Source organism: Notamacropus eugenii, chromosome 2 (genome assembly GCF_028372415.1).
Source record: "Notamacropus eugenii isolate mMacEug1 chromosome 2, mMacEug1.pri_v2, whole genome shotgun sequence".
NCBI classification, from domain to species: Eukaryota; Metazoa; Chordata; class Mammalia; order Diprotodontia; family Macropodidae; genus Notamacropus; species Notamacropus eugenii.
Window position 1 is genome coordinate 325830082 of NC_092873.1, and position 144179 is coordinate 325974260.

General features: G+C 40.8%; 4 protein-coding genes across 12 annotated transcripts; all 4 read right to left on the reverse strand.

The window, feature by feature from the left end:
• Nucleotides 1-23130: 23130 nt before the first annotated feature.
• On the reverse strand, nucleotides 23131-37914 carry MCRIP1 (MAPK regulated corepressor interacting protein 1). Of its 5 annotated transcripts, none has more exons than XM_072645346.1 (6): nucleotides 37718-37820; nucleotides 25872-26002; nucleotides 25676-25776; nucleotides 25438-25556; nucleotides 24436-24537; nucleotides 23131-24138 (listed from the first exon to the last, which is right to left on the reverse strand). In XM_072645346.1, exons 3-6 carry the CDS (start codon nucleotides 25681-25683, stop codon nucleotides 24074-24076), a joined length of 294 nt encoding a protein of 97 aa, XP_072501447.1. In that variant the 5' UTR covers nucleotides 25684-25776; nucleotides 25872-26002; nucleotides 37718-37820; the 3' UTR covers nucleotides 23131-24073. The 5 variants fall into 5 exon arrangements, with proteins under 5 accessions (XP_072501447.1, XP_072501449.1, XP_072501448.1 ...); XM_072645348.1 differs by lacking the exon at nucleotides 37718-37820 and adding an exon at nucleotides 28684-29195 and having other exon boundaries at nucleotides 25676-25773; XM_072645347.1 differs by lacking the exon at nucleotides 37718-37820 and adding an exon at nucleotides 26303-26566.
• A 156-nt stretch (nucleotides 37915-38070) lies between these two features.
• Nucleotides 38071-40240, reverse strand: PPP1R27 (protein phosphatase 1 regulatory subunit 27). The gene is made up of 3 exons (XM_072645343.1): nucleotides 40051-40240; nucleotides 39328-39478; nucleotides 38071-38762 (listed from the first exon to the last, which is right to left on the reverse strand). The coding sequence occupies exons 1-3, from the start codon at nucleotides 40238-40240 to the stop codon at nucleotides 38639-38641; spliced, it is 465 nt and encodes a 154-aa protein (XP_072501444.1). The 3' UTR covers nucleotides 38071-38638.
• Nucleotides 40241-58932: 18692 nt separating this feature from the next.
• P4HB (prolyl 4-hydroxylase subunit beta) lies at nucleotides 58933-87885 on the reverse strand. The gene is made up of 11 exons (XM_072645349.1): nucleotides 87332-87885; nucleotides 85071-85277; nucleotides 84421-84554; nucleotides 84051-84188; nucleotides 72709-72813; nucleotides 69643-69768; nucleotides 68218-68418; nucleotides 67411-67531; nucleotides 67109-67290; nucleotides 66412-66498; nucleotides 58933-60081 (listed from the first exon to the last, which is right to left on the reverse strand). Exons 1-11 carry the CDS (start codon nucleotides 87480-87482, stop codon nucleotides 60001-60003), a joined length of 1533 nt encoding a protein of 510 aa, XP_072501450.1. The 5' UTR covers nucleotides 87483-87885; the 3' UTR covers nucleotides 58933-60000.
• Nucleotides 87886-114598: 26713 nt separating this feature from the next.
• On the reverse strand, nucleotides 114599-125430 carry ARHGDIA (Rho GDP dissociation inhibitor alpha). Of its 5 annotated transcripts, none has more exons than XM_072645356.1 (7): nucleotides 125289-125392; nucleotides 120966-121040; nucleotides 117457-117674; nucleotides 117185-117268; nucleotides 116791-116867; nucleotides 116631-116694; nucleotides 114599-116202 (listed from the first exon to the last, which is right to left on the reverse strand). In XM_072645356.1, the coding sequence occupies exons 2-7, from the start codon at nucleotides 120977-120979 to the stop codon at nucleotides 116003-116005; spliced, it is 657 nt and encodes a 218-aa protein (XP_072501457.1). In that variant the 5' UTR covers nucleotides 120980-121040; nucleotides 125289-125392; the 3' UTR covers nucleotides 114599-116002. The 5 variants fall into 5 exon arrangements, with proteins under 5 accessions (XP_072501457.1, XP_072501458.1, XP_072501461.1 ...); XM_072645357.1 differs by having other exon boundaries at nucleotides 120966-121037; nucleotides 125289-125379; XM_072645360.1 differs by lacking the exon at nucleotides 120966-121040 and adding an exon at nucleotides 124725-124809 and having other exon boundaries at nucleotides 125289-125349.
• Nucleotides 125431-144179: the final 18749 nt, after the last annotated feature.

Genomic DNA, 144179 nt, shown 5'->3' on the forward strand with positions numbered 1-144179 from the left:
ACCCTGAAGACACAGCCTGGGTCCTCCTCAATTAGCAGGTCACCTTTCTATCAGGATGGTAGAAAAGGGCTTGGGGTACCAAGGGATGATATGTGGGGAGGTGCTTTGCTTTCTAACAACATAGAAGAGATAAGTCTCAGCATAACTGTGGGGAGTGTGAATTTATCTAAATGAAAAAGGGATCCTCTAGCTGATTTGGTGGCTCTCCTGAGTTCCTGGATGAAGGTGAGAGACAGAGAGATAGAAAGACAGAGACAGAGTGAGAGAGTATCCTTATCTACCCTCATGAAAATATGGGATAGCCCCTCAGCAGATGCCACTAAAGGAATAAAGGTTTTTGCTCCCCTGTTACCCCTGGCACTCCTGGCAGAAGGGCCATCCTGGCTGGCAGAGGAGATTGAGGAACACTGAGAGAGTAGTTGTACAGGGAAAGTCTCAGTATTGATCCAGGTAATGGGGATATATTGCATACAAGCGGATAAAGACTCCTTAGCTGCTTTGCTACAGATGACCCTGTCCCATGAGAAAGAATCAGTGACTGCTAGAAGTGGCAAGGTCTGTGCTGTGGCTTTAATGTTCCCATGGTCACCACTGCTTGTTGGCACTGCCTTACACTAGGAAACCCACTCTCAACTGCACAGATTTGGTGTTACCCACCACATAAAACAGATTGTTGAGATCTAAGACTCATTCTTTCCAAAAGGGTCTGGGTTTTCTGGGGTTTGTGCTCTTTTGTATTTGATCACTCTTTCATTTTTTGTTTTATTTTGTTTTGGTTTGGCTGTGCTCCTTTTCCTCCTCCACTGCTGCCTAGGTCAGGCTTTTCACATTTGGGATATTAAAAGTTTCCTAGTAAGAGTGCTAAAGCCATGACGGTGGAAGGTCTTTTGTAGAAGTGTCACACTCAGATAGGAAGGATTCTTGTGGGTCATATATTGACTCAGAAAACTACAAATTAACATTATCTGTGCTGTTTTTTGTTGTTGTTGTTAAGTCATTTCAGTCACGTCCAACTCTTCATAGCCCCATTTTGGGTTTTCTTAGCGAAGATACTGGAATGGTTTTCCATTTCCTTCTCTAGCTCATTTTATAGATGAAGGAACTGAGGCAAACAGGGTTAAGGGACTTGTTCAGGGTCACATAGCTAGGAAGTGTCTGAGGTTGGATTTGAAATCAGGAAGATGAATCTTCCTGATCCCAAGCCCACTGCACTAACCACTGTGCCATCTAGCTTCACTTATCTACGAGCACTGGATTTTTATTTATTTTGTTAAACATGTGTCAATTACATCTTAATCTTTTTTTTGTTTTGAGTTTCTGGAAGAGCCTCTGTTCTAGAAGACCTTTAAGGACTTTGCCTCCAAAGCGTGAAATGTGCTAGAGTCCTTTATATACCAGGGTCTCCCACCATGTAGACTAGGCTAGTTTTCTCCTAATACCCAGGGACTTTCTGGCCTAAAAGAAGCCAGCTTATGTGGAATAAGTCCAAGGAAGAGACTCAACAGATGTTTCACAGCCATGCAGGCATCACACTCTGCATCGACACATTTCTATACGAACACAAGGAAGATGTGTCTGCCTGAGCCCGTGCTGTCTCCTTGTCATCTCCTTGCCATGCTATAGCTAATTAAACCTTTTACTAACTGTAAAATGAGCTGCAGTCTTCTCATTCCACTCTGATATCAACCCTGTACTACCAGACCACCCTGAGGTAGGCTCAATTTACAACATTCAGAATCTGTACCATCACCACTACTAGAACATTCTAAATGATTTTACATAATAGACAATCTTAATGATCCTTTTAAACGCCAGATGACCAAAAGGAGAAAAGGGAAAGGAGTGCTGGATATCTGGTAACCTCAGGTAGGGAGACCTGAACATGATTCTACCTCCATTGGTCAGGTCAGACCTGAGAAGGAGATAAAAAGGATGAATGACATTTAAAGGGGTGGTGTCCTCCCTGAATTCAGAATTCTCTTCTACATCCTATTCTTGCAGAGGGATCATAGATGTAGAGTTTCAAAGGAACTTAGAAGTCATCTGGTCCAATTCCCTCATTTTACAGAGTAGGAAACTGAGACCCAGAGAGATTCATGATGAATAGCAAAATTTTCATTTGAAAACAGTTCCTCTGACTCTAAAATCATTGCTTTTTCCACAGCACCATGAGGAAGGGCAGAGGAAGGAAGACAATTAGCAAAAGAAGCAGACTGAAGAAAGCAAAAAGACCTTAATGGACTAATAAGAAGGCAGGGAAAAAATTGGCATCCCAGCAAATACTAAAGAAGGCAGATGTAGCAGCAAGGAGAGGGGAATAAGTAAAAGATGAAAGGGGAAAGGGGAGGATGGAAGAGAAAAGACAAAGGAGGGGAAAAGCTGAAAAGCCCCCAAAGGCAAAGGCTTCCTTCTCACTCTTTTCTCAAGGCAATTACAGATCTAAGAGGTGCCAGATGCCAACCTGGGGTCCAGAATAGGAGGGGCTCACTGAGTCAAGGGGTTTTGTGTGAGCATGGGGAGGGGAGTCTCTTACCCACAGCTGCACAGAAGTACATGGGCAGGAGTCACTCAAGCAGATCCCAGGGCTAATTGGAGCAAATGGAAGGACAGGAGGCCTCTCAGGGAAAGTAAATAGAATTATTCACCCATGAATGAGGCCCCACCATGGGAAATGGATGGAATGGCTCATCCACCCCAAGTGGTATTGCCTCTCCCTGATGTAACCTGCCCTCCCTCAGGACACAAACCACCCCTAGACTAATGCAAAGAATAAGTCCTTCTTTTTGTTCATTCCCATTCTAAATCCCTGCCCTCCCACCCAAAGGGTACCCCCAATTCTTTTTGTTATTCTAAAATTTTATGTCCTCCTCCTGATATCTTCACATGCTGAGACTCAGTACCCATTCTCTACCTTCTTATTAACCCCCCACACTCTACCCTGTCCTTGTCCAAAGGCCCCTAAATCCTTCTTGTTTTCCCCAACTTTACTGGCCAACCCCAATTCCAAGTCCTTTTTCCCTCCGGATTCCACTCCCCCTTTACTGTATCCCCAACAAAGACTTCCTTTCTCATCTCCTTCATGTGTACCTGTCTCTATTGTCTTTTATCTCCCCAGAGTTCCTTTACGAAACCAATAGGGCCCTTCCTGATACCCAGACCCAGAGCTATCACTAGGCTAGGACAACCTGGAGTCTTGTCGTAGGCCACCAAATTTAGAGAGGACTAAAATCATTTTCAGTCTTTCAGCAGAAAAAGCAATAGAACTTGCCACCTAGTTAGCAGAAATAAATTGGATAAATAGTAAAATTACCAGATGGCTGCTTCTCTAGCACGATTGAGTTCCTACCTGAGACTACTAGGTGGGTAATTTCCCAACAGGTCTCGCCATGGGTTTCCATCTGTCCTTGGTGGGGGTGACTTGAAAAATGTATTTTACTCCCCATTTGCTGGGCAGTTTCTACTTCCCCAGGAGCTAAAAAATTGCTAGTTGAAGCTCTGCTTAGATTCCCTTTCTCACTTTTCAGAAGCCCTTCAGGATGACTGAGAGAGCTAGGCAGAAACTAACCCCTCCTCCATCAAACCCAGGGGAGAAAGAAGATCCTCTAAAAGCCAACTTTTAGGAGGGATTTGGAAGAGGAAAAAGGTCTACCTGAATAGAGCTGGGAGTGCACTTACAAAGAGCAGGGAAACCCCAGGGAACTGGAAATCAGGTTGAAAGATAAGAGAGAGGAGTTAAAATATGATGGAGAGAAAAGGAAAAAAATGGGAGTTCAGTATTTGTAATCAGTGGAGTTGGGCTCAAATCCTGATTCTGTTACTAACATGGTCCTGTCATTGTGGCCTTGATAAATTACTTGATCTTTATGGACCTCAGTTTCCTCATTTTTTAAATGAGGGAGATGCATGAGAACACTTAACCTCTAAACCCTATGATCCTAAAGGGATGAATAAAGCAAAGGGGAAACTTTGAAAAGCCAGCCCTGTCTTCTTTGTCCTGGGAAGGAATGCTCTACACAACAAAGTGATTAGGCCAGAGAACTCCCAGGAGCTCTGGACTCCCTCATCATATTCCTCCTGGGATAGTGAGACAGCTTTAAGTTGAGGAGGGTACCTAAAGGTCCCAGAGGAACCCCTACCATGTTCCCCCACCAGGAAACACTCATTCGCTCACCAGTTCTGATGTATCAGGGCTTTTTGGTTTTTGTGTTCTTGAAGATGGGGAGTGAAGGAGGTTTACTATTTGATTTAGAGAGAGTCCCCAGGATTAACAATCAGTCAGTCAACAAGTATTTGTTAAATGCTTATCATGTGTATTAAGTGCCGGGCATAAAAATACTAACAAAAAGAAACACATGGCCAACAAGATGGAGAACTGGACACTTTTCTCTGATCTTCCTGATCTCTGAGTCCTCTCCAAAACAGGAATTATGTGCAGGAGAGAAAGCAATTGCATCTGCTCCATAGTCTGATACCAGGAACAACCTGATGAATTAACATTGGAGAAAACTAATCCCTAACCTGCTCACTCAACACTTTCACCTCTACCTCCACCAGACTGAGAAGGCTGCATAAACCAACTCATCAGCTTGCAGCAGAATTCACTTCTCTATTCTGCCCTGACCCTTCCTTGCACCGAAGGAAACCCAACTCCAGGAGCTTGCTCTGGTTGGGATTATAGTGCATCAACAGAGGGAAAAAGGGACCTGGGGCATGATGCCAACATGTGTGGGAGTCTCCTCCAGGCCTGGAAAAAAAGGGGAATTGACAATTAGCTGTGGCCAGTTTTGTCATTTGGAGCAGAGTCTGAGGTCAGTGAAATGAGAATTGCTCTGCATTGAAGGAGGCTGAGACAGTTTTGAGGTCAACCCCTAGGAAAACTACCATCTGAGGGGAAGAAGTAAGAAGGTAAGAGGTAGGAGAAAATAAAGAAAAAAAACTGAAATGACCAAAAATCTCAGAAGGTAGAAAACCAAGCACAAGCACATAAACAAACGGGAAAGATAGTAAGAACAGAAGGGAATAGCACCTCCATATTATCTAAAGAAGTACAGATATCTGTGGATGATATTTCAGGACAAAGGAAAATGAATCACCTGACAAAGCAGAGGACCTTTTAGCTTCCCAAGAAAACATGGAACCACAGCAGTGTTTAAGAATGGCTTAAGAGAGAAATTGGAATTATGATGGCAGAATTTATGGCCTACACAGCAGAATAGAAAAATTTGAATTCACAGTGCCAAACCCCACCAAAGACACAAAAGAGAGTTCAATTGATGGGGAGCATAAATACAGAGAAGTGTACACAGTACACAGAAGGCAAATACACAGAAAAAAAAGAAGCAAAAAGCAATAAAATTAAAGGAAAACATAATCCCTACAAAACATACTGATGGGGAAAGGGACACCTTAGGGATCATAGATCTCCTACAAGAGCACAAGAAGTCAAAAAAGCTGAATGCTACTTTGCAAGAAATGATACGAGAAAACTGCCCAGAACTTCTGAATACAGAAAACGATGTGCCAATTGAAAGAATTCACAGATTTTCTCCAGAATTAAAAATATATATGTTGCAAATTCTAAGACATTAAGTCTTAAATGACTGTCTAAAACATTAAGTGGTTGAATCAATCAGTTCCAATGACCAAGCAAATTCTGTAAGCAACAAGAAAACCTTCAAATACTAAGGAAAGTAAATTCAAATAATATGAGACTATTCTATATTCATCTGAAGCTGCAGCAGAGAAATGTGTTCCAAAGAGCAAAGGAGCTCAAGATGCAACTCAAAGTGGCATATCCTGTAAACTGGAGCCTAATTATCAATGAAAAAATATGGACATTCAATTTTTTTAAAAAAGACATATTTGAAGCATTCCTTCAAAGAAAACCAGGTCTGAGTAGATTGTTTCCTTTGCAAACACCTCAGACAACAGAAATACAAGAAAGGTAGACAAGTACAGCAAGCAACCCATAATGAAATAGATGAAAGGGGAAAAAACTAAAAAGGGAAAGATACCTATGAGGTTAACAATGAAACCATTTAGAGATTTCTTTCTAAAAGTATGCATAAGTAGACCAGGGCAAAAGAGGAAATCAAAAGGCAGAAGGGTGGAGAACTGAGCCTGAACCTTTGTCTACAAATGAGTCACATTTTTGTTTTGTTTTGTTTTTGTTTTGGGAAGTGGGACAGAATGTGATGGTGTGTAAAAGGGGAAAGGAGAAAAAGAAGATGTAGGGGAATGTGTGATATATCCTAATCAAAACAAAAGTAACAATGAATGGAAAATGACTCCTATAGTCTCTCAAAAAAAGAGAGTCTACAGGAGAATGGATGAGGAGGCAAAGGGAAGGATTGAAATATCAGGAAAGAAGAGGGGAAATCTTATTTCAGTGGTAGGAGGGGATCCCACTGAAGACTGATCCCATGTGGGGAGAAAGATATTCTGTAATGGGAGATGGGTACCTTGCAATGGGTATAAACAGCAGGGATTTGGTGCTTAGAGAGTCCACTCATACTGCATCAGGAGAAGAGGAATCAGAACTCCTGGGGAACACCCAGAAGAAGAAAAGGACATGGACTCAGAGGAGAGATTTCATGGCAAATAGGGAAAAAATGATCATGGGGAGGGCAAGGGGTAGTAATGAACTGTACAATTGAAGACATAAGGGCAAAACTTCTATTCTGTCTGTCACCTGCAGGAATTGGTATTTCTAAGACTGAGGCAACACTTACTATAAGGCAATAATAACACAGAAATTGCTTAGAAGAGGGAACTCAAAAATAAGTACATTATAAGCTTTAATTCCTTGAGGAAATACAGAGACTAAAGGAGGAATAAATGAGTACAATTAAAAAATATAATTCTAGAATAAACAGAAAGGGAACAGAAATAATGAAAATAAGGAGAAAGAAATTCTTTTTTTTTAGAAAAATACAGAAAAATGAAATTTAAAACTAACAAACAAATTTGAAGAGGAAAAGGAATTTTTACTTTACTGCTTACCTGAGGAGAAAAAGAAATTCTGAAAGAAAAAGAAATTAGTAAGTTAAGCAAAACTTCAAAACTAGGGATTCTTTAAGTCATGTCCAACTCTTCATGACCCCATTTAGGGTTTTCTTGGCGGACATACTGGAGTGGTTTGACATTTCCTGCTCCAACTCATTTTACAGATAAGGAAACTGAGGCAAACAGGGTTAAGGGACTTGCCCAGAATCACACAGCTAGTAAATGTTTGAGGCCAAATTTGAACTCAGGAAGTTCAAATTCCTGACTCCAGGCCCAACTCTTTATCCATTTCACCACCTTAATGGATAACAAATGGGGGCAGGGTGAGAAGAGGGTGAGAAGAGGGGAACCTGTAGGAATAGGGTTGTCTAAAAGCAGATTAAACTAAAATAACTGATGAGACAAAGAGCCATCGTTACAGAAGAAAAGGCGGGGAAATCCCAATTCAGGGGGAAAAAAACCACTGGAAATAAATGGAGGAAAATATAAACTTGACTATTGTAACTTTAAATGTGAATCTAGTAAACAACCAAAAAAAGTGAAAAAGAATGACAGGTGGGAAAAGAAATCAAACCTCCACCATCTCTTGCTTATAAGAAACACATTTAAAAAACAAAAACATACATAGAATTAAAATGAGGAGCCCAAACAGAATTTATTATGCATCCAGTGAATCCAAAAAAGCAAGAGTTGCAATCATGTTATCAAACAAAAACAAAAGCTCACCACATAAAAAGAGATAAACATGGAAACTACATTATGCTGAAAGCAGCCATAAACAACAAACCAATATCGATATAAAATGCATGTGCTCCCAATGCCTTAGCATCTAAATTCATAAAAGTAAAATTAACTGAATTACAAGAAGATAGAGACAGCTGTAGGCAGGAGATTTAATGTCCCTTTCTCAGTTTTAGACAAATCTAACGGAAAGATTAACAAAGGGGATAATGCATAACTGAACAAATTACTAGAGAAACTAGAGCTAAAACACATAGCATCTTCTAAATGAGACTGCTAATAAACATATATCTATGTATGTAGATATATAGATATATATTCCTCAGCACCATATGTACATATTTTTACATACTTTTACAAATTAGAGCACAGAGATATTGCCAAAAAATGTAAAAAGACAGAAATAGTAAGACATCTTTTACAAATCATAACACAACAAAAAGAGTACTCAGTTAAGGGAGAACAAACAAAAGACATTCATTCAAATGGAAATGACAATGAAATCCTAAATAATGAATGGATCAAAGAACAAATCATTTGTTGTTATTCATTCCTGTCTGACTCTTCATGATCCCATTTGGAGTTTTCTTGGCAAAGATACTGAAGTGGTTTGCCATTTTCCAGATGAGGAAACCAAGGCAAACAGGGTTAAGTGACTTGCCCAGGGTCACACAACTAGTAAGTGTCCAAGACCACATTTGAACTCAGGACTTCCTGTTTCCAGGAACTCTATTTGTCAGAGAAATAGTTAATAATAATGTGAAAGAAAATACAATTGTGGAACATCATAGGACATTTTCTGGGATGCAGCGACAACAGTCTTCAGGGAACAAATTATATTCCTAAAAACACAGAGAAGAAGAAAAGTAATAAACAAGGGAAAAGATAACCCCTGACTTCAAGGAGTTTACATTCTAAAAAGGGAAGACAGAATAGAAAAGGGAGCTAGCTGAAAAGCAGGCTAAGGTGGAGAGAGAGGAAGGTTCCCACACAAAGATATGGTAGCAAAGTCCAGAGAGTCAGAGACAGGGTTGGGAGAGAAATGAAGGGTGGCTGGCCTGGGCCCCTCGTCTAATTGTCATGAGACAAATTAGTTTTGCCATATTGCTGATGGGTTGTCACCATAGTAATCCTGCTCTGTATGAAAAGAGCCACAGGAACCAATATTTGATGTATGTACTTGGTGAAGGTTCAAAGCGTATGGAGAGCAACGAGTCAAACCTGTGGTTCCTTAGATCTATGAATCCTTAGTTCTCAAGCCAATAGTATCCAGGCCCTCCATTCCCCACTCCTACTGGTTCATGGAGAAATCTACTTACTGCCCTGGTCCTAATTAGCTCCAGCCCCAGTGGGCAGAGCTATACAGTTCCTAATAATTCGGGTGCCTGGCATAAGTACAAAAGTCACCCTCAAGTCCAATTGCTAAGACAAGTTCATTTGGGAAGGTGAGGTGGACCTCAAGGCACAAGATCCAGTGAGGGGAGAGACTGAGACTTGTAATGCAAGTCCTCATAGACCACTATTGAAGAGGCAGTCTATGAAGAGGTACAAGGATGCTCCCTTGGGGTGGTATTTTCCTCAGGGGAAAAAAAAAACCTCATCTGGTAGTTTCCTATTTTTTAAATTAAATTTTATTTTTATTGATGTCTTTTGTTTTGTCATCATGTTCTTTTCCAAATATCTCCTTCTCTACTCCCTTATCCAGCCAGCTGTCCTTCATTACAAAGATTAAAAAAAGAGAAAAAAAAGCAATTCAGCAAAACTAACCATTGCTTCCTATTTTAACCAATTATTCTTACTAACTGGGTGCTAAGCTCATTGTTTCTACCTGTCAGCATCCTCTAAACTGTGGCACCCTGTGACAAAAGTCCAGCTACTAGGCAGCAATTAGCCCCCAAGACAGGCATATCATTTGGGTTCTCATCACTACCCCATAATTCTTTTATTGACACTGAGTCTCTAAAACATTCCTTATAGCAAGTGTTACTTTAAGCCCCCAATATTCCCCATTACTCCATATGAGTCCTTTGTATCAGCGCAGGAATATAGCTAGTGAGGGAAATTATTTTTCTATCATATTAATAACCAATTATTAAATTAGGATTGTCTTTTTTCTCATTATTCCCTTATTCAGGGACCAGCCCCTATAGGTCAGTGAGCCAGTCTTTGAGGGACAAGGCTGACGGTAAGGTTGCTCAAATCCTCCCCAGAACGTGGGGGAGGGACATGGATCTTGGGAGGGACCCCACTCAACGAGGAGACCTAAATTCTGTCTAGAGTGTAAACAGAATCTATTCCAGGTGAATTCCAGCCCTAAAGCATTGTCTATGCCCTTGCACCCCTCCATTTGAGTTTAAAGTGACCCACCTCATAAAGAAGAAAACCAACCAGAGTGGTCTGGATAAAGATGACTTCACCTCCCCAGATGGCTGGAGGACGCCCAGTCTTGGGATGACACCCCATTCTCAGCTGGGCAAACTGAAGACTTTGAGCTCACCTCATTTAAATGCCTACCTCCTCATGCTCACCAATGAGGGTTGATTCCTCTTGTCAGGGGCAGTCCCTTTCAAAAAAAAAATTATTTAAGGCATTCAGTGTCTCCATTAGCTGTCTTTGGTTATCGAGAGAAACCACTGGCCATCAATGTATTGATTATCAGCTAGCCTTATTTATTATTAGTTATTAATATTAATATAATTGATTATTAATTACCCAGAAACTCTGTCTCTAGGGCTTTTCATTCATCTCACTAGAGAGCTGAAGGGGACCTTAAAGGCCATTGAGTCCATAGTGTGATTTTATCTAAGGAGGACATTGAAGGCCAGAGAAGTAAAATGACTTGTCCAAGGTCATACCTCACCTTGTGAGGTGAGATTTGGAACTGCCTTTTGCTGACAGCTACACATTGCTGCATAGGACTTTGTGTGAGCTAAATCTAAAGTGTATTGAATTTGGAATCAGAAGACCTGGATTCCTATCCCATCTCTGCTTATCTTACTGAGTAACTTTGGAAAAATTCTTTAATCTCCATGGGTCTTAGTTTCCCTCTTTACAAAATGAAGGGGTTGAGTGAGATGATCTCCTAGGGTCTTTTCCAGCTCGAAATACGACCATATGGATTCTCCCTCTAATCCAAATCCAGCAATGACCATAACAATGTCCCAAGCCCAGCCGATGGGCCTCCTGCTGAGGGTACCACCAAACTGAAGCCGGCGACATCACGATTATTTATGGAAAGAAGGTCAGACGTTTGTTCTCTCCATATCTCTGATTCATCTATCCCAGGCGTGAACTCACAGCTCTAAATCTCTGGCACTGAAGCTGTCCCGTTCCCCCTCGCCTTCCAGTGCCTTCCACAGAGCTCACATGCACCTACCTCCCTGTCTACAACCTGAGCAGAGCCTTTCCTGAGGGACTGAGTCTTGTTGACTTTTCTTGCACAGGGTTTGGGAGGGAGACGAATGAAATGGGGGTGGGGATGACCCTATGATCCACCCCGCCCCACCCCCTCAACATACCCAGGACCAACCATTCATCAGTACAAGAACACTGCTGCCTCAGAGGCTTGGCAAAGGTGTCGCATAAATTCTCCTTCACGCAGGCTGAGTTCTCTGGGATTTATGTTTCCTGCCCAAAGCACAGAGCTGAGAACACATCCACCTCCTGACCCACCACCATTCCCTGTCTTGCTCATAAGGCCCCAGGGTTTCCTTTCCCTCCTCATATGCAGCTTTGTTGCATTCTAGTACTCTGCCTTCTCCTCCTCCATCTGTGTCTCTCAGCTGGGGTTCCAGAAAAACAGAGCAGGAGTTTGCAGGGCCTTGAGACTGGCCTGGGCTAGGGCTGGGCTCCCCCACCCAACCATGATCACTTTATGACAAGGCTCCTTGGCCAGGCTACATTCATTTCATGTGTCTGTTACCTCTTGGAAACCCTGCTGGTCACATCCCTAGCACTAGGCAGTCAAGTAATCTTCTTCCAGGGGCCAAACTCTTTCCCTCCCCTCTCCTAGGTCCAGAGCAAGAAAAGACCTTATAGGTCATGAATCCAGATACCATTTTTTTTTCAGATAAGAAAAGTGAGAATTCATTGTTGGTGGAGCTGCGAGCGCATCCAACCATTCTGGAGAGCAATTTGGAACTATGCCCAAAGGGCTACAAAAATGTGCATACCCTTTGACCCAGCAATATCGCTACTAGGACTATATCCCCAAGAGATCATAAAAATGGGAAAGGGTCCCACGTGTACAAAAATATTTATAGCAGCACTCTATGTAGTTGCCAAAAACTGGAAGTCAAGGGGATGTCCATCAATTGGGGAATGGCTGAATAAATTATGGTATATGAATGTAATGGAGTACTATTGTGCCATAAGAAATGATGAACAAGAAGACTTCAGAGAGGCCTGGAAGGACTTATATGACCTGATGCTGAGTGAAAGGAGCAGAACCAGGAGAACTTTATGCACAGCAACAACCACAGTGTGTGAGAGTTTTTTCTGGTAGACTTAGATTTTTGTAATAACACAAGAACTTCTTACCAAAAAAAAAAAAAAAATCCCAATGGAGGATCTCAAGGCAAAATGCCTTCCACACTCAGAGAGAGAAATATGGAAGTCACTCACATAATGTAGCAGATCATGTTTGTGTATGTGTATGTGTTTGTGTATCATGTTCTGATTTGTTATACGATTTCTTTCATTTATCTTAGTCTGACTACATAGCATGACTATAGTGAAAATATACTCAATAGGAAAGTATATGTAGAATCTATACAGAATTGTATGCAGTCATGGGGAGGGAGGGGGGTAGTGGGGGATAGGTGGGGGGGATAAAATCGCAATTGTATGGCAGTGATTGTTAAACATTAAAAAATAAAAATAAAAAATAAAAAATAAAAAAAAAAAGATCTAAAAAAAAAAGATAAGAAAAGTGAGGCTTTAGAATAATGACAGGCCCAGGTCCTATTTCCTTTTCTGCCCTCACAGAATCACAAAGCTGGAAGGAACCTGAGATATCATCTTGTCCCATCCCAGAGGCCCAGGGAGAAAATTAGTTCCCCAAGGTCACACAAGGTAAGTGCTAAGAACTTAAAGCCAGATTTTCTGATTCAGAGACCTTTGCCACTATTCTGAGATTATAGTCTAGTCTGATGTCTGTGCCTTGTGCCTCTGTTTCCTTTCTGTGTCCCTTGGAACCTATAAACATATATAGAAAGTATGGAATATAAAAAGAAAAAGAGAGCTGTTTGCATGCAGCACAAGTGTCCTAGATCAGCTAGGACAGTGAATGTGACCTTGTGTGCCTATGGGCAGAATAATAGGGAAGTAGTAGTACTTGAGGATGTATCTGGATGTATATGGGAACTGTGTGGTAGAACAGGTAATATTGCACCATTGCTTTGGGCATTTGGTTGCTATGTGACCGGAAAAGTCACCCAACATCTCTATGCCTCAGTTTCCTCATTTGTAAACAGGGGATAATAATAGCACCTACCTCACAGAATTATTGTGAGAATCAAATAAGCTAACATGTAAAGCATCTTGCAAATCTAAAAGTGCTATGTCAAAGCTAGCTATTGTTATCATATGTCATTTTGGTTATGGTGTGTTGTATAGTGTGTATATCTGTGGAGACTGTCATTTTGTGTGATCGGTTTTATGTGGAGTGTGGTGTGTTGTGTGTGCCTCCCTGATCCAGTATGAGCTCCTTCCAAATGTTTTTCTTACTATAATCTCTTAGTGATTCCTCCTTTCCCCAGTTCTGCCCACAAAGGAAGCCACTGGGAGAGGGCAGAGCTGGACAAGAGGAAATAAATCTGGGAGAATGTCAGATAAGGGAAGGCGAGAAGAGCGAATGAGGGAGAAAGAGTTTCATTAATGCCACTTAAGGTGGTTGGTTACATTTAATGAGCTGGACAGAAAAGGGCAGGGAAAGAATTCAGAGGAGTCCAGCACTCTCCACAGCTGCACCCTTCCCCCCATCCCCACCCTTACTGCAACATATACCCAAATACAGAGTTCAAATACATGAGAGTACAGATGCAACTCAAACATAGCCCAATACTGTAGATAACAGATAGATCGGAACAATTATGGAAAGAGAGTGAGAGACAAAGATAAAAAAACAGACAGGGACAGAGGGAGGGTGGAAAGGATAGGGAAAGAAGGAAGGAAAGATGAAAGTAAGGAAGGAAGGAAAGATGGAAGGAAGGAAGGAAGGAAGAGAGGTAGGGAGGGAAAGATAGATGCAGAGAAACAGAAACAGAGAGGGAAAGAGACAAAGTCAGGGTGAGAGATCGAGAGGAAAGGTGACAGAGACAAAGACATAGCAAGAAGGAAAGAAACAGAGGGAGGGAGGATAAGATAGAGGCAGGAGAACAGAGGGAGAGAGGAAGGAAAAGACACTCTCTTACAGGCTCCCCACCTAGAGGACAGATTGTAAAGTCTTCTCCCCGGAGTAGCAGTGCTGCCTATAGGGGACATCAGGAAAAGCAGGAGAGTAAATGTGCAAACAAGAAAAACAATTATATATGAAACTCAAAGCTGGGTGGTAGAGTAGATAAAGTGTCTGGAGTCAAAAAGACTTCTCTTCCTGAGTTCAAGTCTGGCCTCAGACATTTCCTAGCTGAGTGACTCTGGGCAAATCACTTAACCCTGTTTGCCTCAGTTTCCTCATCTGTAAAATGAGCTGGAGAAGGAAATGGCAAACCACTCCAGCATCTTTGCAAAGAAAACCCCAAATGAGGTCATTAGGAGTCAGACACAAATGAACACCAATAAGTTTCTTTGACTTACAATTCTTTTAATGTGTGTATCAACTTTACTAAGGTAGTAAAAAAAAATCTTGTTTCTTGGTGCTCTTGTAAGCCTCTTTATTACCTGGGTCTTGTCGCTGCTGCCTTCATTATTATTTACTGAGATGCTATCAGCATATATATTATGCTTTCTTCAGTAGCCTTCATTTTATACATCTTCCCAAATGTATTTTCTGCCTTCATCTCTGATATTTCTTAAAGAGACAATAGTATTCTGTTGTCTTCACAAGGAAGCTGAAGTCCAGAGAAGAGGCCAAGTTACTGCTCTAAGACTCAGTTTCCTCACTTGTAAAATGAAGAGGTTGGATTGACCCCTTCCAACTCCATGAGCTGCATTGGTATCAATATAATATAAAGAGAGATAAAGGAAGATCCCTAGATCCCGTTGGAAGGATTTATGGGCAGACTTGACAAGAGTTACATAGAATGAAGCTGCATGGGTAGGAATACTTGAATGTGGAGAGGTTTTTTTCTCCTCCTGCTAATAATAATTATATATTCCTAGTAATGTGATCAGTGGAACAAGTGGCTACTCTCAACCTCACTGCCTAGAGGCCAGGTATGGTTCATTTCAACTCTCCCCCTTTACCAGCTTCAGAAAGATCATGGAATCATAACTTTCTAACTGGAAGGGAACCTTACAGAGAGCCATCCAGTCCAAGCCCTTTATTTTATAGGTGATGAAACTGAACTCAGGGAGGTTAATGATTTGCCCAAGGTCACACAGCTAATAAGCCATAGTGCTAAGATTCAAAGCACAGGGCTTCTGACTACATGGTCCAATGTTCTTTTCAATGGATCAAATGTATAACGAGGACATCTCAGAAAACTATGATTGTCATATATGTACTGTGACTATCTGAATTGAGATAGTCAAAATTTTACTCCTTCCAGGGTTATGGTAGGGAGTAAATGGGGTAGGAAGGTGATGGGGGAGAAAGAGGGAGAAATGGCCTGACCAGGGACCTAAACAGCAGTCAGTCTCCTTGCCTCTCCTGCCACATTTGTCATCTCTTCTGGGAAAAGTTCCAGTCAGTGCAGGCTCCTGAAGCTTTCCCCACCAGGGCACGCTGTGGGATAATTTGAGGCACTGGTTTTCTGCAATGAGCTGGATGCCCCTGGCCTGTGAAGGTTTGGACAAGTCCCTACCCCTCTGAGCTTTAGTACTTGTCTTTTTCTACCTGGAAGAAGAAATAACACCTCTCATAGGGATTTGGCTTCCACCCCATATGCCTAGTCCCCCAAAGAAAGAGAAGAGGACTGAAGACAAACTGGGGAAGGAGGAAATAGATCCCCAAGAATTCCTTTCAATTTCTTTAATTATGTATGGTTTCCCATTCACCCCAATCCACCCCCCCATTCCCAGATGAGCTCCCTAATCAACTAGATGGGATTACAGAGTGTGCATGGATAATCTGGAGCAGCTAGATGGCACAGTAGATAAAGCACTGGAACTGGAGTTAGAAAGATTTTAGTTCAAATTCAGCCTCAGATACTTTTTAGCTGTGTGACCCTGGGCAAGTCACTTAACCTTGTTTGCCTCAGTTTCCTCATTTGTAAAATGAGGTAGAGAAGGAAATGGAAAACCACTCTAGTATCTTTGCCAAGAAAACCCCAAATGGGGTCAGGAAGAGTTAGACATGGCTGAAACAAATGACCACCACCACCAACAAAATCAGTAATTTGGCTGGAGGCATTTCCCATTGAAGAAGTGGTCATGGCCCCTGTGGCCTTGCTGAGAGTACACAGGAAACTCAATTCATTTTTCATTGCCTTGAAGAGCCCCACAACAAGAGGTTGACTGGGATTCAGGAAGGCAGCTTCTCATGGCCATAGGAGCTGCCATTTTGGGCAAGGCCTCCTTATATAGGACAACAGCCATCTCCTGACCTTTTCCTTTTTCCCTCTTTGAACTTTGCCCAGTTCAGAAGACAGGCAGTAGCAGATGATTGGATTTGCTCCTGCTTCTGGAAACCTAAGATTTCCCTGGAATAAATTCTGAAGTGGTAGTATAACAATCCAAATAGAGAAACTGATCTTCTTGGGTCAAGCTCCTAGGATCAGACAAGGTCTGTGAAAGCCCAGAATATTTTGAGGGCCTTGGGCCACAGGTTATATCTAAACAACAGAATGCTAAATGACCTTTAGAAATCCTCCAGTCCAACCCCTTCATTTTACAGGTGAGGAAACTGAGGCACAGGGAAGCGAAAGTGATTTGTCCAAGGTTACATGGCTAGTAATGGGTGGCAAGGCTGCTCCAAGCTCCCTTTCTCTTTACTTCTGAGGTGAATCAAGTCCATTCAAGCCTGAAGAAGTCTGATTCGTTTCCAGTGCTGAGAGAAACCATTTATTAAATCCTCTATACTTCAAACAGGCTGTTTGTGAACTTCAGTACACTGTAATTTTTCCTCCAGGCCAATCTCTCTGTACCTGTTTTTATTTTATTTTTTTACCATACTCTGGCACTAGCAATGCAGCTGACCACTAGCTTGCTACTATTTACATAGCTCATGATAGCTGGCAAAATACTTTATAAGCATTATTTATTTTTATTTTCACAGCACCCCTGGGAAGTAGGTGCTACTATTATCCTATTTTGTAGATGAGGAAATTGAGGCAGACAGTTGGACAAGTCCTTCCCCCTCGGAGCCTTAGTACTTATCTCTTTCTACCTGGAAGCAGAACTCTGAGGGGTAGGGACTGGGCCACAGTTACACAGCCAAGAAATATCTGAGGCCAATCTTGAACTCAGGGCTCCCTGACTCCAGACTCCGTTTAGGCCTTGTGACAATCTGTATTGTCCCAATACATTTTTTGACAGTCACCTTCTTCTCTGCCCTACCTCCCTCCCCACTTTTTTTTCCTTTCTAACATTTAAAAATATTTAAGGACCTTTGCACTTTCAACACAAAATCTTGACCCACAGAGTCACAGAGGTCATTTGATCTCTCTGGACCTCAGTTTCCTAATCTATAAAATGGGGACAATTTAGCACCTACCTCCCAGGATTGTTACAAGAATAAAATTAAATAGTACTTGTAAAGTGTTTTACAAACCTTAACGTGAAACAGGTATGGAATGGAATGACCCAGAGTGACTGTGGTTTAGATAGAAGAAGCTACAAAGAGATTAGCCTGGAGGAAATTTAATTCGTGATCATTTGGGAAGGTAGAAGATAAACTGATAAAGCTTAATGTTTATACAAATAATAGTGTGCTGATATGGTAGTTTAGAATTTACCAAGCACTGTTCACACATTATTTCACTTGATCCTCACAACCCCAGTGGGGTAGATAGGGCTGGCTATTTTTGAAGAGAAGAGCTCGGGCTCAGAGAGGTGTGATGTAACTCAAGTCACACAGCAAATAAGAGAGCGACTTGAACTAGAAGTCTAATTCTCTGTCGGCTACTTCTCATTTTAACGTGAATCACAACAATATGGAAGAATATTACATAAACTTGGTAAAGCAGTGGCAGGCTTTCAGAGGACTGACTCCAATTTTGAAAGAAGTTTTAGAAGTAAAATGCTATCAAACAGCATCAAATGCTCTCTTTTGTGAAAGAGGCAATAAATGCAGCAAACCTCAGGGTTGTCTTATTTTAAGAAACTGCCACACCTTCAGCAAAATCAGTCGGTAGCAACAAGGCAAGACCTTCAATCAGCAAAAAGATTATGAGTGGCTGAAGGCTCAGATGATGGTTAGCATTTTTCAGCAATAAAGTATTTTTAAATTATTAATTAAGTTCAAATTATTGTACATTTTTAGGCATAATTCTACTGCAACACTTATTAGATGACAATGTAGTGTAAACATAACTTTTATATGCACTGGGAAACAAAAAAAATTCATGTGACTCATATTACTGTAATGTTTGCTTTATTGTAGTGGTATGGACCTGAACCTGCAATGTATCTAAGATATGCCTGTACTCATCTGAGTTCTTACCAAAACTGTTCTTCCCAGGGTTTCCAATAATTTCCTAATTGCCAAATTCAAGGGTCTTGTCTGTTCTCATGCTTCTTGACCTCTCCATAGATTCTGACACATTTTGACCATTTCCCTGCCCCTGGATACTTTCCCTCTCCCTTGGCTTTCATGATACTACTTTCTTTTCCTTCTCTCCCTGACCTCATTGTTCACCTTCATTGGGTCATCATCCATCTCCTACCCAGTAAGTCTGCATGTGTCTTTTTGTTCCTAGACCCTCTTCTCTTTGTGGGTGAGCAAAGCAATTCCCATGGATTCAATTATGACCACACAGCCTTGGAGTCATTCTTTATTCTTCTCTCTCCTCTCATATCTATTACCTACCACATTTGCTGCCTTAGCGCCCTTCTTTCCACTGACATGGCTACAGGCTTAGGCATTCATGACCTCTAACTTAGACTACTACAAAAGCCTCCTAATTGATCTGCCAGCTTTCAGTTCCACTTCTCTCCCCTTTCTAACCCATTTACCACATAGCCAAAAAAATTAAAATAAATACAACAAAGTCCAAACATGTTATTCCCCTGATCAAAGATCTTTAGTGGTTTCTTGTTGCCTCTAGAGCAAAATACCATCTTCAGCCATGAATGGAAAGTCTTCTACCACTGGCTCCCACCCACCTTTCCAACATTTCAGATTATTCTTATAAACACATTTTATTTTCCAACCCAACTGATCTATTTGTTGTTCTCCAAACTCAATATTCAGTCTTCATACCTTTGCACTCACCATCCCCTTGCCTAGAATCAGTCAATCCAAAAACATTTATTAAGTATTCACAATATGCCAAGCACTATGCTCAGCACTGGAGATACAAGTAAAGGTTGAAAAGAAAAAGTTCCTGTCCTCAAAGAGCTTATATTTTAATGGGTGGAAGCAATATGGAGATAAATACAAAATATGTGTACAGGGTGGATAGGAAGCAATCTCTGAAGGTAAGGCATTAGCAGCTGAGAGGATAGGGAACAGGCTCCGGCACAAGGCGGGATTTAAACTGAGACTTCAAGGCCAAGTAAGCTAAGAGCGGGGAGGTGAGAAGGGAGCATTCTAAGCATAGGGGACAACCAATGCCAAGGCACGGAGATGGGAAATAGAGTATAATGTGTGAGGAACAGCAATTATACCAGAGTAGATGGATTGTGGAGTAGATGGGAGTATAAAAAAACAGAAAAGTTCCTTTCTGCCTGGCTGCTTTCAAGTAAAGAGGCAAGGACAGTTGAAAGCCTGGATGGAGAGGGAGCTAGCATCAGGGGCCTACTTAACCCTAATGGCCCTGTTGCTCTGTCCCTGTTTTAACTCTTTCTTGTCTTAAATGAAAGAATACTAGAGATGCGATGGACTAGGTTACAACTTTGTGAACTTTAAAAGCTCAGGAGAACACAGGAACTGAAATGTATGTATGCAAAAGTTTTGGGGCAGTCAAGCCCATTGAGGAGTGAGGAGGCCTTAAACAACTTGCTTGACATGGCCTAGCAAAGGACTGACACCAAGATGCTTGTTTCTGGAAGGGGGATGGGGGGTGGTGCTTCATTCATCAGCAATGCCACATCTGGAAGTGATATTGGTGGGACAAATACTTTGAAGTAACCAACTCAAGTGTGAGCTCACTCCTCCCAGGGATTGAGGTAGTGATGTGGGGTGCCCTCAATTCAGGAGGATGTGTATGTCTTTCTGTTTTTGCCTTATGTTCTCAGTAAATAACCTTTTTGTAAAAAACTTTTTTAAAAGACTTGAAAAAATAGGAAGGGGACAGATTAAGAATGGCATTAAACATAAAAGAGATAATTTTATATTTGATCCTAGAGGTAACAGAGAGACTCTAGTTTACTGAGTAAGGAAGTGGCATGAGGAAAGACTTGAGGCAGGGAGACTAAAGTGAAAGCTACTGTAATAACACGTATAGAGGTGAGAAGGCTCCAAACTCCAAGAGTAGTAATAAAGAGATAAGATAGGAGAGATGTTGTAAAGATAGAAAATCAGAAGATTTAGCAACCAAGTGGATGTGTGTTGTGAATGAAAACAAGTAGAATGTGACAAAGAAATTTTGAGCCTGGGAGTATGGTAGTGCCCTCAACAATAATAGGAAAGTTCAGAAGAGGGGAGGGGTTGGGGAAAAGAGGTTGAATATGTTGTCTTTGAGATCCTACGGGATATATAGATATGGGAACCATCTTTATAGAGATAACTGATCCCATGGGAGTTGATTAGATCACCAAGATATGACAGATAGAAAAGGGAAAAGGACTCCAGGCCGAGTGATGGGGACACCAAAGGTTAGTGGGCCTGACGTGATTAAAGAACTAGCAAACGTATTCCTGACTCACCTCTACCTCTTAAACTCCCTGGCTCCCAGCAAGGCTTAGCCCAGATATCATCTCCTACACAAAATTTTTCCTAATCTCCCTAGTGAGTGTTCTCTCCTCAAAATACTTGTATTTTATGCATATACATGCCTTTACCTCCTCAGGAGAATGTAAGCAATTTGAAGGCAGAGAATATTTCATTTCTGTCTTTGTATCTGTAGTAACTAGCACAATGCTTGTCATGTAATGGATACTTGTTTGCTGAATTGAATTGAATCACAGAATCAGACTTAGCTTATACCTGATGTTTTCAATTCTCAATCAATGGCAGATCATCAACTATGAGTAAACAGATACGGGAATCAGTGATTGAGCCATGGTGGAAAATTGGTAACTCTGGTCCTTAATCTAAAGTAACTAGGGTCAGCTCAGCTCTAGGTAACATCTTGACTTACACCTAACTGTAAACCCCTAAACTGAAATGAACCACATTCTTTTTTTCTTTTGCTAAATTTTATTTTTTTATCGAGCCATTACCTAAACTTAAGTTGTTGCTTTTTAGCATCTATAAAACCAGTTCTAACCATAGTGAGCTGGAATATCAACATATTCTTTGAACTGGAAATATTCAATCCCTTGTTCAGGACACTCTTCAGCAGTATACAGCAGTCGAACGTTCAGGAGTGGAGAAACTGTATCTCATTGCTGGCATGTGCTTTGAAGGACTTGGTGAAAGTTTAGCAGAGAAAGTGAGTTAAAAGAAGTCCTGAGGATCCAGTGTTGTCCATGAACAGGAAAGGAGCTGTCACGAGTGCCAGGCCGATGGTCAGGAGAGACCTCCAGGTTGCTGCTGCCTCTCTGTTCTCCAGAGTCTGGTGTCAGGAAACCAAACCAATCTGATAATTACTCCATGAGTAGACAGGATGCTGGATTAAGAGTCAAGAGGCTTGGGTTCTAGTCTTGGCTCTGTCATTAACTCGTTCAGTGATCTTAGATCTCCCTCCTGGCTCTGGGCCTCAGCTTCCCATGTGTTACATGAGAAGATCTCTAAAGTCCTTTCCAGTTCTAAGACCCTAACAATTAGTATTGTGAAAGTACAAATAGGATTAACTCCCACTTCCAGAATCCAGTTTTCCTCAGACTGTGTCTGAGCCTCAAACCCATCACCATCTGATTCCAGTGTCCCAAGGCAGCCTGGAGTCCAAATTTTCCTCACTCCATGTTGTCAGACCCTCTTCTCTTTGTGGCTAGCCATGCTGGACAACAAGGGGGGCTACAGAGTGGGAACTGGGATTCAGGGAGGACCATACAGGACTTCAGCTGTTAGCCTAAGCTTGGGGGAAGGTGACTGCATTGATACTGCCTAAGATGCCACTCAAGTCTGAGGAGACTATTCTGGGAAAGGGCATTCCTGAAATAAATCTTCACAGAGAATTCCTGTTTGAATGTTCCATGTCTGGACAGACCAAAATGACAGGAATGTTTCTAGGTCAACCAGCGATAATCTGAGGACTCAAACCTCAGACTGGGTACTGTTTCCCAGACACAGGCTTCTCTACTGAGTTCAAAGAAAAGATATCAGAAAGGAGAGATCTTCTGACTAGAACTTTGTTCTCTTCTAGAAAAGATTAATCTCTGAAGTCCAAGCCAAACACATGGGAAAGTTGCTGTTCCCTCCCCAGTGGCACCATACCCCATAAGAAGTGGGAATTTTTCTCCTAAACTACATGAGGACAGGAGGGGATGAAACAATCACAAAAACCAAATTGGGCTTAACAGTGAAGCTAGTACCGCAGGAAGGAGTGGGGAGCTCCTTCCCCATTCCTGCCACTATTTAAGCCAGAGCAGGGGTCACTATTGACCAAGCGAGGCTGATCCAGATCAGTAATTTCTAAAGAAAAGTCTAATCAATAAGTATCATGGGAGCAGAAAAGATTTCATAACTCCTTTGCTGGAAAGCACAGACTCTTTGAGCATATATATCATAGACATTGGCATCTCACAACATTTGGATTCTCATGATATTGCCCATAACCTCTAATTTCATTTTTTCAACTCCAAAGTCCTAAAAAAGACAATACACTCTTGGGAAATAAGATAGAGTTGTAAAAGATCCTTTCTACCACCTATTGAGACCTCATGCTGGCTGCCCAGCCCAAGGCCTAAGAGGAAAAATGGCCTGATACCCAAGGTTCTAGTATTGAGTGGGCATCTGAAACAATATCAGGCCTGACCAACTTGGCTACAGAGGGGGCTACAAACTCAGCCAGAGGCACATTCCAAATGCCTAACCCCATCTTTATTTACAGCTCCTCAGGCTACACAGTAATGGCAAACAACTCAGCTCTCGAACTGTAACAGAAAGAAAAAAGGGAACTACTGGTAACCCTCTCAGTAAAACTACCAGCTGGGAATAGGATAGACCAGGGAACAACAGCAGCCGCTAAATCTCAGGGTACGGGACTCCTAAGGGAGAGAGGCTGCTGGTCTAGGAGAGACTGGGCATGACTGCCTGATAACCCTATAGGGAATGGGTTCTAGAGGGTTACCCAGGCATGAGGGAGCTGGGGCCAAAAGGGTTTGGAAAGCAGGGAAAAGGCCTCAGTTGGACATCTGGGAAAGGAAAAATGGAGACTTCCCAGCTTGCCCAAGATGGAGGCAGTAGCAGATGTCTACAGTGGAATCAGGTTGTGGGAGGATACAGCTGCCACCACTTAACCTCACCACCTTAGAAACCAATTTGATCCAACCCCGACTGGTCCCAGATCCCCCTCATATGACCCTTGCTCCTTCCACTTTATCTCAGAAGTATAAGGAGAGATGGGAGGGCTGCCATGCTCAGCTGCCTTGGCATCTAAAAGCCAAAGAGGGAAAATGAGGGCTGTAGGCTGCCTGGAGGGCAGACAGAGCTAGGCAACTCCAGAATTATAGGTTTAGAGTACAGGAAGAGAGTTTGGGTGGTGACAGGGGCCAAGTCCCCCAAGTCACAGTAACAACTTGGAACCTCCCTAAAGAAAAAGGAAGGAGGAAAAGGGGAGGGAGGGCCTTGAGTGCCAATCAAGTCCATCCTTGCAGGTACTCAGCCCAACATGAGCATGGCTCTTTACTTGCCCTGCCAGGAAGATGGACCCAGAGGAGAGGGAGAAAAACCAACAAAAATTCTGCAACTTTCAATCTTCCAGAGGCCATGGGGAGGAAGGGAGCAACCAGGCCTCTGCCCTTAGGACTTCTTGGCATCTTGTGTGTTCCGGCGTTTCAGGTCACTCAAGTCAAAAGGTTTGAAAGCTGTTGGGTGCAGAGGGAGTTGAATGTCAGTTTCTGAAGAAGATCCCTTGTCTAATCCCACCTTCCCTAAGGAAACCTTAGGATCCTTTCTGTCCCAATTTTGTATGAAACCAGTCTCCAAGCTGCCCCTGTGAGAAGATTCAGTCTGTCTCCTTCAACTAGATTTCTGAAAGAGGAAGCAAGTACTTCCTCAAGTACTTCCTTCCTAGCCCTGCATCTAAGTGGCCAATGCTCTCATGAGTTCAGAAGGGAAGCTAGGACTCAATAGCCTCCCCATGTCCTTCCGGGGGCACTCACTCTTCAGGCTGGGGTTAGGGACCTTCTCCACATACTCCTCCACCAGGCCACGTTCGCTGCCAGACATCTGGTTCCGGAGGTCTCGTTCCACACACTGCCATGCTGCACAGGAAGGGAAATAAGAAGTTAGGGACCGAGGTTCAAGATGCCTGCTGTATGAACCTCTGGAGCCTGGTTGTCTAGATTTGACACATACTCTGCAATGACAGTTAAAATTACAAGTCAGGGAAAGCTCCTTTTATTGCCACCTGCCCATGAATCAATCTCTCTCCAAGCCCACCTCTTCCTGGAAGCTCTTCCTAAGTAAGTAAAGCACTAAAATTGATCCTTCACTGTGCCCTCTCAACCGCTACATACTTTGTTTTCAGGATATTAATCTGTACTCGTTGCCATGTTTTAGAAGTTGTACTTGTGTTTCCTGTCTCCCTAGCTAGATTTAAGGTATTTGAAGGTACTAACCATACCCTAGGCTCACAGAATATAAAAGTAAAGAGATCACCTAGTCCAATCTCTTCATTCTACAGATAAGGAAACTAACACTTAGGAGTAGTAAAGTGCCTTGGCCAAAGACACACAATAACTAATAACAATAACAATAACCAACACCTACATGGTGCTTGAAGGTTTGTCAAGTGATTTACAAACATGACTTTTCTCTTCAAGACAACCCCAGGAGGCAGGTGCTGTTATTAACCCCATCTTACATTAAACTGAGGCAGACAGAGGTTAAATGAATCACCTAGGCCACATAGTCAGTATCGGAGGCTGGATGTAACCAGAGCCTTTAGTATTCTCTCCCAGGAACTAATTCACAACTTTCCTTGATCCAGTATGGAATCTGAGTGACTCCAATGTTTCAGGGAATCTCCTTACAGAAAAGAGGACAGAGGGAGAGAAAAATCTCCTTTGCAGGAGGCTGTTCTGGAGAACTAGAAGGAGGGTCACAAAGAGATAATGACACAAGGGTGGGGACCCTGAGACAGGGTTACTGAGATCACTCACCTTCATAAATGAAGCGCACGTTCTCCTCGTGGGCTGGAGTGAAGATCTCACTGCTGTTGCTTGGAGACCGGGGGCTACTGTTCCTTTTGCCGTTGTAGACAACTCTAGAGACAGGGGAGCTGGGGAGAAACACCTGTGTGTGAGTGTCTGGGGAAAGGGCAGGGAGACTTATAATGCACAAAGGCCCTAGGGTCAGGAGCTTGGTCTGTCTCTGCAGTGGGGATGACATGAGTCTCACCTGCTCATAGCTGGGGGTGTCTGGTCTAATCACTCAACTCAAATGCCTGGGTCTCCTTCTTGGCTTCAGTCTGCTGTTGGGGAGCTCTGGAAGCGCAACTGCTAGAGAAGGAAAACCAAGTGTCAATGCAGGCAACTGCCTCCCTCTAGCCGAAGTCTACAGCAATAATAGGATGAATTGGTGCAATGCTGGACACCTTGCTTCCCTTCTTGGCCTTTATGAACAGCGTAATCAGCAAGCATGAGGTCCTGACCAGAGAGCAGAAGAGCCTGGGGAAAGGATCAGTGATCTGCTCTTTCTGAAATAGGGGATGAACTGGAATCTAGTCTGCAAAGCAGTAAAAACAAAGAAAGAAAACCACCTCAATGAAAAAGGTCAGTGAAAGATCCAAGGTTGGGGAAGCAGTAGAAAGGATGGATGCATTTGGAGAGAATATTACTATTAGTAAAACACGAGAGAAGAAAAGGACTTTAGAAACACATGCTGAGCCAAGTGAGATATGCACTCCTTCCCACCCCATCCCCTTTTAGCAAAGGAAAATCAGACACACAGAATCTTAGAATTAGAACAGAGAGAAGAAGCCAATCTAATCCAATCCCTAGTTGAACAATACCCTCTACAACATACCCAGCATGTTATCATCAAGCCTTTGCTTGAAGACCTCCAGTGAAGGAGAATATCTCCCAAGGCAGCTCATTCCATTTCAGATAGCTTCATTCGTTAAAAAGTTTTGCCTTTTGTAATCCTTTCTTATACTGATATACGTATATTGAAATGTGTGTGCCTATTCATGGATTAAGAAAACAATAACTTTTTTTAAAGCAAAAAAAAAGAAAAAAAGTTTTGCTTTACATAAGTCCCCAGAGCACTCCACCAGAGACTTCCTTCTAAGATAATACAGAAGCATTAAACATGACACTTTGGATCTGGCCATTCAACCACCAAATCCACTTAATTACATTATCACCCAGAATGACACCCAGAGGTGTCAAACACATGGCCCACAATATTCCTGAACTTAGTGTTAACCAGATTAAATTGTAATTGGAAAATATTTAACAAAACAAATTAAAATATAATAAAACACATGTAGTTTTCTACATTAGTATACAGTCTACAGGGAGCTTCATGTACCACGTGAGTTAGACGTCATTAATCTATTCTACATCTATCTCCTCCATAAAAACATGACTTTGTCAACACCTTTGTTAAAGCATTCTGCTGAGCTACCAATCTAACTAACTACCCCAGCAAAAAATAATAATAAAAAGGTTACTATGGCAGATGATGAAACCATGCTGGCTTATTTTGATCAGAGTTTCTTTTTCTAGATATTCACTAACTATCTCTTTAACATGTTCTAGAATTTTGCCAGGAACTGAAATCAAAACACTAGCCCATGCTCCACAGACTATTATTTTCCTTTAAAAAAAATTGGGACATCTGTTTTCCAATAACTCTTGCTCTCCACAATCTTTCAAAGATCACTAACAAGTGGCCTAACAATCCTTTCTGCCAATTTTTTAAGTAATTTAAGATGTTGTTCATTTGGGCCTTGGTGATCTGAAGTCAGAGAAACAGGCCCCCTGGGCTTTGGTCAGGGCAAAACAGAAGAGGGAGGGAGTAAGTAAGATTACAATAATCTAGTTAAGGCTTGACCTAGTGGGATCCTGTCACTGACCAATATTTATAGCTACCTTTTGCTCTGGGGATTTCCGTAGTCCAGGAGAAGGACTATTTTTAGTTAGAAATTCCCAAATTAGCCAGACAGAGAAAAGCACTATACTGGTGATCGAGAAAAGACAGAGGAAGGGGTGAACTGACTGAATAGCATCTCCAGCATCTAAGATGACAATCTAGGAAAGATGTAGCCCAGGAGATGGAACCCAGGGCAAACAAGGATTGGTGGCATCAATGCCCCCATTTTGATACCGCACTTGGGACACAGACAAGCATGATCTAGCCTGTACTTGAAGAGTTCCCTGGCAAAGTGGCAAGGAATGAGTAGAGAAAAAGGAGTAAACAGTGAATTTCACTTCTCTTTCTATTTTTAGACATCTCTGGAGGGGGAATAACGCTTGTGTGAGTATTTGCACATAGGCATGTACCCCAAGGAAGTCTAAGTTAGGAAGAAAGTCCCAATATACACTAAAACAATTGCAGAAGCATGTTTTTTTTTGTTGTTGTTGTTGTTTTTTGTGGTAGCAAAGAACGAACCAGAAACAGTCAGTGACTGTTAACCAGGGAATGATTGCACAAATGGTGGTGCATAAATGTGACTGAATATTTGTTCACCCTATTTTGCAATGGACTATAGGAAGCAATGAAAGCAGACTTGTTTTCCAGGAATGAGAAGGCTTATATGGACTGATGCAGAATGAAGTAAGCAGAACCAGGAAAATAATATGCACACTGATTACAATACAGACAGAAAGAACAACAACCCTTCCCCCAAAATAATCAAAACTGAACGCTGAGTAATTACAATGAACAAGTGTGAACACAAGTAAAAGACAGGAGAATGTAACTTCCTCCCTTCTCTGCAGAGACAGAATGAGTTATGGAAGTGGAACAATGCATATGCTGTCAACCTTGAACAAGTTGATTACTTGTTCTAAACTGTTTTTCTTTCTGTTTTATTCTTTTTTTAAGGGACAGCTCTCTGGGTGAGGAAGAGGGAAGGGCACGTCAGAAAATGAAGGTGATGTAAAACAAAAGGTAGCAATAAAAATTTCTTTAAAATAAAACTCTCAGGATCTGAAAGGCTAGAATAAGGGCAGAAAGCAGATGTGGGCTTTCTCCACCCAGGGGCCATGACTACCCAGCTTTCAAATCTACATTAAACCAAACTATTGTACAAACATAAACCTAAGAACATTAGAGAAATGTGGTAAGGACAGAAAGAAATTTGAATAGAGACATTAGAAACAAGTAGGGATCAAGAAACTCCTTTTGCTGAATTTCCTGTAGCATTTATAAGAATAAACCACACAATTTGGCATATTTACTCAGGGAATTGTAGAGTCAGAAGGACCTGAAAGGTCATTTAATCCAATCTCTCACCCCATACAGGTCATCCAGTCCAAGTACAAAGCTGACAGGTCTTTAATCGGGCACTGCCAACAATAGAGAATGCATTATCTCACAAAACAAATCATTCCACTTTCAGAAAGCTCTAATTGTTAGGTTTTTCCTCTGGATATAAAGCTGAAATCTGCCTCATCATAACTTGTACCTCGTTACTCTTCTTAGTTTTACTCTATGGAATGATACCGAATAAAACTAATTCTCCTTCCATATGACAGCCCATCAAATGTTTTAAAACAGTAATCACATTCTAAGTTTTCATTTCTCCAGGCTAAAAATCCTCAGTTCCTTCAATATGATGTTTTTGAGTCCCCTCACCACTCTGCCTATCTCAGATGGAAGTGTTCCAGTTTGGCAATGTTCTTCTTAAATGCTCATATACTATCTCATGTATGTTACCTTCCCAATCAAAACACAAGTTTCTCAAAGTTCAGAAGGAAAACACAGACAAACAGGGCAGTTTTGAAAGTCACATGCAGAGTTTATTATATATTTGAGGGGGGAAGTAAGCTGTAATAGAAATTCTTGTTTTCATATATAATCTTTTTCTATTCTGTTTAGTGGGGAGTTTGCTGTTCTTTAAATTGATAATTTTTTTAACCCACAAACTGAAGGACCAAGGCTGTGTTCTACTTTTAATGTAAATTCTCATTCCATCCCTGATGTTGAGTACTCAATGAGTACTCAAAAATATTTGCTGACTTGATGAAGAAAGCATTTATTTACACGCCTTTTTGGTCTCCTCTGGATAAAGACAAGAATTCTGCACTGAGTTACCTTTCAGTGTGTCTCTCACCAGGATATTGTTCTAAAACAAGGGTTCTAGACATCCTTCCTGGTACCTCTCCCTCATTCTTACTAGGTTCTATCCTTTTTAATACCTAGTGGTGTGATGCAACCTCCACAGGCATCTCCCATCTGATGACTCCAGTCTACAGAAGAGACTCAGAACCAATCCCTCTGCAGCCATCATTATATGTTGCTGTTTCATTAAATCAAGAGTTCTTACCCTTATTTGTTGCGGTGGTCCCTTTGGAAGTCTGGTGAAGCCTATGGGCCCCTTCTTAGAATAATATTTTTAAAGGTATAAAATACATAGGATCACAAAGGAATCAAAAGGTTAGTGAAAATAAAGATGTAATTTCCTACCTATCCAAATTCATGACCCCCTAAAATCTATCCACGGATCTCTAGTTAAGAAATCCTAAACTAAACCTTTTCTTTTTTCTTAACCAGTGGTTCCTTTAAGGAGTTCAACCTACCCCAGTTGAAGAAACATTTCCATTAAAAATTAGTTGGGAAAAGGGTACACATATACAAAAATATTTATAGCATCTCTTTTTGTGGCGGCAAAGAACTGAAAATTGAGGGGATGCTCATCAACTGGGAAATGGCTGAACAAGTTGTGGTATATGAATGTAATGGAATACTAATTGTAATAATATTGTTTTAATAATAATAATATTTTAATAATTATAATATTGTAATATATTCCGTTACATTCATATACTACTTGTTCATATAAGAAATGATGAGCAGGTGAACTTCGGAAAAACCTGGAAAGACTTATATGAACTGATGCTGAGTGAAGTGAGCAGAAACAAGAGAACACCATACACAGTAAGAGTCACATTGTGTGAAGACTTAGCTCTTCTCAGCAACGCCAGGATCTAAGACAACTCCAAAAGGCTCATGATAGAAAATGCAATCCATGTCCAGAGAAAGAACTATGGAGTCTGAATGCAGATCGAAGCAGACTATTTGCTCTCTCTCTTTTTTGTTTTGTTTTGTTTCTTCTTTCATGTGGTTCATTCCATTGATTATAACTCTTCTTTGTAATATGATTAATGTGAAAATATGCTTAATGTGCCTATATCAGATGGCATGCTGTCTTGGGGAGGGGGGGAGGGAAGGAGGAGGAAGAAATTTGAAACTCAAAAGCTTGTGGAACTGAATGTTGTAAACTAAAAATAAGTAATTTTTTAAAAAATGAATTTAAGACTAAAAGGATGAAAAACTATTCCCTGCCCCAATGGGTTTCCCTACAATCTGACACTGCCTCCAACCATGGAAGTTTAGTCATAGGTAAACAAGGAATGAAAGAGAAGCACTGGAACAATGGTTCTCAACTTTTTTAAGTATGACGATGAGTGGAGTCAAGATGTCTAAGAAAAAGCAAAGACTTACTTGAGCTCCCTTCAAAACCCCTCCAAACACCTTTAAGTAGGGCCATAAAACAATTCCTGGAGCAGCAGAACCCATAAAAGGACAGGGTGAAATAATTTTTCAGTCAAAGACAATTTAGAAGATCAGCAGGAAAGGTCTGGCATATCTGGGTGGGAGTGAAGTGCACTGTTCAGCACGGGCTACACCAGCAGAGACCCAGCCCAATAGATCAGGAGCAGGCCTAGGGAGCCACTGAATCAGCAGTGACAGCAACCGCTTTCAAAGCTCTCAGTCCAAAGATGGTAAGGAGGTTGAACAACTTGTTAGAAGGAGATTAAAGGAGTCTCTTTGCTAGCACTGAGGCAGGACTCTGTTGTTTTGCCACTACTTGGAGCCAGGTCCCAGTCCTGGGTAGCAGTCCCAAGGATGAGCACTAGCACACCAGAGCTTGCACCCACAGCGGATCAAGGACTCTTGTTACAATTCCAGGACAGAAACAAGTGCTTGTGGTCAATCATAGATCAGAGCATGGGCTAGGAGAGTAGTAAACACATCTCTCCTTAAATTATAGGACCTTGGAAGAACTGAAAACTTACAAGTCCATAGAAGAATCTCCGAAAACAGCTGCACAAAACCCATGAAACTTGGGACAGTTCACTCTCCATCCTTGATTAAAAATCAAGCTGGAAAAATGAGTAAACAACAGAAAAAAATTCTGACCGTAGAAAGTTACTATGGTGACAAGGAAGAGCAAGACACACACTCAGAAGAAGATAACATAGTCAACACTCCTTTACATATAAAGTCTCCAAAAAAAATATGAGTTGGTCTCAGGTCATGGAAGAGCTCAAAAAGGATTTTGAAAATCAAGTAAGAGAGACAGAGGAAAAATTGAGAAGAGAAATGAGAGTAATACAAGAAAAATCTGAAAAAATAAGTCAATAGCTTGGTAAAGGAGACATAAAAAAATACTGAAGAAAATAACACCTTAAAAAACAGACTAGGCCAAATGGTAAAAGAGGTTCAAAAAAGCCACTGAGGAGAGGAATGCCTTGAAAAGCAAAACTGGCCAAATGGAAAAAGAGGCAAAAAAAAAAAAATCACTCAAGTATGATGATATCTTTTTAAGATAAACAAAATTTCAAAGCCCCCTACAATAGAAATTGTACTATATTAACCAACTAAAAAAAATACATAACTGGAATTAGAATTTAAGTTTCTTGAGGGAAGGGACTATTTTCACCTTGTCTTTTATCCTAGTGCTTAGTACTGTGCCTGGTACCACACAGTAATAAATGTTTTTTGACTGATTGATATGGACATTCTGTAATAATTCTGTGAGCCTCAACCTCTACCCCAGGTTAAAAACTATTAGGAAGGAAAAAAATAATCTCCCCAGCCTGCTTAATTTATAAAACCTCACTGTTAAGGGGCAAGAAAAACCCAGCCTTCAATGAAGGCACTGGAATAAATTAATCTTCATACTCTTTTACTATCCAGAAGCGCAGCTCAACTGGTCTCAGTGATCCAGACTTTAGTGCCACAGAAATTACCCAAGACAAACTCTCTTCCTTCAAATATCACTCGCTGAGCTTTCTCAGGACACAGACAGGCATCTCTAACTAGTTAGTATCCTACGTAGGAGAAAAAACCAAAACAGGCTAGAATAGATTATGTTATCCTTTTCACAAATGTCATAACACTCCCACAGTCTGAAATATCAATCCTATGCAGATAACTCCCAAATTTTTATACAGTGTCATGCTGTCCAACTGCCTAGTGGATATTTCCATCATCATTAAGGCATTGAATGTGGTGCCATCTCTCCAAAACTGATATGTCTAAAAAGGAAAATGACAAATGTTAGAGGAACTAAAAGAAAATAGGCACATGAAGCATTTGTTGGTGGAGCTGTGAACTGATATATTCTGGAAAACAATTTAATACTATACCCCCAAATTGATAAAACATGTGAATCCTTTTGCTCAGTTACTATACCTATACCCTAAAAAAAAGCAAAAAAGGAAAAAGAGACCTATAGGTACAAAGATAATTATAGCAGCTCTTGTTGTGATAGAACTAGACTGCCCATCAATTAGAGAATGTCTGAACAAGTCACGATATATGAATACAACGGAATAGTATTTGCCAAAGGACAGTTCTGGTCAAACCAGGAAAGGTTTATATGAACCAATATGGAGTCAAGTAAGCAGAATAAGGAAAATAATTTATACAGTAACAGTAACACTACAAAAAAAATTTTGCCTTAAGACTCTGATCAATGGGATGATAAATTATGGTTCCAGAGGGATCCATGATGAAGCTGCTACCCACCTCCTAACAGAAAGGAGATGGACTCAGGCTGCAGAATGAGACTTAAATTTTTTTAACATGGGCCATCCCGGAATTTATTCTGCTTGATTATGCATTGTTACAAGGATTTTGTTTTCCTTTTTTTCCCCAATGGGAGAGGGCAGAGTAGATTTCTGTTAATTAAAAAAAAAAATTTAAATAAAACAAAAAGGTAAAAAATGACAAGTCTAAAATTTGCCTTTTCCCCAAACCAGTTCCACTATGGTACCACCATTCTCCTAGTTACCCAGATTTAAAACCATGGAGCTATTTTTCTCTCCCTCGCCCTCCACAGCCCATCTTCTGCCTTATTCTTACTCCCACCACCTCAGTCCAGGCCCTTATCACTCATTTTACTCCTCTGTAAAATACAGAGATGGGACTAGATGATCTCTAAGATTCTTTCTACTCTTAGAAAGAATGTCTCATCCTATGAAGCTCTGATTTAGACTTGTGCAATAGCATCCCAAATCCCTCTGTCTAGCATCTCAGCCATTGCCTCAATTCATCCTGTATACTACCATCAGATTAATCTTCCTAAAAGAAAGCTTTCAGTTACGACAACTCTAAGCTCCATGAAGGCAGTATTTTCACTTTGTATTTGAATCCCCCAATACATAACATTTTAAAATATTTCAAAAAGAGAATAAAACTTTTAAAAATAAAAAATGCAGAAGGGGAAACAGAACAATTTTGTTACTACTTTATTCAATTCATAAGTAATTATTTTTAAAAATAAACTACACACAAGCTGTTTCTTCTACAATCCTTATTCTTCCTTATTCTTTGTATATATTGAAATGCTCAATAATTAATTTGACAATAAAAAAGAAAATTTTAAAATATGAAGGCTCAGAGAATTACAGTAGCTTGTAGAAAGCCACATATTAAGAAACAAAAAAAAAATTTGCTAGAGGAAGCCTCTGCCTATCCCTCCACAGCTTGACCCTTCAGTGTACCTTTTTTATAGCACTCTTCAGGCACTGAGACTCACTTCCATCAGTGTGACTATGTAGAGACTGGGTAATTTGACCTTCTGTGCCAGAGATGTTATACCAGTCCAGATGCAAAATGAATTTATCAAATACTTACCCCAGAGTTTCAATCATGAAATTCTAGCTGCCTACTAAATATCCATCTACAACTGATATCCAGCCATATTTCAAACTCAAGATGTTCAAAAATAAACTCAGTATCTTTCCTCCTTGAACTTCCTTCCTAATTTCTTTCTTTCTTTTAATGATACTACCATCTTTTTGGTTCAGATCAACAAGCACTTGAAAGCATTTAGCACATATGCAAGGACGCAAAGACAAAAATAAGCCCTGCTTTCAAGGAGTTTACATTCTACAGACACCCAAGTCCTAAGCTGCAGACTCCTCTTTGCCTTTTCTCTTCACTTTATCATCAAAAATTCTGTCAGTTCTACCTTTGAAACATCTGAATATTGAAACATTTATCAAATCTATTTTCATTCTTACTGCTAATCTCCAAATTAATTCAGGCCCTTATTACCTTTCATCTGCACTTCTGTAATCCCACCTCTGGTACTTACTCTCTATGTGACCTTGGACAATCTTAGGGCTCTCTGGACCTCAGTTTCCTCATGGATAAAACGAAGGGGTTGAACTAAACAGCCTTGAGGGCTCTTCCAACTTTAAATGTATGAACCTATATGAGAGCTTCTCAACTAGTCTCCTTGCCCTCCCTTCTCCCAAGTATCCATAACCCTGCTGCCCACTTAACTTTCCTAAAGCACTCCTATTCTGATCACATCACTTCTTACTCCATTACTTTCAGTGGTTGTTGCCTTTTGCTTTCTGAAAAAAATCTGCCCAGTAACCAAAGCTCTCCACAATGAATCCAATATACCTTTTCTGCCTTATCAACGCTACTCTCCTTCACAAACTCTAAGCTCCAGTCAAAATGAAGTCCTCAGAAGCCTCTATTCTCTTTCTACTCTTGCCTATCTTGGCTCACACCACATCCTGCCCCTGATACCTGAAATATCCTCTCTTTCCCTCCTCCCTTCCCACTGAAATGTTTCAAGTCCCACTCCTCCAAGAAGTTTCCCTGATCCCCCTAGACAGAACAACCTTTCCCTCCTCAAACTTTTCTTAAAATTAAATACATTAGCCCATATTAATTTGCATTATAGTTAATTGCCTACACATTTCATCTCCCTTACTAAACTATAATCTTCTTGGGCTCAAGAGCTATGTTTGATTTCATTTTTTTTTTAAATCTGGCACCTAGCAAAGTGTACACCTAGTAGAAACTTGGCAATGTTTGCTGAATTGACACATCCAAAGGCCTTCCTATATATTCTCACAACCTCAAGACCTCCTAAGAAAGAAAGAAGCAAATGGTGTCTGTTCCAACTTTACTGGGGAAACAAATACAAAGTAATTTAGCAATATTTTCAAGATCCCACAGTGAGTAAGGTCACAATATGGAGATAAATCCAAGTAACCTGAATCATATTCAAAAATGCTTCCTAAGGATAAAATAAGGATCTTCTGCTTTGCAGAAGACAGACAAGGAGTAGTCCTGAAAATGGAAGTAATGTTTCCTGATTCCCACCCAAATTATTCATGCTTTGATTCTCATAGTCAATAAATATAATGGAGCAGTGGTATAGTGGAAGGAAAGTAGGGCCCAAAGCCTGGACATAGATTGGAATCCTATACCTCTATGTGTCCTAGCAACTCATTTAATCTCTCCAGGTCTTGGGTTCCTCTTTAGTTACTTACCTCACAAAGTTGTTATGAGGACCAAATGGGTAGGTAGTTGGTGTAAGTTGGTGCCTGGCACTAAGAAGTATCCAAATCGTCCTGAATTCAAATCCTGCTCAGAGACTCACCAACTATGTGACCCTAGGCAAGTCTCTTAACTGCTTACCTGCCTCAGTATCCTCATCTGTAAAATGGGAACAATAACAGCACCTACCTCCCAGAAATGATGCGAGGACTGAATGAGTAAACATCCCTTTGCAAATGATAAAATGCTAGCTATTATCATCAAATGAAATAATGTATGTAAAGTGCATTACAAACCTTAAATCATATAGAATAACTATACATATGTGGTTGTCATCTGCACATTTAGATGATTAAATGCACTATATATAGTTATCATACACATATTTATATGATGTAAGGTTTATAATATGATATAAACATAGATACAATCATTGTCTCCAGACTCTGAACATTCCAGTTTAAACCAGTCAGATTAAATCTAGAAAGTGATCTTCAGACTCCAACAACAGCAGGGCTTCTTAACTTTATCAGAAGGTTGATGCTGAATTGGGAGTCGCTTGGAGATCCACAAGGAAAACTTGAGAACTTCTCAACCTCTTGCTGCTGCTTCTGCTTCCTGCCACCCAGGGAGAGGAGGGGGGGGCAGTCCAATAGGGTATCAGAACAACTAAATACTAGGAGTTCCAACGCCAGCTCGGTCACCAATCTGGCCCTGATAAATCTCCCTTTGGTATGGGGAAGTGAAAAGTGCATACTTGTCAAACTACCTAGGGACCATGGCAACAGAAACCCTGTCAGGATAAGGAGCGGACAAAGCAGGGTTTGCCCATAGCATAACAAAAAAAGGCACTGGGCTCCAGCAGCCTTCTGGGTCCAGTTCACTCCCCGACCTAGGTGGACTCCAGCTAAGTCACTGGACCCTTACTTTCCTCCTCTGTAAAAAGGCTTTCTAAGGTCCCTTCTACAATCAGACCGGCCCTAGGTTCTTCCCAGGCCCTCAGTGAAGACGGGTTACAAGAAGGGGCACCGCTTTCCAACAGGCTTCAGGATGCCCTGCTCTGGCTGCCAAGTCTCATGAATATTCACCCTCAAAGTCAGGCTGCCCCCCATACTCCTCTGCACCATTCAGAAGAGCCCAGCGGGAGGGACGTGTGGAAGGGAGCACCTGGCTCGGCCAGAGGAGGAGGGAGCCGGCGGGATTTCCTGTGGGCAGCAGAGGGTCCTAACACCTGGCTGGGCAAGGGGAGAACCAAAGGAGAGGATCCCCAGGTGGAGCCGGTCTGCAGGGAGGCGGCTAAGTCTCTGGGAAACCACCCCACTCCATCGCCCAAGCCCTGGTGTCGCGACAGGGCTAGCTCATCCCGGGGTGGGGGTCCCCGTCCCCTGTCCCCCACTCAGGGGTTATACAGCTTGACAGGTACGCTCGTAGAGGTCACAGGGTAGGGCTCCTCCGCTGGGAGGGGGCGGGGCCCACCTCACGACGTGACGCGCCGGTCGCATCGCGACAGTGCGGGGATGGGGGGGGGTCGTATCGTGACATAAAGGGGGGGGTGGGAAGAAAGGGAGGAGGCGTGGCCCAGGCCACGTCAGGGGCGGGGCGATCCCCACAGGTTTCCGGCGCGAGCCCAGTCCCGCCCCCCAGCCCCGGGCCCCTAGCCGCCCCCTGGCGCCTCACCTCGCCCAGTTTCAGACACCGCCACCGCCGCAGCCTCTTCCAGCTGGGAGGCCCGGGCCGGAAGTGACGAGACAGAGGGGCCGCGCAGGCGCAGGACGGGGGGAGAGCCCCCATGTGATTGTTGGGCCCGGGCGGGCCTCTCTAGCAGTAGCCCCACAGTAACTTCGGCCCCGAGGTTGCTGGAGGGGGCGTGGCCGTGACTGGAGGCCCCGCCCCCAAACGCTCCGCCCCCCCACCCCCCTTGGGGTAGAGAGCGGAAAAGCAGAATGCCGGAGGAACGCGAGCGGGGCGCCCCGTCTAGGGCGCCTCAGGAGACGGGAACAGTGGGGAGGGGCAAAGAGGCGACAGTGGGCTGTGGAAATCACCTTTATTGAAAAAGTAAAAATTATTCAACGATTTTAAAAAACAAAACATGAAAACGTCCTGTAGAAAAGCCAAGCTCCCGGCGGGGCTTCACAGAGAAGCGGGGCCCGGGGCGAGGAGGGCCCAGGCGAGCCCACAGCCCCCTCCCCTCGAGTGGGAGTCCGCGAACTCCGCGAACACCGCTCCCCCCGCCTTGGCGGGGCCCCCGGACTTCCGTGACCTTGGCCTCGCCGTCGGGAACCCCTCCCGCCAGGGCTTACGCGTGCTCACTGGCAGGACGCTCAAGCCCGAGGCGGGGAGCTGGGGTTAAGGGGGTACCCGCAGCCGAACAACCTCGTCCCACCTCGGTGCGTGGGGGCCTCGGGCTGGGCTGCCCCGGGGGGGCGGGTGTGAGAAGGGGGCACCCCGAGAGAGCTTAACGAACAAGCCCGACGCACTTCACAACTCCGGCTCCCGCTCCTCCCCGCCGAACCCCGCGTCGGGTCCGGGCTCTCCAGGGGAGCGGGGAAGGTGAGGGCTCCGCGGGCGGCTGCGGGCAGCGAGGGGGCGGCTTGCCAGTCAGTCCATGGTGGCCCCTTTGAAGAGCTCCACCAGATCCGTGTAGTCGGGGTCGATGAGGTCGGAGGGCAGGTCACCGTCGTCATTGGCGACGTCTATGCTAGCCCCCAAGGAGATGAGGTATCTAAGGCGGGGAGAAAACGGTAACAGGCTGTGCCCCCAGGGGCCTGGCGGCGAGTGGGGCGGCCCACACTGTTCGCCTTTTTCTAGGTAAGGGAAGAGGCACGTGTGGGCCAAACTGCTGGACGCAGCCTCATGTCCCCATGCCCACCACCCGATGGGTGGCATGAGTTGCTGGATTTGCCCTAAGAAGGACGGTTAACATGCCAGCTCAGCCCCTTATGACCAGGGTCACCTTGACCTCTCTGGGCCTCAGTTCAATTCAAGCGTTTGTTAAGTGTCAAAAATAAAATTAAAAAGGACCTTGATTCCATTAATAGTTTCCCAAATAGGACTGGACGTTTAAAGGTCCCGTCTGTCTATGCCCTATCATTTAGAGGTCATCCCACCCTTTTTCCTAGGAGTGGAGAAATGTCACTTCTGGCGAGGGAGGCTGGATTTTGAGTTTTAATTTGGGACCTTGCTCCTCCCTCCAACGAATGACCTTGGGTTGGATTACCCTGTCCCACGTCTGTCATCGGCCGCCAGAAGGAGAGCTGAGACCCTGTATCGCTGCCTGGGCCCCTCACCTGGCGATGTCCGGGTAGCCGTCGCTGCATGCCATGTGCAGGGCAGTCCATCCTGTTTCATCGCGCTGGTGGATGTCAGCCCCATGCTTGACAAGCAGCTTCACACACTCCAGATTCCCGGAAAGTACTGCTTCGTGCAGCGCAGCCAGACCTGGAGGGGGGAAGCATTCAGGAAGTCACTAGGAAGGCTGATTGGAAAGATGGAGCTGGAGCTGAAAGCAAACTCCCTACCGCCACATGTTTTCTTCCTGCCTACAGTAAGAGAAACCAAGTCCGCCACCAACTGATTGTGTGATGTTGGGTGCGTCACCTCTCTAGAACTGTCTCCTCATCTATAAAAAGAGCAAGTTGGATTAGTTGGCCTCTAAATGAGCGCTCCTGCGAGCCAGGCTAAGCCTCTAATCAGTGTCAGGGTGGTTCCCAGAGCAATCCCTCCCTAATCCACGTCTAGATTGGTTACCTTCTACTCTGTCCCTTCAGAACCCTCTGAGCACCTGTTATCTGCCACACACACGTTTGTTTATAACAAGTCAAAGGTCTTCCTGTGTCATTGTCGCTTCACGTCCCTTCACTTCCTTTAGGGTTCTAAAAGTCTCTTCTAGGGTACCGTGGGGGTAAGGCAGATTGTAGAGATAGCCGAGAGCAGCGAAGGGAATCAGTCTTGAAACAATAACTAACTTTTGAAAGGAATATGAAGGGGGTAGGGGAACCTCTTTTGCTCACCTGAGGGATAGATGGTATCCAGGGAGACTTTTCGAGTCCGGATGAAGCGCCCTACCTGCCGCAGGTCACCTTGTCGAATGTAATCCAAAAACAGGACATCATTGGGAAATCGGACACAACGCTCTGCATGTAGACGCCGCTGATTATAGCGACTGCGGTGGGCAGGGGTGGTTGGCACTGAGTAACGCATCCTAGCAGGCCGTGGGAGAAAGCAAACTCTCCCCAAGTACCCTTAAAAGATTTAGAGGGTATAAGCGAGGGAGTGTGCAAAGCACAGACAGAGCTTTGGTCTTTAAGAGAAACTGACTATCCAAGGATGGCAGGGATGGTAGCGGCAGCAGTCACAATAATGTCTCTCTCTCTAGCCCTGGACCTTTCCGCCTTATATAGAGCTTTCCAGGCTATATAAAGTGAGCAAGTCATGCTGTTTGCCGTGAGGGACTGTAATCGAGCCACCACCCTCCCCGTGCTCAAGATCATGTTTTAGAGTCTCAGTTTTCAGCCCACCTGTCTCTGCGCGCAGCCAAAAGGGTCAGCTTCTTTCTGGCTACCCACTCCCAGCCTCACAGCTGGAGCTAGGCACTTAAAGTTAGGCCCACTGAAATGCAATGAGAATCATGTTAGGGGGATGAGTCTACTGGGAAGACTTGTGATTGCTGACTCAGTCAAGCTAGTGAACCAGCAACTACTCAAGGGGAAACAAGATCCAAAAATAACCGTGAAGGAATATTAATACCTCTGAGTCCCGGCAATTCAGATCTGATGAGCTGGTTCTTAGGCAAGGGATGATGAAATGAGAGCTACTAGAACCCCATCCACTATTGTCTGGTTTCCCTGAAGTCCTTCAAGTCCCAGATAAAATCCCATCTTCTGTAAGAAGTATTTCCTGATTCCCCTTCATGCTAGTGTGCTCTCTCTTGTTATCTCCAATTTATCCTGTATATATCTTGTTTGTACATAATTGTGTGTTGTCTCTCTCATTAGACTATGGGCTTCTTGAGAGCAGGGACCCTTTTTTTCTCTTTCTTTATATCCCCAGCATTTAGTACGGGGCTTGACACATAGTAGGTTCTTAAATACTTATTGACTGTGTTCAGTCCTGGCACTTGCTGCTGCCCATATCTCCCAATTCACTTTGGAGGAGAAAAGCAATGACCTTGAAAAGGAAGCAGGTCTTCTAGGAAACCTAGACCCACTAGGCTTTCTATCTTAGGTCTCTTCTCCCACCCCCATTCCATCCTGCCCTCTGATGCCAGGCCAATCATCCTAAAACACTTCTGTCATATCATTTTCCTGCTCAAAGCCTTGAGTGGCATTCTACTGCCGATAATCTAAGTTCCTCAGGGTAGCATTCAAGACTCGCCCAACAGAGCTCAAATCTTACTTTCCTGCTTCATTTCTCCCTGCTCCCTGGTGTGAATTTTCTTGTTCAACATAGCTGGTTCCATCACACTGTCCCCTGAAAGAATATGCCAAGTTTATTCCTATCTTTACTATTTTCCCTTGCCTGGAATATCTATCCAAAGTCAACCTGTTCTTTAAGCCCAGCTTAAATCCCACCTTATCCAGTAAACCTTTCCTAGAAAGGCTGTGAATTGATGCAAATATTCTTCAAAGCATAGTTGTGGTATATGATTGTGATGGAATACTACTGTGCTATGTAAGAAATAATGAGCTCCATGATCTTAGAAAAACATGGAAAGATTTAGACAAAATAATGAAGTGTGAAATGAGCAGCACCAAGAGAACATTGTATACAATAACAGCCATGTTGTTTTAAGAACAACTTTGAGCAAATAAGGGGCCGTCTCTAGTTGTCCTGATCTATATCTTGCCACTGGGCACAGATGGCTCTGGAAGAGAAAGTAAGGCTGGTGACTTTGCACAGAAGTTCTCTCACTAAAACCCAATCTATTTGCTAGTCATGGCATCACCTTCCTGAAGCTATGGTCCTCTTAAAAAACAAAGGATAAATAACAACAACATTTTGACTATTATAAATATGCAAGCTAGCAATAAAGGACATATAAAGAAAAACTCTATCAGCATCCAGAGAAAGAACAGAAAAAATAGATGTATAGAATGATTTTACATTATATACACCTATTTGTGTCTAATGTGGCCATCTCTAGGGTGAGTGAGTGGCGTTTGAAGGAAGAAAAAAAGAAATTTACATGGTAACTTTACATACTTAAAAGGAAAAACAAGTTACATGTAAGCAGATTTGCAATTTCATGTGCAATCATCTTTTTATCATACATTGTAGTGGAAATGCTTGTTTTATTTCATAAATTAAAAATAAAATAGGCAAGCTTTTGGCTCACCTGCAACTGTTTAATAAAGATGAGAATAAAGTTAAGAAAAATTTAAAAAAAGAAAGCATAGTCAATGTTGGAGGTGTTGTGGAAAGATAGAAACATTGGTGTACTGTTGGAGAAACTGAATCAATACAAATATTTTGGAAAGAAACTTGGGAATTATTCAACAGTAATCACAGTGAAGTGACTAAAAGGTCCATATACTCTTTGACCTGGAGATCCCACCAGTGTTGTATATCCCTAAAGAAGGTATCCTATAAACCAAACTACTCTAACAACCCTTTTTTGGGGTAGCAGAGAATTGGAAACAAGGTAAATCATCAGCTGGGGAATGGTTAAAAAAATTGTGATGCATATTGTAATGAAATGTTACTGTTCCATAAGAAACTATCAACATGAGGAATTCAAAACGGCATGAAAAGACTAGTGCTGAGTGAATTAGAAGAACCAGAAAAGCAATATATACAAAGACTACCACAATTTAAATGGAAAAAAAAAACAAAAAAAGAAACAACTCTTTAATTAATGATCAAGCTTGGCCCAGAGAAGAGCTGAGAAAATTCACTGCCCTCCCTTCTGTGCCAAGATGGCAAAGAATGGACCATGGGTGTAAGGTGTTGCGTATAATCAGACGCAGTTGGTGAAGTTAACTTTTACTTTACTGCTTTCACTCTCTTTAAATCTTTGTTTCAGAGAAGCTCACTGGTTCAGGAGAAAGAGGAAGGACATATTGAGAAATTAAGGTGCATCAATGAAAATAAGATTTTAAAAATCTTTCCTAATCACTCAAGCCTCCAGTCATCTCTCTGTCTTCATGTAAACATCTACTGTCTATACCACTTAGTCTGGCATTCATCAGAGACTTTGGTTATAGAAATGTTTCAGGTTTATGTGCATATCTTGTCTCCCCAATTAGACTGTAAGATTCCTAAAGAAAAAAAAATTGTCTTACATTTTTATATTTCACATTGTATAGGACACCTTTTATGGATGCAATAAATACATATCAAATATATGAATAGGCTGGGATTTTGAGGAAATATGAAATCTCAAAATTATACAAAAAGTTCAGAAAGGAACTAACGATCACATGATTCGACCATTTAATTTTTATAGAGTAATAAACCATAACTAGGGGATGAAGTACGTCGTCCAAGATCAAAGAACTGAGATTCTGACCCCAGGCTCCCTGATACCAAACCTAGAGTTTTCTGCCCTACCTTGTCTCCTGCAGGCGAACTACCCTCCAGCCCTATTGAACTGTAAAAAAATAACCAAAGAGCAAGTGTGGAAGTTAAAACAAATGACTAAGTTTTCTCCTTATTTTAAGAGGTGAGATGGAGGACAGACAGTAAAGCAACATAGTCATGACTTTGGGAAATAAGTCTGTGTTTGTGTTTTTTGGTTTGTTTGTTGTTGTTTGGGATTTTTTGTTTTGTTTTTGTTTTTTTGAGAAACAAAGCTGCAAAAGAAAGCGGCTACAGCAAGGAGAAAGACTAGGGACGGGGCAGACTGGCTGTCAGTGGTAGCTGGAGCTGCAGGCAACTTAGACTTGGCTTCCTCTTTGACATCTTTCAGTCTGGCTCAGAGTCAGCCGGATTTATTAAGTGACTAATGTGAAAAGTGACAAGTTCCGTTTGCTGTTCTTGATCCCAATCCCTGCTGAGACTGACGGATTTAGCAGACAGAAAGAGAAGGCTAATCTCTCATACTAAGAGATCGTCTCTCTTGTTTGGGGACCAGGAAATTGATAGACTGATCTCTGAACTAAAGAAGAAACCCTCGGAAGAGAGAAGCAGGCTGTAAGATTTGTATGTATATACCAACTTGCTCTTATTCGTGAAAAATCAACAAACACTTGTTGAGCTATGTTAAGGGGGATACTGTTTTTTGTATACACACATGTACATATACACATGCATATATGTTGTTGTTGAGTCCTTTCAGTCTTGCACTACTCTCCATGACCTCATTTGGGGTTTTCTTGGCAAAGATACTGGAGTGGTTTGCCATTTCCTTCTCTAGCTCATTTTATAGATGAGGAAACTGAGGCAAACAATTAAGTGACTTGCCCAGACTCACATAGCTAGGAAGTGTCTGAGGCCAAATTTGAACTCAGGGTCTCCTGATTTTAGGACTGGCACACCCTATTATATGTGTATGTGTATACATACATATATATGTATATATGTATACACACACATATATATGCACACATATAGATTATATATATTCTGTCAATGCTCTAGAATTTAGAGTTTAGATACACCTGAGGCAGGAGCTTTTAACTGGGGGGAGGGGGGTCTCTGAATTAGTTTTTAAAAATATTTTAATAGCTTTATCAACATAATTGCTTTTCTTTATAATACTATGTATTTTACTTATGCACCTAAAGATATCATTCTTCTTTTCTGCTTACTTTGGATGTGGTCTCCCCCTTTAGGATGTAAACTCCCTGACAGGAAGAGTCTGTCTTTTTACTTACTGTATCCCCAGAGCTCAGTCCAATGCCTAGCACATAGTAGGTGCTTAATAAATGTTGATTAGACTGAACTGAGTTGGTTCATTCTGAGAAAGAATCTGCAGGCTTCAACAGACTGCTAAGGGAGTCCATGAAAAACAATGGTTAATAAGACCCCCTACTCTAAAGACTGTAAGTTGCAGAGACAGAGCTCACCCCCCTGCACTACTGGAGAAAGTTTCCTCACCTGGGAGTTCTTTATACTGATGAAATAACAGTTCCAGTCTGTATGCCTACTTTATTATACTTTGTATTTGTACATGTTGGCTCTCCAGATAAAACATATGCATTTTAAGAGTAGAGATTTTGTCATCTTTTGCCTTAGTATCCCCAGACCCTAGCACCATGCCTGGTACATAGCAAGCTCCCAATGAATAATTGTTAAGGTGTCCTGAGAGCCAGATAGATTACATTTCACTCTTCCCCCAGGGTTCTCTGGTACCTTTACAGGAGTTGAGAAGTATCTAGTCTCTGTGCCATTACTAGCTCAAGCTCCCACCAACTGTGTTCCTCCAATTTTGGAGGGGTCCATTGCATCCCAGTTTCATTTAATCACTTAACAATCAGATTAGCTTTTTCAAAAAAAATATTTACTCCAAATGGTTAGCAAGAATAAATGTACCAACATTCTTCCCCAACACCTGTGGAGCATAGTTCCCCCCCTTACCCTACTTCTGTCTATGGGGAGAAGAGTGGGATTAGGTTGGCAGTTTAACTCAGTTCCTATATAAGCAGAATCCCACTAAGTTTCAAAGCCCCCTGGGGCTCCCAGTATGGTGGCTTCTCAGGCCTTCCCTACTGCTCTGGGAGGAAAGAAGGAAACAAGCATTTATTTAAGTACCTACTGTGTGCCAGCCACCAGGCTAAGCTTTGCAAATATTATCTCATTTGACCCTCACAACAGCCCTGGAAGGTAAGTGCTATTATCATCATCCCCATTTTAGAGTTGAGAAAACTGAGGCAAAGAGGATTAAGTGACCTGCCTAGGGTTGCACAGCTAGTAAGTGTCTGAAGGCAAATTTGAACTCAGGTCAGGAAGGCTCCAGGCCCAGCATTCTATCCTCTGCACTCTCTAGATGCTTGTTGCAATTTTGGGGCTGGAACCCTGCCTCCAAAGATTACCTTGGCTCGAATTCCGCCGCCTAAACCTAGAACTGAAAAGGACAACGGAAATAGACCAAAACCTCAAGCCTATTTCTTGGGGTTGCGAGGCCTGAAAGGGAGAGAGGGAACATAGCCCTTCAGCCCACATCCAGCTCAATGCAAGATGCCCATGCTGTGGGTGAACAGGACTTTCACGTGCTGGAATCAGCCAGAAAGAGAAAGTGAGACTGTTCTAGTCTGGGAGTTTTAAAGACACAGAGTGTTCTGGCTAGCAGCCGATGGAAAAAGGCTACTCCTACCTCTACGGTAGCAGAACGGGTTGTCTCCTCCCAGAAGCAGATTCCTATCATCTCCCACACTGGTCCTTCTGTCTTATGTGATTTGGGCATGCGCAGCAAAGCTCTGTTGTACTTATTTAAATGAAGTTTCCTGTCCCCAAATAACTTACAATCCAGCCATGGTGCTGGAAAAATAATGGGAGCCCTCAGTTCCAACTTTTCCACCTCGTGTCGTCCTATCCCCAGGGGCAGAAATCATCAAATCTTAACCTGCCCCAAATGGGAATGTGGCTTCATCAGGGACTGGGAACCCAGCCAGTTCTAATGGTACAGAGAGCGTCTCTGTAATAAAGGAAAGTGGTTTCTAATGGTTGTCTGTCTGGAAGTCAGGGGTTTCTTATTTGGGGACTGTTTGTACCAGTATTACATGGAGACTAAAGTTGCACATTGTATACCTGAAACAAAACCCTTTGATGAGAAGATAGTGTTTTTATTCTTTTTTCCTATGGTTGTGGAAACTTAACTCTCTGCCCTATCTACCTCACAGGAGTTGGAAGGATCAAATGAGATACAATAAAAGGGTAAAAAACAGAAGATGGTTAAATATCTATAAATTGAAGAAAGTTCTTTTTTTTTAGGCATATCTCATTTTGGCCAGACTTAAGGACACCTGGATGGAGAGAGCACTTTGGGGTGTGCTACAAATTGTAATGCAAATACTTTTTGGCATTGGAAACTACCTTTGGTCCTAAGAAGAAATGAATCTCTTAACCCTCTGATGCCATCATACTTTGTCCTAGTCCAGACTTTTTGAACAAATGTTTTCCAAAACATGAACATTATCGGAAGAAAAGTATATTTATCATATTGAAATTTCTTTTTTCCCCCATAAAGGATATATGTGACCAATTTTTAAGTAAAGGTATGATGTAACTAAATCAAAACCAGTATTTTGAAAATTTGTTCTCTATGTGCATATACTTCTTTTAAAGTTTTATTATTTTTTCACTTAACATTTATTTAATTTCCTTCCCACTGCCACAGGAAAAAAACAGAAAATCCTAATAACAAACAGGCATAGGCAAGCAAAACAAATTCCCCCATTGACTATGCCCAAAATACACAAACTTCTAATGTGACTTAGCTTACATCATTTTACATAAATAATTTTAGAACAAAAATAGACTAGCATATTCAATTTTTAAAAATTTAAATATTAATCTCTTTATAAGTCCATTCTCTATATTAATGTCAGAGCCAGGTCTAAAATCCAGATGTATGTAGCTAAAGTCTGCCTCCTTGCAGGGTTTTTTTCTTTCTGTTGTCAGGAGAGTGAAAAAAGTGAAAACTTAATACAAAAGACCTATCTATCTACACAGCAGTCTTTTGGTTTAATGCACTAATCCTCCAGGTAGGCCAGACAGATTTTTGGCTAGCAATTCACAAACTCCCAGAAAAATCCAAACAGTGCATCAAATTGACTGCCTCTGCAAAGGGAAGAGGTACCAGTAACAATTTTTTTTTCTCTGTCATGCATACTCTGAGTTGCTGGGACAGCTAGTTGGCACAGTATATAGATCTCCAGGCCTGGAGTCAGAAAGACTTGAGTTCAAATTCAAATTCTGACCCTTACTAAGTGTGTGATCTTGGGCAAGTCACTTAACCTCTCTTTGCCTTGGTTTCCTCATCTGTAAAATGGGGATAATAATAGCACCTACTTCCATGTGAGGATCAAATGAGATAAAAATTGTAAATCCCTTAGCACAATACCTGGTGCATAGTAATTTTTATATAAATGTAAGCTGTTATTAATGCATACACACACACACTCACCATGATGTACTACTACTACTACTACTGCTACTGCTACTACTACATTGCAGATGTATCTGCCTCAATGAAATCATAGGTCCAGTTTCAATCCTAAGTAATGGGTGGCCCCTTATACCTACAGTCTTTAACTTTGAATAATTTAAATGTTTATGCTCATTTAAATTTCTCCCCCAAAATACAAATACCTTGTAGGCAGAGATATCAATAGCTAGGTGGCTTAGTGAATAGAGGGAATGGAGTGAGGAATACTTGAGTTCATATTTGACCTCAAGCACTTAACTGGCTCAGTGTAACCTTGGGAAAGTCATTTAACCTTTTTCTCAGCCTTAGGTTTCCTCCAGTGGAAAATTGGGATAATAATAGTACCCAGGAGCATTGTGAGGATAAAATGAGATGACATTTGTAATGTGCTTTGCAAACCTTAAAGTGCTTTATAACTGTTAGCTAGGTCTATATTCCAAAAACATAAAAAAGTGGGGGAGGACTTATTTGTACAAAAATATTTATAGCAGGTCTTTTTTGTGGTGATTAAGAACTGGAAACTGAGGGAGCCCAACAATTGGGGAATAGCTAAAGTAGCTGTGGTATATGATTGTGATAGATTATTATTGTGCTATAAGAAATGACAAGGAGGATAATTTCAGAAAAACCTGGACTTACATGAACTGATGCAAAGTGAAGTGAGCAGAACCCGGAGAATGTTGTTCCCAGTAACAGCAAGATGAAGAGTTGTGAATGACTTAGCTATTCTCAGCAATACAGAGATCCAAGACAATCCCTCTAATGATGATTAATGATGAAACATACCAACAGAAAAAGAACTGATACTATCTGAATACAGACTGAAGCTTGCTGTTTTTCACTTTCTTTCATTCTTTTTTTTATTCGAATCTTCTTGTATAAAATGACTGACATGGAAATGTTTTACATGATTGCACATGTATAAACTAAGATTGCTTACTGTCTCAGGGAGGAGGGGAAGGGAGAGAGGGGGGATAGAATTTGGAACTCAAAACTTTTAAAAATGTTTAAAATTGTTTTGACATAATATGGAGGAGAATAAAATATATAAAAATGTTATCTAGTAGTAGTGGTAGTGATAGTAGTAGTAGTAGTGGTGGTGGTCTGTGTTTGTCCTTTGTTTTCAAAGAAGACCATGACATCAGGAAAATGATGACTTGACTTGCACTTGACTTTGTTTTGAGTGAGGGAGGGCTGTGCAAGGTCACCAGCCTTACTTTCCCTTCCTGAAGCCATCTGGATCCTTGATGAGATATTCATCAGAATGATGATGTGGTGGTAGTGGTGGTAGGAATAGCAGTAGTAGTGGTAGTAGTAGTAGTAATTCTAAGATGAGTAGTACTCATCTTCCATGAGGAAAGCACCAGTTTTTGAATGTCTTCAATTCTAGCAGGAATTTAGGTGAAGCACAATCCTCACTAAGGTAAGAGTAAAATAAATGAGCCTTTCTTATTCTGGGCTAGTTAGAATATAATCCTAACACAGGGAAACCTATAGCAAAATAAAACTTAATCATATTTTGATATTGTCTGCTAAACTGTGGCCATCTTTCTCAGGCAATTAAGTGAATGTGCTAAGGAGCCTAGCTAGCCATGATTATTATCTACACATTCTAAATCAAAAGGAGAAGGCAAGAATGAACTCACCTTGAAATTTCATCAGACTCCAGGTTAAAATAAATGCAAAGATAATGTAATTGAAGATACTAAAAGAAAACTAGACTTAGATTAAATTCAGTAATTAATCCTGATACTGGAAAACAGGGAATAAAATACCCTTCCCTCTTCCTGGTAGAGAGGTGAGGGGACAACAGGTGTGGAATGTGGAATTTGCTATAATATACCAACGCTCTATAAGTAGGGTTTACCTTATTACTTGCTTTAATGAATGAGTCAATAGATGGTTTTAAAGAGACATAAAAAGACTTGTAAGAAAGTAATGCAGAGTAAAGTAAGCAGACCCAGAAGAATGATTTATATTCACACCTATATTATAAAGATGAACAATTCTGAAAAACTTTTATAACCTGATGAAGTAGAAAATGAGCAGAACCAAGGGAACAATTTACATATAAACAATTCGAAAGCTTTAAGAACTATGATCAACGCAGTGACCATCCAGGATCCTAAGGGAGTGATGATGAAGAATGCTATGCACCTGCCAACAGAGATAAAGGATTCATGGTGTAGAATGAAACATGTGTGTGTGTGTGTGTGTGTGTGTGTGTGTGTGTATTATAATAGGACCAGGAAGGGGATTTTTTTTATTTGACTATGCATATTTGTTAGAAGACAACTGTTTTTCTTTTTCTTTTTAATGTGATGAAAGGATGGGAGGATGAGAAAATAGATTTCTATGAATGAAAAAATAAACCTTTAATTTAAAAATTATTTTTCTTTGTTTCAAGAGAGGGTGATATTGGTAGGAGGGAACAAATTGGGAAATGACTGTTATAAAAATCCAAAGGGCTTAAAAAAATAAATACAGAGTAACAGCTAGTATTTACTGAGCACCCTTCTGCATTACATTTGTATGCTAGATGTAAATGACAGTCTAGAGATTTAAGTAACCCTTAGAATACACCATTAGAATTCGAGGATATCAAACTACAGCTGGAATCTCTGATGCATTGTATTAATGTGCTATAGCAACTTACCGTGTCTTATCATACACACCCAGAAGAAACCACCTTTCAACTACCTCAGAGTTTTAGATCTTAGGTGACAACTACACACACACACACACACACACACACACACACACACACACACACACACACTGCACTCCAAAGTTGGAAGAAATCAGGAGATGGACAGCACTAAAAATAAGGGGGACAGAGAAAGGCTTTTTGTAGAGGTTGGGATATGAGCCTAAGATGATTCTTAAAGCCTTAGTACCCTTAAGAAGCAGAGATGAAGAGAGAAAATTCCAGGCATAGTGGAAACCAGTGAAAATGCTCAGAGATGGGAGATGGAATATAGAGAGGTGAAATGTCCTGTACAAGGAACATAAGGAGGACAATGTCACTAGATCACAGGTTTCAAAGTACGGTATAAAAAGACTAGAAAGGTGGGAAAGGGTTTAGGTTATGAAGGGCTTTAAAAGCCAAAGAGAGGGTTTTATATTTGATCCTGGAGGTAATAGGGACCCACTGAAGTTTATTGAATGGGAGAGAGACATGGTCAAACCTATGCTTTAGGAAGCTCAATTTGACAGCTAAGTGAAGAGCTAAGTTTGGAGTGAGGAGAGATTTGAGGCAGGGACAGCAACCAGAATGCTGTTGCAATAATGGAAACATGAAGTGTTACCCTCAAGAAAGAGGAAACAATTAGCAAGTAACAATAATTAGGAAGAGGGGAGAGTTTTGGGGAAGGATGAGCTGTTTCGGACATGCTGTGTTTGAGGTGTCTACAGGACATCCAGTTCAAGATATCAAATAGGCAGTGAGAGATTTAAGACTGGAGGACAAGTGAGAAGATAAGGTTAGATAAATAGATATGTGGATCATCTTTACAGGGATGATAACTGAATCCATGGAATTAGATGCACTTGCCAAACAAAATAGTATATATAGAGAAAAGAAAAGCACCTAAGACAGAAAGACTTGTCAATTACCCAATAGTGAATGTGACCTGAATATAGATCCAGCAAGAGAGAATAAGGGGCAGGCAGGAAGCAGGAAAACCAGGACTAGTATGACAAAAACCCAGAGAGCAGAGAATATTAAGGAAGAGAGTGTTCAGCACTGTCAATGGCTATAGAAAGCTCCAGAAGGATACATAAAAGGAATGGACTTACTTAACCAGAACAAGAACACAAAACATAGAGGACATCCCCGGAAACATTTAAGTAACAATTTTAGTACAAATTAAAGTATTAGTGTTTTATATATAGACATATATGTGTATATGCACACATAAGTATACATATACATATATAGAGCATATGTCTTTGTACATTTGTGTGTATATATTTTTGTTTTTAAATACCTAAAGTGAAAATTTTTATTTTAAAAGTTTGAATTTTTATGTATTAAATTTTCTTAAACCAGCATACTTATAATTTGAAGAGCAGGAGAAATATTTTTGAAGGCTCCAGTTAGCTACTGTACAACAAAAGCTTTCATTGTTTCTAACATGTTCCTTAATTATTATTATGAATTTGACAAACATGAATATTAGTTTATTTAAGGAACAGAAAAAGAGGAGTATATCAAACAATGGAAGACATGCATGTTTGATTTTTCAAAAGTATATAATTATTTAAATTAACATTTAAGATTGTAGGTACAACACTGACCTTCTGTTGTAGCCTCTCCTGAACTTGTTTCAGTTCTGGTTAGTGTATTTTTAAAAAAGTTTTTTAATGATTCCATCATACTTTTCTTTTTCTTCTCCTCCTTCTCCTTCTTCTCTTTCTCCTTCTACTCCTCTTCCTTCTTTTTCTTGTATCATTACCACTACTCCCCTATTTCTCAGTTACACAAACATATAAACTGCCTCTCCTTGGCAAGATAAAAATCCTCCCTATAACTAAAAGTCCAATAAAAAAATCTACACATTGGCCATGTTCTCTGATATTGTATATCTTATTCTGAAGCTCCAGTTTATCACCTCTCTGACAGCAGTTGGGAAACATGATTCATCAGCAGTCTTGTGGAGTTGTAATTAGTTATTGTATTGATTATAGTCTTTCATAGTTGCTTTATAAAAGGGGGAGCACTGTACAAAATTGCTCTCCTGTTTTTGTTCCCTTCACTCTTCATTAGTCCATACAAATTTCATAAGTTTCTCTAAATCTCTCCTTTTTCATCATTCTTACAGCGCAATAATGTTCTATTACATCCATATATCATAACTTGATCAGCCATTTCCCAAGTGATGGGCACTCCCTCAGTGTTCGGCTCTTTGCTATAAACAAAAAGTACTGCTATATATATATTTTTAGTGCATATGGATCCTTTCCTCTCTTTCTTTTATCGCTTTGTGGGGTATATGCTTAGTAATTGTATTGCTAGGTCAAAAAGTTGACATGGTTGAATGACTTTTCATGTCACCCTCCTACTCAATAAATTCCAGTGACTTCTTATTGCCTCCAGCAACAAACACCACACAAAATACTCTGGTATTCAAAGACCTTCTACCTAACGTGTACTCTTGGATCTAGTGACACTGGCCTTCTATTTGTTCCATGAACAAGACAGTCCGTCTTTCAGCTCTAGGTATTTTCTCTGGCTGTCCCCATGCCTAGAATACTCTCCCTCCTCTTCTCCACCCGCTGTCTTTCATGGCGTCTTTCAAATCCCAACTCAAATCTCAGGAAGCTTTCCCTATCCCTTTTATGGGGAACTTTCCTGGGTTTTTCTTAATTCCAGTACCTTCCTTCTGGATTTCTCATTTATCCTATATAAAGCTTACTTGGTAATATCTGTGTGCACATTGTCTCCTCCATTTGATTATAAACTCCTTGAGGGCAAGGACTATCTTTTGTCTCTTTTTGTTTCCCCAGCACCTAACAACAGTCCCTGACACAGAGTAAGCACTTAATAAATATTGATTTCACTTTTTTCATTTTTGATCTTAGAAGTTTGGGTTTCCTCATTTTATTGATCAGTTTTATTAGTTTTTCTTCAAATAAAAGGTCTCATTTTTATAAATTCAATTAATAATAACTAATATTTATATAACACTTTAAGGTTTTCAATGTGCCTTACAAATATTATCCAATTTGTTCTCACAACAACTCTGGTAGGTACATTGCTATCAGTTTCACTTGAGTAAACTGAATTTAAGTTTATATGATTTGTCTAGAGTCAGTTAATAAGCATATGAGTCTGGATACGAACTGAAGTCTACTTGACTTTATGTCCAGTGCTCCATTTACTAAGCCAATTGTTTTAACTATCTCTTTTTTGATTTTCAGAATTTCTCTTTTTGTTTTTAATTGGAGAGTTTTGATGTTGTATTTCTAGCATTTTGAGTTGCATGCTACAGTGGGAAAAGGCATGTTAACTTAAGGAGAGCAATTCCATTTTGTTTGAAGCCTCTATTTTGTGACTGTTGTCACATAAGTTTTTTCTCTAATAAGATAAGCAGATTTATAGTTTGGCAATGACATATAACCCTCAAAATTTAGTAAACAACTATTTATGATATGTCCCCCACAATTTGGTAAACAGTAACTGATAAACACTTACTGATGATGCTGGGAAACTAAAGCTTTGCTTGATAGTTTCCTTTCCTCATAAGCTAAGATAAATCAACCACCAATAAGAACTTAAATGCATTTAATCATCTTTAGACAAAACCATAAAAATCCACCAGAGGCCCCAGTCATCAGTCTGCTTCTAGGTGGCTATGCAAACTGCTTCCTGTGTTCCCTGAACTTTGAGATTCAAGCATTCCATGTTTGCTCAAGAGCAGTACTGATTGACAAGAGATTTGCCAGATCAACACCTCAGAGGGAGACACAAGGCTTATAGCTAGGCAGAGAAAGAACCTTGTGAGCACAACTATGAAACACAGGACATCTAGGAATCAAGTTGATAGTTTGTTCCTAAAAAGGGTTATGTTTACATTATTGATTAATAAAGTTTGATTGTATGCATTAAGAAGAGTAAGTCTAATTGGTGTTTCTGTGACACTAATAAATAGCAAATCAATTTTATTCATACCCCGGATTACAAATGTCCAATTTATTGATCTGTTCATTCCCTCTTGTTGATGAAAATGTTTAGATACAAATTTTCCCCTAAGGATTGCTTTGGTTGCATATCAAAAGTATGCTATTTTATAAATGTCTTATTTTGATGAAATTATCCATTGTTTATTTTTGTCTCATCAATTCATAAGGATGAATGTATTTTGTTACCATTTAAGCATAAATTTTTTCAGGTCTTTTTCTGACCATAATTTTATTATGCTCAATAAAACATGTTTAATGCCTCTGTGTTTGCTTTTATGTCCTAGAGCATGATTGATTCTGGTGAGAAATATAGTCCTTTCTATTCCCATATCTATAATCACCAGAAATCTATCACATGACTTTTCTAAAATTCTATTTAATTCCTTAACTTTTCTTACCTTTTTGTAAAGTTTGCCTGTTTCCAAACACAACCTGTTGGGTACCCAACTGCAATAGTTTTGTTGTCTGTTTCTTCACGTAGTTTGATGAACTCTTCCTTTGTATACTTAGATGCTATGCTATTTGGTGTATTATGTTAAGAACTAATGTTGTATTTCCTCAGTTCTGTTCCTTTAAACACAATGTAGCTTCTCTTCATCTCTTTTAATTATATTCATTTTTATTGTTGCCTTGTCTGAAAACATGATTGGCTACCCTTGCTTTTTGGAATTCACCTGAAGAAAAATAAGTTGTTCCAACCATTTTGTTTTAACTCAGGGGGAGTCTTTAGTAACACATAGCATATAAATTACAAATAATCCATTTTACCATCTTTCATCTTATGGAGGAGTTCATCATCTCACTCATATTCATATTTAATTATTAAGTGTGTTTACTTTCATCATTCTGCTTTTCTCTCCCCACTCTTCTCTGCAAAGATGGGCAAAGGAATGACCTATAATAGTAATCTAAGATTAAATAGCCTCACCTTACTTCTCTCTCATTGGTCCAAAGGGTGACCAATGGTTCTTATACTTTTTTCTAATCCACTGATTCTACTAAACTCTCATCAACCCACCCCGACTTCTTTCCTTGTTGGTTTGTATATTGCTCCACCACTTTTGTACATTTGTTCAACTCCCCTTTATGCTTTTCAGAGTATGAGATGCCATTTCCCCCAACCCTTTCCTCCCTATTTGCATATTCATGTCATACACCCAAATTATGAAAATGTTACTCTCCAAGTCTTAGTGTATGCTTTCTTCAACCTTTTCACCCTCTTAAAACCAACAAAACCAGTCAGTTTTTGTGTTCGTATTTCTTAACTTTTCCAGTATCCCTTTAAGATAGAGATTCTGAAAGAACATTTATCTCTAAAGGCTGATTAGGACATAAGTATTTCTTCAATGTTTAGAGCCTTCTCTTTGCTCAAATTACTCAGACTCCAGTGTTCGCATTTCAAAGTTTCTACGTAGCTCTAGTGTTTTCATCAGCAAAATTTGAAAATCCTGTTCTATAAAAGATTCTCCCCACCCCCCATAGAATTATATGCACCATTTTTCTTTTAGGCTTGTGGAATATTTACTGTATTTCAAGATTTCTCTTTTGTAGTACTTGCAACATAGTCTTGTGTGATCCTGACCGTAAGTTCCTTAGTACTTCTTGGCTGCTTCTGACACTTTTTTCTTTGACTTAGAAGCTCTGGAATTTGGCTATGACATTCCTGAATGTCTTCTATTTTAAGTTTATTTCAGGGGACCAACAGATCCTATTTTTACTTTGCCCTTTGGTGCTAATAGAGCTGAGCTGGTTTCTTTTATTAATTTCTTGAACTATGGTACCCAAGTTTTTCTTTTTGGTTTTCAGGGAGTCTGATGATTCCAGGTCAGGCTTTTTTTTGATACTGTACAATTTCTATTTTTTTAAAATCTTCTGACTGTTGAAATATTTCTTATTTCTAAGTAACTGAATACCACTGTTCCATTCTATTTCAGTTCATTACTTAGATAAGATTTTCTCCCTTCTGTTCAAAGATATCTATTCGCCTCTCCCCATTTTTTTCCTCCAGAGCCTATTCATTTCTAATTTCACTATATTGTTTTATTTCTTCCAGCCATTCTTCTATCTCTATGGTCATTTTTTTTTTTTAAATCCACAATTCTATACTCAAGGAGTTACTTTTTTCATCTGAGTAACTTCCTGGCTTTCTTTGAATCCCAATGACTTATTCCATTTGGTGTTTTGTTTATTCATTTCTCCTGGCGTGTCTTTTTTAGCACTCAGGCTGCAAGTTCATTTACTGTGACAGTATTGGCTTCTCATAAGGGAACTCTCTCCCAGCCTCTGCTAACCCTCTGCTGGGCTCTGAAACTCAGCCTCAAAGGCATGACCTCTGGCATCCTTCTATTATTAAACAAGCATTATGAGAAGTTACTGGACACTTAACTGTGACTATTCAATATTGTTATTACAAAATCAAGTTTGAAATCAGTATTTATTAAACTTCTATGTGTCAGGTGCTGTGGATAGACCAAAAAACAAAAAAAAGAAATCCCTGCCCACAGGGAGCTTCCATCTATCAGAGCAAGCATGGACATATGTAAGTACATACTGAACAAATACATACAGAATAAAGAAAAAGTAGTTAGCAAGGGCATTAGTAGTTGCTGAGGGGCAAAATTTAGGAAAAGCTTCATGTAAGAGGTACTTGAGTGGTTATCTTGAAGTAAGAAATTCTATAAGGTGGAAGCAAGGAGGTAGTGCATTCAGGACCTCCAAAACAACAGCACAGAGTATCGTGAAAGAAAGCTGGACCAGTTTGAATTATAGAATGGGAAGGTAATATGTAATGAGACTGGAAAGATAGGCTGACCTATGAAAGATTTTTAAAAGCCAAAGACTCTACATTTTATCCTAAAGGCAGGAGGAAGCCACTGTCGTATACTGAGTAGGAAAGCACATGATCAGATCTTTTAAGGAAAATCATTTTGGCAGCAATGTAGATGCACATAGCCCACAGGCTACATGTGACCCCCAATACTCTCCAGTGTATTCTCCCAAACTAGATTAAAATGTAATTGGGAAATATTTAACAAAATAAATGAAAATATAATAAAACCTATTTTAAAACTAAGCTAATAAGAAGCCTGCAGGGATCCTCACATATGGATAAATGGCCCATGTTTTCATTTGAGTTTGACATCACTGATGTGGAGGATGGAGTGGGGATAGATAGATTTAAGAGGCGAGAATACCAATCAGAAAGCTGTCATAATAATCTAAGTGAAAAATGATGAGGATCTGAACTAGGTGGCTATGTTAAGAGAGGAGATAAATTTAAGAGATTTCATGAAGGTAGAAATGAGATAACTTAGATATCTGGCAGTGAAAAGTTAAGAAGTCAAGGATAACATTAGTTTGTAAACATGGGAGATTTGATGGGTGAAGGGAAGTCAGGAAAGGGGTTAAGTTCAAAGGAGTAAATTTGAGCTGTTTTGGACATATTAAGTCTGAGATGCTAATACCCAGAGGGTTGGAGCTCAGGGATACTTGCCCTGGATAAAGAGTGCAGAACTCTATCTGTAAACCAAGGGAAGTGAGAGGGTCACCAAGACAGTGTAAATAATAAGAGGGCCCTGGACAGACCTCACTCCCAGTTGGCGGCAGGGGCACAATACAGATAATGAACCTAAAGGACTGAGAAGAAGCAGTCAGGTAAAGGAACCAAAAGAAAGTAGTGTCATGAAACTTGGAAAGGGAAAGAGTATCCAGGAGAAGGTGACCAACACTAATAAATCAGAGAGATCAAGAAGAATGAATACTGAGAAAAGACCATCAGATTTAGATTTTAACAAATTTTTAAAATATCAGTAACTTTAGTAAGAGCAGTTTCAGTAGAGTTCAGATAAGGAAAGAAGTCAAATTGAAAAGAGTTAAGGGGTGAGAGTTAACATATCCATCATATTTCAAAAGTTGAAAATTAGTCTTAAAGGAAATGACATTAACTATCCTAAGGAGGTCTTCAGTCCCCGTTAGGAACCATTAAATCCATTCTCCACACAGTAATTTCTTGAATGTTAGTTTTTAAGCTAGGGCTCGCGCTCTCTCCCTCTCCCTCTCCTTAATTCTGGGCTTAATTACATATGGATTTAAAAGGCAAAGTTAGTAAAACAAAGGCAACATCAAATATTAAAATTTCAACTTTATTTGGCCAATGTGTTCGGTTCCAATATTATGGTGGAAATGTTTAAAGTGTTATCAAGTATGATTGAGCTCAAATATCCTTGGCCCATACCCACACAAATGCCCTCCCCAATTCCCAATAATCTTAAGTGTCCTGGTTTACTGCATCAAGTAGGCCTTGGAACCAACCTTGTACACTTGGAAAAGAATCCAACATTCACAGAGCAATGCACCAGAAAGTTGTGGAACAAAACCCCGTTATCATAACAGGGAAGAAGGTGGTACTACTTCTGGATCTAGTCTAAGGAAGGGAGCCAGAAACTATCTTCCCCTTCACCAATGATTGTTGTCACACACACACACAAAAACCCAAAAACAAATGATGGCATAGTCCTATTCAACTTCAGAGCATTAAAAAAGTGTCTTTAAAGCAAAATACAAGGACATATAGCCATGGTAACACTGGTGTGAAGGGGAGAGTCCTTGCATTGAGCTTAGTGGTTGCCCCTCCCCAGACTGAGGAATGGTCAATTCCAGGGAGGAGACTAACTAAAAGGTGAGCAACACTGCTGTTTGACACCCTGACATGTTAAATTATCAAATGTGTTTTAAAACCCTACAGGCAGGATTTTTTTTAAAGGGGTGACATGAACTTTCATAGGAGATATTATGAGCGTGGCATACACTAAAATGGTTTAGTAATGACAACAGCACTCATGTGCTTTTAAGTTTACAACCCGCTTCAAACCAAAAAACGTGTGACAAAAAAAAAAAAAAGTACAAAAAAAATACATTACATCCCCCACCCCTTCCCCTGAAAGAATAGGAGGCTCACCAAATAATCTGGGCTATTAAAGATAACTCACTTTTCAAAAATTGAAAAGCAAAAAGGAAAGGACATTTGAATTTACATACATGTTAGAATATTACTTTTTAAAAAATCCCTGGATTTTCAATCAACACTCTCCTTCAGATGTGAATCTTACAAGTTTCCAGATGCATTTGCTGCTTGGTTGGAGCAGTCCATAATGTAGTGTCTTGTTTTTGGGATATGTCAACTTAGTTCTCTTTACAATTCATCTTTGGGGGCTACTTGATCATCATCTTCTTCCATATCGGGCTCTTCAGCTTCTTCCAAGTCTTCTAGATCCTATAAGTTAAATAGAATAAAATAATTGTGATTACTTGTCAATCCAACACTGACCTTCACCTAAACATGCAACTACTCCAACTCAATACACATTTGCTCCTTTATTCAAGCAAGCAGACTGGTTATTCTTGTTAGTTGAGGGGCTCACTTACATTGCCACTTAATAAGCCATAAAAACAATCACTCAAGTCTTTGAATAATTCATGAATATACTTCACAGGTATCAGGCAGTTTCCTCTTACCAACCCCTCTCACCATATAAAAGGGATGGAATGGGAAATGAGAATATTCATACATAAACAGGAGAAAAATTATGTCCCCCAATCTACAGGAAACCTCAATGACATGCCCATGGTCTTTTAGATTTATTTTTTTAAAAAAAAATCTACACAAAGGATATAGAATGTTCAAAGGCAGTATGTTAGATACTGTGTCAAGACAAAGATGAAATAGTCCCTGTCCTCCAGGAACTTACAATCTATGGAATGAGGGAGTGTGTGGTTACATAAGTATCTACTGAATAAATCCAAAAGAGGAAGTGGACTAGCAGTTGGGGAGAAGGGGAGACATCAAGAAAAACTTCATATAGAAGGTGGTTTCTGAGCTGAGTTTTGAAGAAAGTGAGGTAAAGATGAGGAGGGCCAACGCAAAGGCAAAGAGAAAAGAGGAAGTGCTGTGTGTGACAAACTGAGAAAAGGTCAACTTCAAAATGCAAGGAATGGAATGATATAATAAAGCTAAAATGATAGGGTGGGAGGGGGCAGAACCAAGCTGGCAGAGAAAAGGCAGTGACTTGGCAGAACTCTTCCCCAAACCCCTCCAACACCTTTAAATAATACCATAATATAATTCTCAGAGCAGCAGAACTCACAAAAGGACAGGGTGAAATAATTTTCTAGCCAGACAACTTAGAAGGTCAGCAGGAAAGGTCTGTAGCACCTAGGTAAGAGTGAAGCACAGACCAGTGCAGGCTACACCAGCACAGACACAGCCCCAGCAAACCAGGAGCAGGCCTTGGGAGCCACTGAATCAGTAGTGGCCAAAAGCTGCTTTCAGATAACGATAGCAAAGAGGTTGAACAACTAACTGATTAGAAGGAGATTACAAGGGGTCTCTTTGCTAGCACTGAGACAAGACTCTGTTGTTTTGCCTATACTTGGATCCAGGTCACAGTCCTGGGTAACAGTCTCAGGGCAAGGATGAGCACTAGCGCACCACAGCTTGCACCCACAGTGGAGCAAGGACCCTTGTCAGAGCTTCAGGACAGAAAAGAGTGCTTGTGGTCAATCACAGATCAGAGTACAGGCCAGGAGAGTAGTAAACACACCTATCCTTAAACCATACCACCTTGAAAGAACTGAAAACTTACTGGTCACTAGAAGTATTTCTGAGAATAGCTACACAAAACCCCTGAAGCTTGGGACAGCTTGCCCTCCACCCTGGAAGCAGAGTCCTACTTTAACAAAGAGTTTAAAGGCAAGAAATAAACAGGGAAAATGAATAAGCAACAGAAAAAACATTCTGATCACAGAAAATTACTATGGTAATTACACTCAGAAGAAGATAACAAAGTCAAAGTTCCTTTATATCCAAAGCCTCCAAGAAAAACATGAATGATTGGTCTCAGGCCATGGAAGAGTTCAAAAAGGATTTTGAAAATCAAGAGAGGAAGAGATATGAGAATGATGCAAGAAAATCATGAAAAACGATTCAACAGCTTAGTAAAGGAGCACAAAAAAATACCAAAGAAAATAACATCTTAAAAAAAACAGACTAGGTCAAATGGTAAAGAGGTACAAAAATCCAATGATAAAAATGCCTTTAAAAACTTGCCAAATGTTAAAAGTGGAACAAAAATTCACTGAAGAAAAAAACTCCTTGAAAAGTGTAATTGGCCAAATGGAAATGGAGGCATAAAAGCTCACTGAAGAAAATAATTCCTTAAAAATTAAATGAAAGCTGATGACTTTATGAGAAATCAAGAAACAATAAAACAAAAACAAAACAACGAAAAAAATTTAGAAGACAACGTGAAATATTTCATTGGAAAAAACAACTGACCTGGAAAATAGATCCAGGAGAAATAATTTAAAAATTATTGGACTACCTGAAAGTCATGACTAAAAAACGAGCCTAGACAGTACCTTTCAAGAAATTTTCAAGGAAAACTGCCCTCATATTCTAGACCCAGAAGGTAAAACAGAAATTGAAAGAATATACCAATCACCTCCTGAAGGAGAGATTCCAAAATTAGAACTCCCAGGAATATTCTAGCCAAATTCCAGAGCAACCAGGTCAAGGAGAAAATATTGCAAGCAGCCAGAAATAGTTTAAGTCATCATGGAGTCACAGTCAGGATTTAGCAGCTTCCACATTAATGGACTGGAGGACTTGAAATATGATATTTGAGAGGACAAAAGAGCTAAGATTGCAACCAAGAATCACCTCAGCAAAACTGAGTATAATCCACGAGGGTAAAAAATGGACATTCAATGAAACAGAAGACTTTCAAGCATTCTTGATGAAAAGACCAGAGATGAATAGAAAATCTGACTTTCAAATACAAGACTCAAGAGAAGCATAAAAAGGTAAACAGGAAAGGAAAATTATAAGAGACTTAATAAGACTAAATTGTTTACATTCTTACATGAGAAGATAATACTTGTAACTCATAAGAGCTTTCTCAGTATTAGGGCAGTTAGGAGTATATGTAAACAGACAGCAAAAATGTGAGTTGAATATGAAGGGATTACACCTAAAAAAATAAAGTTAAGGGGGAAGGGTAGAATGGGGTAAATTATTCCACAGAAAAGAAGTAAGAAAAAGCTTTTACAGTGGAGGGGAAAAAGGGGGAGGTAAGGTAGAGTCAATGATCTTTACTCATCAGAACTGGGTCAAAGAGAGAATAATAGACACACTCAACTGGGTATAGAAATCTTATCTTACCCTACAGGAAAGTAGGAGGGGAAGGGGCTAAGGGGCAGGGGGGCCCAGAAGGGGATGTGTGATAGAAGGGAGGGCAGATTGGGAGAGGGGACAGTTAGAAGTAAAACACTTTTGAGGAGGGACAGGGTGAAGAGACAGAGAGAGAATAAACAGGGGTGAGGTGGGGAGGAGGAAGGATAAGATGGAGGGAAATAGCAATAATCATGAAAAAAATTTTGAAGCAAGTTTCTCTGATAAAGAGGACTCATTTTGCAAACATAGAGAACTGAGTCAAATTTATAAAAATAATAGCCATTCCCCAACTGATAAATGATTAAAAGATAAACAGTTTTCAGATGAAGTAATAAAAGTTATCTATAGCCACACTAAAAAAAGTGCTCTAACTCACTACTTATTGGAGAAATGGAAATTAAAATAATTCTGAGGTACTACCTCATACCTATTAGATTAGTTAATAAGACAGGAAATGAAAATGACAGATGTTGGAGGGGATGTGGGAAAAATGAGACAGTAATGCCCTGTTGGTGGAATTGGGAACTCATTCAACCATTCTATAGAGCAATTTGGAACTATGGCCAATGGGCTCCTAGCAATACCACTGCTAGGTCTGTATCCCAAAAGAGGTAAAAAACAAAAAAGAAAAAAGACCTATATGTACAAAAATATTTATAGCAGCTCTTTTCTGGAGACAAAAAAATTGGAAATTGAGAAATTCCCCATCAGCTGAGGAATGGCTGAACAAATTGTGGTACATGATTGCGATGGACTATTACTGTGCTGTAAGAAATGAGGAGCAGGACACTCTCAGAAAAACCTGGAAAGACATGAGCTGATGCAAAGTGAAATATACTGTGTAACAGTAATATTGTAAGATTAGCAGCTGTGATATGACTGAGCGATTCTCCACAATGCAATGATTCAAGGCAACTCTGAAGGACTTATGATGAAAAATGCTATCCATCCCCAGAAAGAACTGCTAGTATCTAAATACAGATCAAAACACTTTTTAAACTTTATTTTTCTTGAGGTTTTTTTTGGAGTTTATGTTTTCTTTCACAACATGACTAAAATGGAAATGTTCTGCACAACTATACACGTATAACCTATATTGAATCGTTTGCCTTCTCAATGGGGGGGGGGGGGTAGGAGTGGCGAGGGATGAAAGGAGAGAATTTGGAACTCAGAGGTGTAAAAATGAATGTCAGAAATTGCTTTTACATGTAACCAGGGAAAATTAAAATAAAAAATTAAAAAACAAAAGATAGGGAGGGACAGGTTGTCAAGGACTTTATAAACAATTATTGAAACTCAATCTATTCAGTAACTGATCAATATATGAAATGGATTTCCCAAATATCTACTGTATTTAGAATTAAGGGGAGCTACAATAAAAACACTACCTCTCTTCCTCTATTCCTAATTAACCACTTTTAGAAATATTGAGAAAGTATTTTTTTTTATAATCTTGGTCTAAAAATCAGTTTTTCCTTGAACAGAAAAAAATGCAAAGACAGTGTCCTGATCTAAATTCCTTCTTACATGATATTAAATGACTAATCAGTTTTAATGGAGATCAGTCAAGGATAGACTTCTCTCTGAAATTAATTAAAGTACTGATTTGACTAAGATGTCTTTAATTCAGTTAATAGAAGACAGTCTCTAGAGTTTACCTTTGACCAGGAAAAAAGGAAAATTCTTAAGTGTTTAAATAAGGAAGGAATGGTTTTAGAAAAATGATTCTCCAGAGTGACTACTATTCAGTTTGATGAATCAAAACTGTTACCTAGATATTATATTGTCCCTCTTATTTAATCTTATTAAGGAACTTTTTACTTTGTTCTTAAACCCTATAAACTAGGTATGGAAAAGGGCTTGGGCAGAGGTATTTTCTTCCTTTTTTTTATTAATTTATTTTTAGTTTTCAACATTCATACTTCCTTAAGTTTTTGAGTTTTAAATTTTCTCCCCCCTCCCCAAGAAGGCATGCATTCTGATATAGGCTCTACATATACATTCATATTAAACATATTTTCACATCAGTCATGTTCTAAGGAAGAATTAGGACCAATGGAAGGAACCATGAGAAAGAAGAAAATAACAAAAAGAGAGCAAATATTCTGCTTCGTTCTGCATTCAGACTCCATAGTTCTTTCTCAGGCAGAGGTATTTTCAAAGGAAAGATGAATTTTTGCCCCCTTGGACTCTCTCTCAGCCAGAGGATCTTAACCTTTTTGTGTCATGAATCCCTTTAGCAGTTCAGTGAAACCTATGGACACCTCCCTCAAAGCATTTTTAAATAATTGAAGAAAATGATAAGTTTCCAGTTAGGTAAGTGAAAATAAAAATAGGACTTTTTTTCCTATCCCAATTCACAAGACCCCCAAGGTGCCTAGAATTATTTCAGTAATAAGTCTGTCTCTAGATATGGAATAAAAGAAGCTTTTCTTCTAGTTTTCTTTGTGTCTTTAAGGTGGTTACAATCTTAACTGAGATAGGACAAGCACAGTCTAGGGCAGAAAATTCTTACTATGAAGTTTGGATTCAGTTCAAGGGCTGCACTTGAAGACCTAGAGTGCCACATATGACTTCAAGGCTGTGGGTTCCCCACCCTTCGTAGTAGGGTATACAAAGATACATACTACGCAAGGGATAGAAGAAAGCTATTTGAGATCATGAGTTAACAGGGTGGGATGAGGTGGGGCTACTCTAGAAAGGATTCAAAGAACAATTAGAGGGTTTTAAAAATCACACATTCTGACTATGCATATTTGCAATGGGGTTTGTTTTTCTTTCCTTTTCAATAGATGGGGGAAGAAGGAGGGAGAGAATGTGGAACTAAAAATAAAACTGAAATAGAAATAAAAATAAAAATCAAGAATTTAGCAAATGATTTTCTCTAAAAAGAGATGAACAAGGAATAAGCCTCTTAGCAAGGTGGTAAGGTTGTCTTGTCCTGTGTATTAGAATTTTACTGTCAAACTTAAGATCCAGTTCATTAAGATTAAAGTAAACAGCATTCAATCATCTAGAGCTTTGTAAGTGTTAAGCACTTTGAACTGCAAAGACTTAAAGAATGTGCTAAGATTCAGGGCCTTCTGCCAAAACATGTCTAAAACTGTCCTAACTCCATCATCTCTGAACTGTTTATAATACAGCCAGGGAAGCAAGGGACATAATGGTTTCCTCCTAGCAGGACAAACTCTTAAGGCACCAATATTAAGTCTGTAGATCAGAACTATTCATGGAGGGAATGGCATAGTGTGAAAGGATAATCTCTTGGAGTATGGATTCTACACATTCATCAAAAAAAATCAAAAGATTTTTCTCTCACTAAAAAAGGAATACATGGATCTATCCTGGTACTCAAAAGAAAAAAATACTTACATCATCATCCCCTGCCCCATCTAGTCCACCACTCTCCAGGAACTTTTTGAAACCTTCTAAAGTTCTCTCTCCATTGTAATCAATTACCTGTAGGAGGAGGGGAGGGAAAAAGGGAAGGTGAAACCAATACCCATCCAAACCCTGAAGCCCACCTATAACAATTTTTTACCCCCAAAACCTCTCCCTTCCTACACAAAGTCAAGGAGCTCAGGAAATATGCATTTCCATTAACCCACAAGGGAAAGAGCTTCTGCTGTGGGGTACCAAGACCAAAAGCCACACCCCCACTTATAGCTCTTCCACTACTTCCCCACCAACAAAAGGCCCCTTCCCAGCTCCCTTACCTCTGCGCTAACAAGCAGCCCCAACCCGATCCTTCCTAGCTCCTGGCTCCCTGGATGACAGATCCCATAGAGAGGCTCTCAAGTGGACTTGAGGGAAGGCAGTGGCATTGGGAAGGCAGGTTATGAGAAGAGTACAGCTAGCATCATTTGCATGGAAGGAAGTCTGAACCAGCCCATGATCCCTCCCCCACCCCAAATCTCAGAAACACATCTTAGCTTCAAAGATAAAAAGTAGCTCTTCCTTTTCCTTCCCCAACCTCCCACCCAACATTAACTTCAAGGTCAAGGACAAAGCCATCCCATTGCAATTGGTCCTTCCCCTCTCCCATTTCTCTCTGCTGTGAAATCCTTACCGTTCTGTCAGCACTTGCAGGGAAGAACTTTAATGTGGGGAAACTGTGGACTTTAACTGCCTCTACTTCATTAGCTGTTGAGTCCATCTTGGCGATGACTATACTTTCATGATCCTTGTAAGTTTCTCCCAATTTGTCCCAAATGGGAGCCAACTGTTTGCAGTGACCACACCAGGGAGCATCTGTAAAGATGACAGGTCAACAGTCAGCACAAGGAGGCCAGTGTTCCCAGACCCTTATGCTTTGCTATTCCAGTTAGGCCTTTCTATATTGTAAAAGGAAAAAATAACAAATCTACTTACAGAATTCCACAAAGACATTCTTTTTTTCATCAAAAGCAACTTCCTCAAAGTTCTTCCCAACCAGAACTTTAACTGGCTGCTTGTCCCAGTCATCAGGTAGGTCCTGGCTCATTAAGTGGGGCTAAAAATCAAACATATATAGGGAACCAACAATAAACAAGTGCTCCCGAAGTCCCCTGGGCACTACACTAAAAGTGCTATTACTCAGTGGGTGAAAAATGAGACTTCTCTCCATCTTGGTTTTTTTACTCCTCTATCACAAAGAAGCAGCCTGAGCAGGAGGCACCCGAAGTTTAACTGGGGATTATAGCATGCTATGGTTCAGCTGATAAGCCTGAACATGCAGGTGATTGGCCAAACAATTACTGCAAATTACAAGGGGGTCAAATGGCGCAAAGGTTTACCCAGAAAAATGAGGGACACAAACCTTCGTATTTTCTGAGGATATGGGAACGCTGGTTAAAAGACAGCTAACTGGCTTTAATGTATGCCTGGGCAGCCCATTAGCAAGAGAGATTCATTGTGGTTACTGTATATTAAAAGAAGTTATTTTCATGCTGGCATTGCTGCATCTAGTCTCATGGGCTATGCTCTTTGGCTACTCTGTGTACTGTTTGGTAGATACTCTACAAAAAGCTGCAGGGGGTCTGAGGTAAAGATAGCTCAAAAGGCTATGGTGACCTTGCTCTGAGAGTTTGTACATATGGTTTGTACTTATGCTATTTAAGCCAAATCATCAAAAAAAAATCTAGGTTTCAGTTTCCTCATCTGTAAAAATTATGACAAAATTCCTTTCAGCTCTATTACCTTGACTTTACCCTCCAAAAATCTGTCACAGAATTCCTTTATCTTTTCTGCCGTTAATTCATCTGACTCGGGCTTGTATTTGGTCATCTCTTCTTCCAAAGTGATGAGGCGGACGGCTGGGCACTCCTCTTTCTTTAAGCCAAAGAACTCAAGGATCCTCTGATTGTCAGTGTGGTCACTATCAATGAAGATAAATAGGATCTTGGGAACAAAAGAAAGATTTTTGACATTAGAAAGATTTGAGCTATTCAAGATAATAATTGCCTTCCCTGGCCAAGTTCATGCTAAAAAAGTTATTATGTTCCCCTGTTTAAACTTTGGATCTAATATTCCCAGAGCACACCAAATGGCAAGTATGAAAAAAGTACTAAAGAACCACACATTCCCTTTCATCCCTCCATTCTTCAGAAATGAACAATAAGAAATAAATAAAAAATAAGCAAATAAATGCCTGCACAACCCTTTTTTAAAGGGAATTTTAAAAAATGATTTCCTATTAAGATTTCCCTAGCAGAGATGGGAACAAGGTAGCCTAGCAAAAGCACTAAGCTACTCACAATTAGTGCTCCTTGACAACTATTAAACATCTTTTTGGAAGTGGGGTAGGGTTGGGAAAGATGTATAACAGTAAAAAGCAATTTTATTTAGCAAACAATTTCAGTGACAATATGGATACAGAAGATAGCAATTAAAATGTAAATCTTTAAAATCCAGTCATGATTCCAAACTGTTATCAGTTTGTTATACTTTAATATAATGTAAATTAACATAACGTAAATAATGTAACATGAATGTTAAGTTGTCACATAAGACAACCACTGAAGCCTTCCTTAATCAACATTCCATTTATTTCTAATTGTACAGAAAAATAAATCTTATCATGATTTTACCTCAGGCAAGGTAGGATTCCTTCCTTTCTAAAAATATATCTAGATCTACTAAATATTTGTATTTATAAGATAAGTCTGTAAAAATATTCCTCTGAATTGTATGAGGCAGGTGTTAGGGCCCACTATCAAGAGATTTGATATGTTATTCAGATTTGGTCTTGTTTTCTTCAGCTAAATCCAATGCAAGTAGTCATCTTGAGTCTCTCCTTGGTTAGTCGCTTCTATATTCTCCTTTTGTATAAACTCCCCAGATTACCCTTCCCTGCTGTCTTTTGGGACTCAGATTTATCTTTAAAAAAAAAATTTGTTTAACCTCATAAACCTCCTCTTGGGCTCCTCCCTTAGTTCTCCTTCCTCACATCTTGGCTCCCCCTTTGGACACAAAGCAGCAGGTAAAAGCATTTACCCACTGAGTCAGAATGCAAGGAAAGATCATTGTGAGGAGCCATTTTTCTAAACCCAGACTTCTTTGCTTTATCACTTTCCCCTAAGAATTTACTTTTACTTTACAATATCATTGTTTAAAGTCACATACCTTTCCCTTGAAGCTTTCGGCTGCTTTTTTGAAGTTATTCAGTTTGTCATCATAGTCAGAAACACTCTTTGGCAGGAACAGTAGGATATGAGTCTTGATTTCACCTCCAAAAATTTTGGGGGCCGTCTGGTTAACACAGAAACACATGTTAAAGAAAAGGAGAAAATGGAATGACTCTTTTGAATGCACTTTCCATTCAGGGCCTTCTCCTGTCATTCAGACATTTAGAAAACCACAGGTCATTCAGCAATCAGTTCTGAATTGCCAATTACATGGACTCAATCAAGAACTGACTCAATCAAGAGACCTATTACAGGATAGGTCCCCAGGGATACAAAGAATAAACACAGTTCCTGACTTCAGTGGTCTTATATTATATTGAAGTGGGAGTCAACACCTACACAAATAGGCACGTTTAAAATAATTACAATTTGAGGGGAGGTAGGTCAAGAAAAGTTTCATGGAATAGGTAGGATTTTGTCAAGTTTTGATGCAAACAAGGAATTTTAAGAGGCAAAAGTGAGAAGGGAGTACACTCTAGGTAAGAGGGACAGCTGGTTATAAGGTATAGAGAAATAGATGGAGTGCCAAGTATAAAAAACAGAGAAGACCAATTTGGACTAACTGAAAAGTACAGGAAGGGGAGATGTAGGTTGGAATCAAGTTGTGAAGGACTTTAAATGTCAAACAGAAAAGATTTGATCCTAGAGATAATAGGGCGCCAATGGAGTTTACATAGTAGGGGAATGACATGGTCAGACTTGTGCTTTCAGAAAATCATCATAGTAACAATACGGAGGAGATCAATTGAAGAAAAGAGCTGAGAGGTAAGGACTCCAATTAGGAGGCTACTGCATAATCCAGGAAAGAATAATAAGGGCCTGAAACAGGGTAGTCATAAGGTAAAAAAGAGAAGGGGTCAGATTTAAGAGGTGTTAGCAATGCTAAGACTTGGTGACCGGATGCATGAATTTTGTATCTCCAGTGCCTGGCACACAGGGAGTGGGTGTTTATTAAATACTTATCAACTCAGGTGAGGGAGAGTAAGAACAGCACTGAGGTTAAGAAACAGGGAGACTGAAAGAATGACATAAAAGGGAAGAGGGATGGGGTATGAGCGGCCTGTAGGATATTCAGTTAGAAGTATGATCAACTAGAGTTCATGAGAAATACTAAGGCTGGTCTCAGGGAACAAGGGAGTGGGGAGGGAGGGGGGAATGATGGGTAGAGAAGAGAAAAAAATCTTAGCTATATGAAAGTGATTGTCAAACACTGAAAACACATAAAATAAGTTAATTTTAAAAAAAGAGAAAAACTAGGGCTGGATGCAGAGATCTAGAAATCATTTGGCTAGAGATCACTGACCCCATGGAAGGTTAGCAAGTGAGAATGCAAAGAGTACCAAAGATAGTCTGGAGGGTACATCAATTATTAGGGGACATGGTACAGGTGATAATCCAACAAAGAAGACTGAAAAGGAGTGATTAGATGAAAAGAAGAACCAAGTGAGCAGTTATCAAGAGAAACCCAAAGGAAAGAAAGTCAAGAGTGTAAAATACTGTTGAGAGGTCAAGAAGTATGAGGTTTCAGAAAAAGCCAGATTTGGCATTTAAGGATCACTAGGAACAATGGACAGAACAATTGCAATTCGGCAACTGACACGTTAGTCAAATTGGTCAGGGTTGAAAAGTGATTGAGGAGGGAAATGAAGGCAATAAGTGTAAACAGCTTTTTCAAGGAGCATGGCATGGGAATGGGAGCAGATATAAAAGGATGGCAGAATCTAGTTAGGTTTAAGGATGGAAGGACATGGGCACATTTGTAGGCAATAGGAGAAGATTAGACAAAGGTGATTACTGTGGGTGGACAAGTTGATAGAGAAGGCGGGAAGGGTTGACTTTGGCAATTAAGGTCACATTTTCAGAGACTGGAGTAAAAGGAGAAAATGGAATAGAAGAGTCAGAACAAAGGATTTCAAGATATAGTGAAATGGAGAAGGATGAGCTCATGGTGAATAGTTTCTATTTTTTCAACGGAATGAGGCAAAGTCCTTAGCTGAGGGTGGAGAAAGGAGATGGTTTAAGACTAGAAAAGTTTTGGAATCTGATCTGTGGGGATTAAAATACAGAATCAATAATGAAATCTAAAGGGGCTTCAGGGTTATCAGGGCTCCAGTGGCATCATAGAACATAATGTTTTTCTCAACTTGGCTCATGATTTCCTCTACCTCCATTCATGAGCACTTGAATAGAAGCTGAGGAGGCAGGTGATGGGAGTAACCCAAGGTTGGGGTCTGGCAAGACATCAGTGTTAGCAGGATAAGGGGACAAAGAGCTTTGAGAATAAAAGACAACGCAGAGTTAAAACTAGTTAACTATGAATTGAGATTGGGGGAGAAAAGTGAAGTTGGAGTAGGAATGACACCCTGGGAGAGTACAGAGAAATGGAGGGATTGAAGGTCCTGTGAGTACAAAAAAAATAAATGGCTTTAGGAAGGGTAAGGCATAGCATGAGATGACTGACAAGAGGTTATTATCTGATAAAGGAATTTTGGAGGTTATGAACACAGAAATGGAAGGCTTGTGAATAACAGTAAAAAATCAGAGTGTGATCTTCTATCCCAATGTGTAGCTGAGGTAGAAGAAAAACCAGGTCATGGACACTGAAAAGACAGAGTCAACTGGGAGTTACTCAGTCTCATCAGTTGAGAATTCTAGGGGGATGATGGAAGGGGAAGATAGGAGCAGAGTGGGATACTGGAAGGGTTGAGTTCAGGTTTCCAGGATGAGAATATAGCAGTAGGACTTTGGAATAGAGTGGCCTGCTCTTAGGCAGTCAGTAATTCATTATCACAGGGATTAGGAGGGAAGTAGTGTGAGAGATATGAAAGGAGTCTGAGCAGAGAATATGGAGCATTCCTGGTACCTGGAGGTCTTAGCAGGTGAATAGATTCCGAAGCAATAAATGATCTGCTGTAACAGAAGCACAGATCCTTCTTACTTTCCCAATTCTTGCTCTCTCCCCTCATTGAATTAATAATATGTTGTATAGCAAAAAGCCTCATACCTGCTCAGTGAACTCAATGACCAAGGGCAGCCGATGATAATTAACAAAAGTCAGTAGGTTCTCCTTAGTAATCTCTCCTTCAAAGTTGTTTCGACCTTCATCAAACTGAGGAAAGAAAAGGGTTACAAGTTAAGCCCTACGTTCATACACTTGACCCATTCTGGGCTCTCTCCAGTAGGACAGTTTGGCAACACCTCTGCCTAGTGGTTTTGTGTATCCTACAGATCCTAGCAACAAAGAAAAGAAAACAGGATTTGTACAGTTAAGAGCTAAATTTTCCTAATAATACCTTGCCCTAGAATCCAAGATTCCTTGCAACAAGTTAACAAAGAATCTTTATAACTACCACTCTAGCCAAACTCAAATCTAAGTACTTACAGATATAAGGAAATAATCTGAAAATCAAGCAGAGTTGTCACAGAAAAAGTTGCACATTTCAATTCTTGACACTGTTCTACTGAACTAGAAAAGTAGTCATGAAGAAAAGTCAACAACTTAAAGCTAGTCAATGAACAGTCTCCCCAGATCCAAGTCAGTGGGAGATGGGCAAAGAAAGTGTTATTCTGGGTAATAAGAACCAATAAGCAGTAATGACAAAGTGCTCCTATTTACCAGGGAAGCAACCAAAGAAAGGGGTGTACTGAAACACAGCTGATATCACATTTGTTGACAAACAGTAGTTTACTTATGAGAGCATTTTTGTTCCCACAGGGTATAAGGTGGCATCAGAGATAAAAGCACAGATGTTCACTGTAGAGAAACTTCAATCTAATGCCAAAGCCCATTTCACAATAAAGCAACACCTATTTTTGCTCTCAATTCTGGGAACCCTCATTTTCTATGGTGCCAGGAAAAAAAGGACATTGGTACATTAGGGTTCAAATGTACACCATCCCTTTATCCCAAATGTTTTATTTAGGGCATGGGCCAGTTTTATTTCTGAAACACAAGTGGCTCAGCAACATATTCCACGTTGCTGGCCTCTCAGCCTGGAAAAAAGGAGTTAAAAGTCTGAGTTATTCTTTCATTTTTTAATAAAATGCAATTACCTGGTACTAACAAAAACGATTCTTTAAAAGGTTTCACAGCTAAAGACATTTAAACCTTTATTGCTGACAATAGCAAACTTCTAAAACTTCCCATTTCTCTTAATTTTTGGAAAGGTAAAACTGCTTCAGGCACATACCCATGAATTTTAATTTCTAGTTTGGGCAAATTTAACAGAGATAACTAACCAGTGTCTTGTTCCTGCTTACATATCTGCTAGAAACCACAAAAATAATTTTCTAAAAAATCCATTCCTAATAAATGGCTAGGATTTAAAAAGGAGTAAATGTGCAAACTACAAATGACCACATGAAATTATGTCACAAATCACCAATTGTAAGAAAAAGAAAAAAATAAAACAGCTCAGGTTTCACTTCACTTCATAAAAATTAGCAAAGGTAAAGAAAAGATGAGAACAGTCTATGTTGGAAAGGCTGTGTGAGAAGAGGCAGCACCCTGAGGTATGCAATCATTCAGTTAACAAGTATTTATTAAGCTCTTTCTATGTGCTAGGAACCAGGGGTACAAATAAAAGCATGAAATGATTCTTACTTACAAGGAACTTACATTCTAATGGGAGATACAAGGATATACACAATATACAGAATTAAGTTAATAAATACAAAGCAGTTAAGTATAAGGTAGTTTGGAAGGGAAAGCATTAGCAGTTGGCAGACCAGTATATAGATGCATACATATGTATTTTTGTGGATATATGTATATACAAATACATGTTGGTTTAAGTACTATTAAAGATGACTATACAGGGAGAAGATAAACGAGACTAGGGAAAAAAAACTTGGAAAACACAGTTGTGATATGGATGCACCAGCAAAGGAGACTTTGTCAGGAAGAGAGGAGGCCCAGAAAAGAAGTGTCCAAAAAATCCAGAGTCCAGAAAGTAGTCAATAGTGTCAAATGCAGCAGAAAGACCAAGGGATGAATACTGAGCAAAGAATGACTTGGCAATTAAAATGACTGGTAATTTGGGTAAGAGCAGTTTCAGTTGAGTGATGAGGCTGGAAGCCAAATTCCAAAGGGTAGAAGACAAAGCTGAAATGAAGGAAACAAAGAAAGTGCAGACAGCTTTTTTCTGAGTTTGGCTGAGAAAGTGAGGAGGTTTATAGGATAGTTTGAGGGGATGATAGGATAAAGGTTTTTTAAGGACAAGAAAATATTTGAGTCTGTTTGAAGGCAGAAAGGAAAAAAAACCCAGTAATTTGGGAGAAACTGATCAAGAATGCAATCTGTTTGCAGACAGCTGGGGGCCTACTAGCAAAGAATACTGTATTTACTGTTAGACACCTGTGTATCAGATGTTTTAATTGTTTTTCTTTGTAACAAAGGAGAGCTCCATTTGGATGAAGATTAATAAGTGAGTGAGTGAGTGCGTGTGAGTGTGTGAGTGTGAGTGTGAGTGTGTGTGTGTGTGTGTGTGTGTGTGTGTGTGTGTGTGTGTAAAATACATATGAAAAGACAAAAGCAATCAATAAAACCATACACACATATATAGTATCCTTATTTGGCCAGCCACTGAGATAATTGTCATTACTACACAATGACAGTAATAAAATTACATCATGGCAATAATAAAAATCCAAATTATTCTTTCTTTTTTTTTTAGTAAAATGGAATTACCTGGTACTATCAAAAAAAACCTCAGACCAGAAAGTAGTCAACAGTCTCAAATGAAGCAGAAAAAATAACTGTCAGAAAATCAAATCTTCTAAGTCCAAAAACACTCTTTTCAAACCTTTTTATTTGTAAAAAGAATAAAAAGACAAGGCAAAAAGCAAAATATAGTTTATTTAAAATGCTGATTTGGTGACTAATTTTTGAGACTGGCATTTATAAGACCACTATGGCTCCAGAGACACTTTCCTTCCTACACAGTGACAGTCTTTTGGACCCCACCTCTTTGCAGGTTTAACAGTACAGAGCAACTGGAACACAGGCAATCTGTCACCCTCTTTCACCTCAAAAATACATGTCTTCTACTTCTAACCAGAGCACACTGTATCTACAATTTCCTATGGAGAAGGCACAAGAATACAGTGGTCATACTTTTATGAGGAATGAACTGTTATATGGAATGGGTGCACTTAGATAAGGTATAAAAAAAAAACCTACCAACTGAGAGGAAATGTTAAGAAGTTTAGAAATGAGGTAGTCATTCTATTCAGATCTTTGAGCAATTTATGAGACCTCTGAAGCATATTTATGAACTGGGATAAAAGGATGAAGCTAGATACCATTACTGTGAAATGTTAGGTCTTAAAAGTCCCCGTATCTCTGGCCTTAGAAATATCCTTAATAAAAACCAGGCAAAAAGTTCAGTTAAATAAATCATGTCAAAGAAGCAAAAGGTAACCTGTTGACTAAAACAGAAAAACCAAGGAAAACTAATAGCTTTCTTTATCAACACTGAATAATAGAATATATGACATGCTAGAATACTTTAGTCACTCAGAATTAATCACACACCTCCCACTCCACCCACCCCCCTTTCAGTTAGGACAACTCTAGAATGTCACTTGACAATTGGCCCATGGTCCAATAGTATTTACACAAGTTGGCTGTTCTTGCTGTTACTGATACTCATTACTAATACTACCTCAAGACTTGAAATCATGGGATGATAGCAGGCCTGCATCGTGAAGGCAGTCCAACTCTGCCCCCTATTGCTCTCAGTGGCACCCTGAAGAAGGCACCCTGAAGAACTTCATGGGAGCTCATGCAAAGGATTATTAGAACTGGAAGCTGCAGCTCAGATAGGAAACTTGTTTGGTGATGGGAGTCTGGTAGGAATTTAATTCAATAATAAACATTTCTCAAATGCCTGCTTAAGTTGGTTTTTGTTTCCAGAAGGCCAGGGCCTTCTAAGTACTCTAGTAAGTATAGCACACAAAGCAAGTTCATCCAAGAGATACAAAGTGCTATAAGGGTTCCTCCCTCCACCCAAAAAAGCAACCTCATTCAGGTGGAAGGGATAATAAGAGTGGAAGTGGTAGCTAAGGCAGGCCTCAAAACACTTAAGTGTGTACTATGTGCCAAAGAGGATATGTAACAGTCCCTGTTTTCGAGGTACTTAATTCTCTCAGGGGAAACAACTACATAAAGAAATATTTATAGCACAAATATAAAGTTAAAAAATAAAAACAGAAACAAAACCCTTAAATACAATGTAGTTTATGAGGGCAACTGGAATGATGAAACAATATATCCAAAGCAGCTGATACTGGGAAATTCTGAGACATTAGGAAAAAAGATGGTATGTGAGTTGCACATTAAAGGAAGAGAACAACTATGAGGCAAACACAGGCCAACTAATGCAAAGATAGAGATGAAGGAACTCAGAGGAGAGAAGGCCAGTTTGACTAGATGGTGAAGCTGCAATAGCATGCAGGAATGACCAGAGCAGAGACACAAATTGAGAGGTTGCTGCAATAATCCAGACAAGAGGTAATGCAGGTCTGAACTAAAGTGGTGGCTGTGTGAATAGACAGGGTCAGATGAGAGATCAGATCTGGCAACCAACTGAATGTGGTCAGACAGGATTTCAACAAAAGAAAGAGTACCCAGGCAAAGGGAATACACAAAAAAAGTACTGAGGTCAAGAAAACCAACGTGGCAAATAAGACATCAAAGCCATTAACAGAAAAGCGAAAATAAGGAAATAGTCTTGAGGACCAGTGGAAAGGAATGCTAACTTCAATTAAAGGTCATTTCAATGACTATGTTCAACAAGCAAGTTGGCAACGTAGGGCAGGAGTTCAGTTGAGAAGTCATATCTAGAAAAACTTCAAAGTTAAGATAGAGAGGCAATAGTTTAAACCATAGGACTCTATGAAATTGCCAAGGAACTGAGTAGAAAGTAAAGAGAAACTGTAGAAGGCAGAATCTTGGAAAAATTAAATTTAGATGACAGAAAGAAAAGCCAGCAAATGAAGGTAGAAATGGGCTACCTCCATAAAGCAGACCAGGGAAAGTCTCGTTCTCGTCAGGTCTCTGGCAATATTAATGAGAATGGCAATAACTATTGCTCCTTTTCTTACCAGGAAAAATCTAGAATATCAGGTAATGAAAACCATGGGAAGAAAATTCCAAGTAACTATGTACTTAGTGTCAAATACTGCAAAGAGGTCCAAATAGAGAATTAACACTACTGGATTTGTCAGTTAGGAATTACCTCTCAATGAGACCAATTTCTATAGAATTAGGAAGGCAGAAGCCAGACTGGAAGGTACTGAAAAATGAGTGGAGAGACTACTCTTGCAAGTAGAGTAAGGGAGGGAGTATATCAATAAATTAGCCTGCTTAGTTCTAGAGATACAAAGACAAAAAGACCTTGCCCTTCAAGGGCTCATATTCTAGTCAGGGAAACCCAATACACATGTGTGTGCATATACATAATATGTACAAATACACACAAACAAGCATTTGTAGGTACAGAGGTAGATAAAACAGACACAAGGCAATTGTTAAGAAGGCACTAGCAGCTAGGAGAAAAGAAATAACCTGGCTTCAAAGTGTAAAGGGATAAAAAAGAGTTTCAGAATAAGGTAGATTTAGTATATTTGAATACAGACGGGGAAGAAGCTGGTAGAAATAGAATGAAAACAAAGGGAGTTGGAATGATGGAACAATATATACCCAAAGGCAACAGAAAACATGATCCAAAAAATAAGTGGTGAGGTCAGCCCAGCAAGATGGGCCACTTCTTCCTCTGAGATGGGAAAATAAGAGAGGTTCTAAACTGCAAAAGAAGGAAGCTAAAAGAATTCCTATAGCAAAGCTGCTGCCACAGTAGATGGAGAGCTGGACCTAAAGTCAGGAAAATCTGACTTCAAATCTAGCTTTAGACACTTTCCAGCTGTGTGATTCTAGGCAAGTCACTTAACTTGTCTGCAGTTTTCTTAATTCTAAAATAGGGATAACAGTAGCACCTACTGTGCAGGGCTGTTGTGAAGATCAAATGCTATAATATTTGTAGAGTACTTAGCATAGTGCCTGGCACACAGTAGGTACTTCATAAATGCTTCATCCTTTCTACTCTCCTTTCTCCCCCTTTCAGTATAATGTGTATATCTGCTTAAAGTGGGAAGAATGAGAGTGAATTGAAAGAGCCACTTCATGGAATATGACAAAAAAAAAAAAAAGATTATTCCAAGCAGTCTTGTAGACCCACCTGACGTTATTATGAATTGTTAGTGTAGTTTCATCAACATGGCATATATAATAAAATATGAAACGATTACATTTGTCTTCCCACAGTGTCTCCAACAATGACAAGTACAATGTTGATGGAAGCCAGGAATCTGATTAACCATTCTGGAAAACTAATTTAGTACTATACTAGAACAGTAACTAAATTTCATATCCGCTGGCTCAGTGATAGCACTAGGGGCGTTTACCCTAAAGGGATCAAAGATTCTTCCTATCTCTATTACCAAAATATCTCTAGGAGTATATTTTGTGGTAGCAAGAAAATGGAAACAATTTATGTCCAATTGGGGAATGGTTGAAAGAACTATAGAATATGAATGCAATGGAATATTATTGAAATACAAGCGATATATATATACAGAACTCAGAAAACTTTGGAAAGCTTGTATAAACTAATGATGAGCATAGATTGTAACACAAAGGAAATAATGCAATAATATAAAGGGGGGAAAATCTACCAAATAGTAAAAGAAATCCCATCAATGCAATGATCAATCCTAACTCCAAAGGAATGATGATGAAACATAGCTCCATTCTCTCAGATGTAGTGGTCAACTACAAGTATAGCTTAACTATAATTTTGTTACAAGAGATGGTTCTAATGGTGGAAGGGCATGGTACTGTGAAATAGTTACATAACAATAAGAATCAATAAAGCCTTTAAAAAAAATTGTAGTTTTATTTCATGATGAGTCTATCTGGGGACGAAGTTGTGTCAACTGAAACTCTTATCCACAAGAGATCCCTGAGCTAAACAGGTAAGGAAGCCAGACAGACTACAACAGTAAGGGGCTAACAGAGAATAAGAGGGACAATAGTGTATATGCAGGTAAAAAAAAGAATAGATCACAAACAACAGAAGTGCTTGCAAACCATAAAGCACTATACAAATGCTAGCAATTATGACTTCATCTTAACATTCTTGGCACTCCCTACAAAGTAGGATCTAAAATTTAATTGTACTGGTAGAGAAATACTTGTTATAGGAGGAAAATAAAAAGTAATTTAGCTACCTATGTCCCTCAAAATTTTAAACTTCTTTCCTACATGAAGAAAATTTGACCTTAGATCTATATTCCTATTGCCCTCCAGTTTATCTTATAGCTAATTAAGCAAAGTTCACTGGAACTAGTTTATGGCCCAGATTCTTCTGCAAAAAGCTTGCCAGAAGACAATTCTGTCCAGCTCATGGACTAAACCAGTTATCTGTTCTTCAGGCATCTGCTAACATGAACTGAAAGCAGGTTTTACTAATTAACCTTATGTCTAAATCAGAAAAGTGGTCAATCTCAGAATTAAATTCAGCAATATTTATCAAGGGCCTATTGTGTTCTTAACACTGTTAGGCCCAGATGGAAAAAAGCATCAAGAAAGGGTCCCTGCCTTAAAAGCCTACAATCTCCTTAGGAAGATTTGCAAACATCAAACAATTAGACAATCTAAGTCAATGAATGGATGCCAAAACCAATGAGTCAGATGTTATCAGAGGAAATTTGCACTAGACTTTTCTGAAGAAATTATAATTCTTGATGTTTCCTTCATACACTTTTCAATAGTTCAAACAGTAAAATCCTTCCGGACTTAGAAAAAAAAAATCTTAACTTCCAAAGTATTTTGTTCTGTTAAATTAAAAAACATCATTCAATCACACTGGTCCCCTTCCTTACAACACCATCATCACTCCATCCACAGGGGTAGATAACACCACTGCAGTCCAAATTCCTTCACAGGTATTTAGTAAATCTCAGACTGAATTCCAATTAAATGTAATTTAATTTAAATTTGAATACTTTGAAGTATCTGGTTTGGAGAGCTTTCTCCACTGAACAAGTTGGAGGAAAAAAATACTGAAGTTCCAATTAGGTCTAATTCCAATTAAATGTTTAAATTCAATTAAATGTTTCCTAAACACATTTCTCCCAACAATCAGTGGCTCTATTAAACAATGCCCCCTAGGAAGGCCATGAGAACCTTGCCCATTTGTCCCTGAAATTATATCAAGAATTCCTCAGGAAGAGATCTAATAGAAATAGGAAATTATAGTAAGATTACTAAAGCAAATTGTCCCCAAATTGCAAACAACTCATTTTCACTATAAAAAGTTTCTATGGGTATTCTTTTAGGAAGGACCATATCTTACACTCTTTTGTGCCACAAAATTCTATTAAGAGTGCCTGTCTAACACAAGATCTAGCAGCTTCTACATTAAGGGATCGAAGGGCGTGGAATAGGGTATTCCAGAAGTCAAAGGAACTAGGACTAAAACCAAGAATCACCTACCCAGCAAAACTGAGTATAATACTTCAGGGGAAAAAATGGTCTTTCAATGAAATTGAGGACTTTCATGCATTCTTGATGAAAAGACCAGAGCTGAGAAGAAAACTTGACTTTCAAACACAGGAATGAAAAGAAGCATGAAAAGGTAAACAGCAAAGAGAAGTCTTAAGGGACTTGCTGAAGTTGAACTGTTTACATTCCTACATGGAAAGACAATATTTGTAACTCTTGAAACTATTCAGTATCTGGGTACTGGGTGGGATTACACACACACATATAGAAACAGAGTGCACAGAGTGAATTGAAGAGGATGGGATCCTATCTTAAAAAAATGAAATCAAGCAGTGAGAGAGAAATATATTGGGAGGAGAAAGGGAGAAATGGAATGGGGCAAATTATCTCTCATAAAAGAGGCAAGCAAAAGACTTATTAGTGGAGGGAAAAAGAGGGGAGGTGAGAGAAAAACATGAAGTTTACTCTTATCACATTCCACTAAAGGAAGGAATAAAATGCACACTCATTTTGGTATGAAAACCTATCTTACAATACAGGAAAGTGGGGGAGAAGGGGATAAGCAGGGTTGGGGGGAGGATGGAAGGGAGGGCATGGGGAGGAGGGAGCAATTCGAGGTCAACACTCTTGGGGAGGGACAGGATCAAAAAGAGAGAACAGAAGCAATGTGGGGCAGGATAGGATGAAGGGAAATACAGTTAGTCTTATACAACACAACTATTATGGAAGTCATTTGCAAAACTACAAAGATTTGGCCTATATTGAATTGCTTGCCTTCCAAAGGGAAGGGGTGGGGAGGGAGGGATGAAGAGAAGTTGGAACTCAAAGTTTTAGGAACAACTGTCAAGTACTGTTCTTGCCACTAGGAAATAAGAAATACAGGTAAAGGGGTACAGAAAGTTATTTGGCCTTATAGGACAAAAGAGAAGATGGAGACAAGGGCAGAGAGGGATGATAGAAGAGAGAGCAGATTGGTGATAAGGGTAATTAGAATGCTCGGTGTTTTGGGGTAGGGGTAGGGGACAAAAGGGGAGAAAATTTGGAACCCAAAATTTTGTGAAAATGTATGTTAAAAGTTAAATAAATAAATAAATAAATGGGGGAAAAAAAGAGTGCCTGTTTTAATATACTTTGTATATGCTCAAAATGTGGAATATGAAAAACTTTACTCCATTTCATTTAGCCTCCATTACACTACTAAAAAAAAAAAAAATCCCTAGATCTAGATTCTAACTGCCAACCAAAACTTTTCCTTCTCCAACTACACAAGCACCTTCCCTTTTCCTTAAAGAACAATAATTATATCTACTTTCAAACTGCTTATTCTTTTCAGTCAACTTATGATCTAACTTCAGTATTTTTTCCTCCAACTTATTCAGTGGAGGAACATAGTTCTTTTGAAACTCACCCGAATAAATCTTTCCACTTCTAATTTAGTACTACAAACAGTTCTTGCTTTATCCAAGTACATCATTCTGAAGAAGTTTAAAAGTGACTTTTTATGTAATTCCAATTTGCTCAGGACATGAGGAAGAGAGTAAATGAGAGAAGGAACAGGGAAGGGGACCACAGCTATGGAGGGAAAGGGCCTGGCACATGATTCATGGACATATGGGAACCTCAAGAACGTATCAGGGTAGAGGACAGAAAAGCAAGAGTGGGAGAAGAAACACATGGCCAGGCATGTAGGGGCCTGCCTAACCAAACGGAGGAAAAGAACACCAGGGGCAGACAAATGGGAGCTGGACACAGATAGACAAGGGAGGACAGGCCCTGTCATGGGGACAGACACTTAGTGGTACTAGGGCTTGGACTGCTAGGAGACATAGTCTGATCAGGGCAAATGTCTCCTCTCTCAACTCCTGAAGTTCTCAAGCCAAGCCCTCACAGATGCAATTTCTCTGGGCATCCCTTTTTCTGCTTTCTCTTGGAAGTTTTTCTTTCTTTAGGATTTTTTTGTGGGGGGGGAGAAGCATAGTACTATACAAAGTTAACATAGGTGTTTTTTGGTAATGTAGAGTTCTTTCAGAATTATTTACTAACATCAAATTTGCATAATGAAAAGTTAAAGTGAGAACAGTCTGTATTTTTTTCTCCTTCTGCACCCTGGTTTAAGTATTCCCAAATGGTTTATCCACCAACTACCATTCTCTATCAGATTTTTTTTTAAAAGAAAAAAAATTAACTTTTCCCACAGTAGATTATAGTACACAAATAGTAACTTTTCCCCAGAGTTCGCAGGAAGTCAACTTCTGAATACCCCAATTTTCAAATGGAAAATAGTAAGAAGATGAGAGAAACTAAAGGTCCAATGAGTAAGCTATTGTGTAAGACCAGATTGCCCTTTAAAGTGGTTTTAATTTTAATTCTTCTTATGCAACAGGACTAAGGTGAAAATATATTTAATAGGAATGTATGCGTAGAACCTATATAAAATTGTATGCCGTCTCAGGGACAGAGTGGGGAAGGAGGGGGAAAAAAATCTAAGTTATATGGAAGTGATTGTAGAACCCTGAAAACAAATAAAATAATTAAAAAAAAAGTGGTTTTAAAAAAATAATTCTACTCCAATTAACTATCAAAATGACTTCATGACACAAAACCTTTACCTTGAAGGTCTCATTTAGCACAAATCCCCTCTTGATCTGATCAAGACGCAGAATCTCAGATTCGCTCTGTTCCAGAGCTTCAGTGGGGGCAAGGTGCTCAAAAGCACTGTTATCTACAAACCAAAGCTGAATTGCATTTCATTTTAGAGTTCAACAAGCCAAACAACTCACCTTCTTAAAGAGAACAATGCCATCTTTATCAAACTGGTATTTGGAGTACAAATCACTGTTGGAAGAGATTCCAAATGGAATATCATCGATAGACTCTGCAGCCAATGTGAACTGTTTGACAAGTTCCGACTCCAGATCCTAGGAGAGAAATATTGGAAAGAGAAAGGTTCCTGACTTGTTGGTTCAGCATGGCAGTATGTGCCTGTAAACAATGAAAACGTCAGACCCTGTGCCCACCCACAACGAAGGCTCCTTACTTAGGGTGTGCCAGCGCCCTGGACAACAGGATGAATGCAATCACTTGTTCCGGTTGTGTAAGGGATGACACAGAAAAGCACAAGAATTTGAAATTAAGTTCTAAAAGATCTACCTTGAATAAGCCAATAACAGCAACTTCATTGGAATCCACCAAGGACTCAGCAGCAGCAACATCTGTCAGGACAGTGACCGCTGGACTAGTGCGTTTCTTCAGCCAATTCACAATATCTTCAGCTTCTCTGCCAGCTGTATCCCCAACCCCCCAAAAAGTTCAGATTTACTTTGGTGTCTGGGAAGGTTAATCTCACAAACACGCATTTGTGGAGTGCCAACAATGAACTTCCTAAGTAGGAGGGGACAGGAAAGGATACAAAGATCAATCAAGTCTAGGCCCAGTCCAAAAGTAATTTGCAGTTCCTATCACCGAATCACCTTGGAGTCTTGGGCAAGTCAACCTCTTGGCTTGAGACTTTTCCCAGCTGTAAAGTGGAGCTAATATCAACCTTGATCTTATCCTCACAGGCCTATAGTAAAGATCAGAGCTATGAAGTACTTTGAACTTCTCAGTAGCAGGTAATATATATGGATAAGGTATTATTCCTGCCCTACTTAACCTCACCAAGTTGCTAGAACAAAATTAAACATGTAAAATACTTTGAAAAATTATCCCAGTAACAAATCTAATCCTCAGTTTTTTTTCCTCACTTGTCTATCTGTCCCCACCTGAAAGAACTTGGATCACTTCCTAGGAAGAGGACCTACCTGTATACTCTTTAGGAGAAGCTGTATCTCCATTCTTAAAGAATTTGATAGTGGGGTAGCCCCGAACCCCATACTGCTGTGCTAGATCAGACTCTTCAGTGGCATCTACTTTGGCTAGTCTGATTTTAGAACCTTCAGCCTTCAATTTTCCAGCTGCCTTAGCATACTCAGGTGCTAGAGCTTTACAGTGACCACACCAAGGAGCATCTGAAAAGAAAAATAAAGCATTAAGCAGGAGCACCTGATCTAGTTCTATTTCTCTTGACAGCTCCCTTAACCTCTCATAGATTTTCCTTCACAGAAACTCAACAGAAATAACCATCTAACACAGTGGTAAATGAGTTCTTGACGTTCGTTAGCAGTGAAAGTACAAAAACTGTTCACATCAGATGAAAACCATGTACAAAATCATGCCTTTAAATCTGCATTGTTATTGAAGGTTCCTGGTGGTTTTAAGAAACTTAATAACCATTACCAACTTTTAACCAAGTAGGTTTGTTGTTTTGTTATTCCAAACCTGTTGTTTTTTCAGTGTGAGAGAAGACACACCCACCCCCCAAACACACACATTCCATGACTTTGAAAAACTCATACTAATGCACTTCTGTATCTGCTCTGCAATTTAATGTCTTTCAGACTTGTGAGGTTAAGGCAGGGGTGGGGCTTTCTAGGTCCTCAAGTGTGGCCCTTTGAAGGAATATGTGAAGTTTGGATTCAAAGGTCAAATCTGAGGACCTAGAGGGCCACATGTGACCTCGAGGCCAAAGGTTCAAGGCCCCTGGAAGTGATTTGCCCAGGTCTGCCAGTATGTACAAGACTTGAGCTTTAATCATCAACAGGTGATTAGGGGAAAAAAAAAACAAAACTTATACCTAGAAGTCACTGCCATCGTCTTAAAAATTCAGACCATTCACATTTTAGTCATCTACCCAGTAGGGCTCAAATGATCCAGGATATTTGAGTTTCTTCTGTGATCCCAACTCATCCATACCTGTTACATTCTGTGAAACTCTAGTCTATGTCTTCCCATAAATTCACCACAGGGGGTTTAGTCAACATGGCAGAGGACTTCCCCTGATGTACCAGGAGCACCAGTATAGCACTTCGATTGCACACCTTGTGACTAGCCCATCTTCTTTTTCTATCACATAGTTCTTTGATGACATCTTTTATCCTTATTATCCCTATTTTTTTTTCAAAGTTCCTCACTGGTTGGTTCTATGTTGCACCCAAAGGAAACAATTACCTTTAAACTGTAAATGTAGCACATCATTCAAGTTTATTACGTTCACAATTTGTTTCACTGTTTTGTATCACAAGTTAGCAACTATTACCGCTTGATTGCCACTGAATAGATTGATAAATGCTCACATGACAACACAAACTAAATTTCAGGTTCTGGTTTTCGCTCCTCTTAAGATAGATACCATAAATTAACAGGGGCAGAAACATCCAGGTGACAGTGGAGCATTAAACCATGAAACAAATCTTTTGCATTTGCTTTTGCCTAAACAAGCTGATTCTCTTCTTTTCATGCGTACAGAGGAAGTTTGTCATGTAGACTTCATGCAAAAAGACACCTAACTTGGCCCATCAGTAACCTTAGAAGTTACTGAATGTAACAACGTAGACCTTAAGAATAAACTGTAACGGGCAGAAAAAGCTGCTTGAGTTTAAACACTCCTTACGGGAGGGTCAATGCTTTTTTTCAAGAAAAAAAAAGTGGCTTTTTGGAGACTTTTCTTATTTCCTCCGAGGTGGCCTGAATGCTGAAAACGTCAACAACTACAAATGAAGGACCTGTAGCCCCCAAGTTCGGAGGTTCTAAAGGGATACCCTTCTCCCCTCCACCCCCCGAAACAAAGAACTTGGGAAGAAGGACTAGGTCACTCCGGAGTCCTCGTAGAACTAGACCTGGCCGGGGCGGGGGGGCTCGTCCATGCGGACCCTTCGTGCCCAAGAAGGGGAAGGGGGCAGAAGGGACGACGCTCACTTGGGTCAAGGCGCCAGGGTTCTTCGGGAACCCCGGGTCCCCCACTCCTGCTGATCTCAACGGATATGAATGCGGCTCGCCGCCACCTACCCACCCACCCCCGCCCACCCTGCGATGGGGAGACGCGGCTCAGCTGCGGCCGCCGCCGAGGCCCCTGGGTCACACGCCCGCCCTCGGCCTGCCGGCTTCCGAGAAGGGGGACGCTCGCTTTCCAGGGGGCCGAGGCCGGCGGGGCAGGGCAGGACCGGGCCGGGGTGTCGGCACTCACAGAACTCCACCAGAAGATACTCGTAGGTCGCCAGCGCCTCCTCAAAGTTGCTCTTCTTCAAGACCAGGACGTCGTCCTCCTCCTCGGGGGCGTCAGCGCGGACCCCGGCCGTCACGGCCAGGGCTAGGCAGAGCAAGGTACGGCTCAGCATGTCTCTCTTTGGCCCGGCGGGCGGCGGTAGGCCGTAGGCACGCGGAAGGGGCGGGCACGAAGGAGGACGGTGGGGCTAGAGGTGCTACGGTTACCTCCCTAGGACTGAGAAAAGGGCTGAAAGCGCGCTTGTGGTCTTGGGGCCTTGCCTTTATAGATCCCGTCCCCTAGAGTGCGCGCCCGGCTACCTCCCACTTCTCACTGGCTTCCGCGCGCGCGCTTGCTCCGCCCTCACCCTGCACCGATTGGCAAACGGACTCGGGCACCTGCCATTTTCCCCCTCAGATTGGTTGCTAAGTTAAGCCTATGGTGGGTCTCTGAATGGCTGCAAAATGAAACTCGCCCCCTTCTCCTTATGATTGGTTAAAAACAATCACGCTCACGCCCTACCCACATTTCTCATTGGCTTAAAGCGAGAACTTTCTCTTTCCCTACTTTTAACTGGTAGTTCTCACCGGCACCTTCCCTTTTTTGATTGGCTGTCAAATGGGGGGGAGGAAACCCGGATATTGAAGGGTTTGATTGGCTAGTAGGCGCACGCGCCCTTTACCGTTTCCTTGTAGAACGTGGCAAAGGGGAGGGTGAGGTAAGGGAGAGACCCAGTTGAAGTACTGGGTGGCGCATGCGCTGAGGAAACCCTTCGTGTTGGATTCTAACTGGGCCGCGTCTCCGTAGTCGTCACTGCCTCCTCCCCCTACTCTCACCCCGAACTGAAGGAAGTGTCCGTGAGGTAACTTCCGGTGAGCGTGTGATCCGTGTGATTCCTGCCTGGGAAAGTTGGGGAGGAGAGGGAAGGGGAGCTTCGGAAGCTGTGGAGGCGATTCGTGCGCCCACGTGGTCCCCGCGATCCCATGGGCCGCTTGCTTTGGGCCTCGAGGTGTCCGGCGGTTGGGCGGCCGTTGGGCCTCGTCCTTCAGGACTCCTTTCCTCTCGATGCTCCTGTTACTGATCCCCAGCCCGAGCCAATGACCGCGAGGCGGGGCGCAGGCCACAGGCCCCGTGGGAGAGCTGGCCGCAGCCCGGCCAAGCCGTCCAGCTCGGTCCGGTTCTGTTCCTGCGTCTCTGAGCCCTTCTCTGCTTTGAGTTAGAGGAATTAGAACGGGAAGGGACATGACCCGGGGTCCACAGACCGGGGGTGGATATCGAGGGGGTTCGTGAACCCGCACTGGGGAATTGACATTTTATTGTCACTAACCTCTCTCCGAAAGTTATCATTCCCTTCGGTTATTTAGAAAATGTTCTGAGAAAGAGCTTCACCAGACGGCTAGAGACGCCCATGACACACAAAAAAAGACACCCCACACACACACACCAAGACTCACCTTTAAATTTATACGTAAGACAAGAGACCCAGAGAGAAGAAATGAGATTGCCCAGGGTCACACAGCCAGTAAGTAAGTAGAGTCAAGATTCGAACCTAGGGTTCTTTCCAGCTTACCATACTGTCTCCCTTTTCTGACTCTGGAAATCCAAATCTGATTCTTGATACGGAGGCCTCCCGTTGTTTCTAAGAAAATACAATTTACTTGATATCTATAAAAACTGGACAGATATCCAATTGTCTTGCTTACTAAACTTTTAAGTGCTTTAATGACCCAAATTATCTCTTAGAGTTTTCTGACAAATTGCTCTCTAATATCTCTGTCTTTCCTAGAGTCCTGGCCTTGTTCCACCCCCAACTTCACCTCCACTTACTCATTTTTTTTACACTTGACAGTCCCCAATATTTGTCATATTTTGAACAAATATATCTTTTTTCCTCCAAATTTATTTGTTTTCAATTTTCAACAATCACTTCCATAAAGTTTTACATTTTCTCCCCCTCCCTCCCCAAGATGGCTTGCAATTTTATATGGACTGTATACATACATTCTTAGTAAACACATTTTCACATGAGTCACAGTTGTATAGAAGAATTAAAATGAATGGGATAAAACATGAGTAAAACTAAAAAAAACCAAACATAACAAAAGAGAAAATAGTCTTAACTGCTCAAGTGTACCCTGAGTTACAAGGTAACTCAAAACAAAGTCAAGTGCAAGTCATGTCATCATTTCTCTGATATCATGGTCTTCTTCGAAAATGTAGGACAAACAATGGGGATCATAGATTCAGAACTCACATGGGCCTTAAGCCATCTAGTCCATCTCCCTCACTTTATAGTTGAGGAAATTAAATACAGAGCTTAAGTAACTTGCCCAAGATCACAATAACCAAGCCACCTCTGTAGCACAGTTCCTGTGACTTCAGTTTCAGCTCTCTTTCCACTATACCCTGATGTCTCCTAAGTGATATGTTACCTACTCTCTAGCAGCTTAGAGAAGCTGCTCATAATGGGTAGTGATAATTGGTACAAAGAAGAATAGGATAAGTTCAAAGGAAAGATCCAGGCAAAGTACTTGGCAGGGAGGGGTTTCAGTAGCTTGTGGACTTAGAAAGGATCGTTTCTTTTCATTCATGGTAGACAGTATGCAAACTTACAGAGACCAGATAGGGTAGAATGAGAGTAGGGTACAGAAAGTACTCCAGTTTGTTGGGAGTATAAAGTGAAAGGCAGTTGTGTAAGGTAAGGATGGATAGGTAGGTTATAGCAGGATTGTGGAAGACCTTAAGTATCAAGATCAGGAATATTTGACTCTTTAGGAGGTGATGGAGAGAGATGAAGGCTTTTGAACAAAGAAGTGGTAGGATCATGGTGATAATTAGGAAAGTTATGCAGGCTATGTTCTCCCAAGTTCCACACTTACAATGCCCTCTAAGTAACTGACGCTTCAAACTCAACATGTCCAACACTTAATTCTCCTGAATTTTTTCTTCCTTATGACTGTAGTATTTTTTTTTTTGAAAAAAAAAAAAACTGTATTGATCCTTTTTAAATAAGCCCACTTAACTAGTGTCTGAGTTGGGCATTCAACACAGGTCTTACAAATTCAAAGTCCAGTACTCTATCCACTATATCATGGCTGCCTCAAAGCCCATTCTTCTTTCTCTACCCCCGCGCCAACAGAATTCCCTCCAGGAACAGTTAAATAAAACAAATCACATTAGTCCTGTCTGACTTGGTATTCCTCACTCTGTACCTGTAGTCCTCTACCTCTCTGCCAAGAGGAGAGCGAGACAAATTTCATTGTCAGTCGTCTGGAGTCCTGAATAGTCACTGTATTGATTAGAGTTCTAGTATCAATACTGCTTTCTTTTATTGTGGTTTTACTGTTTCTTTCAGTAGTAATAGGACTCATCCATCGTTGAAACCATTGTTATCAGATCTTATCTGTTATACTTTCGCAAAATCTCAACAGTCCCCCTTCTCTATAACCATGGCTACCACTTTCATTACCATTCATCTACACTATTAAAGTAGCCTCTTAATTAGGCTTGTTGCCTCCACTTTCTCTCTTTTAATTCCCACTGCCAAACTTCAGTGGTTTCCTGCTTCATCTACTGAATGAAGACATTCAAAGTCTTCCATAATGCTACTATTCCAACAACTTTGAAAGACTTAAGAATTTTGATCAATACAGTGACTCTCTATGGTTCCACAGGATGAATGGTGCCATATGCTGCCCACCTCCTGACAAAGAGAGAGGATGAATTCAAGGTACAGAAAAACAAATTTTTAGATGAGATCAATGTGGGAATTTCTTTTGCTTGACTATGTATATTGATTACAATTTTTCTTTTCCTTTTCTGTTGCTGGAGGGGAATGTGGTAGCAAAAAGGAGGATATTGCTAGAGTGGCCAAAATAAAAAGAGGGTCATTGAGGCATTTTACAAAATTCACTGAAGAGAGCCTACCTCAAATGTCACCTTCATGATGACATTCCTGATTCCTTCATTTAATAATGAACCTTTCCTCCCCACATTTCATGTAGCACTTGGTTTGTACCTCTTGCATTATGATTGTTTGTATCTACGTTGAACACTTCCCCAGTCCTTACTGGAGCTCTACTATGTTCCTCATTGTGGGTGGTACAGAGGTGACTCTCGGTTTCTGGAGAGTGTGCCAGCCAACTGCAAAAGCTGGTCCTACTAAACTGGAAAGGCCTGGTAACAAAATCCTGTATCTTTTTTCCAAGACTAGTTCAGGTAGCCAAACCCAAATCAAGTTGGCCATGAGATGATGATGAATTTTTAGAACACACCAAGCCCTGAAGACCAGCTGCTAGCACATAGAGCAGTTATGCTCTGCATAGGGAGAGGGAATATGCATTTCAACAAAATCACAAGTTTTTGAGTTCATAGAAGAAGCTGAATGCTTACTACTAGAACAAGAGGTAGTGTGGTACAGTGGAAAGAATTCTGGATTTATAGTTAGAGGATCTGCATTCAAATTCTGACTAACTGTAGCCTTGGGAAAGTCTTTCAGCCTTTCTGGAGCTCATTTCCCTCATTTGTAAAATGAGGGGGTTGGACTAGCTCAGGGGTCCTTAAACCTTTTTTGTGCCATGAACGGATTGGCAATCTGATGAAACTTATGAACCTCTTAGTAATATTTTTAACTGCATAAAATAAAACATACAGAAATCTAAAGGAAACAAAAGGTTAATGAAAATGGGTATAAATTTTCCCCCATCCAAATCTAAAAGCTTTCTGAGATCTATCTCCATACTTTTTGAGTCCTTGGACCCCCAAGTCAAGAACCCCTGGACTGGATTATCTCCAAAGTTTCTTCCAGTTCTAAATCTATAATTATTTACTCCTAAGACATGTGAAGGCAGGGATCTTGACGTCTAAATCAGACAAAAGTAACATTTGGGAGTGGAACCAGATTAAACTGTAATTGGGAAACATCTAACAAAATCAAATCAAATATAATACAAGTGAGACAAAGTCAATTCAATATGTGTCCCTAAGAGATCCTTATATAGTATTTAGAGGCCCCCTGATCTAAACTGCCTTCCCATCAGTTTCTAACATATTACTAACACAGTAGGTATTGGTTAGCTCTATTTGTTGTTGAATTAGATCCTGTCTATGAATTCTGATGGTGATAATGGTCATAGGGGATATGTGTATCATTTCTCTATATTTGAGTGTAAGCAATTTATCCTTGCTTAGTCCCTTATCATTGTTCTTTCATGTTTTCCTTTTTATTTTTCTCTTAAACTCCTGTGTTTGAATGTCAAAGTTTTTATACAACTCTGGTCTTTTCATCAGGAATACTTGGAAGTATTCTATTTTATTAAAGGTATGTTTTTCCCCTTGTAATATTATACTCCATTTTACTGGGTAAGTTATTATTGGCTGTAAGCCTATATCATTTGACTTCTAGAACATTGTATTCCAACTTCATTCCTTTATAGTGGTGGTTGCTAAATCATTTATACTGCTGACCATGGCTCCTCAATCCCTGAATTCTTTTCTTTCTGGCTACTTGCAGTATTTTTTTTTTCTGTTACCTGGAAGTTCTGGATTTTGTTCCTGGAAGTTTTCATTTTGAGGTTTTGGGAGGTAGCCAAAAGATTCTTCCAATTTCTACTTAGCCCTCTGGTTTTAAGAGTTCTGGATAGCTTTCCTTTAAGATTTGTTAAAATATGTCTGAGGGGTTTTTTTTTGGTCATGCTATTCGGATAGTCCAATGATTGTTAGTTTCTCCTCAGTCCATTTTCCAGGTTAGTTGTTTTTCCTGTGAGATACCTTATATTTTCTTCTATTTTTCAGTCTTTTGACTTTGATTTAGTTTAATTTCTTGTTGTCTCATGGAGTCATTGACTTCTATTTGACTAATTCCAATTTTCAGGGAGTTTGTTCCTTGGCTAAAGTTTTGTACTTTTTGTACCAAGCTATTAATTCCCTTTCCTATTCTTTCTTCCATTGCTCCCATTTCTTTACTATTTTTGTCTCATTTAATTTTTTAAAAAATTTTAAACTTTTAAAAAAATCTTTGCTTCATCTCTTCCGGGACTAAAAGTTGAATTTGTGCTCAAGTTGTTTCTTTCTCTGAGGCTTTGCTTGTAGATGTTTTGAAATCATCCTCCTCTATTAGGTTTGTGACTTGAGCATCCCTGTCACCACAATAGTCATTTATAATGGGATTGTTTGCTCATTCTTCCAGCTTACTTCCTGATTTTGGACTTGGTGGTAGAGCTGGGCTCTGCCAGAATTCTAGAGGGAATATCTGGGTCGGTCCTAGCGCTGCTTTCTTGTAGTGGTCAGTATCTTGTGCCAGGCTCTCAGAAACTGCTCAGCCTGGGGATCTACAAGCTTTCATTGCTCCTAAAGGTCCTAGATCTAGGACCTCATTGTTGCCCTGCCCCTCCCCGTCTGAACTCTTTAATTTCTTTACCTGGTCTTAGAGCTTGGTAACAGCAGAACACTGCTGAATTCAGCCTGTATCAGCCAGCTGGAAAGCTCTGTTGGCTCAGTGATGTAATTGTAGGCTTCCCTTTGTTCTGGGATTCCTACCATAGTTATTTCTCTGCAGACTTTAGACTGGGCTAGATGCGGGGACCCTACTCTGCTCCTGGGGAGTCTGAGTCATATAGCTGCTGCTTTCTTCTGAACTTCCTCCTTTCTCACTTCACTGCCTGGGGTCTCCCTATTAGGGAACACCACCCCTAGGCCCAAGTCCCCTCCTCAGTCTGCCTGGATCTGTGATCTAGAATTGGATAGTGGGCTACAAAGCTGCCATTTGTCACCTGTCCTTGTTATGGGGCCCCCTAGTAGGGGTTTGAGGACTCCCAGTTGAGGTCTGAGACCTCTGTTTGCCCTTTTCACAACCTCTTCCTGAGTCTGGAATATTCTGTGAGCCTGACCTGGTCCCTGGCCTGACCCTGTTCTCAAGTGTCCACAGACCTCTGACTGATTGATTCCCTATCCTTACTTGGACTGGACAAATGACTTACTTTGACTTTTTCTGGATTTCCTCATCAGGAGTAAGTCTTTTGCATTTTCTAGATCTTTTTGGAGGAGTTTGGGATTTTTTTTTAGGGGAATTTGACTTTTCTTTCTCCACTATTTTTCAACTATACTCTTGCTTCATCCTTGACATCTATTCTGTTGCCAAAGTAGGTGGACTGTTTCTTTGTAATATCTCTCAGGGTATATGGGGAGTTCAGGAAGGACTAGCGCTTCTGGTGTGAGAGCTTGTCAAGCCTTTTTCAAGGCTGCTCATCCATCTTCAGTGTCCACCTTCATCTAACTATCCCCTGTGGCTCCAAGAAGCTATGGCATGAGCAGCAGCCACACCCCAGTAAAACCATCTCAGCAGAAAGGCTAAACCAGCTTGAGGGTAACAGGCCTCAAACCTGTCAGTGAGTTAGAGGATGTTAACCCCAAACAGGTGAAGACTTTCCCAGTTGGAATGGGCAGATGAGAACAATTTATTCCAATAGCCATGAAAGTAGCTGAAGAAAACTCTATAGAGCACTTAGAGTTTGGCCAGACATTGAAGATATAAAAGTCATCTACTTCATACCAAGTCACCTCCAGTCATTCTGACTGTTTTTGTCTTGCTATATTTTGATGATGTTGGAAGAGAGAGTGAAGCTGTTGCCTTTGTACAACTCTATCTCATTTAAATCCAGTTCACCATTGTGTCCTTGGTTCTCTTTGAAATGAAGGACAAACAAGTTTATTGCTTTCAATAAACCAGTTTTCAATTTACCAGCTGCCCTGGTCTAGGCCCACAACCCCTTGAACCTGGCATATTATTATAGTCTCAGACATTAAGCCAACCCACAGACACAAGCTTCCCAAATAATAAAGTTTTCTCAATTCGTTCATGCATCATTGACTTCTGGTCATTCAGTAGTTTCCTTCTTGCCCATCTTAAAATCTAAATTGTCTGACTTAACTTTACAAGCATCCCAGATTTCTCCCCCTACATTCCTCACCTTCAGAGCTTAGTCGTTCTAGATAGCCTTCTATTATCTCCCCCTCTTAACTGTTCATTCTTTCATGCACAATGCCCCAAATCAGTTTGTATTTGTTGAGTTACTCTATAAAACTGTTCATTACTTTCACAGATGTTTTGTTTCCCCAATTAAATAGTTAATCTTTTAGCGTAATTGATTTCCAAATAGTTATTTCTTCTATTTCTTTCTCTTTCCTAGGGTAGTTTGACAAATATTAGATAAAACTGGAAGGGTACATTAGAGGTCCTATAGCCCAATGTCCTATTTTACAAATGAGCAAACTGAAGCCAAGGAGGGGAAATGAATTGATAGAAGTATGTAATTACCACAGCTGGGATTAGAATCCAGGCCCTCTCACTTTCTATTCAGTGTTCTTTCTATGTGGTTGGCCTTGATGCACCCCAACTCAGCTTCAGGTAGCTGTGGTTGTCAGCTGTAGTTGACTGGATTACGTGGACAAAAAAAACTTCACATTTACTTCACACCAGAAGTTTACTTCACACTTACAGAGCTGTTTGCCCTCAATCCTTAAAATGGGCCTTGTCTCTAACATAAAGCAATCCTTTGAAAACCACATTCTGTGAGATTTGTTTGTTTGTTTTTTTCCCAATCATTGTGACTTGTAGAAGCAGAAAATCCAGTTTCCCAGGACTGTGGAGTAGGAAGCCCAACTCATTGTGTTAAATTTGAATACCTCCTCCCCACAGTTTCTAAAGGTGAAGGGTAGGATTTGTGAGAAGCAAGGTCATGGTGGAAAACAAGGAAAAATGTAGTGCAAACTCCTAGGGCAACCAACATGCAGGTCACCAAGAGTAATCAAGTGATTTGACAAGGACAAAACAGCATAGAAAGCTCTCAGTCCAGTCCTACAGCTGGGAATTATTAATGAATTTAAAGGAGTTTTGAGAGTTTAGCTGTAGAACAATAGTTAGGGTGGGGTAGGTAGTGTAGTCACTCCAGGTACTGCCAGGAAGGGGTTATATATTTGCTTTTCAACCAGGAAGTTGCTTTCTTCTGCTCCAACCCATAGAGAAATGGATCTTTGGGCTTGAGAATATGCACATCAGCATCAGAACTGAAGGGTGCATGTGATTAGGGAACAGTTCATTGTTGGAATTGAAAGGTTAGAAGGTAGGTGGCAAATGGTGCTGTGGTGTGGTGTAAAGAACACCAACCCAGGTGTCAGGAAACCTGCTTTCCAGAGCTTTTTTTCTATTTGCAACCTGCTGTGTGACTGTAAGTAAGTCACTTGAGCTCTCTGAGCCAAAATTTTCCCCAGTAAAATAAGGGAGTTGGACTAGGTAATCCATAAGGGCTCTTCAAGCTCTGACATTCTTTGACACTGATTCTGTAGTGTCCCTGTTAGACTAAGAGTCTCAGGAGTTTAGCACAGTTCTTAGAATTTGTCACAGGAATAAGCCAAAAATAGCCAGTGATTGGATGGAATAGTTCTATTTGTACTAAGAGCGTACATAATAGGTGCATAGTTTGCTGAAGATTGCTCAGTCACATCAGAACCCTTTGACCTCAGCCAGAAAAGCAAGCTGCACATAATTGAGACCTGCAATTTTTTGTACAGATGTCTTTTTTCTGTTCTACTGCATATGTGCTAATGCCCATTCTATTTAGTATTTGTTAAATTAAAAATAAAATAAGAATTATTTAAAAGAAAATCTCAGACTTTGGTTCCTCATCGCCCCATCTTCCCTCCCCTTGTAGGAACTAAAAGTGGCATGAGTTGGACAGGGAAAGGATAGCTTAGTGGAAATAATAGTGAGGTAGGAGGAAAGTAGTAGAGGACAGATAACTTAGGGTAGAAAGTTGGAGGAGGATTGGAGCCTTTCATTTCCACATTTGCAAGGCAGCCAAGTTGCGTAAACTTGGGGGTGGAACCAGGAGAATCAGTTTAGACTTGGAACCCATGAAACACATCATGGACATTCACCCAGTGCCACCTCATGTTAATTTGACTGTGAGGAGGAACCAGGACAAAGTCCTGACTGTTGGCCACATGCCAGTACAACTTGGCACCCCAGGGTCTGAGTTCAAATGTAGCCTACACAAAAACTAAAGGAGAGTGTGCCTTTTGGCCCAACCTTGAATCTCTTTCATATGGTAGGTACTTCCTTTCCTCTGATTGTACGGAGTTCTCTACTTTGAAGAACTGTCACAGGCAAGTCCCTTAATGCCAGTCATCAAGCAATGGATTCTATGTGAATCAGTTCCCTGGGAGTAAACCACTCTGAGCAGAACCGGTTTGATGGTTAAGGATCCTGGGCCAAATCTCCCTGTCTCAATCTCTCTCTGTCTCTCCCTCACTTTTCCCTCTCTCTGTTTTTCCCCATCCCTTCTCTTCACCTCCCTCTCTCCTCTTTTCCTCCTCCTGCCTTTTACTCTTTCTCCTATCTTTTAGAAACCTTCACTAGATTTTACCATCTCTTCCTCCTTTCTCAAATTCCTAGAAAAAGTTTACTGCATTCATTGCCTCCATTTCCTCTCCTCTTATTCACTTCTCAGCTCTCTGGAAACTGCCTTCTGACCTCAGCTCTCAACTGACATTTTACAAAAAGTTACCAATGATTTCTTACTTGCCAGTCAGGATAGCTTTTTCTCAACCTTCATCCTCCTTGATCTCTATGTGGTGTTTACCAATTTGACCATACTCTCTTTCTTGCTTCTCTCTCTACTCTGGTTTTCAATACACTGCTCCTTCTTGGTTTTCCTACTTGTCCAATTGGGGTGTATGTGGCATTCAGGGAGGACTAGCACCTCTATTGTGAGAGCTTGCCAAGCTTTTTCAGGGCTACTCATCCATCTTTAGTGTTCACCTTCATCCATCTGTCACCTGTGGCTCCAAGAAGCTGTATCATGAGCAGCAGCCACATCCCAGTAAAACCATCTCAGCAGACAGGCTAAACCAGGTTGAGGGTAACCAACAAGTCTCAAACCTGTCTGTGAGTTTAGGGGATATCAACTCCAAACATGTGAAGACTTTCCTAGGTGGAATGGGGCAGATGAGAACAGTTTGTTTCAACAGCCATGTAAGTGGCTGAAGCAGTCTCTGTGGAGCACTTAGAGCATGGTCAGACAGATATTGACCATGCCAAGGTCATCTATTGTATCCCAGGCCATCTCCAGACATCTTGACATTTGTCATGCCACTGTATGTTGATGACTCTAGAAAAAAGAGTGAGGCTGATGACTTTGTACAACTTGGCCTCCCTTAAATTCAAATCACGACTGATCCAACCATTCTGGAGAGCATTTTGAAACTATGCCCAAAGGGCTATAAAACTGAGCATACCCTTTGATCCAGCAGTACCACTTCAGGTCTATATCCCAAGGACTTCCAAAAAAAGGGAAAAGGACATATTTGTACAACAGTATAACACCTCTTTTTGTGGTGGCTAAGAATTGGAAATCAAAGGGATGCCTCTCATTTGGGGAATGGCTAAACAAGCTGTGGTATATGATTGTAATGGGATATTATTGTGCTATAAGAAATGACTAGCAGGATGATTTCAGAAAAACTTGGAAAGACTTACATGAACTGATGCATGGTGAAGTGAACAACACCAGGAGAACATTGTAACAGTAATAGCAATACTGTTCAATGAAAAATTGTCAGTGACTTAGCTTTTCTCAGCAGTACAGTGATCCAAGACAATCCCAAAGGACTTATGGTGAAGCATACTCTCCACCTCCAGAGAAAGAACTGATAGTGATTGAATACAGACTGAAGCGTGCTATTTTTCACTTTCAGTTTTTTCTTTTATTCAAGTCTTTTTGTACAAAATGACCAATATGGAAATGTTTCACATAATTGCACATGTATAACCTGTACCTGATCGCTTATCATTTTAGGGAGGGGGAGGAAGGGAGAGAGGGATAGAATTTGGAACTCAAAATTTTAAATAAAAATGTTAAAAAACTAGAAAAAAATAAATTCAAATCACACATGAATGAAGACATCACCTATGATGTCATGGACAAACAACGTGTCTGATAGTTCCTCAGTCTCTCTTGCTGGTTCATCATATTACACTCAATAATTGTAAGTATACCCCCAAAATCTGTCTTGGGCCCTCTTCCCTTCCTTGCTTGGTGACCTTACCAGTTCCCATGGCTTAATTATCGTCTCTATACAGATGACTAAATCTATATCTCTGTTCTGAACTGCAATCTCACATCAAAAACTGCCTCCTGGACATTTCAAACTGGATAATCCAGTAGCCATCTCAAACTCAACATGTCCAAAAATGAACTCATCTTTCTCCCAAACTCACCCCTTTTTAAAATTTTCCTGTTTCTGTCACAGGCACCGCCATCCTTCCAGTCCCCTGGGTGTGCAACTTCTGCTTTGCCCTTGTCACCTTACTTTGTCTCCCTCCACATAGACATTTGGTTGCTAGATCTTACTATCTCTACCTCTGGAACATCTCTCACATCTGACTTCTCTCTACCGGCATGGCCACCACCCAGTTTCAAGTCCTCACCACCTCTCACCAGAACCATTGTAGTAGCCTACTGATTGGTCTCATTACCTAAAACTGCCTCTTTCTTCACTCTGTCCTTCATACAACTACAAGGTCTGACCATTATTCTCCTACTAAATAAACTACAGTGACTTCTGTTTGCCTCTGTGATCAAATATACATTAACTGCTGTGTTGTTGTTCAGTCTTTTTTTTCAGTTATATTAAACTCTTTGTGACCCCATTTCTTGACAGAGATACTAGAATGGTTTGCCATTTCCTTCTCCAGTTCATTTTACAAATGAGTAAACTGACACCAACAGAGTTAAGTGACTTGCCCAGAGTCACACAGATAATAAGTGTCTGGATTTGGATTCAGGAGGATGAGTCTTCCCGACTCCAGATCCAGCACTCTATCCACTGCCACTGCGCCACCTAGCTGTCCTTAGTTGAGAGTCCATTGGAAGTCGGGCTCTTCAAAGCTAAATCTGCAGAAGAAACTGATAAAAGCAGGAATAGTGAGTATTCTTAAGGTAATTTCTCAATTAAATGTGTTTTGGAAAAAACAAATTTTTCCCTACCATTGAAAAATGTTTGTGTGTAAATAACTTGAAATGTAACAATTCTGATTTTGAAGGCAACTTATGGCCTTGAGAGTATAGGCATACTATTCTATTGTGAGGGGAGTAAGTTCTCAATTAAAAAAAAAAAATCTAATATTCTCTATACCTTAGGAGTGTACTGCTGTAACTTATTGAAGGATTACACAACCTACATTCTATTTGGTGAAAAGGCTTGAATTTGAAAAGTATTAGGAGGAAGGGTGGTATAAAAAGTTGTATGAGTATTAGCTCAATTCAGAATGCCAAGCCAAATGCTAAAATCAGTGATCTACATTTGTTTAGAATTTATTGTGCTATAGTTTAAATTGTAAAATATTAAGAATTTATAATTTGACAGAAAACTGGGTAGAAAAGGCTAAGAATGTTTATGTAACCTTAAAAACAATTGTATTTTCATTATTTGTTTCTTTACTCAAAGTGATTGTAATCTGATAATTTGCTTTGATGATTTTGCCCTCTATTTAATCCATAGTAACTAAAGCCAGAATGATTTTAACCGTTATACAAAGATCAGTTCTCCTTATACCATCTAGTACTGTTCCCATCTACTCCGTTTCCTTATTTATCCACAGTAAACTAAAGCTAAGTCCATCTAAAATGTACACAGAACACTGAATTCTGAAACACCATTCACATAGACACAACGTTCATATGTGATATAATGTTTTTCAAGTATTTTGTCACTGGTTCTTCATGTGGCTTGTCCTTTGTCCTTAAAGAGACTCGACTGGTTCATCATCTTAAATTCTGAAAATTCCACATTAGAATTTTAGAGCTACAAGGAAATGGACCGGCTCATTCAGACCCCTCAAATTATTCAGCATGCTTGTTATGAATAATTTCTCCCCCTGCTGTTTTAATCTGTTCCCAAAATCATTTTCTGTCATAATTCTCTATCAAAGAGAAACAGCTGTGGTCAAATGCCTTCACAACTGGCACCAGTCTACTTTTCCAGGCATATTATATAGTACTCCTGTTCACAACGTCTGGTCCAGCCACCTCTTCATACACGATGTTCTATTTCTAGTCACCAGGTCTTCAAAGTGGCTGGTCCCCCAGACATGGAACAAACTCTGTCCTCACTTCACCTACATTTCCTTCAAGACTCATCGTAAGCACCATCTTCTACATAAAGCTTTTTCTCATATCTCTCTCCTCCCAACTTCCAGGAACCTCCCTTCAAAAACTACATTGTATTCATTTTGCATATATTCCGTATATATGTATTCATATACATGTCATCTGATGGAATGTAGACTTTGTGAGGGCAGAGACTCATTTTGATTTTCCCAGTACCGTGCCTGACCCATTGTAGAAATTTAATGAATGGTTGCATATTAATTGCTTGTCCCTCACCAGGGGTCCTCCAAGCTGCCTGTGCTCTTTACTTTCTCTGAGAAGGGATAGAAGATCATAAACTTAGGATCTCAAGGTCATCTAATCCAACCTTTTAATTTTACAGCTCAGGAAACTGAGGCCTAGACTCTAAGTGAAATATCATAGAGGTCATAGAGGCACCAGATGGCAGAGTTGGGAAATGCATAGTTTCTTTCATGTTTTTCAAAAGCAGATAGGATAAAGTTGTTTGATTGATCATGACATAGAACATATGTTCTGCTTAGAAGCTCACCAGGTCTTTATTCATTCCCATGTATAAACAGATCTGATGAGACTACCTGGATCAAAGATCCCGCCTTAACCCCCAAGTCCACTGGTTCCCTCTGATCCTAAGACAGCTGCTACCAAACTGATTTGGTTTTGTCACCTGCCATCACTTCCTTATTTTAGTACCAACCCTCTCCCTACCTCTGAAGGTTAAGTTTATAAAGAAAGGCTAGCCCATTCAAGACTCAGCTCAATTGCCATCTTCTACAGGGGGCCTTTTTAAGTCTGTCTCCCCTCTCCCAAGTTTCTAGTACCTTCTCCTCTAAGGATACCTCCCACCTACTCTGTATGTATCTATTAACAAGTAAAAAGTACAGAGTATGAACCTATTTCTACATTATACAAATTGCTAGCTTCAGTGCCTACAAAATGTGTAATCCCATTTGATTCTCACAACAGTCTTTGTTTTATAAATGAGGAAATCAAGGCTGAGGTAAGATGACTTGCAGGAGTCACATGGCTATTAATTACCAGAAGCAGGATTTGAATTCAGGTCTTTCTGACTTCAAGTCCAACACTATTTGATTCCTTGTGACACACGTTGTCCCTACAGGTAGAATGTAAGCTCTTGAGTCATGATAAACACTGTTTTTTCCCTTTCTTTGTAGCTTAGCATTTAGCACAGTGCCTACCACATAGTAAGAGCTTAATAAATGTTTGTTAATTGATAATTAGCAGACCGGAGCAGAGCCCAGCCCTGCCTTGGCAGTGCGGCACCGGGAGGAGCAGATCTGAGCAGGCTTCAGGGACAGAATCTCCAGCAGCCGCGCAGGTCCCTCCACCCACAGGTGACAAGGGTCGGTGAGAGGGTCTCTTTGGCTGGTCGGGAGGGGAGTGGGGTGTCCCAATAACTCAGGCCCCCTCGGGAGGCAGCAGCGGGGGCGGCAGCGGACCAGGGCTCCCCAAGGAGGCAGGAGCCCAGATACATTGTTGAAGGTCTCCACATAAACCCCCTGAGGGAACTGAGCCCCGTGAGCACCTGAACTTAATCTCACACTGAATAGCAGCCCTGCCCCCACCCAAAGCCCTGAGGCTGGGAAGCAGCATTTGAATCTCAGACCACAAGCACTGGCTGGGCGGATCTGGAGGTGAGGTGGGGGTGAAAAGAAAACTCAGAAGTCAAGTCACTGGCTGGGAAAATGCCTAGAAAAGGGAAAAAAAATAAGACTATAGAAGGTTACTTTTTTGGTGAACAGATAATTCCTCCCTTCCTTTCTGATGAGGAAGAACAATGCTTACCATCAAGGAAAGACACAGAAGTCAAGGCTTCTGTATCCCACACATCCAAAATAAATATACCATGGTTTCAGGCCATGGGAGAGCTCAAAAAGGATTTTGAAAATCAAGTAAGAGAGGTGGAGGAAAAACTGGGAAGAGAAATGAGAGAGATGAAAGAAAAGTATGAGAAGCAGGTCAACACCTTGCTAAAGGAGACCCAAAAAAATGCTGAAGAAAATAACACCTTGAAAAACAGGCTAACTCAATTGGCAAAAGAGGTTCAAAAAGCCAATGAGGAGAAGAATGCTTTCAAAAGCAGAATTAGCCAAATGGAAAAGGAGGTTCAAAAGCTCACTGAAGAAAACAGTTCTTTCAAAATTAGAATGGAACAGATGGAGGCTAATGACTTTATGAGAAACCAAGAAATCACAAAACAAAACCAAAAGAATGACAAAATGGAAGATAATGTGAAATATCTCATTGGAAAAACAACTGACCTGGAAAACAGATCCAGGAGAGACAATTTAAAAATTATGGGACTACCTGAAAGCCATGATCAAAAAAAGAGCCTAGACATCATCTTTCATGAAATTATCAAGGAAAACTGCCCTGAGATTCTAGAACCAGAGGGCAAAATAAGTATTCAAGGAATCCACCGATCACCACCTGAAAGAGATCCAAAAAGAGAAACTCCTAGGAACGTTGTGGCCAAATTCCAGAGTTCCCTGGTCAAGGAGAAAATATTGCAAGCAGCTAGAAAGAAACAATTCAAGTATTGTGGAAATACAATCAGGATAACACAAGATCTAGCAGCTTCTACATTAAGGGATCGAAGGGCATGGAATAGGATATTCCAGAAGTCAAAGGAACTAGAACTAAAACCAAGAATCACCTACCCAGCAAAACTGAGTATAATACTTCAGGAGAAAAAATGGTCTTTCAACGAAATTGGGGACTTTCAAGCATTCTTGATAAAAAGACCAGAGCTGAAAAGAAAATTGGACTTTCAAACACAAGAATGAAGAGAAGTATGAAAAGGTAAACAGCAAAGAGAAGTCACAAGGGACTTACTAAAGTTGAACTGTTTACATTCCTACATGGAAAGACAATATTTGTAACTCTTGAAACTTTTCAGTATCTGGGTAGTGGGTGGGATTACACACACACACACACGTGTGCACACACAGAGACAGAGAGCAAGAGTGAATTGAATAGGATGGGATCATATCTTAAAAAAATGAAATTAAGAGGTAAGAGAGAAATATATATAGGGAGGAGAAAGGGAGAAATGGAATGGGGCAAATTATCTCTCATAAAAGAGGCAGGCAAAAGACTTTTTAGTGGAGGGAAAAAGAAGGGAGGTGAGAGAAAAACATGAAGTTTACTCTCATCATATTCCACTAAAGGAAGGAATAAAATGCACATTCATTTTGGTATGAAAACCTATCTTACAATACAGGAAAGTGGGGGAGAAGGGCATAAGCAGGGTTGGGGGGGAGGATGGAAGGGAGGGCATGGGGAGGAGGGAGCAATTAGAAGTCAACACTCTTGGGGAGGGACAGGATCCAAAGAGAGAACAGAAGCAATGTGGGGCAGGATAGGATGAAGGGAAATATAGTTAGTCTTACACAACCCGACTATTATGGAAGTCATTTGCAAAACTACACAGATATGGCCTATATTGAATTGCTTGCCTTCCAAAGGGAATGGATGGGGAGGGAGGGATGAAGAGAAGTTGGAACTCAAAGTATTAGGAACAACTGTCGAGTACTATTCTTGCTACTAGGAAATAAGAAATACAGGTAAAGGGGTATAGAAAGTTATCTGGCCCTACAGGACAAAAGAGAAGATGGGGACAAGGGAAGGGAGGGATGATAGAAGAGAGGGCAGATTGGTGATAGGGGCAATTAGAATGCTTGGTGTTTTGGGGTGGGGGGAGGGGACAAATGGGGAGAAAATTTGGAACCCAAAATTTTGTGAAAATGAATGTTAAAAGTTAAATTAAAAAAAAAATTGATAATTAGCAAGTTAGATCTCTAGGGAAACCGCTGAGTGGCAAGTTCTAGCAGGTGACTGTTTGTTCGGTCCTGAGAGGTGATAAGGGCATCGCATGTACTTCTCCAAACTCCAGATAAGCTCCGAGGAGGAACTCACCCAGAAAATAAGCAGCCAATTAGTAGAGTCAGGGTTTCCGTGGGGCTCCAAGAAGGCAGCTATCAGGTTCAGAGGCTGGTGCTAGAAGTCAGTGATAAATATAAAAAAAAATCTGGTTTTAAATGCAGCAATTTCCCCTGCCTGCTGCATCAGCATAAAATTTAACCACTGTTCTAAACGGTCTAGACCACACAAAACCCTAAAGGTTTCACAACCAACAGTAAGAGCTGAAGAATCCAATATTCTCCATAGGCATTGAAAGATGGTTTTAGGGAACAATTCTTCCTAGGTAAGAAATCATTACTGAGTTGAAAAGAAGACCTTAGCTTTAGGATAATTTTCTCAATAGGGAAGGGATTCTCAGGACCAGAGAGGAGTTAGGTAGCCAAACATGACAACCAGAGTCCCCATCACAAACAAAGGGAAGGTAGTATCAAAAGAGTCCTGGACTTAGAGTCAGCAGAGGCCTACGTACCAACACTGCTTCTTCTATTTACTAGCTCAATGACTAGAGACAAGTCATTTTTCCTCTCTGAGCCTCTGGTCCCTCACCTGTAAAATGGGCATTAATAATGTAGTACTCATAGGATCAAATGTGATTAACGATGTAAAGCAGTTTGTAGGACTTAGAGCATCATAAATATCTGTCTGTTGTTGTTATCAGGAAGCAGTTGGTAAATCTTTTGGGAATATAGATTTTAGAGCTTAGAACCCTTACTCCCTAAATCCAATTCCCTCATTTTATAGCTGATGGAACAGGCCCAGAGAGGTGCTTTACAATTTACAGGATCATAAATTTGGGATAGAGGTGGCCCTGAGAAGTTGTCTAACCCCATCATTTTACAGATGAGGAAATTGAGGCCCAGTAAGGTTAAATAACTTATTCGGAGTTAGGGCAGGAAATGGGCAGGAAATGACAGGCAGTTTGACCCTGAGTCCCCTGATTCCAAACCAGAACTCTCTCCACCTTGCCATGTGGCTGAGGGATGCCAACACTGGCCCAGGCAAGACTTACCTTGAAAACTGAATGTAAATGATGTATCTCTAACTGACTTTTCTAACTATTTAACAAAATCACTGATGCAAAGAGAATACCCAATAAATCAAATGTTCTAGGTATCCATAGGAATAGTCTGTAGGCTTGCAGAAGAAGCCACAAGAGGTGGATGGTCCTAATCCCTAGAATCCCTCACATTCCTTCTGTTTCCCTTCCTTCACTGTTAATAAACAACCACCAAGCATGCCAGTGCCCTGAGATATACCAAAGAAAGAGTTAACACTCTCTCTGCCACAAGAAAAGGGTAGAGATCATTATGAGTCTTTAGTCATCTTAATATCAGTTAATATATCACTATGGTGAGGGCCCCACCTGTTTTGTTGATTTGATTTAGGTTTGCAATGCTCATGGTAGGGATTCTTTCAGCTTGTCACTGAGCATTTGTACTAAAGCCAATGAAACACCCTGCACATTACAGTTTTCCTCATATAATACAATATAAAAGAACACATTTATTAAGCATCTGCTATGTATAGTCCCCTGTGCTAGGCACTGGGGGGATAGGAAGTTTAGAAATGACAAGTCTATACCCTGTGTTCAATTCAGTAAATACTTAAGATCATTGATCTAAAGGTCATCTAGGACAAATTAGCATTGTCTGTGTTGGATTGCATTTTTATTTTCTCAGTGACATTTTAATCTGATTGGTGCCACATTTGGAACTGGTGTCTCTGTCTGAAGTTCTCTTGCTAATTCTGATCTAGAACAATCCCCCTTATTTTAAAGATGAAACCCAGAGAAAGAAAATGACTGGCTTAAAGTCGCATTCTCCTAGTGTCAGAATTTGAATCTTGGTCTTCCAAATCCAAAGTGGAAAGAATGTTCTTTCCACTATACCAGGCTACATTTTATGTATCTACTATGTGCCAGGAATCTACTAATAAACTAGACAGGGAATTAACTAGTAATGTAACAGATGAAGTTAGGTACAGAAGCAACAGTATCTGCCATATTTGAAAACAAATAGCCTAGCTATTACTAACACAGCCTTGTAGAATTTCCATTAATCAGGCCACTGGTTGATTAATTGATAATCTGTTGCATTAATTTTAGAACATATTCATTTTTGGTTTTGTATCTGTGTGTACGGATGTATGTATAACAGACACATGTACATGCATGAATATATAGTCAATTCTCATTTGCCATAGTTATTTTATTTTTCTTTCTTTTTCTGAGAGGTAATCAGAAGTTAATTGACTTGCCTAGGGTCACATAGGTAGTAAGTATTTGAGGCTGAATTTGAGCCCTGGTCCTCCTGACTTTAGGGCCAGTGTGCCACCTAGCTGCCCCTGCCATAGTTACTTTCTGTAAAGTCTCCATGGACACTGAATTGGCAAATACTGAACCACTGTCCTAGGAGAAATACAGGATTAGATTCCTGCAAGCCTGTAGTTGGCTACATTTACTTCAGAACTTTCTGGAATTATCTTATACAGATCAGCAAATTTCTACCACCTTTTCCTGAATGTACCTTAGTGTTGATTCATTAATGTTGGACTCATGGCCAACAGCATTCTAAGTCATAACTGAAAGAAGGCACATCATTAGAGAGTACTCTACACTTGGGAGCTCTTTTAAACAGCAAAATCATGAACAAAAGCACAAAAATATGGAAAATCGTGCTATTAAATGGACTGCAAAAAGGACATTTGTTTACAGTATGAGAGCTGAAACAAGAAGGCAGAACATTGCCTAGGTCGACCTTAGCTGGAAATGTGGGCATCTGGCAACTCAGATTTTTTTGCCTTTCTGAACATGCCTACAAATAAAACTACAGAAGTGCTACAGGTATTGATTTTAGGGTTACAATTTTTTACTAAGTAAGCAAATTTGCAAATACAGAAGCCATAGATAATGAGGACTGATTGTATTTGATTTGTATCCCCAGCATCTGGTATGGTGCCTGACATGGAGTAGATATTAAGTAAATGAAGATAATATCATCTACTTTTTCCAAATTACCTCCAAATTATTCTTGGTATGTTTGTGTGTATGTGTGTATGTAGCATGTACAAGCTTTGAAGAAAACTAGGAATACTAAGGAGTAGAGGGGAGGGGGGAGGGTATTCCAGATTACAAAAAAGCATGGAGGTGGGGGATGTATGAAGAACTGAAAGAGGGTCAGTCTAGTCACACCATAAAGAGTGTGAAGGAAAATAATGTATAATAAGGCTGGAAAGGTAGATTGGAACTGCGTTATGAAAGGCTAAACAGAGAAGTTGGTATTGGATCTTAATCATTCAGTTCCACAAGCTTTTGAGTTCCAGATTTTCTCCACTCCCTCCCTTCCCCCTTCCCCAAGACAGCATGCAATTTGATATAGACTCTACATATACGTTCACATTAAACATATTTTCACATTAGTCGTGTTGTAAAGAACTATAATCAATGGAATGAATCATGAGAAAGAAAAAACAAAACAAAAAAGAGAGAGCGAGCAAATAATATGCTTTGATCTGCATTCAGATTCCATGATTCTTTCTCTGGATGTGAATAGCAGTAGGTGCTATTATTAACAGCTATTTTTATAGATGGAGAAATTGAAGCTCAGAAGTAAATGACTTACCCAGGGTCACACAGCTGGTAAGTATCTGAGATCTTCCTGAATTTATTCATGATACAACACAGCCTCCTGACATAGATTGCACCTAGATAGATGGCCAAGTTGGAGCTGGATTGTGAAGGGCTTTGAATGCCAAACAGAAATTTTCATTTTATTGTAGATAATAGGGAGCAACTGAAGTTTTAGCAGGGAAGCGGTGTGATTAGACCTGTGCTTTTTAAGATTATCCATTTGGCAGCTATTTGGATTGTACTGAGGAGAGGCTGGAGGCAGAGAGCCCAATTAGGAGGCTATTGCAACACTCCAGAGAAAGATGATCATGGCCAAGTGAGTGAAGAGAAGGGAGCAGATGTGAGAAATGTTGTGCAGGTAGATCCAACAAGACTGTAGAGCAGATGTGGTCAAGCGAGTGTTTAATTTGCTAAATTGGGGCAACTCTGCATTAGTGGAGGTTGCTCTGGTGAAGTATACACCTCTTGCTAGGGTGACAGCACCTGCTGGTTGGTTCTCAGGACTGGGGGAGGTTTGCGTCAGAAATGATTGGGGATTGAACGTCAGCAGGGAAAGACTCTTATCAAGAGACAGTCTGTAAGAAGAGCTGTGAAAACATACTTGCCCTCCCAGACTCTTCTCTCCTGGGACACTTTCATGAACTTTCTGTCTCTTAGATTCCAAGCAAAGATCGGGGAGGGGGATGGGTGGAGAGGGCAGTTTCTCTCCACTCCACCCCCTAGTGGTAGTGGCAGCATAACCATTTGGAACCTAGGCTTTTCTGCCTGAGCCTGTGCCCCTGGCTGCCTTCTTTTGCCTCTTCTATTTCTTTGCCTGGGCACTGATCAAGACTATTGATTCTAAGAAAGGAATATTTCCAGCCTTGGCAACTAGTTTGGACTTGGACTAGTAAGTCCAAGAGTTTCTAGAGTTCCTGAGGCGGGTGCTGAGAACCCACCTGGAGCTGATTTCCAACATAACTTTTGGGGAAAAGCACCACTGCCAAGAGAACCAAGAAAGTAAAAAGCTTCAATGGCCAGGAGTTCTGGGCCCAGTGATGTATGAGGCAGTACAAGTCCAAGGTGGATGTGAATGCAAAATATTTGTCCAATTGTCCCACTTTCTTGTGTGGATTGGTATATGTTAATGCATGCTGAGAATCTTTTGAGTATTTTCTGCAGTGGAGGATATAAGCAGTTGTCTTTTACTGATTCCCCTCTTGTACAATGAGTACCTTTTTTTAGGAGGCACCTCGTTAGCCACATAGTGGGGAGCCCATGGATTTTCCAGCAGTTTTACCCCACATAGGTCAGAGTCAGAGAAAGAGAGAAAGAAAAGCCTGGGTCATGTTTTTGCCTTTCTTTTTATGTCCAGTGCCTAGCACAATGCCTGACACGTAGCAGGCACTTAACAAATATATATATACATTGACTTGCCAACTGACCCTCCCACCTTTTTGAAGTCCCAAAATAAATCTAAATCTAGGTCAGGGGTGGGGAACATGTGGACTCGAGGCCACATGTGGCCCTCTAGATCCTCAAGTTCAGCCCTTTGACTGAATCCAAACTTCACAGAATAAATCCCCTTAATTAAAGGATTTGTTCTCTAAAACTAGGACTCGGTGAAAAGGCCATACCCAAGGACCCAGAATGCAATATTCAGCCTCGAGGCTACAGGTTACCCACTCCTGGCTAGGTGAACACTGAACAGAGCCTCCTGTGTATTGGAGAGGGGCACTAATTAGTTGTTTGATGAACAATTGTTTTCAAATCCGCACAAGTATGGTACAAAGTAGAATGTGATAGGGGCAAAGTAAAGACCTAGACAAAATGTTCTAACAAAATCTGGGGAGAGAGATTACTTTTAGCTGGAAAGGTCAGGAAAGGCTTCATGGAGGATAGGGTGAATTCCTCTGATGGTCACAATGAACAGCAGTAGCTATTCCATTGTAGATGAACAAGAATACAGGCTATGGGATTTTAGGATAACACCTGGGGACTATAGATTTATTTTATGGGTCAGTGCAACATTTGAACTCATGCCATTGTTGTTGGTCAGTCATGTCCTACTCTTCAAGACCCTATTTGAATTTTGACAAAGACACTGGAGTGGTTTGCCATTTCTCTCTCCAGTTCATTTTACAGATGAGGAAATAGAGACAATAGGGTTAAAGTGACTTGTCCAGGGTTACACATCTGGTAGACGTCTGAAGCTGTGTTTGAATCCGTCTTCCTGACTCCAGGAGCAGCACTCTGTGCACTATGGCGCCACCTAGCAGCCCAATTCATGCCATTGGACACCACCCAGATTCATAAGCAGCCCTGGGGGAATGTGCTACTTGTTCTACCTGTTTCTTAGGGGTGTGGCTAGGAAAGCACTTTCCAACCCTGAAGGGCTACATAAATGGGAGGTTTCAATCATGTTAATCCACATTGCAGGCATTTTTCACTAGGAGTATTTAGAATAGTTGTCTCCAGGTGTCATTTTCATCCTGTCACTCCTCTGATCCAGAACCTCCGGTGGCACCCCTATTACTTGTCAAACCCAAACTTTTCAGGAGCCTGGACTTCAAGGGCCTCCACCAACTGCTCCTTTAACCCACCCCCAGGTCATTTATTACTCTTGAATACACGCCCTCCACTCCACCCAAATGCTTCCTGTGTCTATGTGACAAGTCACTTGTCCTCTCTGAGTATTAGTTCTCTCTTCTGTCAAATGAGAGCATTAAACTAGATGATCTCTTGGATACCTTCCAATTGTTTAGTCCTTTGATTTGTTCATTTCTCCATTTTCATAATCACAAACATTCCTTTTTACTCAAAACACAGCTCAGAATTCATCACTTCTAAGAAACCTTCCCTGATTAAATTCATCATTCCTCTATTATGGGACCTCCTGCATAATGTCGATATTGCTTTTTAAAAATAGTTTTATGCTATTAAAGCTTAAAAGCTAAGACTTTTGGGACACCCTGTAAAACTTTGCACATTTGTCCTATCATCCCAATGAAGTTTCACATTCTACAAGGATAGGGATGGTGTATTAGTATTTTGGGGTTTTTTGCATAGTGTTCTACAGTGGGTTAAATCTTGACTAAAACTTTGGTGGCTTTTATTTAGTCTGGTGGCAGTGGCCTGGGAAAGGCATTCATTCTCCTGTGGTTAGACAGGCAACATAGTAAAGTGGATAGAAGGTTGCATTGGGCAATGGGAAGACCTAGACTTGAATCTTGCCTCAGACACATTGGCTGTGTGAACATGGGCAAGTCAACTTTTCTGGCCTCCTCTGCTAAATAGATTTAATGCTAAATTTAATGCTAACCCCTATTTTCTCCAAATTATGCTGTGTGTATATACATATATTTTGTATAGATAGTTTGCATGTTATCTTCCCCACAAATCTGGGAGCTCCCTGAAGACAGGCACTGGTTTCACCTTTCTTTGTATCTCCAGTGCTTTCTTAGCACAGTGATTGACTAATTTTTAGAGTTGTGAGGATCAAATAAGAAAATATATGTATTATAGGACCATACATTTAAAGTTGTAAGAGACCTTTGAGACCTAATTCAGCCATTCCTTTTTTTTTGGTGAAGCAATTGGGGTTAAGTGACTTGCCCAAGGTCACACAGCTAGTGTCATGTTGGAGACCTGATTTGAACTCAGGTCCTCCAGATAGCAGGGCTAGTGCTATAATCCACTGGGCCACCAACTTAACCCAACCCATTCCTCTTAGAGAAACTGACGCCCAGAAAGACTAAGTGACTTCCTTATTTCTGTTGAAGACACTACCATCCTGCCAGTCCCCTAGGTTTCTAACCTCAGCATTATACCCTACTTTTCCCACTTCTCCTGAACCCAAATATTCAGTCTTCAAATCTTGTCACTTTTACCTCCACAAATCACTCATATCTCAATCTCTCTGCTTTCCCCCTCGATCTCTTCTTATCTAGATTTCAACAGCCTACTTAACTGATCTCCCTTCAAGTCTTTCCTCACTAGTCCAACACAGTTCCCTAAGTGATTTTCCTTAAGCAAAGAGCTGTCACTTCCCTACTCCAACTCCAGTGGCTTCCTATTCCTTTTAGGATAAAATATCAATTCCTGGGCCTCATTTTTAAACCTCTTCACAACTGGGCCCTAAACTCTTTCTAGCTTCATTGGACACTACCCACCCATCCACCTCCACGCAATTTATGATAGTTTGTTTCTTGATAGAACATCATTCTGTGTCCCTTCTCTGTGCCTTTTTACCAGCTGAAATGTACTCCTTCCACACCTTTCTCAGAGAATCCCTCTTCCTCTAGGTATAGCCCATTTTGCTCTATGAAGCTTTTGCTTATCTCTCCAAATGCTAGTACATTCCTAAACTACCTTGCATTTAACTGCTTTGCATTTATTCTTTAAACCCTGTAATTATGTGCTTGTCTTTATTTGAACATAAGCACCAGAATTTTTTTTTTTTACATAATTGTGTTCCAGTATCTGGCATAATAGGTATTTCATGCAGAATTGGGTCTTGGAACCAAGTTCCCTGACTTCAAATTCAGAACTCTACACCTTGCTACCTCAGTGTATTTTGTGCACACTACATGTATATAAGATGCCATTATTATGGGTTGGTTCTTTAATTGGAAGGGGGAGTGAAACACACAGGTTACAGGAATTACTAGTTATGCCAGTCTTAAAAGCAACATAAGATGTTAAAGCTAGAAGAGCCTTAGTGATCCTCTAATCCAATTCCTTCATCTTACAGTAATTACTTACACGTCTCCCCAGCATGACCATAACTGCCTTGTTTTATTTGAACCCCATTGTGATTAGCAGTTTTGTACACATCGGCTTTCCACCAATATCATGAAGCTGACTAAAGGATGGGCAGGGTGCCAACCCCAGGCTGTTTCCTTGAGGCCCAGGCTACAGATCTGGGCTTTTGTCACATGCTGAAAGGTTTCTGGTTCCCCCAGCCCAGGGACCCACTTTTCCTTTTTAGCTCACAGCTGTTCCTGAGATAAGGATAAGAGGCATGGAGCAGCTATATCCCAGTTCTATATAACAAAGGGAAGCTGATAACCTTGATTGACAACAAGCAGCAGTAGGACTCCACCCCAAGACTCCCCTAGATGCTCTTGGACAGCTGGGCAGCTGACCAGAATGTTACAGGCTGGTAGCCTGTAACAAGGGTCCTAGAGCTGGTGGTGGGGTGACGTGGACTGTAAAGAGAAGCAGGTCAGAGCTGAATAAGCTGCACTGTCCTTTTTTGTAGGCCTGACCCAAGATAATATGGGTGGAGATTTGTTGCTCTCAACCATGGACAGACTAGGGAAGGGGAAAACAATAAGTGTGGAGCACCCAGAAAGGCACGGACCCTTATTTTCTGATGTCTTTTTTTGTCTTACGGACACTCCAGCTTATTGGTGCTGGTAGCTGAATTGTCTTCTCCTTACACTGAGGAAGCTTGTGTCACTGACTGAAATCCTAACCCCAGCCCACTGACACAGGAAAAAGCAAGCACAATTGTCTACATTGAGAGTTTATTTCCCCAATCTGAAAAGGAGAAGAAGTAGCCAGGTAATTCCAAACCTGTTGCCAAGGGCCTCCAGAGTTTGTGACACCAAACCAAAAGACTGGTGGCATCCAAGTGAGGGAGGGAGGGAAAGGGAAGCACAGGAGACACAGCTCCCAATCTGTGTGCGCTTGGTCCCATGTCTGTCTTGGCTAGGCCTTCTAGGGTGAGGGTGGGCCCTGCCTGGGGATGGTGGCCCTGGATCCCAAGAGAGAAAGAGGGGCCAGCTGAGCAGGGCCCCAGGTCGGCACAAATCAAGGCAATACATAACTGACAGGCCAGGCACAAGATTCCAAGGCAGGGGCTGAGAGCTCAAGCCAGGGACAAGTAAGGCTCAACCATTGGCTTTGTCCTTCGGGGGTCTTTGTTCAAATAGGCCTAGAGACTCCCCAGGTAGGAGAGCAGCCCTGACCACAGGGAAGTGACTGGAATGAGGAAGCCAGAGCCTCCCCAGGTCTCCAGGGAGTAAAAAAACCCCAGCTTTCTGGAGTGTGGGGGTGGGGCATGGAAAGAAGGAACAGGTTAGAGATTTGGCAGTTTGGCTCTCACCAGTTGGGAGCAGTTCCTGGAGCCCTGGTCTGGGTGAGAGAGTAGGGCTAAGACCCCCCCAGGCAAGCTAGGGAGAAGGGGCAGCAGCACAGACAGACAATGCAAGTCGCTGTAATTAGCGAAGGCAGAGGGAAGGTAAGGATAGGGAACCACATGCTCATGCAGACACAGGGGAGCCAGAGGTTAGTGACTGGGGGAGCAGTTCTCCCCACGTAGCACACGTTCCACATGTTAAGGCATCATGGTTACACGGTTACAGACAGCAACGAATGAACTGACAGGCCCTAGATGGCCACACAGAGGGGGCAGTAGAATAGGCAAAAGTCTCTTCACTACCCTGATTCTGTGATGCACCACCCCCCTCCAAGGGGAAACAAGACATGATTGGTGGGGCTGCAGCAGCTGAGGGAAGAGAATTTAAATTCCTGTTGAAGCCCAGAACAGATCCTCTTCCCTTTGGCCCAAGGGAAGAATTGGGACTTGAAGGAAGTTTAGGCCTTGGCTGAAGCCCCTACCTCCAAGCAAGATACTGGGCTGAAGCAGCAACAGGAAAAACAATGATAACCACCTGGGAGGCAGAAAGAGGGCCCAAGAAGACAAAAATGGGATCCTCCATCCAGAGGATAAAGACCAGAGGTGAGAAGACAGTCAGGTGGGGGTGGGGACTCCCCTGTCAGCACTTTGGTATGGGATTGGGGGTTGAGAAGGAAAGTAGGATAGGGGTAGGGGGTTCAGGGTCAGGGTAGGGTTGTCCTGTGGCCACTGTCTGGGGATGCCTTCCTCCCTCCCTCTCTAGGGCCATAGGTTCAGTCCTTCCACTCCTTTTTAATGGTGAGGTTCCACTCCCAGGAGAGATGATCCGTCTTGTCATCATCTGTGAACCGAGACTTGATGTTGTAGCTGCCTCGAGCCAGCATTCCCTTGGGAGCCTCCTCCACAGGGGTCAGGAACTCATATTCTTCTGCTCGAGGCCCATAACTGCCCACCATGTAGTCAGTTTTGTCAACTGTAGAAAGACATGAAGTCATACTATAAATACTATTTTTGAGTCTCCTCTATCCCTAACTTAAAAAATCTGTGAATATGCTAGAAGACAGGGTTTGGCAACGTGGTATGATTTTTAGTAGCAAAGCAGCTGGCTCTGTGAAGCACATGTATAGGGAGAAGGGGAAGGGGAACAGGAGAGGTTTATCCTCTCTACACTTTGGAAACTAGATCTCCTATGGAATGTGTTCCCAAGAATTCCTTCATCATACCTATCTGCAGGCTCTTGTGGAAAAAAACAAATACTGCTACTAACCCAGACACCTCTACCCCTTCACGAAGCAGGACAGAATACTGACACAACCCTTGTAAAGCCTGTTGGCCTCTGCTCCAGGCTATCTGTAGGACTGAGTCCCCTAGGCCTAAAGCATATCCCATTCCCACACTCACTCTTGACGCCTTTTCTGTAAGTGTGCTGGATGTACTTCATGCCTGATACGATCTCCCTATTCACCTGCAGGAGAACAAAGCCAAGAAAGTTACTCTGGGCCTTTGATAGAGCCTGCCCAGATTCCCCATGTGGAAGCCTTCCCCAGTCACTCAGCCTTACCTGGAAGGAGATTTTTATCCGATACTCCACACCCTCCTTCAGCACAAATGACTGCTTCTTGAAGCTCTCCAAGTCACCTGTTTGGGGAGAATAACAGGTATTTGTGAATTCCCTTCCTCCATCCTTCCCCTGCTGGTACTGTTCCCAAAAGTCTATCACTCGGCCCATGCTCTACAACACCCCCAATACTCAGCCAACTTCATTCACAACTCTAGAGTCTACCAACTACAATCGGTTTTAAACCAGTCTCTCTCTGGCTGTATTTTCAACTAGTCACCATCAGAGGGCGCCCGGACAGAAGCCAAGGGAAGGCTGAAAGTTGTATCAAGGATAAGTGATGAGAAAGGGGTCCCATCTACCTTCTCAGTCCTCAGGTCACCTCATTTATACTCACCGGTCAGATCTAATTCCAAGGGACCAGGCGCAGTGCTACACACCAGGGTCAAGCGCGTCACAATGACATTAGGAGTATTGGGATCTAAAGGCATGGAGAGGAAAGTGGGTGGGTTAGAATGCCATCCCTAGGCAAGAGCCCTTAGAGATGTGGGGCAGAGGACGCAGGGCAGTTTGCGCTGTGCCTGTCAGGATCTGCCCAACACCTCATAGAGACTGCCCTAAGCAAGCACTCCCCGAACCCTTCCTGGAGGCCTGCAAAGTGGCTCCTACCAGCAGAAACAGTCACACTGCCCAACAGGGCCTCTTTATACTTCCGAAGGCTCTCATCATCCTTGTCCAGTTCCTGGATCTCCTGGATGCTCTTCTGTGCTGGGGGCTTATAGTTGACAGAATGTTCATCCTCCTCATTCTCAGCTGCAATCTGAGCCAGCTGCTCTGCTGTAGGTTCCTGTTCTGCCATGCTCACCAACTGATTGGGTGTTGAAAACCTGTAGAAGAGGGGAGAGGTTCAGCAGCATAACCTCAAGATAAGGTAGGGGATGAGGGGAGAAAGAATGGGGAGGGGAGTAGGTTAGTGAGCAGGGGGTGGGGGGGAGGAAGATAAAGGGAGGAGGGAGAAAGGGAAAGCTCCCCCACCCCTTCTGCACCCCACTAATCCTGGAGCCAACACAAGGCATTCTGCACAGCAAAGTTACAGAACCACCCACCACTGTCTCTAGCTGTGGTCTTGTGAGGACTGACAGGGAGGACTTGACTTCTGTACTCTGAGCTCCAACCCCTTCCTTAAAGCAGGGGAATTATGAAATAACTGTACTGCAGAGCACGCTTCCTGCCCTGGACAACAATCACTGCAGCAACCGCTGGCAGGTACCATAGCCAAGGTACATGAGAAAATCTGGGGTAAGTGCTTTGAAAACAGCAGGCACTTAAGAAACGGTTATTACATGAATTCCTTAGAAGTCCCTGGAAACTACCCAATCCCTCATTCCCCTTGATTCTATAAAACACTCCATCATAAACTGATTTTCACAGGGCTACATAAAAGCTAGTTTCAGTGCCTACAGTGAATAGTACAGAAAGGAACTTTTCCTAACCCCATGAGCATAAAATAACTGATACTCAGGCTCCTGCTCAAAGGACCTCAAGTTTGATGACATATCCACCATGGCAACCTCTCCTATTAAACACACAACCAAGCTCACCTCAGGCCTCCTTCCCAGAAAAAGAGTTGGCAAAGATGGTTCCCAAACCTGAACCTTAGTCTTTCAAAGATAAAGCAGGAGAGATTGACTCTCCTCTTAGCTGAGCCTGTCCTTATGCTCAGGGACCCCATCAGAAGCCTAAGCCTTTGTCCTGGCTTACACATACATGCTAGACACATCTTCAGGAGCTCCGTGCTGTCATGGAAGAACAAGGACACTGCATACACAGATGAAGAAACATCAAAGAACCTTTCCACCTCTCCTCAAAGGTAGCTTCTCCAATACCACCCCATAAAGATTTCCTGCACATCTATTACTTCTAAGGATGCCATGCTCAGGCACTGTTCCCAGATAGCCAGTACCTCTGGATCAACAATGACCAAGGCTGCCAAGAGGTCAAAAGGGATAAGAATTGAGAAAAGTCCATCAGATTTGGCAATTAAGAGATCAGAGTTGACCTTGGAGATAGTAGTTCAGTTGAATGATAAGGTCAAAGGCCAGACTGCAAAGAATTAAGAAAAGTGTGGGAAAAGTTAGTAGAGGAACCTATTATAGATGGCTTTCTCAAGTTAAGAAAGGGAGAAGAGAACTCAAAGCTTTAAAAATTGTTTTTACATGCAACTGGGAAATAAGTCATACAGGCAATGGAGTATAGAAATCTATCTTGCCCTACAGGAAAAGGGGGAGGGCGGAAGAAGGGGAGGGCGATACAAGAGAGAGTAGATTGGGGAAAGGGGTGGTTGGAGTATATGCTGTGGTGGGGTGATGGGAGGAGAGAGATGGGAAGAAAATCTCAAACTCAAAATCTTGTGAAAGTGAATGTTGAAAACTAAAAACAAATTATGTCAAGACTTTAAAAAAAGGGGGGAAAGAGCTATAGGACAATAGTTAATAGGGACAGACAGATCAAGTGAGTTATTTGAAGATGAAAGAGAAGTGGGCTTGTTTGTAGTCCATAAAAAAGTAGTTAGTAAACAAGGAGAGACTTAAGATAAATGGAAGAACAGAAACCATAGAAGGGGCAAAGCCCCGTAGGAAAAAGAATGGAATAGGATCACTTGTGCTTTTAAAGGGGTCAGTCTTGGTAAGGAGAAGGGTCACTTTTCATTTGAGATGGGTGGAGGAGAAGATAGTAGTGGAAGGGATCTGAGTGATGTGACATGAGGGGGGAAGAAAGGGGAGTTTTTGTTAAATGGACTCAAATTATTTCAGCTAAATATGGAACAAAGTTCTCAGCTGAGAGAGTAGTGGGAGAGGCATCCATGGGAGGTCTGAAGTGGGGTAAAAAGGTTAGAAAAATCTCTCTAGTGAGTGGGCTAGTAAAATCATTTAGAGAAGGTCTGAATGGAGGTTAAAGGAATAGTGCAATGAGGCCTGCAACCTTCTACACTCTCCAACACTAGTCCTGGTCCCAGAGGAGCTCAGTAATAAAGGATATATGGGTCTTTAGACCCTGGAGAGCCAGTCATCTCCAGGCCTAATCTTTACATTACAGTCCTCCCTCTGCTGAAGAGTTAGGGCCCCAGGCTTGTCTAGACCCCTAAAGCTTATTTGAAAGGTGACTAAAACTGGGAGGGACTGGAATCCACTGGGTCTTGCCAGAGTTTTTTACATCACTTCTCATAGCTCAAGCTATTCAACTGTTCTACTTTTCTCCTGTTTACTTCTCCTTCTTGACCGCTCTGTTGACTCTGACACAATCACCCCGTGCTCCCGGAAGGTCCACCTCTCCAGGTTGCCTGGATATTACTCTCTCCTAGATCTGTCTGACTGAGGCTTCTAGGTCTAATCTGCCGAATCTTCACTGAGGTGACACCCCAAAAGTCTGTCCTGGGCTCTCTTCTCTGCCCCCTCTATAGTATCTCACAAACTCCCATGGGTCCAATTATCATCTCTTATGTAGATGGTTCTCAGGTCCATATATTTAACTCTAACCTCTCTCTTGACCTCCAGTCTCATATTACCAACTGCCTGAACATCTCAAACTGTATGTACTTTACACAATCTCAAACTCAATATGTCCAAAAGAGAACTTAATGTCTTCCCTAGTCTACTGCCAAACCATTCCCTTCCTGTCATCAGCACCACTCTCCTCTCCCTCACCCAGAAGTAAAACAAAGGTCTCATCCTTGATTCTTTACTCTCTCACAGCCAATTTTGTGCCTAGTCTGGTAATCTGTACCTTGAGGACATCTCTCATACACATCTGAACCAGCTACCACACTGGCCTCATAACCTCACACCCTGACTACTGCCATAGGGGCTGGTTAATCTCCTTGCTTCATCTCTCCCCACTCCAATTCTTCTTACACTAAAATGCCAATATGATTTTCCTAAAAGAGCAGTTCTGACCACATCAGTCCCCCACCCACCATATTCAATAAACTCCACAAACTCCCTATCACCTTCAGGATCAAATACAAAATCTCCTATTTGGCTTTCCAATTCTGGACCTTTCCTACCTTTTAAGTCTTCTTCCATGTCCCCCTTCCCTCAGCATGCTATAATTCAGTGACATTGGCCTTCTGGCTCTTTCTCCCCAGTGACCCCTATTCTTTTAACTCCATGCCTTCTCACCGGCTGTACCCCATTCTTGGAATTTTCTGTCTTCTCACCTCCTGGCTTCCTCAGACTTAGCTCAAATCTCACCTCCTCAGTGAAGAAAAAGCACAGTCAAGGAAACAATGCATATATATATATATATATGATTATACTGTTGCAAAATTACAAAGAATATGCATAGCCCCAAAGAAAAGATGAGACCTCACTCTTCTCCTGTATAGAGGTAGGAGGTCCGTATATGTGGTACACTGTACATATTTTCGTACTTTTTAGATGTACTTCTTGATCAATAATGCTTATTTTTCTCCTTTTTTTAAAGTTTTAAAAATATTATACTGAATGACTCTCTGAAGGGGGAGAAATACTGTTTGGTAAAATGATGGTGAAGACATCACTGAAAACTTTTTTAAAATCCCACCTTGAGCCAAGAGATCTTCGTAGGTCCTCTCCACCACTAGTGTCTTCCCTGTGAGGTTACCTTCCAGTTACACTGTAACTATCTTACAGATACAATTTTTTATGTTGTATTACTTATCGTAATATGAACCCCCTGTTTTGTCTTTCTTTGTATCCTCAATGCTTAGCACACCTAATGGCAGCCGGTAAATGCTTAATAAATAGCTGGTCTGACTCCTCACATACCTGAATGCTCCTTCTCAGTTTCCTTTGCAGCAGCTCATTTACATCCTACTTCCCAATAGTGCACTTACTGCCCCCACCCCCAAGACTGGGATTCTCTTCCTTCCTTTTTAGAAGTTCTTAATCTTTGTTACAATCCTCTTGGGCCATCACGGTGAAACCTAATTACTCCTCAGAATATTAATACACAGAATTACAAAGGAAACAATTTACAATGAAACACAAGTATCAAAGTATCTTTTAAAATAAATACAACCAACAGAAGTTCATGGATCCCAAATTAATAACTTTGCTTTTTTTCTTGGTGATGTCCTCCACTCCAATGATACTCATTCAATTATCTCTAAGAAGAAGACTCTCAGATCTCATTCAGCCCTATTCAAACTCCTGAGCTCCAGCCCTACAATAGATATTTCTGACTGGATGTCCTATTGGCATCTTAAATGCAACAAGACTAAAAACAGAACTCATTATCTTTCTTCTAAATCCATTCCTCTTCCTAATTTTCCTATTATTACTGAAGGTACTACCATCCTTCCAGTCACCTAAACTCACAATCTCTTCTCTGACCTCCTAGAAACTTAAAATCAAAACTGCCAATTCTTGATGATTCTATGGGAGCATGGGAGGGGGAGGACAGTGAGCATGTGGCCTTCTAGGTCCTTGGGTATAGCCTTTTGACTGAGTCCAAGTTTTACAGAACAAATCTTTTGATTAAGGGGATTTGTTCTGTGAATTTGGATTCAGTTAAAGGGCTGCACTTAAGGCCCTAGAAGGCCACAGGTTCCCCACGCCAGTTCTATGGCATCTCTCACATCTATACTCTTCTCTCTACACATAACAGTACATCAGAGTAGTTCAAGCTTTCACTATTTCTTGCCTGGATTACTAAAGGTTTTCTGTCTGCTTTTCACAACCTGGCCCTATCATATCTTTTCAGCCTTGTAAGACATAATATCCTGTCTCAAACTCTGAGATCCAACCAAACTGTCCTTTTTCCTCTGTTCCTCATAAGTGACACTTCCATCTCCCATGTACAGCATACCTTGTTTGCACTGACTGTTCCTCATACTTGGAATGCAATCCTTCCTTACCTCCAACTGAAAGAACCTCTTTATTTGAGACCCAGCTCAAGCACCACCATTTCCATCGAAGTTTTCCATCCCTCAACTATCAGGTATCTGGGTTCACCACACCATAACCACCTTATGAAGAGGCATTATTTCATTTATTTTATTTGCATTCCACAGTGCCTGATACATAACAGGGAATTACAAAATGCTTGCTTGATTAACTGAATAGCCTCTTAATTGGTCTCCTTGCCTCCAGTCTCTGCTCTACATCCAGGAAGCCAAAAACCTGCTAAATGGATATTCTTAAAGTAGAACCTGCCCCTGTCACTACCCTTTTCAAGAAGTCCAGAGGCTCCCTACTTCCACTAGGATAAAACTGAACATTCTTTTGTATGGAGATTTAAAGCCCTTTACAACCTGGCTTCAACACATCTTTCTAGACTTATCACATATTACTTCCCTTCAAACAATTTATGGTCCAAGTCAAACTGACCTACTTGATATTTATTATTCCCTGTACATACAACTTTCCAATTCTTGCCTCAATGCTTTGGAACAGGCTGTTCCATGCGTGGTGGATCCTCTTAGAATGCCTCTCTCCCTTCCAAGCCCTCCCTCATGAGGCCTTTCATACCACCTTTACCTTATATAAAGTAATTCAATATAGACTTTTAGGTGCATATTTGGTTTCCCCTGATTGAACCTTAAGCTCCTCCTCAAAGGCAGAAGTTTCCTTTTTTTGTCTTTGTAACATCAGTATCTAGCAATGTGAGGCACCTCACAGTTGTTTAATAAATGCTTATTGATTTAAAATTTCTCCTTGCCCTTCCATCCCAATCCCTCAATAGCATCACCATGAAACCACAATCCATTCATGTTGCATTTGGATTTGCAGAAATCATCTAAGTAACAGGAGATGTGGCTCTTATGTAAAATCAGAAGCCCAAATAGGGTTAGATCCTAGGTCATCATCCTCAGTCTGAGAACAATTTGGGAAGAGAATGAAGTTCCTAGAATAACCCCGAGATTCAGGGCCCAGAATAAGAGCCCATAACTCTATTTCCCTAAATATTGATAAATTAAGCAATCACAGAAAACAGGCTTAGGAATGGGAACAGGATGAATTTTAAGCAGTTCCCAACATCCCTAGAGGCATAAATTTAGAACCAAAGGTAAAAGAAATCAAGCAGTCCAGAAATTATTTAATATTAAGAATCCAACCTGTAGTATATTTCCTTAGAAACAGGAGATATAATCACAGACAGTATTTAGACTCATAAAGTATTAAAGCAGAAAAGGACCAAAGAAACCATCTAATCCAAAGGTCCTTAATCTGGGATGAGAGGGGGGAATGCACGAATTTGAGTGGGGAGAAAAATTCATTTTTATTTTCACTAACTGAAATTTAGCTTTCTTCTGGGAAGGGGTCCGCAGGTTTCACCAGATTGTCAAAGGGGTTCATGAAACAAACAAAAAAGGTTTAGAAAGCCCAGATCTAGTCGAACTACCTCTTTTAAAAAAAATGAGGGAACTGAGAGCCAAAGCTCTTTTCAATCAGTCAATAAACATGTGAAGGCCCCCTCCAGAGTAGTGGTATGGCACGGTGCTAAGCGCAGGGGATACCAAGAGAGGGAAAAGGCAGTCCCCTGCCCTCAAGGGGCTCAGAGGAATGGGAGGAGCTCTTTGACATCTACTGGTTTTTTTTTCCTCCCCCCTATAGTGCAGCCAGTTTCACTAGGATGCCGTTAGAGTGTGGGTGGCTCCGAAAAAAAGGGGATTTTTTTTAAAAGACCAAATGTGGGGCGCAGAAAGGAAAGACTGATTTCTAAACATGATCCCAAGGGCCAAGTCTCCATGGCCTCCAGGGTCACTTCCTCTTTGGCTTACCCCCCGGGCTCCTCGAGCTCCCTCCATTCCAAGGGCTGTCAATCTCGGCACGCCGCCTCGCCCCACTTGCTGCCTGCCAGGAGCCGGGGCTTGCTCCTCCGAGCCTGGACCTCCCTGTCCCTGCCTCTGGCTGCCCCCTCTCCTCTCCTCTCCTCTCCACGTGGGCGCGGCTCACCTTGGACGCCATCTGTGCCTCTGGCCAGCTCCTGGCTCTTTCTGCCTGCCTGGGCTTCATCTCAGCCTCTTCCCTCTAAGGGGCTCTGCCGGAAGGGATGTGCTGAGGAAGGGGCGGGGATGGGTGGGCAGCTTCCCCCTCCCGTACTCCCCCACCTTGCCAGGGGGCCAGCAGGAAGCCCCGAGCAGCTGTCACCTCCCCCGTTCCCGGCGGCTGCGCTGCCCCTCCCGCGGCCTCCGCCCGGGCGGATACCCCTGGTCCCTGGGTGCAGAGAGCCTTCGCCGCCGCCGCCTCCCAGCGGGGCTGGGGACAGAGTTCCCCGAGGCCCTCCACCCCAGACCCCGGACTCCGGGCGGAGACGTCGCGCCCAGGCTGGGGGCGGCAGAACAAAGGCAGCAGCAGAGGCTGCAGCGGCCGCGGCGACGGCTCCACCCTGACGTCCCTCCCCTCCAGCCGGTGGCGGCGGCTCTCCCTTCCTCGTCCCGCCCTCCCGGGGAGGTCCGGAAGAGCAGCAGCGGCTCCGGGATGAAGGGTGGACTCCCCGGAGCCCGGTCACTCACTCACCGACGAGTTCGACGCGTCCGCCGCCTCTCGCGCTCCCTCCCGCACTAACGACGAACCGAGTGGGCCGGCTCCACCCCGCCCGCGCGCCCCCTCCAGTCGCTTCCGGGGTCACGCGACTTCCGCTCGCCAGCCTCTAAGCGGTAGCAAGCAAGCGAGCGGGCGGGCGGGCGGCCTGGGTCTGCGCAAGCGCCCACACCACTTGTCCCTTCCCCCAGTAGGCTGAGGCGCTAGGAGGTGAAGGAGGCCTTCCTCAGCCTCCACCCACCCACCCACCCACCCACGGGGAGGGAGGGGGAAGGGAAGGTGCTGAAGCGGGCCAGGACCATAGAGAAATGCTCTGGAGGAAAGAGAGTAGCCTGCGCCCGGCCATCTTGCCGAGGTTGGCGGCGACTGAGACTTCTGAGGCATTCCCGGTTGGCCCCGGTTTGGGGGTGTCTGTGCGTGCCCGGTAGGGTTTCCGGTGCCGGGCCTGAGGCCTGTGCTGTTCCCAGAGAACAGCCCGTGGGGTGAATCCGGCTGGGCCGGAGGGCCAGACTCCCTTCCCTGTCTCCATGGAAACCAGGGGATGCCCCAGAGTCGAGCTAGGCATGTGATGCCCTCCAGTTGGGGGGAGGGCAGGGGAGGCGTCTGCGAATCAGGCACCCCCGCGGGAGCCTCCCCTTTCCCTCCCCCGCCTTTCCGTCAGTTGAGGAAAGTCGCTTAAGTTAGCCTTGTATGATAATAATAATAATAGCATTTGTAGAGCGTTTTATTAGTAATACTTATAGAGCGCTTTAATGACCATGACAGCTAGCGTCTAGCTCCCAGAAGCTTGCAGAGCACTTCACATTTATCATCACATCTGCTGCTCACGTACCGCGAGGTCTGCTCTTAGCATCCCCATTTTACACGTGAGGAAACAGGCGGAGCGAGTGTAAGTGATTTATACAAAGTAACAACTAGTAAATGTCTGGGGCAGGATTGGAACTGCATTCTGGTCCTCCGGACTCCCGTGTCCAAGGTCCTATCCATTTCATCACCTAGCTTATCTGTCAGTAGCTGATGAATCATTTTATTTAGCGAACATTTAATGAGCTCCCTGCTATATACAGAGGCATCTTCTTATGCTGGACAGAAAACTAACTGCCTAGTTAGGAACACCTTGGTTCAAGTTCTGTCCTGGCTAAAGTGATTTCTCCTGTCGGTGCCACCGGGCAACTGTAAGACAAAAAGTTACATGCTAGTTACCTGTATGGAGTGGACGAAATTTCCATACTAGATAGGCACTTGATAAGATATGAAGGTGAAATAAGGTACAGTAGCTTCCAGTTATAGTAGGGGAGTTGAAACAAGTACATTGTCTATATGTAGTAAATTAGAATATAAGTGCATTAAAATCATGTTTGATCTGTGAATCTAAATGTCAGAGTTCTTAAAGATGCCAGGTTTCTAGGAGCCCTGGCTGTGGCTGTCCCCCTCCCCACCCTGGAACCCATCTAAATATTATATACCACAGTTTACCAGATGACTTCCACTTTGCTGTGGAGATGTTCCACGCTGTGTTTAAGCACCCAAATAACCCCGCTAGGGTTTCTCTATAAGAGAATAATAATATTATTAATTATAATATATTAATAATAAGAGGACAGGTGCATTTAGGACAGCATAATGTCTGCCAGTAAGGGCTTAATGCTTATTAACTGAGTAGACAGTGACTTTTAAGCTAAATTTAATTCTAATTCATATTTAAAGACTACCAAAAAGTTGAATGTTACTTAAAATTCTAGAGACACTAGCGTCTGTGTGTTATTCTTCTGTCATCTTTCAGATTTTTGTCTTTGCATTCTTCTGAAACATGAATGTGGTTCTAGAATTTGACTTTCAATCTGTCTTCCAATTTCACCAGTGATTATTTTATTGAACTTTTTTAAAAAGTTGAATGTTTCCTTTTATTTTTATGCCAGTCTGACATTGAAGAACCAGATACTATCCTCACTCTTCTCCACTAAAGGGTCCCTCTGCTCCTGACCCAGACACACAGTCAGATCTAGGTCAATGGGAGGATAGTTAGGTTTATACCAGAGCTACATACAGAGATGGTCATACCTTTGATCTTGTCATCATCCACAAGTGTTTCATATCTATGTTCATAAATTGTGAAATCCCTTTATCTGATCAGTGTGTTCTCATCCCACCTCTCCCTCTGCCTTACAATTCTAAGCTCTGTTCTTTGTTCTTATTTTGACCTCCAAAACCTTCAGTTTTTTCCCTGACCATCATCCTTGCACTTATACTCTCTTTCCTTCCCTACCTAGTCCTCCTTAGGAACCAGTTTAACTTTACCCTATCTTCTCCAGTCCCTTGCTGATTAACCCTGATTATGGAGTTTGTCTTCTCATATTCCAGCCTTGGATTACTCCCAGCACTCACTGCCTTTGTTCCTACTAAAGGCATTACTGAATGAAGTCAGAGAAAAATCAAGAAACTTTGCTAACTAGGTCCACTAAAAGTTTATGTTGCATGATCTCAACTGCAGCAAGGGATCTTTCCTAATTGAGCCCACTTGCCTTTGGGGCTAATTCCATTCCACCCAGTCTTCTCCAGCAGATTGCCCCCTCTCATTAATCTTCATTTGCCCCCAGTCTGTTGTCTACTTCCCTATTACCTATAAATATGCCCATGTCTCTGCCAGCTTAAAAAAAACCCCGCCACTTGTACTGTCCATCCTTGGTAGCTATATAACCCTCCTCATTTCTGTGGCCAAACTTGAAAAAGCAATCTACAACCAGTGCCTCCACTTCCTTTTCTCTCACTTTCCTTAACCTTCTGCAATCTGGCTTCTGACTCATTATTCAACCAAAACTGCTTTCTCCAAAGTTACCAGTGATCTCTTAATTGCCAAATCGAATCACCTTTTCTCAGTCTTCATCATTTTTTACTTCTCTGTAGCCTCTGATATTGTTAATTTGTTGGTTTTTCTGACATTGCTTTCTCCTGATTCTCCTACAAGCCTGACCACTCCTTTGTCTCTTTTGCTGGATCTTCAGCCAGGTCATGCCTGCTAACAATGGCTATCCCCCTTCTTCTCCCTCTATATTATTTCATTTATCAGTCTCATTCACTTCCATTATTTCAGTTATCATCTCTATGCAGATGACTTTCAGATCTTATTTGTCCAGTCCTAACCTCTCCCCTGAACTCCAGCTTTTACCTTTACTCGCCTTTTAGACATCTCAAACTGAGTGTCCAGTAAACATCTTAAACAAAACATGTCCAAAACCAAACTCATTATCTTTCACACCATTTTCTTTCTCCATCTTCCAAACTTCTTTACTCCCTGTTGAGAAGACCACCATTCTCCCAGGCATACAACCTGTCATTCTCAGCTTCTCACTTTCTGTCTTCCCAAGTACAGTTAAGTTCAATCATTTCTACTCATACCTCATCAGTACCTTCTGCCCCTCTGATTGGAGGGTGGAGGTATAAACTCCTCCATTTAAGGAAAAGGAACAAGTCAGACCTCACAGATATTTCTTCATTCCCATTCTATGGCATTCATTTTGGTCTTCTTTGACTTTTCACCATGCCCCTGGGCCAGGTACCTCCTCTCTGAAACCCCCTTCAGCTTTCTTTTGTATGTTGTCTTCCCCTGTTAGATGGGAAACTCCTTGAGGGCAAGAGTTGCCTTTTTCTATATTTGTATCCCCCATAGCTTAGCACATGTATGGCACATACTAGATGCTTAAGAAATGTTGACTATTGTTTCTACCTTCATAACATCTTAACTATAGGTCCTCTCTCTCCTCTAACTTTGCACCTACCTTAGTACAAGCCTGTATCACATCACACATGGGCTATTTCTACAGTAGCCTTTGGTTGGTTTCCCTGTCTCCAGTCTGTCTTCCACTCAGCTATTAAATAGATCTTCCTAAAATGCATGTCTGGCTACTTTCCTCCCCCTAAAATTTTAATAAACTCTAGTGGCTCCCTCTTACCTCTGGGATCAACTATTAAATCTTGTTTGGCTTTCAAAGCTCTTCATAACCTGGCTCCTATCTTTTCCAGTTTTCCTACGCTTTAGTCTCCAATACTCTCCAATAGAGTGACACTGATGTCCTTATTGATCTTTTCACAGGACACTCCCTATCCTGATTCAGGGTTTTCACTGGCTAGAACCCTCTCCCTTCTCATCTCTTAACTTCCAGCTTTCCTGGCTTCCCTCAAGTCTCAGCTAAAGTTAAACCTTCTGCATTAAGCTTTTCATTCTGAGATCACCCCAATGTGTCCTGTATATAGTTTGTACAAAATCTTTTACATGTTGTCTCCTCCATTAAACTGTGAGCTCCTTGAGAGCAGGGACTAGTTGTTTTGCCTTTATTTGTATCCTTAGCTCAGCATAGTGCTCGATACATGATAGACAGTTAATGTTAGTTGGACAGACTAATGAGAGGAAGACTAGACTCCCTGTTCTCAGATTTTTGGGATAATTAAACCCTTACCCTAATGCTCCTGGGGATGAATTATTTAAAATTTTGGTTTAGCCTCCTGTCTAGGAATTCCCCAAAAGGAAAAATACCGAATGTACCTTATGAATCAGGTTTGGGATTGGTATTGATTTCCTACACATAAAGAGAATGCTAAACACAGAACCTTCACAAGCACACCTTTGATAGAAATAAACTTAAAACAAGATTCAGTAATAACTTAGAACTGTTAGAATTTTCTAAGAGGTTGCTATTTAAACCTCATCAAACATAAAACAGTTTGTGGGATTTCTGATTAGGCATTTTTCATTTCACCTGGATTCTGCACTTTCCAAAGAACTCCCTGTATATGCCTACTAGTAAAATGGTCAGACTAAGGCCCCAGCTTATCAACAGATCTCTGATGCAGAAGCTTCCCTTGTTTCCCATCCAGGACCTAAAGACCCTTTGAACACACAGAGTTGCCTCCTGATTAAAAAAAAATGCCCACTCTGAAGCTAAAGGCCTTTTATGTTTCCTATAAGTTTCAATCATAAAATCATATATTAAGCTAAACAGTTCAGATATTCCTTTTAGAGCTGGAAGGGAAAGGAATAAGCATTTATATATTGCCTACTGTATGCCAGGCACTGTGCTAAGTGCTTTTTACAAACGTTATCTCTTTTGATCCACAAAACAACCCAGTGAGGAAGATGCTATTATCCTCATTTTACAGGAAATGGAGGCAAACAGAGGTTAAATGACTTGCCCAGGGCCACAGAGCTAATAAGCATCTGAGGCCTGATTTAAACTTGGATCTTCCAGACTTCAGGTTCAATGCTTTATTTTCTGCAACAGTAGCCACCTCTGAAAGAAGCATTGGAAATCATTGAGTACAACCTTCATAATTTTACAGATGAGAAAACTAACTCAGACCCACAGGGGGGAAGTCACTTCCTCAGTAGTTATGTCCTGAATCCAAACCCAGATCTCCAAACTCTCATTTCCCAGGCTGATTACCAAATTCCACAGGTACTGATGAACTGACTAGTTTTCCTTCAAAGTTCACAGACACTTTACATATCCCTGAAATATTTCCATAACATTTAAGGAGCACTCATCCTCATCTAAACTCTGAAAGGAATTTGTCAAAGGTTTCAAGTATTTCAACAATTCATCAGTATGTAGAAGCAAGCGAAGCCCCTTGGTTACCTTACTACATGCCAGATGGGATTGCAATCCACTTTTTAAAAAGTCACATTCCTTTTAAATGTTGTCTTTTTATTAATTTGAGATCATTTAATTTTGAAAATTTTTGGATTTTTATACTGATAATCAGGACTCCTCAAGAGCATGCTTATTATTAAATTTTAACACTTTGCCCTTAAATCTAGCTCAACACCTTGCATGTATTTGAAGACAGCTGAAATTATTGGTTATTGGAAAACTGTTCAAAAGGACATTGCTGAGGTCAGTTACTTTGACAAAATACAACCACTTTGCCCTTAAATCTAGCTCAACACCTTGCATGTATTTGAAGACAGCTGAAATTATTGGTTATTGGAAAACTGTTCAAAAGGACATTGCTGAGGTCAGTTACTTTGACAAAATACAGCCTATGAAAAGCTGCAGGAAATCTTGATGTGGCTGTGGAAAATATTTTCAAAATATCTACTTAATTCAGCATAGAGGCCACACCAAGTAAACCAATCATAATACAGGCCATTCTGATAGCTCAAGTTTGAGATTGGGATGAAGTGAGATATTTGATAGTTAACAGAAGGAAATTTACTTTGCCAGATAGCATGGAAAGGATACTCAACCAGGATATAGCATTTAATTTAGGTGGATAGGGCCCCATACAAAAATGTGTCTAATCTGTAAAACAGGGTGTGGTGACTCACTTATGCCTGCCCAAGCTGGCCTTTTTTTATGCCTTCAGGTGGCCAGTTAAGCTTTACAACTTGAGCCTTGGACCCCACTACAAAATACCCTTAAATCAACCTTGATTTACCCTCCCTCTCTTGCCTTAGGAAAAGAACTAATCTTAGTAGATTTTGCTCCAAGCTCACTACCCTTATTGGTAAGAAGGTCTTCAAGTTCTTTTAGACGACTGTCTACTATTTAAATGGTTTTAGGACCATTATTGGAAAAACTTTGTCCTAGAGATTTGAGAAGCTTGGAGTAGGCAGCACTGAAGGAAGATTAGGAAAAAAAAAAAACAACCAGAAAAAGAGCAAAAATGAATGTAATAAGTGGCTAGCAAGTTAGGGCCCAGTCCTTAGATGGGTTTCTGCTGGGTTATACAGAGCATGCTCATAGTAAGTGTTAAGTAAATGCTTATTCATTCATTCAGTATTCTCTAAGTGCTGCCAGTCAAACACATGGAAACATAAGAAATCATTTTCCTGTCATGAGTGACTGAAAGGTTAAGATTGACTAGACTCCTCTGGCTGGCTGCTAAGCCAGAATGACCAGTTCTCTAATTCTCTTTTCAGGCAGCTTTCCTGGGAGGAAGATTGCTGTAAGATCCCTAATGATAGCTTGACTGCCGTGTATGTGTTTGTTTCTTTTGTTTTTGTGTGTATTCTTGCCTGATTTTTGGTGAATGAATATCGAGAGAAAGAAAGGATCATGTGTAACCTTATGAGTTTTAGAGGAAAGAGCTTTCAGAGGTACAGCAAGTAGAGTCTGTAGCAGAGTCTGCTAGTAGCCATAGCAGCCAAGTGGAGCCCAAACAGCTGTACAGAGTCAGTCTGAGTGACCCCTGTGCTTTCACTTTGGGTGCAATGCTCAGCCAGCCTGCTGGAGAAGGCTAGTTGCCTACTTTGAACTAATACCATCTACAGACTACTCCCATCCCCTGAGATGAATCTACCTGATTCTAGGCCCAGCACATTATCTACTGCACCACCTAGCAGCACTAAGAAGAAGTAGACCTTGATATTTATCATAATTGAGGTACATGAGAAGAATATGCAAACGTGGAGGAAGGGGTAGAAAGAATAGGCACCAAATAAATCATACTGATCTGAAATGAACAAAAGAAGGTTGAATATAAACAAGGTTTGGTATAGAAATACATTAAAGTCAACGGAAACGAAAGAAGGTAGGGAGTAGTGTTAAGAGGAAGTATAATACCAGAAATGCTATAGGCAACTAGGTGGCACAGTGAGTAGAGAACAGGGCTGAGTCAGGAAGACCTGACTTCCAATCTGGCCACAGACACCTACTTGCTGTCTGACCCTGGGCAAGTCACTTCACCCTGTTTGCATCAGTTTCTTCAGTTTTAAAATGTGCTAGAGAAGAACATGGAAAACCACTCTGCTATCTTTGCCAAGAAAACTTCAAATAGTGTCACAAAGAGTCAGATACAACTGAAAACAACTAACAATTAAGGACTGAAGGAGCTCTCCCTTTGGGAATGAGGTGACTAAAAAACAAATATAGCTTGATCAAGAAAATCCTAGGTCTTACCCAAGGGGAAGTTGTTCCTCAAAGTCTCTAGCATGACAAGCTTCAAATAGGGACATGATGAAGATTGCCAGCTCTTCTCATGTTGGCTTTTTCCCAGAGTCTTTTTCTTCAGAAATTTGAAGTGAGATTGACATCATCCATCTTTCCCAAATCTGGAAGCCAGAAGCATCTGAAGTGACTGCAGAGCCTGTGAGACTGAAAAGACTGACAGTCTCCTTTCTCTTACTCTCACAAACTCTGCTGTGGCCCCTCATATATGTGTAGGACATTGATTTGCCAATTAGGAGAGAGTTCCATACTAATGGTTTCTGGGATTCTAGTTGTATTCATGCTGCTGTGTTTGTGGAAATCCTCTTTTTTTGGTCTTTTAAGTTGAGAATAAAAAAAAAATAAAATGTAAAAAAAAATCTCAGAAGCTAGGAAGATCACAAATATGATAAGAGCATATCTTTTATCTATTGTGCAAATATGTGTATATAAGAATATATATTTTCAAAAGTCCTAATTTGATTTACTTATTATTTAACTGGGAATTATTTGCATTGCTATTTGCTGAATGTCTGTAAAATTGTTTTGCATTGCTTTCCACTGTGTCAGTTTAATAGAGTATAGGGTAATTTAAATTATTAATATTTTTAAAGCATTTTACACCTTAATAAATACACTTTGGTGGCTCATTCCCCCTGACTCACTGGCAGGTAAGTTAGAATACTCCTTGTTGGCCATTGCCACTTCCAGGTTCCATTACCATGATTACTCATTACTCATAACTTCTCCTTTGAAGTTCACACAATCCATATTCAAAACCCAATCAAAATCCTGGTAGCTGTCATCTGTAGCCCTCCAGAATACTCTCCTTCTTTCCTTAATGAGTTAAATACCTCCCTTATAATCTTTCTTCCCCAACTCCTGCCCTCACATTAAGGGACTTCAAGAGAGACACATTATATATGAATTCATATATATGTTACAGACATATACACACTCCCTCAAACACCCTCACCTCCTAGTTTCTCAGATTTCTAATTTCCCATGACTTACTCCCTCACCCTTCTTCTGCCACTTACAAAAATGGTCACACCTTTGTTCTTGCCATAAGACTTTCAAGTTCATAAACTCTGAAATTCCGTTGCCTGATTACAATCTATTGACCTTCGATCTCTTTCTCTGCCTTCCAGTATCAAATCTGGCTCTTCATACCATGACATCCAGTCCCTTGAACCTTGAGTTCTCTCTTAGGCCTTCAACATTGCACTAGCTACACTTTCCTCCTTTCCTTATCTGCACCCCTTGGGGAACTAGCTCAATTTTACCTTGTCCTTTTGAGTCCTTTGCCCCCTTATCATACTACTGATTGTGCCTTGCCAAGCCTCAGCCTTGGATTACTTCCCTCCATCCACTGCTTTTTCTCTACATATGCTGCTGAACAAAGAAGGAGAAAATCACTCAATCGTGCTGAGTTCACAAATTTGTTATATAATCTCAATTGGACTCTTGCTGCTGTTAGGCAGCCTTTTTTTATATTTCCCTAATTAACTTACTATTCCACTCACCATAGCCAGTTTTCTGAATATTTTCATCTTACAAACCTCCCATATCTCTCCCTCTCCTTGCTTCTCAACTGAGAATTTTGCCTCATTTTTTAATAAAATTGAAGCCATTCACCCCAAATTTCCTCTCCTCTACTCCTTCTAATCTCACATTCTTCTTGTGCCTTCTGCCTCTATTTCCTCCTCCACTGCTGTCTCACATGATAAGGTCTTTTTTGCCAAGACCAGCCCTGCTTCAATACTCAAGTGGTCCTATTCCATCTTGTTTTCTCCAAGGTGGGGTGGGGAACCTGTGGCATCAAGGCCACATGTGGCCCTCCAGGTCCTCAAGTGCAGCACTTTGACAAATCCTAGGGATTTGTTCTATGAAGTTTGGATTCAGTCAGAGGACTGCACTTGAGGACCTAAAGGGCCACATGTGGCCTAGAGGCTGCAGGTTCCTCACCCCTGCTCCAAGAGATTGCCTCCACTATCATCACTACTTTCTAATTTTTCAGTCTTTTCCTATCTTACTGGCTGCTTCCCGACTGCCTAAAAACATGCCCATCTCCACCATCCTCAAAAACCCCTCACTTGATCTATCCATCCTAGCTAGTTATCATCCCATATCTTTCCTGCTTTTTGTTGCCAAACTGCTTTAGAAGGCTATCTGCAATAGAGGTTTTCACTTCCTCTCCTCTCACTCTCTTAACTTTTTACAGTATGGCTTCCAAATTCATCATTCAACCAAAACTGGCCTCTCTAAAATTACTAGATGATCTCTTAATTGCCAAATGTAATGGACTTTTCCTGACTTCTCTGCAGCCTCTGATGCTGTCAATAACTCTTTTCTCTAGTGTTTTTTGATATTTCTTCTAGTTCTCCTACTTCTCTGACTAATCTGTCTTCTTTGTTGTGTCTTCTTCCAGGTCACATCTCTTAACCCTGGGTGTCCTGCAGGGCTCTGTCCTGGGCTAACTTCTCCTTCTATATGATTTCATTTAGTTATCAGCTTCTATTATTTTAATGATCATTTCTTTTTTTTAAACATAGTGCTTTTTCCCCCTTTAAAAATTAATATTTTCCCTTAATTACATGTAAAAATAATTTTAACATTCTTTTTTCAGAAATTGAGTTCCAAATTCTCTCCCTTCCCTCCCTCATTGAGAAGATAAGCAATTTGACATAGGTTGTACTTGTGTAGACATGCATACATGTATACATGTGTAGACATTTAATAATCATTTCTACTCTATGATTCTTTAATGTATTTATTTATCCAACTCTAACCTTTCTTTGAACCTCAAGTCTTAAATCTCCAACTGAATGTCCTGTACACATCTTAAACTCACCCTTAACTCATTATCTTATGTTCCCCCTCTCCAAACCCTCTACCTTCCAAACTTTCCTTTTATTGTTGGAGGCACCACCATCCTCTTGGTCATTTCCCCAGAATCAAAACCGAAGTGTCATCCCCAACTCCTTATCTATCTTTCTACCTCACTTCCCATATCTGTTGCCAAAGTCTATAGATTTTACTTTCTAGCATCTCTTGTATCTCCTCTTTCTCTCCTTTGATAGTGCCACCACTCTCATATAGGCCCTCATCACCTCACACCTGGACTACTGCAATAGGCTGCTGGTTGGTCTGCCTGCTACAAGTCTCTTCTCACTTTAGTTCATCCTCACTAAGCTGTCAAAATGATCTTCCTAAAGTTCAGATCTGACCATGTTACCACTCCCCCCGCCCTCAATAAATTCCAGAAACTCCCTGTCAGTTCTGGGATCAGATACAAAATCCCTATGTCATTCAAAGCCTTCATAACCTAACCTTCCTCCTCACTCCCAGCCCAACCAAACCTTCCAGTCTTCTTACACCTTACACATTCTCACATACTCTTTGATCCAGTGACACTAGCCTCTTTGCCGTTCTTTGAGTAAGACATTCCATCTCCTAATTTCAGACATTTTCTGGAATATGTCCCTCATATTAAATGTTCTTCCTCCTGGTCTCTGCCTCTTTGCTTCCTTTAAGTCCCAGTTAAAAATCTTCTTTCTACACGAAGCCTCTCCTAATCTAAATTCTGGTACTTTTTAGACTAATGGTTATTTCCTGCTTAGCCCGTTTATAACTTATTTGTACATAGCTGCTTTCATGTTATTCCCCCCATTAGATTGTGAGCTCTTTGAAGGCAGGCATTGTCTTTTGCCTTTTTCTTTCATTCTTCCTTTTTTGTATCCTCATCCCTTAGCACAATATATGGCATATAGTAGGCACACTAAATATTTATTGATTAACTAAGAGTAAAGCATGAGAAGGGAGCTAGAATTGAGATTGAAAAAAGAAAGAAAAAGGAAATAAAGAACATTATTAAAACATGTTTTTGAAAATCACAGAAGAGAACAGAAGGAAGGCCAGAAGGAATCACAGACAAGGACAACCTTGAAAATAACATGTTGAATTTATTATATAGTTAAAAAGAAAAGCAAGTACCCATAATATTCGCATTTTTACATGCCAACCTCTTTATTCTATCATATATGTGGAAATTCTTATTTTAGTTCATGTTTGTTAATTTCATAATTTCTTCAAATGGAAAAAGAAAGAAAAAGCAATTGGTAGGAAGGGAGTCTGTGGTAGAACAGGCACACTATTGCACTTTTGGTGGAGCTATTAATTTGTTTAACCATTCTGGAAAGGAATTTGGAATTATACAGAAAATTGTTAAGCTCTGCATACCCTTCAATCCAGAGTTACCACAACTAGACACATCTCCCCACAGGATCAAAGACAGATGTAAAAGACTCATGTATACAAAATATTATATGTAACTCTCTTGAGTATAAAAAAAAGAATCGGAAAGAAAGTGCTTTTGTGTCTATCAGTTAGAGAATGGCTGAACATAATATACCATAGTATATGCATGTAATCCATTAATGACTATTAAGAGATGATGAAAGGAACATGTAGTAGGAACAGGATCCTTAACCTTGACCCAAGCCAGTTTAGGTAGTTTTTCCTTTAAAAATGGTATAACCATTCTTAGGACTTTGGCTTATATTCCCCAACTGATAAATATTGAAGGATATGAACAGGCATTCTGAGACATCAAGAGACAATAACATAGTCAAAAGAATGAAAAAAATAGAAGAAAATGTGAGATTTCATTGGGAAAACAACTGACCTAGAAAATAGGTCAAGGAGAGATAATTTAAGAATTATTAGACTATCTGAAAACCATGATCACAGAGAGACTAGAAATCATCTTTCAAGAAATTATCAAGGAAAACTGCCCCAATATTTTAGTTCCAGAGGATAAAGTAGAAATTAAAATAATCCACCAGTCACTTCACAAAAGAGACCCCCAAATGAAAACTCCCAAGAATATTATAGACAAGTTGCAGAGCTCCCAGGTCAAAGAGAAACTATTTCAAGCAGCCAAAAAGGAATAATTCAAATTTCATGGAGCCACAATCAGGATCACACAAGATTTACCAACTTCTACATTAAAGGAGCAGAGGACCATGAAATGTGACATTCTAGAAGGCAGAAGAGCAAGGATTACAACCAAGAATAAACTACCCAGCAAAACTGAGTATAAAACTTCAAAGGGAAAAAAATGAATATTTAATGAAATAGAGGATTTTTAGGTATTCCTGATGAAAAGACCGGAGCTAAATAGAAAATTTGATATTCAAGCAGAAGATGCAAGAGAAGACTAAAAAGGTAAATATGAAGTCATCAGAAGGACCTCAATAATATTGAACCATTCACATTCCTATGTGAGATAATCCATGTAACTGCTAAGAATTTTATCATTATTAGAACCATTAAAAGGCGTTTACCTAGATAGAGGGCATGGGTGCAAGTTGATTATGTTGGCATGATCTCCAAAAAAAAAAAAAAGGGGGTAAGAAAGAGAGGTACATGGGGGGAAGTAAAGTGGGGAAAATTTTCTCACATAAAAGAGGCCTGCAACGAAGAGCTTTTTTTAATTTTTAAGTTTAAAAAAAAATTTTTAAACAATTTTTTAAAAAGTATTTATTTTGTTTTCAACATTCATTTCCACAATATTTTGAGTTCCAAATTTTCTGCCCACTTCAAGATAGTGTGCATTCTGATTACTATTTTCCCCAATGTGCCTCCCCCTCCTATCATACCCCTTCCTTCTCTTTATCCCCATCCCCTCTCTATTTTCTTATAGGGCAAGATAGATTTTTATACCCCATTGCCTGTATATCTTATTTCCCAGTTGTATGTAAAAAACAATTTTTAACATTCATTTTTGAAACTTTGAGTTCCAACTTCTCTCCCTCCCTCCCTCCCTACCCATCCCCACTGAGAAGGCAAGCAATTCAATATAGGTTATTCATGTGTAGTTATGCAAAACACTTCCATAACAGTTATTTTGTGAAAGACTAGTTATATTTCCCTCCATCCTATCCTGTCCCCATTTATTCTATTTTCTCTTTTGACCTTGTCCCTCCCCAAAAGTGTTTACTTCTAATTGCCCCCTCCTCCCATTTGCCCTCCCTTCTGTCATCCCTCCTCCCTTCTCACTTATTCCTTTCCCTCCTGCTTTTCTGTAGTGTAAGATAGATTTTCATACCAAATTGAGTGTGCATGTTATTCCCTCCTTAAGCCAAATGCAATGAAACGTTCATTCTTTCCCTGTTACCTCCCCCCTCTTCCCCTCTATTGAAAAAGTTTTTTCGTGCTTCTTTTATGTGAGATAATATGCCCCATTCTATTTCTCCCTTTCTCCTCTCAATATATTCCTTTCTCACCCCTTAATTTTATTATTTTTAAATATCATCCCTACTCAACTCACCCTGTACCCTTTTTCTATATGTAAACAATCCCTCCAACTACTCTAATACTGATAAAAGTCTCAAGCGTTACAAGTATTATCTTTCCATGTAGGAATGTAAACAGTTCAACTTTAGTAAGTCCCTTATGATTTCTCTTTCCTGTTTACCTTTTCATGTTTCTCTTGAATCTTGTATTTGAAAGTCAAATTTTCTATTTAGCTCTGTCTTTTCATCAAGAATGTCTGAAAGTCTTCTGTTTCACTGAAATACCATTTTTTCCCCTGAAGGATTATACTCAGTTTTGCTGAGTAGGCGATTCTTGGTTTTAATCCTAGTTCCTTTGACATCCAGAATGTCATATTCAAAGTCTTTCAATCCCTTAATGTAGAAGCTGCTAGATCTTGTGTTATCCTGATTACCTTTCCACAATACTCAAATTGTTTATTTCTCTGCTTGCAATATTTTCTCCTTGACCTGGGAGCTCTGGAATTTGGCTACAATATTTCTAGGAGTTTTCCTTTTGGGATGTCTCAGGAGGAGATCGGTGGATTCTTTCATCATTTATTTTATCCTCTGGTTCTAGAATATCAGGGCAGTTTTCCTTGATAATTTCTTGAAAGATGTTGTCTAGGCTCTTTTTTTGCTCATGGCTTTCAGGTAGCCCCATAATTTTTAAATTGTCTCTCCTGGATCTATTTTCCAAGTCAGCTGTTTTCCAATGAGATATTTCACATTGTCTGCTATTTTTTCATTCCTTTGGTTTTGTTTTATAATTTCTTGATTTTTTTTCATAATTAGCTTCCTTCTGCTCCATTATTTTCTTCAGTGAGCTTTTGGACTTCTTTTCCATCTGGCCAGTTCTGCTTTTTAGGACATTCTTCTTCTCATTGGCTTTTTAGATCTCTTTTGCTATTTGGGTTAGTCTATTTTTTAGGGTGTTATTTTCTTCAGCATTTCTTGGTGTCTCCTTTAGCAAACAATTGACTCATTTTTCCATGATTTCCTTGCATCACTCTCATTTATCTTCCCAATTTTGCTCCGATTCTCTTTCTTGATTTTCAAGATCCTTCTTGAGCTCTTCCATAGCCTGAAACCAATTCATATTTTTCTTGGAGGCTTTGGATGCAGGAGGTTTGACTTTGTTGTCTTCTTCTGGTTGTATGGTTTGGTCTTCCTTGTCACTAAAGTAAGATTCTATAGTCTGATTCTTTTTCTGGTTTTTGCTCCTTTCCCCAGATATTTACTTGATTTTTGAGCTCTTTGTCAAGGTAGTTCTCTACTTCCAGTGGGGGTGGAGGGGCTGTCAGCTGCTTGATTTCCCTACAATCTGTGGGCCTAGAGCTCCAGAAACAGCTGCTGCCTCTGCCTCTGCTACTGCTGTGGCTGCTGCATGTTCCTTGGCCCCACCACCACCACCACCCGGGGGCTGGGGCCAGATCACTCTACTGTCTCACACAGGTCCCACAGGTTTTTTCCATTGACCTTTCAATTTGTCCTCGTTGAATTTGGGTCATGAAGTCTGGAAACTGCCACAGGTACCAGAGATTCGGTGTCTCCCCCACCCCGCAGACCTGCCCAGGTCCCTTCTGTGTTGGTGTAGCCCACACTAGACTGTGGTGTGCTCCCAGGGTGGGGTGATAGATGCTTCCTGTCAACCTTCCTGGCTGTGTTGGGCTGGAGATTTTCTTCACTCTGTCATTCTGTGAGTTCTGCAGCTCCAGAATTTGTTTAGAGCCACTTTTTACAGTTATTTCTGGACTTGGGGAGAGAGCTCTAGCAAGTCTGTCCTGTTGCTCCACAAACTTGCAAGGAATAGCTTTTACAATGGAGGGAAAAGTGGGGAGGGGTGGCAGGCAATACTTGAACCTCACTTATTGGAATTGGTTCAAAGAAGGAAGAAAATATATCAAGGCTCATTTGTGTATTTAAAAAAATATAATTGACCCAGTGGGAAAATAGGAGAGCAAGGGGATAAGAGAAATTTATAAAATTTTTAAAAATAAGAGCCATTACCCAACTGATAAATTGCTAAAGGATATGAATGGGCAGTTTTCAAAAGAAATCAAAGTTATCCATAGCCATGTGAAAAAAGTGCTCCAAATAACTATTGTTTAGAGAAATACAAATTAAAACAACTCTGAAGTGCCACCTTACACCTATCAGAAATGACTAATGCTGGAGAGGAAAAAGGAAAAATAGAAACACTAGTAAACTGAAATAGTCCAACCATTCTGGAAAACAATTTGGAACTAAGCCCAAAGAGCTCCAAACTCTGCCTATACTTTGAGTTAGCAATACAGCTACTAGGTCTATATCCCAAAGAATGTAAAAAAGAAAAGGAAAGGGATCTATTTGTACAAAAATATTTATAGCAGCTCTTTTTGTGGTGGTAAAGAATTGGAAATGCTTATCAATTGGGGAATGGCTGAACAAGTTGTGGCATATGATTGTGATGCATATTATTGTGTTATGGGGAATGATGAGGGGGTCACTTTAGGAAAAAAAAACACGTGGAAAGACCTATATGAACTGATGCAGAGTGAAGTGGGAAGAATCAGGAGATTATTTGGCACAGTAACAGCAATGTTGTAGTGATAAACAACTGTAAAAGACAGCTACTCTGATCTATTAATAATCCAAGACAATTCCAAAGGAATTAAGATGAAAAAAATGCTCTCCACTTCCAGAGAGAAAACTGATGAACTCTGAGTGTAAACTGACATATAATTTTCTCACTTTATGTATTTTTCTTACTTTAAAAATATAGCTAATATGGAAATGTTTTGTACAATTACACATATATAATTAATATAATATTGCTTGCCTTCTCAGTGAGTGTGGGAGGGAAAAATCAAAATTTAGTAAGAAAAGAATGTTAAAATGAATAAATTTTTTTAAAAAAAGAAATAAAGAAGGGGACAGTTTCAGAAAAACCTAGGAAGATCTATAACAATTGAAGCAGAATAAAGTAAGCAAAACCAAGAGAACAATTTATGCAATAACATTATTGTAAAGACAAACAACTTTAAAAGACTTTAGAGCTCTGATCAACTTATATCAGAATTCTAAATAATGATCAAACATAATTTCAGAAGACTCACGATGACACATGTGACTCCCTCGCAGAGAGGTGATGGACTCACACCACAGATGGAAGCACATTTTTTTTTTAACATAGCTTATGAGAGAATTTATTTTGCTTGACTCTATATGTTTATAACAGAAGTTTTGTTTTTTTCTTTTGCTTGTATCTTAGCAAAGGGATGAAGTAGCACAGTTTTTGGCTGGAAAAAAATTAAAACTTTCATAAAAAAATTAATTGGCTCAGGCCAATGTACAATAACATTTATACCGGTTTTTTTCTGGTGGCAAAGAATTGAAAATTGAGAGGATACCTATCAATTGTGGAATAATAGACCAAAGTTCTAAATGATGATCAAACATAATTCCATATGATTCATTGTACATATAAGTCCTTTCCCTTTCTACTTTTTTATCTCTTTTGGGATACAGACCTAGTAGTGCTATTGCTAGGTCAAAGCATACACTTGATTTTATAGCCTTTTGGGCATAGTTTCAAATTGCTCTACAGAATGGTTCAATCTGTTCCCAGCTCCACCAACAATGCATTAATATCTCATTTTTCCTCTACTGGGTATTTTTTTTGAGGTGCACCTCTGTTTGCTGTTATTCAGTCATTGTTGATTCTTCATGATCTATTTGGGGGATTTTCTTGGCAAAGATACTGGACTGGTTTGCCATTTCCTTCTCCAACTCATTTTACAGATGAAGAAACTGAGGCAAGCAGAATGAAGTGACTTGCCTAGAGTCACACAGCTAGTGTCTGAGGCTACATTTGAACTCAGGTCTTCCTGACTCCAGGCTGGGCACTCTGCACTGTACCACCTAGCTGACTTAGGCACTTCCCTAGAATTATCTAAAAGTAAAGATTTTCTGGAATTTGTATACAAATGTACCCAGACATTTTTCTCTCACACCCTTCCCTGGAGAGCAAGAGATTTTTATTGTTTTATTTTGTCTAGGGAAAGAGTGGTGAATAGTAAAAGCTGGTCTCTAAGCCTAGAAACATATCTTATACTGAAATTTAACTGACCCAGACCTAGCCTGCTATTAGAAGTTTGGGGAGTCCTTATGCTCATAAATATTGTGAGGGATGTGTTTCACTGTGTATGAAAAGATAACTTGGTTTGCTGAAGATTACAAAAGATCTTATTGGTTGGTGGTTGTCCTTTGTACTCAAAGAAGACCAAAATGATATTGATGAGGTTAATGGTGAGGGGAACCCCAAAATAGCGACGGTCCGGGTCGTGCTCGAATGAATTCGACTCAAGCCTTCTTAAAGCCAAAGAAAACAAAGTTTATTAAGGATTCACCTAATTGGGTTGCCTCTTAAGAGCCTAAGCTTTTGTAACGCTTGTTTTCACAAGCGGGCCAGACACAATCCCAGCTAGACAGAATCTGAGCTGGATTGCATCTGAGTACCTTCATGGAGGCAAGGTGGGACTTAAATACAGAAAAGAGTATTGGAGGGATCTGGGGGTGGGGGAGGGGAGGGTCTGGTAGTCCAGGGTGATGGGAGGAGGGGTTTAGGAAGGGTCTTGAGGAGAATC

Excerpts from the sequence above, each read along its gene's own strand:
- MCRIP1 (XM_072645344.1), bottom strand. Across the intron at positions 24,538-25,437 it reads CGTGCGCTTCATTTATGAAG|CATGGCAGTGTGTGGAACGA; the intron begins GTGAGTGATCTC and ends CTTCCTGTGCAG. Across the intron at positions 24,139-24,435 it reads CCCTAACCCCAGCCTGAAGA|CTTTCAAACCTTTTGACTTG; the intron begins GTGAGTGCCCCC and ends TGCACCCAACAG.
- PPP1R27 (XM_072645343.1), bottom strand. The coding sequence starts at position 40,240 with ATGCGTTACTCAGTGCCAACCACCCCTGCCCACCGCAGTCGCTATAAT. Across the intron at positions 39,479-40,050 it reads GGATACCATCTATCCCTCAG|GTCTGGCTGCGCTGCACGAA; the intron begins GTGAGCAAAAGA and ends TCCCCCCTCCAG. Across the intron at positions 38,763-39,327 it reads GGCTACCCGGACATCGCCAG|ATACCTCATCTCCTTGGGGG; the intron begins GTGAGGGGCCCA and ends TCCCCGCCTTAG.
- P4HB (XM_072645349.1), bottom strand. The coding sequence starts at position 87,482 with ATGCTGAGCCGTACCTTGCTCTGCCTAGCCCTGGCCGTGACGGCCGGG. Across the intron at positions 84,555-85,070 it reads TTCTCCTAAAGAGTATACAG|CTGGCAGAGAAGCTGAAGAT; the intron begins GTAGGTCCTCTT and ends TTGGGGATACAG. Across the intron at positions 68,419-69,642 it reads CCGAAAGCTTCAAGGGAAAG|ATCCTATTTATCTTCATTGA; the intron begins GTATGTGACTTT and ends TTTGTTCCCAAG.
- ARHGDIA (XM_072645356.1), bottom strand. Across the intron at positions 117,269-117,456 it reads CAGTGTGACTGTTTCTGCTG|ATCCCAATACTCCTAATGTC; the intron begins GTAGGAGCCACT and ends CCATGCCTTTAG. Across the intron at positions 116,868-117,184 it reads CTTGGAATTAGATCTGACCG|GTGACTTGGAGAGCTTCAAG; the intron begins GTGAGTATAAAT and ends CTCCCCAAACAG.